This window comes from Balaenoptera ricei, chromosome 10 (genome assembly GCF_028023285.1).
Source record: "Balaenoptera ricei isolate mBalRic1 chromosome 10, mBalRic1.hap2, whole genome shotgun sequence".
Lineage (NCBI taxonomy): Eukaryota > Metazoa > Chordata > Mammalia > Artiodactyla > Balaenopteridae > Balaenoptera > Balaenoptera ricei.
This window is the reverse complement of record NC_082648.1, coordinates 44135241-44275106: the sequence shown is the minus strand read 5'-3', so window position 1 is coordinate 44275106 and position 139866 is coordinate 44135241. Positions and strand designations below refer to the sequence as shown.

Below are 139866 nucleotides of genomic sequence, written 5' to 3'. Positions count from 1 at the left end.
CCTGGTGACCCATCTCCAAGGCACGAGGGGTTTGTTCTTAGAAGGGGAGGAGGTTGTGAGGTGCCTCTGGGGAAGGGCAGAGGGTATGGAGATGGGACGGGAATAGGAGCTCTGGGAATCCTTTTCCCCTTACCTCCATGTAATGGGTGAAGAGAGAGGGGAATTTGGGGGTGGTGATCACCAGAGGTCCTCTGAACTCAAAGACTCCCCACCTTCCCAGGATGTGGACTGCGCCTACCTCTGCAAGTCAGACCTGGAGGCCAACTCAGAGGCCCTGATTCAGGAGATCGACTTCCTGCGGCAACTGTATGAGGAGGTGAGGGGTTGTGGTCCAGGCAGAAAACCAGCAGCGGGCCTGGAAGAGAGGGTGTTGGTCTGGGATCAGAGTGGGACAGGGATTTGGGCAGGAGCTGCAGTCCGTGAGGCTGTCAGAGAGGGCAGGGGCTAGACACCAAGGAGGGCTGAGAAGGTTGGGTACACACTGTGGTGGTGGAGGGGGTGGTGTAAACCACACGCATCCTCCCACCCCACCATCTGCAGGAGATCCGAGTTCTCCACGCCCACATCTCAGACACCTCGGTCATCGTCAAGATGGACAACAGCCGGGACCTGAACATGGACTGCATTGTGGCCGAGATCAAGGCGAACTATGACGACGTTGCCAGCCGCAGTCGGGCCGAGGCTGAGAGCTGGTACCGCAGCAAGGTGAGTGTCTCAGGGCACCTGCCTCCTAGACATGGTGGCAGGGATGTGTGGTATATATTAACAAGGCTTCTTTTGCCTGGGGATTCTGATTCCTAGAGGTGGTGAAAGAAGTGCAGACCCCTCTCAGGTTATAGTAGCAGGACATGGCTGCCACGTATGGTTGCACAGGCTGAGTACTGTACGATTTGGAAATCATCTGTGGTGTCTTGAGTGGGTGGGATGTCCCATCCTGAGTTTCATGAGCCTCCCTGCTTCCCTCCAGTGTGAGGAGATCAAGGCCACGGTGATCCGGCATGGGGAGATCCTGCGCCGCACCAAGGAGGAGATCAACGAGCTGAACCGCATGATTCAGAGGTTGACGGCCGAGGTCGAGAATGCCAAGTGCCAGGTAGGGGTCGTTTGAGGCCCACCCGGGGTCCCACAGTCAGTGTGTGCACCCAACTGGATCTCACCATTCATTCTCCAGCCCATTTGCATGACTCAAGTCCCAGGTTGTGGCCACTCAGGGAGACCCAGGTGATGAAGAGCAGAGACCTGTTCCTGGGGTGATCCCAGCTGGGTGGAGAGACTGGAAACATCCAGGAATTGGACACAGTGACCCAGGGACCATAACCCACCTTGTTCTCTTCTGGGCCCTTAGAACTCCAAACTGGAGGCCGCAGTGACCCAGGCTGAGCAGCAGGGCGAGGCGGCCCTCAACGACGCCAAGTGCAAGCTGGCCGGGCTGGAGGAGGCCCTGCAGAAGGCCAAGCAGGACATGGCCTGCCTGCTCAAGGAGTACCAGGAGGTGATGAACTCCAAGCTGGGCCTGGACATCGAGATCGCCACCTACAGGCGCCTGCTGGAGGGCGAGGAGCACAGGTGGGGCCCATCCCAGCCTGGCCCTGAGCTGCCCATTCCCACCCCTTCTACAAGAACCACCCTTGATCCTGGCTGATCAGGGATCTGGGACAAACCTATCATTTATCATTTGGGGTGGGGGGCGGTTTCTGAGGACTATTAATTTTGACCCACTGCCCCCTCCTTCCTGACCACTTGTGAACCCCACCCCAAGAATTTGTAGAGCTCTGTTGGCCACTCTGGCTCAGTCACTAATGTTGATTTTTTCCTCTTCCCTCTCAGACTGTGTGAAGGCGTTGGGGCCGTGAATGTCTGTGAGTAACCTAGGCCCTGTGTGGATGAATTTACTCTCTTCCTGTAAGGGATGGAAGGAGGAGTTCCACTGGACCTAAATATAAGAGTGGGCTGGCATCACAGGAGGAGGGATTTGGGGTTAGACAGCAAGCAAGGACCACTTCTTTGGGACTAGAGTTGTTAAGTAAAGATGCTTGGAGAGGTGCATCGTCGGGGAGGCCGGAGACTCGGCCCCCCAGAATTTTGACTCAGCCTTTGGGGTTCGCAGGTGTCAGCAGCTCCCGGGGCGGGGTCGTCTGCGGGGACCTCTGCGTGTCCGGCTCCCGGCCGGTGACTGGCAGCGTCTGCAGCGCCCCCTGCAGCGGGAACCTGGCGGTGAGCACCAGCCTGTGTGCGCCCTGCGGCCCCTGCAGTTCCATCAAGTCTCGCGGCGTGGGCCCCTGCGCCAGCAGCTGCCGCAAATAGGCGCCCCAACTCAGGCCCGGCCCCGCCAACCCTCCCGCGCAGCCGGGCAGGGCCCGCCTTGCCTGGCCCCGCCCCACCCCACCCCGCCCACCTCTGGGCGGAGCAAGGCCTAGGCTACTTCTCTGGCTCTTCGAAAGGTCCATCCCACTCCTAGCCTCTCAAGCCTGTGTGTGATCCCCTCTTCCCGGGCTCTGCCGCCCACGCTGGGAAAGGCTACCCTAGAAAGACGTCTCTTTGGCCACCACAGGAAGGGGACTCCGGGGCAGGGAGGACCAGGATCAGGACCTGGGCTGCATGGGGCCAATGGCCAAAGCTCCCACTCTGTCCCGGCATCTCCCCTTCCTTCTCTGCCGTGTTCCTCTCTTTCTTGATCTGTGTTTCCAATAAATCAATATAGCCAACCCTGGGCCTTGTCTGCACTTCTGCTATCCTCCTCAGGGGTCGAGGTTTGGGAGGGTCCCCAAAGTCACATGGAGCAGAAAAAGCCCTAGATCTGGGGTCTCCACTACAGTCCTTTGTCCCTGGGCTCACAGCACTCTCAGATTTAGCCAAGCATTGTGCTAGGCCGCTACATCCTGTAATTTTATCCATACCACCTTCACAATATCTCCCACAGTAGCCAGGGCAGGGCCCCACCCTGAGTTCGGTGGCACAGCTGGGGTTTGAACCCCGTGAGCATGTTTAGTGCTCATTTCACTAAACCACAGCTGCCTCCCAGAGAACATATCTGTGCACATCTGTAAACCTACGGGTAGATGCACCAGTCACTCAAAGCTTAAGGAAACATCACTCCTGGCTTTGGTGGGGAAGACTCAAGCCTGAGTAATTTCCAAGAATTCTTTAAGGGGTGAATACGTGAACATGACTTAAACTTTCAAAAAGCCTTTGATATGGCTGTCTTTTTTTAATGGAGTCCTTTTGGGGTTTGGAGACCTTCCATAGCTGATAAATTGCCTCAAAGCTAGAAAACAGCACGTAGCAAGAAGATGATGTGGTGTAGAGGTGAGCACACGGACCCTGGAGCCAAACTGCATGTGTCCAAAACTGAGCTCTGTTCCTAGCTGAGTGACTTCAGGCAATTTACTTACCCTCTCTGTGCCTCAGTTTCCATATGTCTAAAGTGAAAATGAGAAAAAGAGCACCTCTCTTTTACCTCCTAGGGTTGTTGGGAGGATTAAGGAATTTCATATACATAAAATACCTAGTGCCTGCCACAAAATCACAATATGCATTTATCATCAGTAGTATTCTTTTGCAGAATATAAAGTAGAAATCCCTCCTGGGATCAGGGCCATGGGCAGCCTCTCATTACACTTATATCTGTGATCAGAGATTGCAAGCACAGAAAGAAATCCCCACGTCTTCCAGGCCATCAGGCTCCTTCATTCAGGAAACCGTCCCCGCCACACTGATGAGGATATTACAAGTGCTGGTGGGAGTGGAGAGATGGCCCCTCAGCTTCACTATAGGCCAAGGCAAGTCCCTGAACATACATCTGTACAGCAGAGTGAATCTCTAAACTTCCAGTGCCGGGCCCAGGAAACTATAGCAGAAATGGAAGTCCCCATCCCCATCTCTAAGTGTGATAGAAATCATTGAGAATATTGAGAGATCAGAAGTGAGCGGTCTGAAAAGACATTGGCTCTTTTAAAAGATGGGATTAATTCCAGGTCTCCTGGCAACCAATGTGTCCCCTCCACCCTCCAATGGAATTCTGAGGACAGAGCCCTCAGAGAGTTCCAGAATATGCAACTGTTCTAACCAGCCCTCTGTGCTGTGACACCACACAGCTCAGAAGCAGGCCCTGTCTGGAGTCCAGACCTGAGGCCCCAGCACCAGCTCTATCCCTCCATCCCTCCCCAGTTCAGAAGCCACCAGTCCTGAGGGACTTCTCATCTCTGTCAACTGACCCCTCCCTCTGCATCTCACTAGTCTCATCAGCCCAGTTGGACCTTGATAACCTGTCATACTTCACTCTCTCACCCTCCCTCTGGCTCTGACCTTCTCTTTCCTACTCCAGTTCCACAATCTTCACCTTCACAGATCTAGGTTCCCACTCCTGGACAGCTCAGGCAGAGGAGCGAGGGTGAATGGATCACATACATATTGCCCATGATACAGAATGGTGAAGAAAATGAAACACCTCGCTGTGTGACATTTAGCAAGTCACCTCCCCTTTCTGGGCCTCAGTGTATTCACTAGTGAAAAAAAAATGATTGGACTAGATGACTGCTTAGCCATTTAAAGTCCCTTAGCCATTTAAAGTTCTATTATTCTTTTTAATTGAAGTATAGTTGATTTACAATGTTGTGTTAGTTTCAGGTGTACAGCAAAGTGATTCAGTTTATATATAATATATATATATATATTCTTCCTCAGATTCTTTTCCATTATAGGTTATTACAAGATATCGAATATAGTTCCCTGTGCTATACAGTAGGACCTGTTGTTTATCTATTTTATATATAGTAGTTTGTATTTGCTAAACCCAAACTCCTAACTTACCCCTCTTCTCACCTTTCCCCTTTGGTAACCATATGTTTGTTTTCTATGTCTGTGCATCTATTTCTGTTTTGTAAATAAGTTCATTTGAATCATTTTTTTTAGATTCCACATATAAGTGATATCATATGATATTTGTCTTTCTCTGTCTGACTTACTTCACCTCATATGATAAACTCTAGGTCCATCCATGTTTCCGAAAATGGCATTATTTCTTTTTTTGATGGCTGAGTAATATTCCATTGTGTGTGTGTGTGTGTGTGTGTGTATATATATATATATATATATATATATATATACCACATCTTCTTTATCCATTCATCTGTCGATGGACATTTAGGTTGCTTCCATGTCTTGGCTACTGTAAGTAGTGAAAGCTCTATTATTCTTTAGGAGATGTGGGAAAGGATGAGGAGCTAGAGGGAAGTAGGGGACCAGGTGCCATGCACTGTGCTGTGTGCATGCTGTGTCTTCATTCCGCACAGCTCACTGTCTATAGGCTGCTGTCTGTGAGAGGAACAGAATGATTGCAACCAGGTACACACACGTGTCTGGGCATCTGTGTGGAAACATGTACATTTGTGTGTAACTGTGAGGGTTCCTATATGTGTGATGATGTGTATGAATGTGTGTATACCTGTATATATGTGCTGAAGAGAGGACTTTTGTGGGTACGTGTGAGTGCACAAGTGGACTCGTGTTGGTGAGATGGGGTCACAGATGGAGAACCGGGTATGGTGGGAGTGGTGATGGGAAGGTGCTGCTGGGTGTTATCCTGAGGAGGTGACCTCTGACTAGGGAACCCTAGCTCTAACCCTTTGGCTCCCCTATGTACCCCTCCTGCCCTGCAATTACTATAGCACCAGCCAGGGCAGAGGGAGATCAGTTGGCCTTCTTGAAGTTGGAGAGCCTTCTTTAAAGGTGCTCAAAACCCTTCCCAAGAACTCCAGTAAGTGAAATATTAATGACATTCATATCGATACAATTCTTACTATGTTTTCAACACTTTACATATAGTAATATAGTTAATTCTGAAACAACGCTATGATAGGTACTATTCTTGTTTTACAGATAAACTGCGGAGCAGCGAGGTTAATTAGGGAGGAAAAATAAAAGGGACAAATAAATCTTCACTAGTCAGGTCTGGAGAGGGCAGGACTGAGGCCCAGAAACAGGTGAAAAGTAACAGCAAGATTGGGAACAGAATCTGGGCCCTTTCTTCTTATTCCAGACTGGACTGGTTGATATATTGCAGCTAGAATCACATCAGGAAGGACTGCATTTAGACTCATCAAGACACTCCCAAGGAGGGTCTCGTGAAACACGTTAATAGTGGAAGAACAGGGCCCAATTCACCCAAGGACAGAGCAGACCAAACAGGACCACAGAGCCTCAGCTCATTCATATCTACTACGTGGCAGGCTCTGGAGACAGATGGATGAGAAAGGTCACATGCTCAAGGGGCTCGAATAGAGATGCGAGCACAGTGAAGTCACGTCCAGCACTTTAAGTGCCGCTATCAAGTGTGAGGCAGGCGTGGGGAGCCGATAGGGACTGATCCCTCGGGATCCCCTTCTGCTGAGAAGCAACTGATGACAACCCTCCTCCCTTCAGAAGTCACTCCAACTCACAAAGCTTGTAAATGAGTGAGGACTGACTCCCCATAAATGCCCCAGGCTGGAATATGGCCCGTGGCCAGAGGAGCCACTCAGAAAAGTGGTCCCCAAACCGCAAGCATTGCTGGTGGCCCATGTGGCCCTGGCCCAGCAAGTGACTAAAACCTGACCTCATGGCCCTTGGGATCTCCCGGCCTGACATCAGGCCTGGGATTTGGAAAGAGAACCTGTGGTCCACAACCAGTCCTCGGTGATGCTGGATGCAGGATGCTCACCGTCAATCCTGCCTACAGCTCCTGGCTGGGGAAGGGCGGCATTTCCTTCCGCACATCCCACAAAGTTCCTTTGTTGACATGATCAGCACAACAGGGGCTGGAAAAACTTGACCTTGAACATCAGAGAATCTCATTACCTCCTAGCAAAATGCAGGGAATAAGGAGTCCAACTGAAAAATCTTGTGGAGGAGTGGCTCTGCTTTCAGGCAGCTGCTTTGCATTGGGAGTCTTGGTAAGAATGTTTATACAATTGGTGTCAGTCAGAAAGGATCAAAAGGGTCTGATGCATGAGTCCAATGGGGCCATGTTCCCTACCCCTCAGGTGATTGACAGCCTGTCAGCCAAGTTCTGGTCCCATTCCTCTTGCATGAGACTGCTCTGTTTATCCAGCAAGGGGGGCCTTTTGGGTACCTGTTCTCTGGGCTGGGACCCAAGAGAACACAGCAGACACTCTGGCACTAGTGAACCTTAAAAGGTAAAGCCGGGGCCTCTGGCTAATTATGCACCTTAGCCCCACCCAGGGACATAGAAAGCAGGGACCATTGTTCCCCAGATGCATTGGTGATGTAATCCTTTGTGCAACAGAAAAGAATGTGAGCTTGCTGAGTGGAGGCTTCTCTCAGGCCTGTATGGCCAAGAAAGAGCCCAGAAACCCAGCCTTTCTCTGCTCACCCCACCCGCACAAACTGGCTTACCTTCCGCCCCCCCCAAAGTTGCCTTGTGAAAACTCAGACCAAACTACACTGTTGGAAGCCATCCAGAGGCTGCAACACCATGACAAGGTCATGGGGCGCTCCAGTGCGGAACTGCAAGGCGGAACCGCACGTGGAAGGTGGACTACACTCCTCGTAAAAGCAATACTTATAATTTCTATATATGTAAATTTAAGTGTGGCAGGATTTGCCCCAAGGAAAAATCTTAGATTTCCTGACTTCCCCTTTGAGTACTGTTTGGCAAGGCCCGGTGCCTAAAGAGGGACATTGGGAAACAGTGACTAAATCTGGACATAGGGAAATGTTTCTTTGGAAAACACCATCCTCCCTAGAGATATGGCCATATGAGGGTGTTTATGATGGTAATAATAATTTGTGGTTCAATATTAATGGTAGTTTAATGATATTTGATCAATTAACTGGTGAACAGATATGTTCTAGATTAGGGACAAATAGAAATGATTTGGAAAGTTATTCTTTAATAGATTATTGGGATCCTAATATTGTTTGTTGCTATATTAAATTGCCTTTGAGTAGCAATATTCAAAATAGAAATTGTAAAATATATTTTAGATATTTTAATGGCATTATAAAAAAGGAATGTCCATGTAGGAAAAGCTATGTGGGGGCTAGGGATATATAGAATATAAGGATATATTTAGACTTAGGTGTTAAGGTTGGTTAACCACCAAGAATAAGTCTTAGAACATGTACTGTACGTAATGGTAACCTTGGAATTTATCTTATGAGAAAATCTAGAAACTAAAAGGTATGGTTTACGTAATCTTTTAAGGAAATCTTTGTGGGTTCAAAATGATTCATTCTTTCGACTCAAAATAATAATATTACAATGTATGTTAATGATTTATGTAATTCTACTGTAATCTATATATGAGTATATGAAATAAAGAAAGCACGAGATGGTGCTATTTTTACTTGGCTGAGTCCACGAGTCTCAGTCTCCTTCCTGTTGTTCATCGCCGACGCTGTCCATCCTTTTGGGGTATCCTGGATCCTGTTGGAGATGGACTCCGACACTACACCATGGATCTGGAAGTAGAAGCAAAGCTGGAGTCTCTGATTCCAAAGCCCATGTTTTCCTCCACCGTGGTATGCTGTTCCCAGCCCACAGTCAGATCACTTGTTCAACTAAAACCTGGGCCACCCAATTGTGTCTATGTCCTCCAGCCCCAATCTGCCAGGGCCATCTTCCCCAGGGCCTGCCTTCAAGCGCCCCTGCCAGGGCAGCGGAAGGAGGTCCACCTTCATCCCTATCTCACTGTATGTCTTTCTGGTCCATGTCCTGGTTTGTGGCCTGCCTCACCACCAGACCGTCATCTCCAGAGGCCCAGGACTAGAGTGTCTTGCCCACCAAGCACTATGCCTGACCCTCAGAGGCCATTTTGCGCTTGTAGAGTGAGTGAGTGGATGAATGAATGCAGTTCTCAGCAACTCCGCCTGTGGACCCCAGGCTAGGAATAAGTCCACCATCATGCATGAATTAACCCCTTCTTTCCCTTTCACCAGGGACCCTCTGACACACACACACACACACACACACACACACACACACTCACCAACCTTTAAGATCCTGGTTCTATGATACCACCATCATCTGAAGTCACGTGGACCCACACACCAAAGGGTGCCCCCTTTTCTTTCCCCTCCCCCAAATCCGGCCAGCTTTGTCTTTGCTCTGGAGATAAATAGCCTGAGGAATCTAGGCACAAACAGCCAGAAGGCTCCATTCGCTGCATAACTTTTTATTGCAAAGGAGGAGTCCCAGGAAAAGAGGGGGTGGGGTAGTTCAGAGGGGTGGGGCGCTGGGTCCAGATAAGCCAAACACCTTGCCTCCCAGCGGCACAGCGTCCAGCCTGTCCCCACCCTGGGAATGGGTCTTTCATGGTCCAGTAAACTACATTCCAAGACTTTACACTCTAAGGTGGGGGGCAAGAGGGAAAGGTGAAGCAAGGTCCAGAACCGTGGGAGGGGGCGTCTGAGACACAGCGCCAAGTCACTGGGGCGGAAGCTAGGGTTCCTTGACTTCTCCTGAGCAGGGCAGGAAGGGTTCAGCATCCACAGGAGCCGCTGCAGCTGAAGCCCCCGACACCGCCAGTGGAGCCGCAGGGCGCGCAGCCGCCGCCAGGGGCGCTCGTCTCCAGGGCGCCGGGGCCAGCTCCAGACGGCAGCTGGACCGAGAGGCCCGAGGTTGAGACCAGCCCGCAGGTGTTGAGAGCGGCTGGTGGAGGAGGAAACCCCTTCTTCTCCCCGGCTCGCGCCGCCCCCGAAGACAGACATACAGATGCACAGACAACCCCCCTCCCCCAGGAGACAGACGTGCAGTGCAAACTCCCCGAAGTGTTAGAGACACAGACCGCATCCCCCAGAACCAAACTCGGGAATCCCCCCGACCCTGAAGTCAGACACGGATTCTCCCCACACGAGAATAAAAGAGTCTCCTCCACGGGGATAAACACACAGAACTTCTTCCCACACCCCAGGACACACCAAGAGATCCTCCCCGCAAAGAGCAGACCACAGAACGCCCTCCCCCAACACACACAAACACGAAACAACCACTACGAGAGGGAACAGCCCCCCACAAAAGGGAGACACACAGGCAGCAGACCCCTTCTCCCTTCCCAAGAGGATACACACACAGCAGGTGGCGGGGAGTTAAGATTTGACCCCTCTAACCCAAGTTACTCTATTATTTACTTACTGATGTTCCCTGCCCCAAATCCCAGGCCAAGCCTGCAGGGAGAAAGAGGAAGCAGGTGAGTGAATCCATCTACCAGGCAAAATATTCTCCATTCTTCAAGACAAAGCACTCCTGGCCCTCTCCAGACAGGCAGAAATCCTTCCAATCCCTCAAGCTGCTTGGTTCTCTCAGATCCCCTCAGCCCTTTTGAGTAAAGACTCCTTCTGGGCCTTTAAACTCAACCCTTCCTGCCTTAAAGTCAAATAATTCACTTTTATTGATGAATTCTTAGAGAAGGGAGAAGGCAGAAGATCTACACTGTCTTTGGCGTAAACTTTTCTTGAAATTAGAGACCATGAGGGGGGGCACTTTGAAGGAGACCACAGAGGAGATAGGTCAATTGTCTGGAGGATATTGTTCAAGCCTCATCCAATCAGTTTCCACCTGTGTGTCCTTGAGGTGGTCTTTTACTCTCTGACACTCAAGTTTTCTCATCTGTAAAATGGGGATAATAGCACCTCCCTCCCAGGGTTTTGTGGCATTTAAAGGAGACAATAAATGCAGATTGTCTGTTGCACGGTGCGTTCCCTTTCCTTCCCCTCAGACTGGTGAGCCCAGCTGGAGCTGGCAGTCCTTGGGTCTCTACCTGCCTAAGGTTAAAAAGCCAGGCCCTACTTGTTGCCATAAACCCTGCCTTCCCCAGGCCTGGAGGAGAGATGGGCAGAGTTGAGGAGAAGGCACCCCACACTGGGGACTTTACTCCCCCTGGCTGGGCCTTGGTCCCTGCAGCTGTCTCGATAGACAAACTGGCCCCTGCTTTCTGATCCTGGGGGTGAATGAATTGCCCATCACAGGTGCCAAAGGTGCTCGTTAGCTGGGATCTTTGGTTTAAGGGGCTGTAAGATGGAGGGAAAAAACTGGCTCCAGGAGAACAGATCCCTGGATACCCAGCTCACCTCTCCCCACCCCTCCCAAGCTGGCGAGGACCCAGGTGGTGCCCTCCCTATGCCCCTGCACCACCGCGTCTCAAGCACCGCCCAGCCCTCACCTGCTCTCCTCGCCTTCCAGCAGTTTGCGGTAGGTGGCGATCTCAAAATCCAGGCCCAGCTTGACCATCACGAGCCCCTGGTACTCGCACAGCTGCCGCGCCATGTCCTGCTTGGCCCGCTGCAGGGCGGCCTCCAGCCAGGCCAGCTTGCTCTTAGCGCTTCCTGAGGCACCCTCCTCCTGCAGAGCTGCTGGGTCCTTGCCTCCTCTCCCTGGTTCGCAGGGCTGGGGGTGAAGGGAAGACCACAGACAGGAGGACATCCTTGGCCCCCACCCCTCCCCACTCAAGGATACAGACCTTTCTCAGCAGCTGGAGGGCCAATGAGGGATTAGAGATCGTTGTGAGGAGTGAGCGTGCCTGTTCTTAACGGTGCGTTTGTGTGTCTGCCTCACTCCCAGGATGGAGGTTGGGGGCCAGCCGTCTTGATGACTGAGAGCCTTTTGCATCTAGTATAGTGACACTGCTAAAATGAGCTAGGGTCTGGGAAGCATCAAATGCTTTTCTGGGATGGGAGTTGAAACACTGGAGAGAGTCTGAGCTGCTCCAGCTACCTCATCATTAGGTGTTTATTTTATTTTAGTTTATCAAACATTTATTGAGCATCTATTCTATGTTCCAGGTGCTGTGTTGGGCCCTGAAGTAGGGTAGGGATAAGGAAGTAAGGAGGACAGGAAAAGGGGCCACCAGAACTAGGTCAGGGTGCCCACCACCATCACCAGGGAATTACCTTTCAGAAGCAGAGAGGAGCCCTACAAAAATGTGCGAGGCACCAACCCTGGCCCTGAAACAGGAAGAGCAGTGGGTGACATGGTTGGTTTGAGTACCCAGAGGAAAGGGATGGACACTTTTTGATTCTATGACCACCTCCAAAAAAATCCAGTTCCTGGAATGTGTTTGTCTGGGCCTTCATTCTCTTTCTTTCTCTTCAAATCCCAGCCTATTGAAATTCTAGCCACTGAAACTTGTGCCCTTTTTGTCCCCAGGTATGAAGAGGAAGTGGCACTAAGGGCCACCGCTGAGAATGAATTTGTGGCCCCGAAGAAGGTGAGTGACCCCAGAATACATGTCCCACAACTCAGAACCAAGGACAGAGGCAGAGGGAGCTCTCTGTGATTCAGAAAAGCTGAGGAACTTCCCCAGAATCACACAGCCCAACCTCTCCCCTATTTCTTTCCCCAAATGCCCCAATGCTCCCTGGGTGGCCCTGGACATCAGAGTACACTGCCTGCTTCAAGCAGGGTAATCATTCACCATCCAAGGTCACTCCCATCTGGCCAATGGCTTCCCTCCTCCTTCTGCCCTGTGCCTGGCAGAAAATAGGCACTGCATAAATTTTTGTGAACGGAAGAGTACATGAATGCTTGGGGATGGCTCCATCCTCAGGCCAGCAACAGCTGGGAGATGCTGGCATGAACAGTGCCGTTGTTCCTCACCTCTTAGACTTGACTCAGCATAACTGCCATCAGTGTACTGAGGCACAGAGATCAAGCAAGGGTCTCGCCCTGAGTCACATTGGCTTGGGAGCAGAGCTGATCCCTGGGACTTCTTCTGACCACAGATCTCTAGATTTCTTTCCATGAGATTCCAGAGCAGAGAGGGGTGGATCATCATTAAAACAGCCATTTTACACCAGAACCTAAGTTTCATGATAGTGCAAGCTGTGCATTCTAGAGAGATCATCCTAGTGGGTACCAGAGGAAATGCCTGGAAACCTCAAGACCCCCTCCCTTACCCAGACCTGCTTCTGACCCCTTGAACTGAGTAAAGGACTTCATCAATGCCATGACACCAGGCACTGGAATGAGCAGCTAAGGAGGGCCCAGAGAGTGTGCCCAGCCTGATGGGGTGCCCCTCCCTGGTGGGGAGAGCTCTGTGCTGTCTCCCCAGTGAGACTCCTGTACCACCCTCTCCCTTTAGGATGTGGACTGCGGCTACCTGCAAAAGTCAGACCTGGAGGCCAGTGCAGAGGCCCTGACCCAGATCGACTTCCTGCAGCAGCTGTTTAAAGAGGTGAGGGGCCACAGAGCAGTGGGGCAGCAAGGAGGATGGTATTTGGACATTGGAAAGGACTTGCCACCATTTGGCTTCTGAAACCCCTGGGTGAGGGGAGCACAGGGCAGAGTTGAGGGACCCGAGGCAGGTTTACTGTCAGAAGATGAAAAAGTATAGCTTCTTGTCTTATCTGCCAAACCCAAACAAGCTGTTGTTCCTGGTTACTGTGGTGATAATGATCGCAAATTGTATATTCACAAATCAGGCACAGATTGTAAATTGCTGCCTGATTTCAGAGGCCCTGACTGAAATCAGGCAGCAAGCCTCAGAGCTGGGCTCCTCTCAGCCTTGGGACTTTGGTCCTGAGGTGCACTGAGAGGTTCCAGGGTTGAAGGGGAGATGTCACCTTTGTACTGGGGACTCAGACAGTGAGGCTGTGGAAGAAGCAAGGGCAGGGGACGGGGAAGGACCATGAGAAAGAGGGCTTCCGGGAGTGGGGCTATGGTCCAGGAAGCTCTTACCACTCCCCCACTTCCCCTGAGGAGCTCCAAGTCCTCCACGCCCACATCTCAGACACCTCGGTCATCGTCAAGATGGACAACAGCCGGGACCTGAACATGGACTGCATTGTCGCCGAGATCAAGGCTCAGCACGATGACATGGCCAGCCGCAGCCGGGCTGAGGCTGAGTCCTGGTACCCCAGCAAGGTGAGTGGTCCAGCGCCCCCTTCCCAGAACAGGGACGCTAAAGGCTGAAAGTATTAGCAGGAGGGATGCTAAAAGGGCTTTGGCCTTTGTCTAGGTGGGATGGGTAAGGGAAGGGCAGGCAGCTCTCAGGATGGGGTGGCCGATGTGCAAACTGTGGGGCTCAATGCGATGGCATATCCTGTGTCCCATGAGCATCTGTGCTTCCCCCCAATGCAAGGAGATCAAGGCCACGGTGATCCGGCATGGGGAGACCCTGCGCCGCACCAAGGAGGAGATCAACGAGCTGAACCGCATGATCCAGAGGCTGACGGCTGAGGTTGAGAATGCCAAGTGCCAGGTACAGAAGCCTGGCCCACCCCTCAGCGTAGAAAGAGAACAGGGTTGGCCTGCAGCAGGGGGATTTAAGTCAGACACCTTGCCAAAGTGTGGGAAAAGGAGCAACATCAAACTTTAGGCAAGTCTTCTCCATGGAGAATGCTCTCCGTTCCCGCTGAATGTGGGGTGCAGGGGGAGGGCTGTGGAGGGGAACGGAATGACCAGGGCTTTCATGGTCCCAGGGGCAGAATGGGGCAGAGGAACTAGCACCAGTCTGAGAGGCAGGAAACCTGGGCTCTCAAACCAGCCCTGCCACTAGCTCACCATGTGATTTGGGGGAAGCCATTTCACCTCTCTGGCCCATTGTTCTAGATCACTGACCACGCACTTTGATGTCCCCAGAGGTTAGTAAGTGAGTGGAGCAGGCTGTACTGAAGGCACTAGGGTGTGGTAAACTGGAAAACAAAACAAACGGGCAGAGCTGATCAGATCCAACTGAGGCAGGCCCTACAGAAATGCAGGTCCAGTGTGGCCGGATCCTCTGGTTTTTCAAGAGAAGCCAGGAATTTGGATTTTTACATTAAATTTCAAAAATTAAGGACACTGTGCCAACATTCCCCAAGAGCACTAATTTGCAACCCCTGACCTAACAAACAAGTAAGGCCCCTTCTTCCTCTGATAGTCAATGGTCAGTGGATACCTAGTCTCTGACCCTAAATCCAGAAGAAGGAGCCTTAATAACCCTCCCCTGTCCCCCAGAACTCCAAGCTGGAGGCCGCCGTGGCCGAGGCGGAGCAGCAGGGCGAGGCGGCCCTTAATGATGCCCGCTGCAAGCTGGCCGGGCTGGAGGAGGCCCTGCAGAAGGCCAAGCAGGACATGGCCTGCCTGCTCAAGGAGTACCAGGAGGTGATGAACTCCAAGCTGGGCCTGGACATCGAGATCGCCACCTACAGGCGCCTGCTGGAGGGCGAGGAGCAGAGGTGAGGACCACATCTGTGGGGATGATGTCTCTTCATCCTCCAAGCTGTGCTTAGAGCTAGGAGCCTGTTTGCATATTATTTGCATCTAATTTGCATCATGATTACTTGGAGGAGGGAATTTGCAAGTTCTGCTCCCCCCAACTAATTTTTGACTCTTTCCTCTCCCCACAAGGTTGTTTAAGGGCATTGGTGCTGTAAATGTCTGTAAGTTATCTATACTGTGGGTTCTGAAATAAGAGCTTGGGGCTCCTGGTGGTCAGTCTTTTTCTTAAAGGGCCAAATAGTAAATATTTTAGGCTTGCGGGTCATGCAGTCTCTGCTCAACTGCTTAGCTTGTTGTAATGTGAAAGCAGCCACAGCCATAGCAATACTTCAGGAATAGGTGTGGCTGAGCTCCAATAAAATTTTATTTACAAAAACAGGAGGCGGGGGGGCAGGGACGGGGGGCACAGTTTAAGACCCTGAAAGGAAGGAGGGGGATGTGGCAGTGAATGATTATGATAACTTAAATAGCTATTTCAGCCTACAGGGAGGGCCTGGGCTAACAGTTTATCAAGGATGCTTGAGGTTAGACTACTGGAAGAAGTGCCCAGGTGTGAGGTTGTTTGAGGGGGAAGGGGGAATAGAAATAGAGGGAAGGAGCTCTGAGCAAGAGAAGACAGGGTGTGGGGACTCTGGCCCGCAGGCAGGAGCCGCTGGTGACGACCTTGCGAGGCGACTCAGCCCTGTTCTCTCCCCTCCCCCGCCCCCCGCAGGTGTCAGCAGCTCCCGGGGCGGGGTCGTCTGCGGGGACCTCTGCGTGTCGGGCTCCCGGCCGGTGACGGGCAGCATCTGCAGTGCCCACTGCAGCGGGAACCTGGGGGTGAGCACCGGCGTGTGCTCGCCCTGCGGCCAAAGCAGTGGCGGTAGCCACCTGGTGCGGTTTGCTTGGTGCCTTCTGCTTTGTAAATACACCGCTCCGCGAGCCAACCGTCCCTGCCTCCGGCGGCGGGTCCCAGAGCTCGGAAAGCCCCTGGGCTTGCGGCGGAAGCGCTGCAGGAACCAGCCGGCCTGACCTGCCCCAATTGCTGCCTTCTCCTCCTGCATCTCTCTCCCCGCTTGTCTCTTCACTTCCTCCAGGGACGGCGGGCTCCTCGCCCACAGCTCTGCAGCTCCCCTCCATCCCCAAGAGTCTAAATGACTGGTTTCCCCCAGCCCTGGGCAAAGAGCCAACCCTGACTCCGGCTGCTCTGGAGGCTTGGACGCCTGTGGCTTCTAACGGACAGATTGGTCCCAGGGCCCCTCCAGTGTGGACCTGCTGCTGCTTCCCCTGCCTCCTAAACCCTCCCACGGTGACTGAGGTTGCGTCTCCCAGGGGACAACTTTATGCCCCGCCTGGCTCCCTCTCTCTCCCAGGAAGGGCTGATTTGCCAGTTGGCTGGTTCACCCCAAACCCAGACCTAGGGCGCTAAATGTGTGGTCTTCTCACCACACACTTCTCACCTCTCACTTCTTACTATGTTCTCTGACAGCACAGGGCATTGGCTGGGGGAGCGGGTGGGTGCAAACAGCTCTCCCACCCCCTCAGCAGGAGAGGACTCCAGTGCCCACTTCCTGGCAGAGCCAGAACTTCCAGGGGCTTCTGGGCTTCTTCAGGAGAGGAGCTGGAATCAGGCCCAGCCTTGGGAGGGGTCAAGGCCTCACTCTGTATAAGAGTCAAGTTCCATAGAGCAGCACCCCCATGTTACCACTGTGCTGTCCCAGTTATCAGGGCAGACCCTGTGCTCTCGAGCCCTCCCCTCCCCACCGCCTTCCCTGCCCAGCCTAATGAAGCCAGGATACCAGGTGGTGGGCATGGGCTCACCCAAGCCTCAGAAAGCAGCTGCTTTATTGGAAGCTATTCTGACATCATTTTTCAGACTGCCTTGCAGTCTTGGGACCAGGGATGGGACCAGGGATGGAGGTCCTTTTGAGACGATGGTGTCTCCCCACACCAGCGGCTCAGTTGCGGGTGCTCCTGCCGGGGGTGGATGTGGTCCTAATGGAATAGGCCTTGGGGGCCCCAGGCCCTCCACCACTGGAGAATCTCAGGGCATTGCTGCCCATGGTTCCCCCGAAGGTCAGCCGGCTGCCAGCACCGCCCGTGGAACTGACCACAGCTGAGAGAGAAGGGAGGAGGTCTCCATCAGCGTGAGGCCCACTACCCGAGGCCCCCGCCCTCCTGCCATAGCTGCCCGTCTCCCTCCTCCCACCCACCTCCCTTCCCACCAACAGCCAGGGGCCAACCCAGAAGGAGCCTCAGACAGAGATGAGGGCTGCTCCACACTGCCCCCACCCACCCTGTCCCGTGCATGGCTTTCCTGGGCTGTTGAGCCTCTCTGGATGGGAGCTGCAGGCCCCTGCTGAAAGCTATTGAAGGGAAGGAGGCTCCCAGCCTCCAGAAGGCCAGGCCTTCAGGCCGATGTGCCATCCAATAGACCCAGCCTAGTGTGGACGGCATAGGTGATGGGCCCGCAGCCAAGGACTTACAGATGTTCACGGCTCCCACTCCTGCTCCGGTCATCCTGGGGCAGAGGAGATACCTGTGAGGGCTGCTCTCTCCTCAGCACTGGAGGAAGCATTCCCGCACCCCTCCGTCCAGGCCCCGAGCAGAACTGAGGTTCCTTCCTCTGTCCCCACACGTTCAGCCTTCCTTCAGCCTCTTCACTTTGGCCCTCCTGCCTACTGGCTACATGACCTTGGGAATGTCTCAGAGTCTCCACTTCCTCACCTATAATGGGGCCTAACTCAGTACCAACCTCAGTGTTGTTTGTGAGGGCTAAATAACATAAGTTACCTAAAGCCCTGGGCACACAGGATTCTGTAAATGGTAGCTGTTCTCGTTGTTTATGTAGATGGCTGCCTCTCTTAACCAGATCATAAAATCCTCAAAGCAGGCTGGAGCTTATTGATTCCTGCATCTCCAGTCCTTAGCATGAGGTCTGGCACACGGTAATTACTTAATATGTGTTGAAATAATTAGTGAATCGTTGACTGAGTGAATTCAGCTCCAGCCGGGACTGAGTGGGGAGGGAGGAGAGGGGGTGGTTATAAGCAGGCTGTGGGGCTGAAACAGATCTTGCCCTGGAAATTAAAAATCTATCCGAGACAGCTGGGTGTTTGTTTTGTGACTCACAGTTCCACTGTCACCAAGCCCTTGGCCTTGGGGATGAGTTTACTCTGCAGGGAGGAGGAGAGGCCTCAGTTTAGTGGAGGGAGTGAGGGAAGCCCAGCTGCAGCCCCAAATCCTGGAAGGGGGCAGGGCAAAGGTCAAGGGCAAGAGATGGGGACACTAGGAAGCTTCCAGGCCACTTGTCTGTTGACTGAATGAGTCAAGCCATCAAGGTACTAATGAAGACCCAACTTAATGGACATAGATGTGGGGTTTTTTGTGAAGAATTCCCTGGAAGACTAACCCAACCCAGCTTCATCTCAGGCTGCAGGTGAGTATGCAAATATTTCTGGAGACAGGGGAAATTTACCTCCTTACCACGCTCAGTCAATACCACGTGACTTAGCCCTCAGTTATGTAGTGAGAAGCAGCCTGTCGCCATGGAAGATGCCTGGACCAGGAATCAGCAGAGCTTGACTGCACACTGGCCCTGTCCCCTCAATTAATGAAACTAACCACAATTTCCCCTTCGTACACTAAGGAATCAGTAATACCTGTCTTGCTTACCTGATGTGTTCTGAAGATCAAATAAGATAACCTTGCTAATAGCCGCCCCCCCCACACACACACACGAAAGCGCTGTTACTACTTCAACTTTCCCACTGAGCTTACACCATATGGTCTTTCCCTCTCGAAAGTCATCTCATCAAGGGCAAAGAAGCAAGCATCATCTGTACCCTCCCTGCACTTCCCACACGCAGTGCCCTGCAGAAGAGGGTACACAGGAAATGCTTGCAAATGGATGAATGTCAAGCCCCAGGCCTCACTGAGCCCCAGAAGGATCCCCTCTCCAGATTCTTTGTCCTCACCAGCTCTCCTCGCCCTCCAGCAGCTTCCTGTAGGTGGCGATCTCGATGTCCAGGGCCAGCTTGGTGCTCATGAGCTCCTGGTAGTCCCGGAGCTGCCGGGCCATGTCCTGCTTGGCTCGCTGCAGGGCGGCCTCCAGCTCCTCCTGCTTGGCACGTGCATCCTTGACGGCCAGCTCCCCGTGCTCCTCGGCCTCGGCGATGGCAGCCTCCAACTTGGCACGCTGTGGGGAGTAGTGGGGCTTTGAGCTGGGGGGGCAGGCCTCACCAGCCACTGCCCTCCTGCTTCCCCATACTGCAGTGAGCATCTGGGCACCTTGCTGACGGTGGCTTCACTGGCACCAGCCTCCTCTCCCAAGCACCAGGGAATCCCAAGGGTTTCAAACATGGGTTTTGATACCCAATGCGTAGCTTCCACTTCTGGCTCTGCCACTTACAAGCCATGTGATCTTGGATGAATCAACCCTTCTAAGCCAAAAGTCTCCTCTTTTCTAAAATAGCAGTCATCACAGTATGTATAGAGAGATATTGCAAGTAATGAAATAATACAAAAGTCTTTGGCACAGTGTCTGGTAGACAGCAAGCATTTAATAAATGCTATTATGATCACTATTATGAGTAAATGCTATTATGATTTACAAATGCCCGCACACCTGACCCCTAGCTAGAGGAGTTCCAAGGCTATGGGATTCTAGTTTAGTCCTCAAATTTCAGGCAGCTGACCAGAACCAAAAACACCTTCAAAATAGGAACCAGTTTGGAACAGGCCCAGAACAGGGAGACTTGGAGTACAGAGACGCTGCTTGGAACCCCTAGACTCCGAGTCAACAGGCCCCAGGTTTGGGCAGGGGTGGCGTGATTCACGACGGACGTGAGCAGCAGCTGCCGCTTCCTGCCTGGCCTTAGTGTTCCCTCTCTCATGGCCCGTCCCTCACTAGAGGAGCCTATTTAGTCCTGAGCCGCTTCTTGTTCAGCCCCGAGAGCCACCATCCCCATCCCCTAGCGCGGTGCTCCTCCTCCTGCCCTCTCACAACCGTGCTCTGCCCTCAGACCCTCTCCCCTCAGAGCACGCACTCTTCCTCTCTGCCCAACGCCCCCAGTCCTGCCCAGGAGGCTGGCTGATGCCCTCTGCCCCCATCCACTGGTCAGTGCCCTTTCCTGTCACACTGGTGCCCCCTTGGCAAGGCCATGCCACTGCCTCTGAGACCCCGACAGTGATAGACACTGCAGCTCCAGGGTCTGGCTCTGCCCTGTTGGGTAAGAGGAGAACCGGATGTGGCAGAAGCTGCGGCGTTTAGGAAACCGCCATTCATCATTCTGTGCCTCCCCTCCAGGTCTGGATGCTGGCTTGCTGCACCGGTGACTCACAGCCCTGAATCTGTGCCAGGAGAAAGTTTCCACCCTCGCCCTCATGTAAAAAGGCCTGCAGGGCTCCAAGGGGAGGACATTTCTGGGTAGATCACCCCCACATCCCGTCCCCCAGCTCATCTGGAAAGTAGTCACCACCCATCAGCTTCCCTCCCTCCCCACTGCAGACACCCGCCCAGGCTTAGCTGCCCCGACCACCCCCATGCCTTGGTCAGGGCTTGGGGGACCCTTCCTCATCAATACCCCCCACCCCAGCTTCACAGCACCTCCTCGCATCAGTCTGTCGTCTGAGACCTGTGCCCTGACTATGTGTCCGGTGCTGGGAAGGGAGGAGCAGTGAACCAGATGGGGGCCCCTGCTCTTAAGGCATTTGTAATATCCCAGTGGAGGTAGGGGACAATACTTATTTATACTTAATTAATAAGTCTTACCTAATAAGTCAATACTAAAGTAATAAGACAGAAAATTTCAGAGAGTGATAGGTGTTTCAGGAAGCTCACACAGACTGCTGAGAGAGCGGCTGGGTGGCTGAGGAAGCCATCTCTGAGAAGAGGTCTTTTGTCCTAAACCCCAGGGGTGAGAAAGGGGCAGCCATGTGCAGAGCTGGGAGGACCACATTCCAGGTAGAGGGAACACCAAGTGCAAGGGCCCTGAAGCATGAAGATGCTTGGCAAATGTAAGCTACAGGAAGCAAGAGCACAGCCAGAGAGGGAGTGGTGAGGAGTGAGGTCAGCAGGTGGGGCGGGGCCTTGGGAGCCATAGTGAGGGACTCTGCTGGCCTCCAGCCCACCACCCCCCCACACCCCTTCCCCCAGGTACACATCGCACCCAGAGCTAGGTGCAAGGAGAGGGCTCAGTACCAGTGTGGTAACGAATGGTGGTTCTAGTCTAGCCAGCCAGCCTGAGGCTCCTTCCACAAGCTCTATGCCCAGCTAGGACTCCTGTTCTCCCTTCGGTCAAGCAGGACCTGGCCAAGAACATTTCGTCCTAGAGAGCTCACAGGTGGGCCCGAGAGACTTGAGCTGCACCAGCCTCGTCCCCAGAGCAGCAGGGACGGGGTTGACACCCTCGCCCCCAGCCTCCTTCTCCTCATCCTGAGCGTGGTCCCAGCCGGCTGCCCTTCACATGCCCCAAGGAGAAGGGCTGGTGCCCACCTGCTTCTTGATGCTGTCGATCTCAGCCTGCAGCCTCTGGACGGCCCGGTTCAGCTCCGCAATCTCATTCCGGGTATTCCGGAGGTCGTCCCCGTGCTTCCCAGCCTGGGCCTGGAGGGTCTCAAACTGGAGGGACCACACAGAAGAGTATGGCAAGGGGTGGGCCGTGATTACAGGTGACTTGTCTTCTCCCGACCCAAGGAAGGCCCCAGGTTCTGAGTGACAAGCCCTCCCAGCTTATCTTCCCAGGGAGGGACAGTCTGACTCCCAGCAAGCTTTGCCCGATGCCAGGAGGCCAGACTCCCGGACAGTGGGGTGGGGGAGGGGTTCAGTTTCCTGCCAGCCAGGATGGGGAGGACAAGGATGGCTCACCGGGCCCATTCCCACTGATCCCGGGGCTCTTCCCATTCCCATTATGTCCTAATGCTGGAGAATCACTGGAAGTCTGAGATCCTCACCTATTAACCTCTTCGTCAGCACCACCCATTTTACAGATGAGGAGAATGAGCCCCAGAGAATAGAAGGGACTGGCCTAGTGTCACACAGTAAGTCGTTATTGGCATGCATGTGTCCTCCCACGCACCATGGATGATTCCCTATCTCTGCAGAGACATTGCTCTATGCTGCTTTTAAACCCTCAGGCTCCCTCCCCCAGATCACTGGTTTGCCCCAGCACACCCCCTCCCCGCCCATTCCCTCAGCACCTGTACTGTCAGCTGCCCTGCCCACACCCAGTGCATATAACGATTAAACCTGCTCTGGAGCCCTTGGACCCAGGATCTGGTCCCTGCTCTTCCATCTGCTAGCTGTGCAGAGCTAGACAAATCACTTAACCTCTCCATGCCTCAGTTTCTTCATCCGTAAAAGGGGGATAATAATAGTGCCTACCTAACAGGGTTGTTCTGTGGGTTATATGAGTCAATACAGGTAAAACATTTGAAACTTTGCCTAGCATTGTGCTTACTTGCCAGATTTTAGCTATAATAATTATTAATCCATGTCCATTTCCTCTGCCCTCTCCCCCCACATCAGGCTGGAATCTTGCCCTGGGCAGGGACCTGGCCTATTCCTCCTCTTATTCCCAGGACACTGGAGACCACCACAGATTTAATCCCTGGTGCCTGTCAGCACAGTGGGACCCAGGCCCCAAAGGCTTGAGACAGGGTGAGGAGTAAGGGAAGCCGCCACGGAGGACTCTGCCAGGAAGAGAAAATATGCCTCCAGCGGCCACCCACCTTGGTCTGGTACCAGGCCTCGGCCTCGGCTCGGCTGCGGTTGGCAATCTCCTCGTACTGGGCCTTGACCTCGGCGATGATGCCGTCCAGGTCCAGGGAGCGGCTGTTGTCCATGGACAGGACCACAGACGTGTCTGAGACCTCAGACTTCAGCTCTTTCAGCTCCTGTAGGGACCAGACAGAACATCAGGACTTGGGGCATGACCCATCCCTGTCCCCGTGCCCATCCTGGGATTCCCCACACACTAGGGAAAGAAACAGGGAGAAGAGGCCAGAGTGGGAGTGAGTCACCAGGTAGCCAGGGGGCACAGACCCAGCACCTACTAAACAGCTCCACCAGCCCTGGCTCCCAGAAAAGCCCATTAGCACCTTCTGAAATCAAAGAGTCTGGTAGGATCACAGCGGACAGACAAGTGACAGAGTGTGGTGAACTGCGGTGGCTCCTGGCTGCGAGGTGCTACTGGATTTGAGCTCTGCTGTGAAGGGGGTCACTAAGGGGTGGGTAAAATAAGTCATGTTCCACCCTGTTATGCACGCTCTGCAGCCTTTAACACCGATGATACAGCCGTATTTACGGACAGGGAACTATATCTGTGGTATACTGTTACATGAAAAAAGGTATGATTCTATTTTATTAAATATATGTATTTCTATATCTCTATGTGTATATATGCACAGAAGAAGTCTGAAAAGGTAGGTATCAAGATAAGAGTAGGTATAGGAAACTTGTTTTCAATTTTATGCTTTACTTAATTCTCTAGATTTTCTGCAATGAGTATGTATTTCATAATGAGAGGAAAATAATTATATATACATGTATATACATACACACACACATATATATAACATGTGATAGACATATGAAGGCCCACATTGAGACCAGAAGTACCCAAAGTCAGCCTCAAGGATCCAGCCCCTGAAATTAACACATGTGGAAATTCTCTCGGAGTTGCTCATGGAGGCTGGATGTGCAGGTAAAGACCAGACTGAAGAGAAATGAGAACTGGTCTGTAATTTGCCTCACGTTTTCCTGTGTCCCAGAGCAGCCAGATGATCGGCCACCCTATCTTCTGCCTAAGGCCAGAGACTCACACTGACGGAATGAAGAGGTTTTTAAATCCCCTTGAGGGAAAGGAACTGGAAGCCCAGGGCAGGGCAAGCGTGAGCAGGAGGGGAGATGGGAGGGGCAGGCAGAGACGGTGGCCGAGCGGTGGGCGTAAACCCTCAGGCACTCCAGTCTCTCCTGACTCAGGCTCCCCTGCAAGCCCACCCAGCCCACCTGTGAACCCTGTCACAGCCCGGATCCCTCAACATCCTCCTGGTTTCTTCCAGCCCGTCCCAATCCCCCTTCCTGACAAATGATCATCCCACCCTGGTGTGCGGCTCCAGCTCCTACTGAACTCCTCGCCCACCATGGATTCCTGAATCCAGAAAGAATAAAGAGTAGGGTCAACTCCCCTACATGCACCCAACACACACCCCAGCTGACCCAGAGGCAGGGGGTGGACCAGATAGGCCCCTGGCTAGGACATGCAGGTTGCGGCACATCTCCCAACCCTGAGGTCCTCACCTCCTCATAGAGGGTCCTGAGGAAGCTGATCTCATCATTCAGGGCGTCCACCTTGGCCTCCAGCTCCACCTTGCTCATGTAGGCAACATCCACATCCTGGGAGGGGTGGTGGTAAGAAGGGGGAGAGGGACACCATGTCCTCAGTTCGAGAAACACTTAGGGGTGGGAGCAAGCCAGTACTGTCCAACCCCCAGAACCAATCACTGCTGCCCTCTACCAAGAAACATACAGCTCCTCCAGGCTGCCTGACACGCCCATGGTGGGAAGTTCCCTCCACTGGACCCGCCCAGGCTCGAGAGGAACATCATCTCCGCGCAGACCCAGGACTGGAGGTGCCTACTCAGCGCTGATAGCCCAGAGCAGCCTGAAGCCCCAAACCTAGCGCTTTACCAGTTCCTAAAGGCTTTAGTGGTTTAGACACACCCCCGGCTCTGCCGCCTACTAGCTATGTGACCTTGAACAAATCACCTCAACTTTATCAGCCTCAGCTTCTCATCCGTCAAATGGGAGAGCATGAAATCATTCAGACTCCAGGACACCGCTCCCAGAGATGGCAAACCTCTAGCCTAAATATGTAGCTTGCAGCATGGGTGATATAAGGCAGGTGGGCAACAGATAACACTGCAAGTCTGGGCCCCTGAGAGCCATCCTTTGCTGTGGTTAAGCTCCTGTGGAAAGGGCTCACTTCCACTCATCCCTGAATCTCCAAGGGCCCAGCACTCCGGGGCAGGTTACATTTCTGTGGATGGGCCTGGAACACTGAGTGAGTGTGTTTTGAATCAGAATCTTAAGTCAATCCCCTCTAAGATATTCCTAAGGCCTTCTGACCTCACTTGCACACCTCCAGGGACGGGGAGCTCACTTTGCCTCAAGGCACCCCATCCCATTCATTCAGTAAATATTTCAGGCATGCCATGTGCCACCCTCAACTGTAATTAAATGTTCTGATAGAGCACTTCCTTATTTGGGGTTGAAATCGTCCCTTCTAACCTCCATCCTGTAGTCATAATTCTAACCCCTCCAAAAGCCCAGAAACAAGTCTAGTGACTCGCCAGACACACCTACCCGCAAATACACACACACAGACATGCAGACACATATGTTCACATACGTACACGAAGCAGGCTTATAAATGGCTGGCTTCCAGATCTCTCCTTCTCCAAGCCCATCGCTCCCTTCTTATAGACCCAGCCAGACCCTGACCACAGGTCCCTACTGGCTGCTCAGGTGAGAGGCATGTGGTCCCCTGTCCCCTGTGCTTCCTACAATGCCACCCACCCTACCTGTCTGACCCCCTCACCTTCTTCAGCACTACAAACTCATTCTCAGCAGCCGTGCGACGGTTAATTTCGTCTTCGTACCTGCAGTAAAGGAGGGGAGCATGGTGTTGGTGCAGCTCTGCCTCCATCCCCCCACATCCAGGTGTGAAAGTCTGCCGTGCATCACCTTTACCCCCTCCTTAATGACACACCCGAAAAAACAGGTGTCAGCTACGAAACAAAATGTCCCTGACTTTTCCATATGGCTGTTCCTAGGGCTTTGAGTCTTGGCAGGCATGGGGGTGAGGGAGCTGGGAACATACGTGAATCAAAGGACAAAGGCTGCATATACCGGGAGTGAGAAGACGAATAACAGCCAAGCTTATGGACCACTCTGTACGGGGCCTGCCCCTTTCTGTGCTTCTCATGCATTCTCTCAGTTAATCCCTGCATTCTCTCCGTTAATCCCTACAACAATCCCATAACAATGGTGCTATGATTCGCAGGGAAAGGAACAGAGGCACAGAGAGGCTGAGTCCTCTGTCCAGTCACCAAGCTGCTAAGTGGCAAAGCCCAGACCTGAAGCCTGGCCATCGGATGCCTGAGCTCACACCTTAACCTGCTTAATCCCACCCGCTGAGGGTGAAGAAGGGGCCTGAAGAGGAGGAACCTTGTGGACTCAGGAAGGAGGAAGAACCAGCCCCCAACTAGGTGACAAGCGCCCATCGCTACTCCCAGAGCCCCCGCCTCCATCCCTCTTTCTCCCAAGGAGCCAGCCCCCTGCCCATAGGAGGACGCCGGCAAAGCAGGGCACGGAGCAAGAGGGCAGGTGGGCCTGACCCAGTATTTACTTGAGGATTCAAAATAGGTGTCAGAAACAGAAAGTCAGCAGTGTCCACGAGCTTCTGGAGAACAGCAGGAGCGATGTGGGGCAACTTTAGTGGGGAGCAAGATGCTCAGGCAGGCAGAGGCCCTCCAGGAGCCCAGACCCCCAAAGTCCCACTCCCCCAGGGCCTCTAGAAGAGTTAGGAAAATATCTGCGAGGCCGTCTGTCCACCCCTGCTGTGCCACTGGGCCCAGAGGATGTGCAGATAGGAGCTCCCTGGGCAGCTGCACTCAGGACCCCTTCCAGTTCCTCCTTCAGCCCCGGCCTGGACCTCAGCCTGACTCCCCAGGAAAGTGCTCTGTGGGTTCTGGGTGGGGGGGTCTGTGTGCACAGATGCACACCTGACAGCAGGGGCTCACGGGTCGTCCCAGGCCTTCCCTGTCCTGCACCGGTCTGCTTCCACCTGCCGTGGGATTAATCCTGTTGACTGTTGCCCTAGGGAAGTCGGGGGTGGGGATGGGGGGCGGGGTTGGGAATGGAGAGACACTCTCTGCAGAGGCCTTTGTTTGTTCTACCTCCAGTCAAAGCCAGTGTCCCTGCTCCGGCTTAGTCATACATCTCCCCAGGCAGAGCACAGAACTCACTCATTACCCCGAGTGCCCACTGGGCAGGGATGCCCGGCCCAGCCTCTGGCTTTGGTTTCTATTCAATGTGAACAGAGAGTTCAGCAGGCACCTCAAAGGCCTGTCCTCAAGACCCAGCCTTCCCGGCCTCCAGCCTCCCACTCCCTGCCCCTCCTCACAGCCTCCTTTCTGGTTCCTGCCCTGGCCGCACCCACCCCCAGCCCCCACAACCCCTCCCATCGCTCACAATGATCATGCTCTCTGCTTCTTTCCTTCCCAAGTTGGTTCCAGGTCGCCTCCTGGGAGTCAGGGGCCCAAAAACAAGCCCCAGCTCTCCCAGTGACCTACTATGCGATCTCGATCAAGCCCCTGAAACTTTCTGGACTCTAATTCTGCACGGGAACAAAACAGAGTTGTTCTAGAATAATCTGAGGGTCATGCAAGTTCTGACGCACATCATCTCTTGCCCTGCCCTTTCCTGGGCCTTGGTCAGGCTTCCGAAGGGAGCAGTGCAGATCAGGGCTAGGCTGAGATATTTCACTGGGAGTAAGTCAGAAGAAAGGACCAGAGCGACTTGGAAACGGCCCCCAGAGACAAAGAGGAGAGAGGAGAAGCAGGGAATGTGTTAATCAAGACCTTCCCTTCTGGGAGTTGTTGTTCTGAGCAGCTGTACCCCCTGACCCCTGACCCAGAGAGGATTTGCAGAGGGTGAGCTGAGAGGGGCACATGGGCCCAGGGCATGGATCCCGGCAGGTCGTACTGCGGGGCAGTACTTGTTCTTGAAGTCTTCCACGACGTCCTGCGTGTTCCGAAGCTCCACCTCCAGGCGGCCCCCGTCCAGCTGCAGGACCTCGAGCTGCTTCCGCAGGCCAGCAATCTGGGCCTCAAAGATGCCCAGGAGGCAGCTGCTCTGGGTCGACTTCTGCTCCTGCAGCAGTGCCCACTTGGTCTCCAGCAGTTTGTTCTGCTGCTCCAGAAACTGCACCTAGAAGGGGCGGGAGAAGGAAACTCATGAGAGGCAGATCGTGCCACCCACAGTGCGGTTGGGAGGGTCTCCAGCCATCCAGCAGAATCCACGCTCCCACTGGCTCTTCCCCCAACCTGGGCCCCTAGCCCTTGGCTCTCTCCTCCAGGATACTCTCTGTCTCAGCTGTCTCAGAGTGTGTCCAGGGCTCAGGTCACTGACATGTGCCAGTGCTTGTGCTTTAGGGTCTCCTCCCTCCTCTCCTTCCCATCGCATCACAGGCGATGGCCTCCACCTCCCTCTCTGAACGGCTGCCCCCTTCCTGTCTGTGTCCTCAGCCCGACTCGGGCCCCCTCCCTTCAGGCTGGGACCTCATCTCTTCCTCTCTCAGTATCCTCTCTCCCCTTCCCTCTTTCTCCAACAAAGCCTCAGGACAGGATGCTACAATCAAGCCAATGTAAAATAAGTCCCTAAGGAGCACCAAAATGACTGGTGGTGGGAAGCGAGCCTCCTCAAAACCAGCAACTCAGGCAGCAGGATCTGGGGGCTGCAGCCGAGCAGCAGCGGGGGGAACCTGGGCCTGGGGCTTCCTGCGGAGGCTGCCCCAGAACTTGAAGGATGTGTACAGTCTGAAGGGTGAAGGAGAGGAGGACATGGGGGACCAGGGAAGCAGAGAGGTACACAAAGGCAGGAAAGGGAAAGCCTGCTCTACGCCCAGGGGGGAGGCCCTGGCCAGAGGGGCCCAGGGGGCTAGCCCTTAGTTCTTGGGTCCAGCCCCACAAGTGCGCTCCCCCCCCCCATCTCTATGCCCCACCCCTTTGGGACATAAGAGGAAAAACACCTCTTAAATGGCCCTTCCCCGGGACCCTCAGTGCCCCCAGATGGGCTCTCTCCAAGGGCAAGTATAACCTCACCTCCTACCACCAAAAGGAGGATGGAGGACCAGGTAGGTGGGGCCGATGGGGCCAGGAGTCTGCCTCCCTCCAGCCCTTTATTTCCAGCATCTGCTAGATAATAAGTGGGGGTGAGGGGAGAATCTCACCCTGCCCCATCTCTGACTCCGCACAGCCCCCTCTCAGAGAAGGGGGCCCAGAGAAAGAAGTCCTGGCCTTGGCATCTGGAGTTCCCAACCTGACTCAGATGACAAAAGCTGCCCAAGAACCCCAGCCGACTCACAGACACAGCCCACCAGGACAACCGGACAGACCCACGCACACATTCCCGGAGGAAAAAGCAGGGAGATTTGGGAAGCTTGCTGGAAGAGAGGGCTTGGAGGCCGAGGGGGACAAAAATAGCTACAGGGTTCATGGAGAGGGTACAGTCCCAGATATCGGCGGAAAGAGAGCAGGCACCAGCCCTCCCAGCCCCTGGCCCACGTGCGCTGCGGGGCGGCTGCTGGGGCCTGGATCCTGGCTTGGGGCAGCGCGGGCCGCTCACCTTGTCGATGAAGGAGGCGAACTTGTCGTTCAGGGTCTTGATCTGCTCGCGCTCCTCCTGGCGCACCTGCTGGATGGAGGGGTCGATGTTCACCTGCAGCGGGGTCAGCAGGCTCTGGTTGATGGTGACCTCGCGGATGCCGGCGCCCGCTGGGCCCCCGTAGGATGAGCGCGCTGCCACGCGCGGCCGCGAGGCGCCAAGGCCGTAGAGGCTGATGCTGCTGCCGCCGAAGCCGCCGGGGCGCACCGAGTTCAGGCGCATCTGGGTGCCTCGCCCCGGGAAGGCGGAGGAGCGCGAGCTGAAGACCTGGGAGCTGAAGTGGATGGACATGCTGGCTGGGCCGGGCTGGACCGAGCGGCGGGCGACAGGGGGCCGAATTCGCTGACCTCCGGGCGACTTGGCCGCTTTTATCCTCTAGGCGCGGGCGGATAGGCTTACACAGGTAGGGGCGGGGCTGGCCGCCAGCCACCTTTCTCTGCCCGCCAGCTCCTCCCGGGGCCGCGCTTCCGCCATCGCACCGTCCACCCCTCCGAGGCCCAGGCTTTCGGTCCAAGCCTGAACCGTCCAGAGTGGGGAGGAGGGCCGCAGAGGCTCAGACCCCTTGATGCAGGCGGACGCAGAGAGCGGTGGAAGACAGCGGTCCCCGTCGATCTGCAACGGGCTCAGTCAGGGAAGGCTCCCTGGAGGAGGCTTGGGGAAGGAGTGAAGAATATCCAGATTCCTGAGACAAGAGCAGAAAGATCAAGCGGTAAAAGATTGGAGGAAGGGGTGGACAAAATGTTCTAGCCCAGGAGTCAGACCCCAATCCCCTCCCCAAGCTACTGAGAGCCAGAAAGGCATTCGCCGGCAGCCTCCGTCCCAAGTCCAGCTCCTCCTTGAGAGAGCTCGGCTCTTGAGTAAGCTGACCTCAAGGTGGGCCTGGGTGAACTGGTTTCCCTGGCCACGTGTCCCCATGCCTCATTTGCATACAGAGACCAGGCCAAGTGGGGCATGACCCCACTCTTGCCCCTCTCCTCCCTGCTCCAGTAGACATTTCCTGGTGATGGTTACCCTGGGCCTGCACTTCCCCCTGCCCCAGATCACATTCCTGTCCACTTAGTTTATTTGTCCCTGGAGAGGAAGGGGACGCCTGTGTATATTTGAGACACTTTGTGTGAATGTCTGTACACTTTTGTGTGTATGCACCTGCCCTGGGCTTGGCTGCATGCACACCCTAGGCATGTGTGTTTACATATGTGTCTGCATGTCTGTGAATGTACTTATACAAGTGGGCGTCTATGTTCGGGGGGGCAGGGGGATAGGTGTGTCTGTGAATACACGCTTGCACGCCTTTGTACGTATGTCTGTGCAACGTGCTTGTATTTGCCCTCAGACACTCCTCCCCATTCCCCACCCCTGCCACTTTCCTGTTTAAACGTCCCCAGCTCTCATCACCTCCCCCACCTGAAACCACCACCAAACAATTCCCAGCAGTTTCGAACCCAGCCCAAGATGGGGATAAATGTGCTGTTAGCTCTGCTAGAGGGGCAGCCTGAGGAGCCTTTGGAAAAGACAGCCGACAGGACATTGTCGCCTTTAGTCCACCTCTAGTCCCGCCCAGTGAGCTGGCCAGGTTGTCACTTCAGATCAAGCCCTTGGGGGCATCCTGGGTGGAGGAGGCTGGGGATGGAATGCCCTTCCTGGTTTCCATTTCGGTTAGACAAGGAGGACTAACGCACAGGAGCCCCTTCTCAGTGATCACAGTGGAGACCCAGGCCCCTTTCCCTCCCTCTCCTCCATATTGGTGTTGGGACAGCTCAGGCCAGAGGCTGAGGGATGCCCAAGGAGACCTTCAGTGTGTCTGCTGCAGGGTGTGTGTGTGTGTGTGTGTGTGTGAGAGAGAGAGGGAGAGAGAAAGAGAGACACACACACACACCACATCACACACATACACACTCACATACATATATGCATACATAAACACTCCCATACATTCATACACACACACACCACATCACTCACATGAACACATGCACATACGCACATATATACCACATCACACACACACACACACACACACACACACACACACACACACACTCATACACTCCAAAGTCCTTACCCTTCAGCGCTCATCCTCTTTTCCCCACTACCTCCTACCCCAGCCCCCTCGCCCTCCACCCCCTAAACCCACCCAAGTTCCACAGCTGCCCCCCCCACAACCTGGATCTGCCCTCTAGAGGCTACGCCCTGCCCATGCCAGGAATCCCTCCCTTCCCCGCCACCCCCATTGCTTCCCTAGAGCCTGGCCTGGGAACGCTGGCAGGGCAATGCTGGTGACCCTGAATAAGTCGCTGCCCCACCCTGGGCCACAGCTTCTTCACCAGAGACGAAATCCTCAGGTTCATGGGGAGAGCGAGCTGGGAGGACACTACAAAGGAGAAAAGGTCTGCGGGCTTTTCAGGCCCAGGATGCAGCCTCGCCTCCGGCCACATTTCCCCATTCCAGACCCACCCAGGATCCGCCCATCGCCTCCCCATCCCCTCCCCCAAGCGTTCCTGGTGGCTCCAGCCCTCACCAGTCTCTTCCTGTCTCTCCATTCCTAGGCCAATGCCATGAGCCCGCTGGGTGCCAGGCTGCCCACAGAAACACCCTCTGGAGGGCTTCACGAGGAGTGTCAACACCGAGAGGCCGAGGATCAAATTCCTGCCCCACAAGATTGCCCCGTCCATTGGTTCATCTAAACCCAGTCTCCCACCAGCCCATGCCTCTGCTGGCCTCACAGATACCCTGTTAGGAGATTCCGGGCATAATCTTGAGATGAATTAATTTCCAAAACCTTTTCGCAGTTGTTCTTCCGTAATCCAGAGGCTCGCTTCCATCTCTGTAGCGTTCTGTCACACAGACACACACACACACACACAGATACACCCGCCATGCACATCACTTGTCCTCCCACTGCCCGCCTGGCCTCCCCTGCACCCCTGGACCCAGCTGTGAACAAACAAGCAGCCCAAGTTCCACAGCGCTGTTTGGTGTCACTAAACCTGTCCAGACACCGCCGTCCTGCAGCCCTCAAAGCTGGAACTGGCTGGTCCTCTCTGGAGAGGTGGGGGAGACATTCTTTCTGGCTCCATTACTCATTGTCCATCCCCTCAAAACACCTCCTCAAATTCCTAAAGAAAAAAATCTTTAAGGCATAATGTGTTTTCATTGTCTTGGAATTCCAGTGATTGCAATCATAACAAAAGCCATGTAATATTTTCTCATGGAATGTAATATCTTAAAAATACAGTCAAATGACAAAACACATATATGGCAGCCAACAGGCTTTCCAGAAGAGACAAATCCATAAGGAAAAGACAACGCAGCAGAAAAGTGGGCAACAGACATGGATATTATCAGCCAATGCTTATAGAGTACTTACTTAGCGTGTGCCTGGCCCTGTTCTAAGCACTTCGCATAGTGTACGTTATTATCTCATTTTAAGAAGAAATTGAAACACAACGAATTTAAGTAAATGGCCCGTGGTCACACAGCTAATATGTAGAAAAGCCAGGATTTGAACCTTGGCAGTTTGAACTACTAGGTAACTTATTAAAAAAGAAAAGAAAGAAACAAAATCAAATAGTAAATATGAAAAAAAAATGCTCTCTTCATTCAAATTAAAGAAATGCCACAAGAATAGCAATAAAAAGCCATTTGCACCTGTCAGATTATCAAAGACTAGTTTGCTAACAGTGTTGGAAAGTGTGTGGGTAACAGAAAGTTCTGTCCTTTGTGCGCGGGGTCATCTATTGGCGCATCTTCTTTAGAGGGCAAGTTGGCAATAGCTATCAAAATTAAAGACATTTGCCTTTACCTCAATAAACAAAACAAATAAAATGAATACACTTGTCCTTGATCAAGTACATTCACTGCCAGGAACTTATCCTACAGATGTTCTCACCAAAAGTGCACACGTACATGTGGTCTCTACCTCCATTATTTTATACTAGCGAAAAACAGGAAACAACATAAATGCCCATCAGTGGGATGTGATTCAATGCATTGGGCTACATACATTCAGAGGAATGCTATCTATTGAAAAGAAGAAAAGCCTTTATATACTGATTGAAATTTTACCTTTATATATTGATTGTACAAATCACTGTAATTTTTACAAACTCCCAGGAGGCTCATGCTATACCACGTCCACCCCCTCCCCTGTGGCTGGTCCCTGGGGGCCCCACAGTCACCTCCTAATCCCCTGGCCACTCCCTCACATTCACCAGGGATTCTGGCACCTGGTCCTGAGTGCTCCTCTTCACCCTGGCACCCTCATCTCCAGGCACGTGACCCACTCAGCATCTTAGCCTGATCATTCCCTAGCTCCTCAGTTCCAGTGACTTTCACGTTCATCCTTTTTCTCTTGTCTCTGCCCTTGTCCCCTCTCTAGACCCTAAACTGGTTCGCCTCTTAAGTTTCAAACTCTGATCTCACACCACGGTACCATTCATAACTCTCTCACTTGCGGCAGATGGGTTCTTCAGCCACACCAGCATCTCCAGTCCTGAACCCAATCATTCCATTTTCTAACCCCCCACTACCCTCCTTCACACTTTCTTTCCAGCTTGGACTCCTTGTACCCCTCCTTCTCTGGCCCCTACCCTTCAGTTTCCTCCACCTGGATAAACCCCCAGCCCTGTTTAGCCTAAACGCTGACCTTCTCTGCTGTAAACTGCAATGCCTCATGAAGAAAACTGTATCCTCAAGATCCGGCGTCACCACCGACTCACAGTCCCCAGGCTCAGCTGCATCCTCTTTGCTACTAAGGGCTTCTCTCTGCCTTTGGTCAGCAATTTCTCCCAGTCCCCCTGGTTGCTGCTGCAAAGTTTCTTTACTCTCTTCCTATCGCCCACCCTGTACCCTACACCCTCATTCTCAGCAATAGATCATAGCCTTCTTCTTCGCTGAGAAAATCAAAGCCCTCTGGTTAAAAACTCTCTTACCTTCTTTCCCCCCACCTGAACTTACCTCCGCACCCATCTTTTCTCTCTGCCTCCGGGCTCTGAGGACAGACTGTCTCTCCACCTGCGCCCTGGATGCCAGCGTCCCGCACGTCCTCAGATACGGGCTTCCATTCCGTGGCCACCACTCCCTAATACAGTCACCCTTTCTTTCTCCCCTGTCCCTCCCCTCCCTCTGACTGCCTTCCGTTTGTCTGCATGCACGTTCATTGGCGCTGTAGGAGTAGAAGCCAAATGTCAGCGGGCTGAGGTCTGAATGAGGTGAGGACGAGGAAACTGTGAGTGCCGAACACAATTTCTAATGGAGCCTGGCAGGAAGAGGAAGCGAGACGGGAAATTAACTTGAAAGGAAAGAAAACTCAAGGAAAGGATTATTGTAGGATAAGAGACTTGAGCAGGCAGATTGACAGAGGAGAAGGAGAAGGGCCACAAAGAGAGATGTTAAGTATGAGAGGGGGGCGGAGCTAACTAAGGGAGCGAGGGGGGTGGGGGTGGGAGATGGATTTAAGAGTGGGCTGAGGCATATCCAGCCCTGGTGTAGAGGACAAACGCCTACGTCTACGGCAGGAATCAGCTAAGGGTGGACAAAGATCTAGATATTCCAAGGTGTGGGCAGAGGAGGCTAGTTCAGAGACGTTTCTACAGACTCTAAGAGAATGGCTATTTCTGCTTCCAGAACATTCTGTGGGGCTGTCCTCACCAAATGCTCTACCCAATCATCCTATGCACGCACTTTCTCTGATCTCAGTCTGCGTGACAGTGACTCTCCCTAAAGGAGATCAGCAGTCTCCAAGGAAACCAGGCAGCTCCAGGTGAAAGGTGACGACTCTGACTCAGCTGCGCTTCCCAGCTACACGACCTTGCAGCTACCTTCTGTGAGACTCAGTTTCTCCTTCTGTAAAATGGGGGATTAAGAGTGTCTGTCTCATGAGTCCTTTTAAGTATTGAAGAAGATCATATAGAAAATGTACTTAAGGACTCAGTAAGCGGGAGTTGTTGCTGGCCTTGGAGCACCTGCCCATGGCGATTCCTACCGTCTCTTTTCTGGTAGGAGCCCAAGGAGGTTGGGACTTGAGACACCACTCCCCTTGATGTGCCCTTCATTTGACGACTCAGTGCTACTGGGGGGTTTACAGGGTGTTCCATTACCCGAGGTGGTGGCGCCACCCCCCACCCTGCTCCCATTCCTCCATCCCCCGTCCCCATGGCTCTCTTTCCTGCACGCTGCCCCTGGCAGTCCTCACCCACCCTCTCTTTCTTTCCGTCTGCATCCTGGCATTTCCCATGTACCTGCTAGACTTTCTGGGCTTGTGGAACTGGATATGCAAAAAATCACTCCCCTACTTCTTGGCAAGGTTCACTGTGATGTACAACGAACAGATGGCGAGCAAGAAGCAGGAGCTCTTCAGCAATCTACAGGAGTTCGCAGGCCCCTCCGGGAAGCTCTCCCTGCTGGAGCTGGGCTGCGGCACAGGGCCCAACTTCAAGTTCTACCCGCCTGGATGCCGGGTGACCTGTATTGATCCCAACCCCAACTTTGAGAAGTTCTTGATCAAGAGCGTTGCTGAGAACCGACACCTGCAGTTTGAGCGCTTCCTGGTGGCTCCCGGGGAGGACCTGCACCAGGTGGCCGACGACTCCATGGATGTGGTGGTCTGCACACTGGTCCTGTGCTCCGTGAAGAACCAGGAGCGGATCCTCCAGGACGTGTGCAGAGTGCGGAGGCCGGTGAGTGCGGGACGTGAGGAGGGAGAGACCACCTTCACTGCGTGTTAAGCCGCTAGAGCATCGGGCTGCATAGACGCCTGTGGGCTTCAGGCTCCCACGGGCCTTAGACAAGTCACTTCATTTATTCCTTTGATCACTGATTTATTCAACAAACATTTAAAGAATGCTGACTCTGTAGCAGCACTGTCTTTCCGGGGTGAGAAATGAGCCTCAGAGACGTTAAAGGACTCGCACAAAGACAGATGGCTCATAAAAATGGCAGAGACACAACAAAAATCCAGGTGCCCTAACTTCTAGGTTAAGAAGACCTAGGCCAGAGATCTCACCAAGCCATCCCTCTAGTGGCTTCCAACCTGGGGTCACCTAAGTCCCATCACAGACTCCAGTTTTCTAACGATGAGAACACTGAACCTCCCAGAGGGCTGCCAGAGCGTCTCCCTTCTGCAACAAATGAGAATGTGTTAAGTACACAGATAGCCATCTTCATTTATAGCATATGTTCTTCATTTTTCACCTTGGGGCCTCAGGAGTTATCTACATACCATTCTCTAGCCCTCTCCTCAAGCAACAGTCATTAATCATTTGTAGAAAATGAACAACTATGCTGGGAAAGAAAGGGAGAGTCAGGGCAGAGCAGTTCTCCAAAGACATTGCAGATGGTATCACCTTGCATATTTGGCCACTGTTAACTTTTCAGAGTTCCTTACGTCATTGTCTTTAATTAAAAAGGCAATTAATCAATGTGTCCTACTTGCTTAAAAGAATTCAAAACTTCAAGAGGAACATAGAGGGAAAAATGAATGTTCTCCCTTCACTTCTTTAAATCGAACTCCCCTTACCTGTCCTTGTAGGTCACTATGTTAGTGGGTGTCCTTCTGGTTTTTTTCTTTTTTAAATTCATGTTTCTCCTCCCTGGTGTTTGGCAGTTTTTCTATCTATCTCAAGTTTACTAATAATTACTTTCAGATTTCAAGTTATATTTGAACCAGTACTTCCCCATCAACATACCAGAAGTGTAGAGTCATGTGACACCCTCCACCTATTTTGTTTTTTATTTCCTCATCCTCATCCCCTCTTTCCTCTCAACACCGTCAGTCTCTCCATCCCATATCCTGGGCTTGGTTGAAATAATCTGTCATTTTAATTTCAACTTTCTGCTAAGGATTTTCCCCCTTGTCTTCTATTTCAAAGATCTTTTCTAATTTATAACATAGCTAAAAGTCAATTTATCATCATCCATTTACTTGCTACAGATTTTACTAGGTTTATTGCTCTCCACTGCTTGATATGCTTTTAGTCTTCTCTTATCTTGAGATGTCTCTGTTTTCATTTAAATTTAGTTTTCATTTGTCTTTACCTTCTTGAATAGGTTCCTGAGAAATGGTTCATGGATCTTGCAGATCTGAAAATGTCTGCCTTCTACCCTAATACTTTAACAATATTTTGGCCAAGATTCCTTCCCCCTGGAAGCTGTGAGTCTTTTCCATGGCCCTGGGGCTTTCCAAGTTGCAGATGATAACTTCAGTGCCAGTATAATTCTCTTTCCTTTTCAGATAACCTGTTTTTGTTGTTGATTGTTTTATGTCTGGGGGTTTTTAGGATTTTCACTCTTTTTTTTTTTTTTTAAGTTCTGAAATTTCACCAGGGTCTAGGGTTCTAAGAACTCAAAGAACTCAAAGCTTCTGATGTATCTCCTCTGGGATCCAGCAAGAAACCAAACTTTCCCCAACCACTCATTAGCCGGTTAGCTTTTTATCCTATTGGTTGAGTATCCCACCAGGACAATGGGAAAAAGAAAGTCTCCTTTCCCCACTTCAGCCACCATTTTCCCAGTATGCCCCAGATATAGATAGATCGAAGGACGGATGGACCCCTTATTTTCTCTCTTGCACTTGAATCCCTGTTTCCTGCATTCTATCTCTTCCTCTTTCTTAGTTTACCCCTTAGTTTTGATAGAGCATATCCTCCAGTAGCTTTCTGAGAAAGGTGAGGTAAACGTGTTGATAAAATGCATGTCTGAATATTCTTGATACTCAAAACTAATTCATAGTTTGTACAGCTGTAGAATTCTGAGTTGGAAAATGTTTTCCCTCAAAAATGTTAAGGTTTTCATTGTCTTCTAGCTGCTAATATTACTGCTGACAAGTTGGAAGTCATTCTGATTCTAGATTCTGTATATGAAACTTTTTTCTCCTCTGTAAGTTTGTAGAGTCTTCTCTGTTCCCAGTAAAATGATTTGTTATCTGTTGGAGATTTAGTGGTCCATTTCAACCTGCAAACTTATGTCCTTCAGTTCTGGAAGTTTTTCTGGGATTCTTTCTTTTTTTCCACCCCCCCCCCCCTTATATTTTCCTTGTTCTCTCTTTCTGGGACTCTTCTTACTTAAATGCTGGACCTCTTTGAAATGGTTCCCTAACTTTCTTATCTTTGATGTCCTATTTCCCATATCTTTACCCTTTTTCTCTACTTTCTAGACTCCTTCATATTCTTTTCAAAATAATTTACTCAAGTTTTCATTTCTGCTATCATAGTTTTTATATTTCCAAGGGTTGATTTTTTTTCTAACTATGCATTTTTTTATTGTATCCTGTTCTTGTTTCAAGAATAAACTATCTTCTCTTTTTCTTTGAAAATATTAATAAAAGGGAGATTTTTATTTTTAATATTTTCATCTCCCTACTTAGTCTCTGCTTCCTCCAGATTTCTTTTCCTGTTTGTTTTCTGAGCTTCAGTTTTTATGTTGGAGGCTCTTCTCAGATGACTATCGGTCCATGACTGATTACTCACATTTCCAGAGGCAGCACTAACAGCTCCATGAGCATGCATGAAGCATGTCAATCCTAGGCTCTCTGTAGAGTGAGCTAGCTAAGCTATTCACGTGGAGAGATTCCAGTAACAGTGTTTTGGGTCTTTCCTTTGCAGCTGGTCAGAAAAATCTTCCAAACCCCCTCCTGGAATCTGTAAGTCTGACTTCTAGCATTCTGGAAACCAAATGAGAGAAGAGGGCTGGGGGTCTCAGCACTTGCTTGTAAACTTTACTTCATTCACCATCTTTTCAGTAAGGTGTCTATGCCCCACTGTGCCTTGTTATAAAGATCCTCTGTTTAACCAACTCCAGAGAATAAAACTGAAGTCCTCTGTGGAGGTGGGGAGGAACAGTATCTGGCTGTTCTGAGGAGGGGAGGGGATTCCAAGGTCCAATGGCTCATAAATAGATTTCAACCAATCTTCTAGATTTTTTAAATCAGTTTTATTGAAGTACAATTTGCATACAATAAAATGCATCCATTTTAAGTGTACAGTTGGATCTGTTTTGATAAAGGTATACACTCGCATAGCCACCACCAAGATAAAGATATAGAACATACCCATTACCCGCAAAGGATTTCCTTGTGCCTCTTTATAATCAATGCCCACAACCCTAGGCCCCAAGCAAACACTCATCTCTTTTCTGTCACTATAGAATAGATGTCTCTTCTAGAATTTCATATAAATAGAATTATACAGTAAGTACTCTTTAGTGTCTAGCTTTTTTGCTCAACATAAGTTTTTTGAGATTCATGCTGTTGCATGGGTAAGCCTTCATTTCTTTTTGTCACTGAGTAGCATTCCATCACATGAATATAGCACAATCCATACCTTTTATGGACATTTGAGTTCTTTCCAATTTGGGGCTACATTGAATACCTGATATGAAAGCTCTTGTACATGCATTTTTTATGGACATACATTTTCATTTCTCTTGAGTAAATAAATACCTAGAAGTGGAGTTGCTGGGTCATAAGTAAATATATGTTTAACTTTATAAGAAACTGCAATGTGATTTTCCAAAGTGGTTATGCAATTTTACTTTTCTACCAGCAACACATGAACATTCTAGTTGCTCCACATACTCACTAATACTTGATATTATCAATAATTCTAATGGGGGTTTGGTGGATCTCATTGTGGTTTTAATTTGATTTCCCTAATAATTTATAACATTAAGCATATTTTCATGTGGTTACCAGCCATTCATGCATCTTATTCTGTGATGTGTATGATCAAATATTTTACCCATTTTTAAACTGGGCTATTTGTCTTCTTACCAAGTTGTAAGTGTTCTTTCTGTATTCTACATTCAAGTCCATTGTCAAATATATAAATTATGAATATTTTCTACCAGGCTGACTTGACTTTTCATTTTCTTAATGATGTCTTTTGAAAAGCAAAAGGTTTTATTTTGATGAAGTCCATTTTATCAAATGTTTTCTTTTATGCTTCATGCTTTTTGTGTCTTAGTAAAGAACTCTCTCTCTACCCCAAGATTGTAAAGATTTTCTCTTATGTTTTCTTTTGGAAGTTATATAGTTTTACCTTTTATGTTAATGTCTATGATCCATTTATAGTTCATTCTTGTGTAATGCATCAAGTTCTTTTTTTTAATGGATACCCAGTTCTTCCAGGACCCTTTGTTGAAAAGACTATTCTTCCTCCATGGAATTGCCTTTTTGTCTTTGTCAAATATCAATTGACCATATATGTGTGGGTCTATTTTTAGATTCTATTCCATTCCATTGGTCTATGTGTCTATCCTTTTGCCTATATCATACTGTCTTAATTACTGTAGCTTTTTTTTTTTTTTTTTTTTTTATAAATTTATTTATTTATTTATTTATTTATTTATTTATTTATTTATTTATTTTTGGTTGTGTTGGGTCTTCGTTTCTGTGCGAGGGCTCTCTCTAGTTGCGGCGAGCGGGGGCCACTCTTCATCGCGGTGCGCGGGCCTCTCACTATCGCAGCCCCTCTTGTTGAGGAGCACAGGCTCCAGACGCGCAGGCTCAGTAGTTGTGGCTCACGGGCCCAGTTGCTCCGCGGCATGTGGGATCTTCCCAGACCAGGGCTCGAACCCGTGTCCCCTGCATTGGCAGGCGGACTCCCAACCACTGCACCACCAGGGAAGCCCTACTGTAGCTTTATATTACGTCTTGGAATTAGGTAGCTTAAGTCCCCCAGCGTTAAGCTCTGTTAGGGTAAGTTTAGAGTAGTCTTTACTCTGGACTACCTTGGGCTTTCCGTTAGTGCATGATCCTTCTGGGGTCTCTGCTGAGTGCAGAGTGCAGTGTTTATGAAGGACTCTCCTCTCTGATTGGTTCTAACTTGAATGAGCTCTGAAAATTGTTCAGCTTACAACTCCCCAGTCATTCTTTGCCTAACCTCATGGAGTATCACTCTCTCTATGCATACAAGACTGGTTACTCAACCATGGACCCAGGGAGAATCCATGCAGATTTCTGAAGCTCTCTCTCTGTAGATCCCTTCTTTCTCCCAGCTGGCTTAAGAGTCAGCTTTCTTGGGTCTAAGATAGTGTATTTAAAAACCTAGAGTTTTCCTCCCATGTGTCTCCTTTACTACTCACACAGAACACTTCACTTCTGACACTTCTGGTGGCCAAATGTATGGGAAGTTTTCCCCACACCAAGCAATTCTGCAACACCATCCAGATGTCCTACAGTTTACTCCATTCTGGCACTTATCCACCTAGAGATAGGGTCAGGTCCCAAGATTAAGGGCTCAGTCCCACAAAATTGCCCCCTCCCTTCAGCCACCAGTCACAAGTCCAGGTTGTCAGGTGTGCTTCTGATTGATTTGCTATAAATCTGAGGTTCCCACGACCCCTTCCTCAGGTTCCATTAATTTGCTAGAGTGACTCACAGAACTCAGGGAAACATTTATGTTAACCACTTTATTAAAGGATATCATAAAGGATGCAGTGGACAGCCAGATGGAGAAATACATGGGGCAAGGTGTGGAAGGGTCCCCAGAGCAGGAGCTTCTGTCCCCACGGAGTTGGGTTGCATCACTCCCCCAGCCCCGTCCATGGATGTTTTTAGCAATTTAGAAGCTCTCCAAACCCCCTTCTCTTGGGATTTTATGGAGGCTTCCTCACATAGGTGTGATCAATTATTAACTCCATTTCCAACCCCTCTCCCCTCTCTGGAAGATGCGGGGGAGTGGAGATAAAAATTCCAAGCTTCTAATCGTGGCTTGCCATCCAGAGCTCACCCAGAGCCTCCTGAAAAGAACAAAAGATGCTCCTAGAGCTCTTACACTTAGGGATTTACAAGGGTTTTAGCAGTCCTGTGTCAGCGACAGGGTCAAAGACCAAATATTAGAACAAAAGGTGCTCCTAGAGCTCTTATCACTTGGGGAATTATGAGGGATTTAGGAGCTCTGTGCCAGGAATGAGAGGTTGGGGGGCAGAGATCAATATATTTATTTGTCTAGTAGCTCACAGTTAGTTACAACTTGTTCTACTTTCTAACTTCCAGAAGTGTCCTGCCTTAACCCTTGCTGTTTTCTTTGTCTTACACACAACAGTTCTGCTATAACATGATATATACATTCCTAAAAATCACGGTACTATGTGTACATCAACTATACCTCAATTTAAACAAAAGTTTTTTTTTAATCACCATACTGTGCAAAATCATGCAACAAAACCACAGAGCTTATGGAGGGGAAAAGGGGTTAGGGGCACAATACTCAAAAATGTCTTCAGTGACCCGTTAAAAAAAGATAGCCTAATAAAAACAGTAGCGCAGTTTTACACATATTAAATGGCTAAGAAATACATAACAGCTACAATAAATAAAGCATTTTACCTGGAAAAAGACTTGACATTTGCTTGTGGACATGGGCACTGGAAGGGCTACAGCTTGTGAGTTATTGTGAAGTTATTGTGAGTTGTATGTTATTAGCAGGAGGAGGGTTACCTGAAATTTGATGAAAAGCTGTAACAGCTAATGTGGATGGGTATGGGTTGTGAACTGAGGCAGGTGGTAGTTGTTTGAGTTGTGTGCGTTTTGTGTATTTCTACGTGGCTCAGTTATCCGCATTCACCCATGTGCCTTACACACAAAATTGTGCAAAAGCAAATGTGAAATTCACATTAGGCTCAAATCGTTCCATAATATATCAATCATGTTGAAATGAATTCTCATTTTCAAAACAACCAAAACTGTATTTGTATCCAAACAAACTTCACTGCAGTTTTTGTGAGTTTCGGAGAGTAAATATGTGTGTTCAATCTGCCGTATTTATTTCTTTCCGCAGGTGACTCCCCCAAGTAGACAGTGGGATCTGCCGGAGTAAGGACAGGTGACACTCTGTCAAATTTCCCCACTGTCTAACCCAGCATCTGACCCTCAGTGGGTGCTCACTGATGTTGGTTTAATAGAGTTCCAATGAAAGTTGTTCTTTGGCCATTTAATGCATCAAACAGACAAAATATTTGTGTGAATTTATGAAGACACAGTATTTAAAATAGGTTCCCATCTCCAGGAGATGCCCTTAACTTCTTGGAACATACAGTAGCCAAACATTCTAGCTGGAATTTCTCCGGTCAGCAATTCCTCAGCCTAGCTAGACACTTCTTATTTGAAACCTGTCAAGAAAGAGCCAGAATGTTCTGGAAGGGGCTACTTTCTTTCAGCCAACATTACAGCTCCCACAGGCCCATTGGCCAGAGAGCTATCCCTTCCTCATACCTCTGTGTACACAGAACTAAAAAGAAAGCAGTAGGCACTGCAAGGGCCTCTGCATCTCAGGAACTTAAGACCTGCCCTTTGTCAGTCAGGTTCCAATAGGGAGAAAATGGTCACACTAGTTATTTAAACAGAGAGAATTCAGTGTAAAGAATTGTTAACTAAGTACAGAACTGTTAACTGCATAACTGAAAGAGAACCCTAAGATATCAGGGAACTGGCACTGACAGAAGTAGATACTGTAACTAGGGCTGAGGGAACAAAGGGAAGAGGTTAGAAGTGTTAAAACTCAGAACCTTAGAGGCGGGGCCCCTGAAACGCAGAACTCTGGGGCAGAGGCGCTGCTTGGCTGGCACTGATACCTCTAGTAGGGGGCAGGATGAAACTGATTGATTCTTCAAGTGTTGGGAAAACTGCCAACTGGATTCAGCTGCTGCTACAGGAAGGCAGGGCTGCCGCCAGGGTGAAGACACATTGCTGGGGCATTGCGTGCGGACCGGAAGCCCACAGAAAGCAAACACCCTGCAGTCTCCCTCTGGCACCCCCTACTGGCAGATCCTAACAGAGCCAGCTGGAAAAGCCAAGTCGCAACTCCACATTGGAGCTAAGGCACAATAACAACTATTACACCCGTCAACTGGGAATCCCATCTACCCGCCATCACATTTTCCTGAGCTGACTAAACCAGCCCATCGTTTGGGCATTTGCCCCATATCACCCCTCAGTCTTTCAGGGAGAGCATTACCAGCACAGCCCTGAAAACAATTGCCTTAGTCATGGGTTGAATTAATGGAGATGCCTTGTTGTTGGCTTTCTCACTGAGTTGTGCAATAAAAGTATCTTTGCAGTTTCCATTCCTGCCATCACTCCTGGTAAACAGCAGGTACGCCTTAAATGCTCCTTGAATAAAAACAAACTTGTATTCAAGTATATGCTAGTTAAATCGAGTAATTTGCCTATTAAAGTATAGGCTCTCTTTTTTAAATGATAACATGCCAATGTCATTTCAGTGTGGCATTCAAATTAGGTCAACCCTTAAGAGCTACCTGGTTTCCAGTCCTAGCTTAACCAGTTACTAGAAGTGTAACTTTTAACAGTCTCCCTGAGCCTCAGTTTATCTCTGATATCTGGAAAACACCTACTTTGCAAGATACATTAAGGATTAAATGAGAAAGAGAAAACAACCTACACAGAGCCTGGTACATACTAGGTATTTCATAAGCAGTGAGTGTTTTTATTATTGCCTTAGGTAAACATGCAGATGGAAAGGTGTAGCAACATTACAGCTGTAATTATATTTAAAAGAAAACAGGCGCACAGAGGGGAGAAACTGAAAGGAAATACACTAAAATACTAAATAGTGGTTGTATCTGAGTGGTAAAATTATGGATGACTTTCCTCTTTTTCTGTTTCCCAAATATTAATCATGCACTTTGGAACATTTAAAATGGCAAAACAAGAATCATTTTGAAGGACAAGTTTTGAGAAAAACCTCCCAAAGATCAGGAAAAGTAACGATTCATTGGTCAGTAAAAAGTCTAAAATGTCGTCTGCCTGACTGTATTATTCAGTCCCAGTGCTATAAGATGGGGCCAAGGAAAGCAGGCACCCACGCCAGAGAGCTGTAGGGCTAGGGAGTGACGGGTGCTTGTCTCTACACAGAAGAGGGCATCCGTGCTGGGGGCAGTGGCTACAAGAGGAGATGTTGGATGGGAGAAACCTAGAATGAACCATGTGATGTTGGGATTGATACTGAAGGTATAAGTGTAGACTCATGGCCTTCAAATTAGACAGATAAATTAAAATACATAGACTTAAGTTGTGTATGTGTGTATACATATACATATATGTGTGTATATATATATATACATATATTCCCTATCTCCCTTCACTGATCTCTTAGATTCAGTAAACTATTGTTTACTCGCTAAATACATCATATATTTCCATTAAAAGTCTCATTATGCCCATGTTGTCCACCACCTGAACAGGTTTTTTTTTTTTTTTTTTTTTTTTTTTACTTATTTATTTATTTTTGGCTGTGTTGGGTCTTCGTTTCTGTGCGAGGGCTCTCTCTAGCTGTGGCAAGCGGGGGCCACTCTTCATCGCGGTGCGCAGGCCTCTCACTGTCGCGGCCTCTCTTGTTGCGGAGCGCAGGCTCAGTAGCTGTGGCGCACGGGCTTAGTTGCTCCGTGGCATGTGGGATCTTCCCAGACCAGGGCTCGAACCCGTGTCCCCTGCATTGACAGGCAGACTCCCAACCACTGCGCCACCAGGGAAGCCCCTGAACAGGTTTTGCAGTCACTAGTCCAGAAGGTTAAAGCTTGAAGGTAACATTCTGTTCCTGGCTTAAGAGTCAGAAAATCACTGACAACATTTCAAAAGCTGTGAGCATACCTACTGCCCAAATCTTGGTTTCTAGATACCATCCTCCACTAAAAGAAACTAATTTCCCTCGGAGAAATGACAAATTCTAGGGCTGACACAGATAAATCACAAGATGAGTCAGGACTATCTTGTTCCAGAAAGTTGGGAAGTGCTTAAAGAATGGAGGGACTATATCAAAAGGACACAGAAGCCAGCTTGAAGGGGTTCCCACTGGCCAAAGCTGAGATAATCTGAGCCTCAAGATAAATAATAAATAAAATAGGGATCCCTGAGTCTATACTAATATAAATAAATAAATATGGAGTAAAGAAAGTGTTTTTTATTCCCCTACAAAAGATGCCAACTAATAAATGTAGAAGTAATCCTGGATTTGTCAACCATCATAGTAATAATTAAACCAAGAAACATCAGCAATGCTCGTGGAGGAAGTTTGGTGAGAATCAGGATATTTACATGGTCCCAAAGTGTCTTTCCACAAAGTGGGTTTTTTTTTTAATTTTATTTATTTTATTTATTATTTATTTTTGGCTGCATTGGGTCTTCGTTGCTGCGCACTAGCTTTCTCTAGTTGTGGCGAGCCAGGGGGCTACTCTTCGTTGCAGTGCGCGGGCTTATTGCGGTGGCTTCTCTTGTTGCGGAGCACGGGCTCTAGGTGTGTGGGTTTCAGTAGTTGTGGCACATGGGCTCAGTAGTTGTGGCACACAGGCTTCGTTGCTCCGTGGCATGTGGGATCTTCCCGGACCAGGGCTCGAACCCGTGTCCCCTGCATTGGCAGGCAGATTCTTAACCACTGCGCCACCAGGGAAGCCCCACAAAGTGCATTTTAATTACAAAAAGGAAAAAAGCACTTTACAATGGAGAAAACCCGGCAGACTATTATGAAAGTTAACATCACCGGTAATGGGACAAATTGAAATTGTGCGCTGCCTGATAGGATACAGGAGGAGGAACACAGCATCCCTTCTGTGGTACTCCTGGCCAAAATGCGTACTCATGAGGAAACATCAGACAAACCCAAACTGTGGATTATTCTACAAAATAACTGGCTTATTATCATCCTCAAAAGTGTCAAGTTCATGAAAATCAAGACTGAGGAACTGTTCCAGATTAAAGGAGACTAAGAAGACAAGAGACCAAATGCAGTAACAAGATTCGGAACTGGATGGTTTCGCTACAGAGGATATTACTGAGACAACTGGTAAAATCTGAGACCCCCTCAGACTGGGGTCTGCGGATTAGGTGGCAGTAGTGTATCAATACTAATCTCCTGGTTTTGATGGCTCTAATGTGGTTGAGTGAGAGAGAGAGAATGCCTTTGTAGGAAATACACATTAAAGTATTTGGGCGGTAAAGGAGCATCAGGTCAGCAATTTGCTCTCACATGGTTCAGAAAAAAAAGTTCTTCGTACTATTCTTGCCACTTTTCCATAAGTTAGAAATGAGTCAGAAGAAAATAAAGTTCAAGAAGTTTATTTCAGCTGTGGCCAAAAGCTCTGACTCTTTATCTCAAAGATAAAAACAAAGGCTGCAGCCAGTTTGGTCAGCCAAACCTGTTTGTTTTGACGGTTGCGGACAGACTGACAGGCATGGGCTGGGCAAACAGCTCAAGGGATCAGACCAGAGGCTTGGAGGGCTGGGATGGCAGCTTTGGCCATGGCTTATGCAAGGAAACTCAGCATGGAACACTTAGGAAGAGCTCAGAAACTTATGGCGTCTGGGACTTGGGGTAGGAGGAGAAGCAAACCAGGATTCTTTCCACACTCCACTAGACCAAGCCCCCTCCCATCAGACCCTAAAGGCTCAGAGAAGGAGGAGGCTGGGGGAAAGAAGGGGAGAGGGAGAAGGAGAGAGAAGAGAGGACAGCCTTGGATTTCTGGTATTGTCACATTGTCGATACAATAAATAAATAAATAAATAAATAAATAAATAAATATATATATATATATATATATATATATTTTTTTTTTTTTTTTTTTTTTTTTGGCTGCATTGGGTCTTCGTTGCTGCATGCGGGCTTTCTCTAGTTGCGGTGAGCAGGGGCTACTCTTCATTGCGGTGCGCGGGCTTCTCATTGCTGTGGCTTCTCTTGCTGTGGAGCACGGGCTCTAGGCGCGTGGACTTCAGTAGTTGTAGCACGCGGGCTCCATAGTTGTGGCTTGCAGGCTCTAGAGCTCAGGCTCAGTAGTTGTGGCGCACTGGCTTCGTTGATCTGCGGCATGTGGGATCATCCCAGACCAGGGCTTGAACCTGTGTTCCCTGAATTGGCAGGCGGATTCTTAACCACTGCGCCACCAGGGAAGTCCCAATAAATATATATTTAATCCATAAAAAGTCACCAAACTTTGTTGTCCTTGGACCTCTATGCCATTCCCCAGTGTTGTGTCCCCAGCAGCAGTGGGCAGGACCCTGCTGGTGCAGTAGACAGGGGAACCAGGAGAGGGCTGCCTTTGAAGCAGGTGTCCCAGCCACCAGTCACTGAGGGATTGTGAGGTTTGGTTTTTTTGCCACCCAGCAAAGTTGCTGCTTCATTTTTTGCATATTTTAATAGGTTTAGTGTTTTCCCTGAGACAGTTCTGCAAATTTCAAGAATGGAAAAGAAATAAATGTTTGTCCACGCATATCTCCTCTGTGTGACTATGAGCTGCTATAGGCGAAAGCTGTGCAAAGTCAGCCTCAAGTAGCACTGTTTTATCCACTCTTTCCAGTCCCTAATAAGGGCTGGGCCACAGCCAGTGCTCAGTGAATGCTTTGTTTCTCTCTCTCTGTATGTGTGTGTGTGTGTGTGTGTGTGTGTGTGTGTGTGTGTGTGTGTGATTTAATGGACTTTTTATTGCATGTGTAGGTGGCAGAGATAAGTCCCATCACCACACAACTTCCTTCCATTTTTCCACCTGCAAAGGCTCTCTGAGGCATCTCATCCCAAATCATGTGTTGTATGTGAATGTCTGGAGTGTGTTTAGTTACTGAGAGATGGGTAAGCCATAGTTAGATGCCCTTAGAAACCAGTCAGTTCCCAGCTTCAAAGAAGCAGTGGCTCCTAGCGATAAGAAGCCAGGCACAGGGGATCTGCATAGTGTAGCTAAAATATTGAATGTTGCAACAGATGCTCATCTCCACTTAAGCTCACCCAACACATGGGCACTGTCCGTTGTGCTGAACAGTCACATTTTGCAGAGACAGGGAAGGGCAGACCCCCTGCCCAGAGTCACAGGTATAGGAGAGAGAGTTCAAAGTAGGAATTTCCACATCTCAGATGTTCACCAAAACCTAGAGGAAGTTCATCTGGGTCTTCATTGGAGATCACTGATATCTAGATGAAGAAGAGAGGCTCTCGGGGAACCAAGACAGGGCTCTGGACGTCACAAGCTGGATTCAGGAGCTCTGATAGAGATGAGGCCACCCCCAGGCCGGGCCCAGCCCCAGGGCCAGAGGCCACACCCCCAGCAGCAGCAGCTATGAAAGCAAAGCCTTCTAGGGCTTGGCTGGGTCCTTTTCAGCCTGTTCTATCTGAAAAGCACCTACATATCACAAAGCCCATATCAACAGCACCTTCAGCCCACAGACCTGGGGGTACTCAATGCAGCCCCAGGGGCCTGCCTTCCCAGCTCCTGAGATCCAGTTACTGGCAACAGGCATCGCCTTGTGATAAGGTAGCAGCTAGACACGCGCCTGCTCCTGCCTGGGTCCACCAGCTGACCCCAGTGTGACCTCCCTCCTCCAGGACATGGGCTTGACTCATGCTTCCAGAATGGGAACCTGAGGATTACTGCTGCCCCACGATACCTGACTCATAGCTGGTCCAGGGGTAGCTGTGGAAGGGGCTCAGAGCAGCTGTCAGCTCTCAGGGAGGAGACACCTATCGCTTCCTGAGTAGCTGCAAGGGCCAGGCATCAGGCACACTGCCGCATTTCACTGATATGATGACTCTGTGGGATCATTCCTAGAAAGGAGGAAAGTGAGATTCAGAAAAGATCATGCGCTTAGCCAGCCACCCACTTACCCTTGGGAGACTCCCTGGAGCCAGCCAGCACCACCCCTGGGAAGCACCGTTTGTTCATTCATTCCTCCAGCCAGTATTTATTGAGGGCTTCCTGCCCCCTGCTTCATGGCCACTCAGTCCCTGAGGGCAGCCTGTAGGAGGCCCACCCAGCTCTCCTGGAGGAGCCTGGCTTGGCTGGGAAAGGGGTTCCTGGACCCCAGGTCCACCAAGGTGTCCCACAGGTATCCCACTCCCTGTCAGCATGCTGCCTCAGGCCCGGGGAGGGATCTCTGGTTGGGACTGGGGCATCAGCTGGGCAGCGGGCCTCTGCACCCAGTAGGTGCTTCAGAGCAGGAAATGTGCTTGCTCTCCGAGGCCTCAGCCTGTGGCGGGTGGGCAGGTCGGGGAGGCAGTCTCTTCTCATTCCTGTGGTTTCAGGTGCCTGGGTGATGTCAAGCCTGAGCGATGCGTGGGACTCACTATGACTGGGGCCCAACTGGGGGTGGAGGCATTTCTTTAAAAGCTTATAAATCACTACTTCCCCTTTCAGCCCAGCCCCACCCCTGGCCTAGGAGGAGTTGCTCCTCAGGCACCCAAAGACGGCTTCCCCCTCGCCCTCCTTGATTCTCACATGTGTCTATGGCACTGCAGATCCAAACAGTCACCCTTCTGGGGATCTCCTATCCCCACACTGCAGTGATAACGTGTACCCACAAACCTACCTCACAGGCAGCCAGCCCATCTTGGACACACAGGTGCACACTGTAGGCAGCCCCGTGCACGGGCTCTCACACACACACACACACACACACACACACACACGTGTCCTCATGCTACTCCCATGCTCACTGGTGTCCTCAGGCACAGATGAGCTCCTAACTGTCAGAGCCCTCAAGCTCCTCCAGGTACCCACAGAAACATGTGCCTTTCCACTGTCACACGTGCTCTGGAGTGTGCGCACGCACCAGTATACAAGGGGCTTACACACGGGCAACAGTCTGCGGGAGCCTGCATTCCATTCACACACACGCACACCCGTGTACGCACTCTACACAGACATAGACACACTCCAGTCACACACCCACACCAGGCACACTCGCCCAAGTCTCCACACACCTTCACACACTCAGGCACACCCTACACAAACAAGTGTGACTTTCAGAATGCCTGGGGTGAGAATGTGAGCCAGCAGGGAGCCAAAGCCAGTACGAGGCCGCAATCCCCAGCCTCACCTCCAGGGGCCGCTGTCCGGTCCGCAGCCCCAGCTCAGCTGCAGGGACAGAGCCCGCCTCAGGCACAGTCATCCCAGGAGGACTCTTCAGGAGGAGAGGGACATTCTGGAGAGAAGACAGTCCTGAACTCCCCGCAGTGTGTGGGGTGACCTCCCACCGAGGTGGGCAGGGATTCCAAGAGGGGAATCTGAATGGGGGCAAGTGAGTGGAAGAGAACCGCAGGGAATAAGGAGCAGATGTGAAAAGGAAGACCAGGAGGTCCTGGAGGGAAACAGGAGACAGGGAAGGACTGGGGGCAGAAGAAGAGAGAAATGGAAGGAGATGGAAAGGATGGTGCCAGGGCGGTGGTGGTGGGGGGGGGGGTTGGGTCGGGGGGGAGAACTAGAGGGAGGAGTTAGGGAGACGCGTGAGAGATGAGAAGGGAAAGAGGGCGCCCGAGACAGCGACGAGGCTGAGAGCCCCTCTTCCAGGACCAGGAAGGGGGTGGTGCTTTCTGTCTCCTAGACCACCCTCCACCTTGCCCCACCATCAGCAATCCCCTAGGGGGTGTACTCTGCCCCGGTGCCTTGGCCAGCCCTAACCTGCCACCCGCCTGACACCCATGTGAGGATGACTTCCAACAAGACCCAGGTGGCAGGTGCCCCAGGAGGGAGCCCTGGGGTGTGAGCACCTCTCAACCCGACTCACCCAGCTGCTCCCCTAGAGCGTGGAGAAAGCTGGGAACCCTGAGACACAGCTGGAAGTTCTCCTTGTTGCTGGAATCCCTCCTGCCGGCCGCAGGGAAGCCTACTGCCTCCTGCTCAGGGCTCTGTGGAGTAAGAAGTCGAGCCATAAAAATGCCAAGATTTACAGATTTTCCGAGCTGGGCAAGTTCCAGGTTCTCGCCCCTTTATGCCTAAGCTGTCACCCCATCTTCCCTGTCCTCCTAACCCTGGAGGGCCCCGTCCAGTTCTCACAGGATAGGTGGTGAGCCTGGTAAGCTGGAAGGTTCTGAGGGAGCAGCTCAGATTACAGAGGAGCAAAGGGGGCCTTGGACCCAGCCTCCTGTCCACCAGCTCTTCACCCTGGACACACTCCCAGAACCCCTGTCCCTCCGGTCCCTCCGAGAGCACTCCAAGAGCTTCGCATCATGCCCAGAGCCCCCCTTGGGCCATTTGCCACAGATTCTGCCTCTCCCACCTTCTGTGCCCCAGGACTCAGGCCCAGACGGAGGAACAGTGACTGCTTATTGCTTGGATGCCCCAAGTGACAGGGACAAAGGTACGGTGCTCTCTATTTTACAGATGAAAATATTGAAGTTCAGAGAGGTGGCCTGTCTTGTCTGAGGGCCTGTGGAGCAGCCCAGCATCTGAGATCGGAACGGAGGAGGAGGCGGAGTCAAGGCCACAGTCAGGCCCCTGGCCTGCTCTTCCTCCAGTTTCAGCCCTATGGCTCAGCCTTCCCCCTCCAGCGGAGCCCCGACTCAACCCCTACCCCTGTACCCCCACCCCTCCCACCCGTGTGGGCACACCTCAACTCCCCGCTCCAGACCCACACCCCACTCTACAACCATCCCACTCCCTCTCCCTCCCCAGGAGCACGCCATCCCCCACCACTCCCTCCTCCTGAAAGCTGAAGTCAGACCCCTCCATCCTCCCCCATTCCCAGAGCGCTGCAGCCCCTGCGTCTGACTACGTCTCTCCCCTGCTTAAAAACCCTTCAGTGGCTCCCCCCTCACCTTGAGACAGAGTGTTCACTCCTCAGCCTGGCATTCAAGACCCTTGCGAACTTTTCTGGCCTCATCTCCGCCCACTCCCCCCAACACCCAGGCCCCCCGTCTGCTCTCCAACCATGCCCCTGCTTTCAGGTCCTGCCTCAGCCTACCGGGCTCAGCTTCTGTCTCACCCCAAGCAGGCCCACACCACCATTCATGGTGGCTCGAGTGTCGCCCTCAGAGCTCCCGTAGCCCCCTGGGCTTCCCCCAAGAGGCCCGTCTGAATCTCCCTCTGCGCAGGCAGGACCCAGTCAATCTTTGCCAAATGATTAACCTCAGTTTCTGGCACACCGCTCAGCTTCTAGCAGGTGTTTTATAATTGGCTAATGATGATTAGACTCTATTTCAATGATGGTGTCTCGGGCTCTCCTCTCCACAAATGCGGGCCAAGGAGATGCTCAGTGCCGGGTGGGATAGCTGACAGTCAGCTTCCCATCAGCCCTCCATCCCATGCTCCCTCTCTGGGCGCTACACCTGCCTCTCTCCATGGGGTTCACAAGCGGCAAGACCCACTGCAGTGCCTGGGACCCCAAGGACCATCCCTGGGAGAGTTGGCTCGACATCCCAGCGAGGAGGGTAGATGCACATCTTGCTGACACACAACTCCCTGCTCACCTTAATCCCCTCAGACTCTACAAGGGCAATGGGTGGCCAGGAGGGCCTGAGACACCACCACCCACCTCCACCTGCCTGCAGGTCTCTGAGGCCTCTGCAGAGCCACCCAGAGGCCCCCAAGTGCATCTCCCTCCTCAGCAGCTTTCCCAGCTCCTTCAATTCCTGGAGCACCTAGAGCAGGGAGACCATGCATGTGAGCCCTGCCCTTGGGAATCTTCCAAGCTGGAAAGTGAGGAATGATCCTGTGACCCGGGGGCCAGACAGACCCAGGGACAAAGCCAGACCAGGATGCAGGTGGACACGAGCTGGTGGATGATGACGGCCGCAACAGTCATGATGGCTACTCCTCATTAAGCACTTACTAAGTGCAAGACTCCAAGCTGAGCAATTTATAGATGTTTTCTCATTTAATCCTCCCATTACGCATATGGAGAAGATATCATTCTTATTTTACGGACTGAAGGAGGAAGCCCAGAGAGATCTAGCAATCTGTGTGGCATCGTACAGCTAACCAGTGGAAGAGCTGAAACGTAAATCCAGATGTGCCAGTTCCAAAGCCCATGCCCCTTCCACTCCATTTCACAGCCACTCCAGACTCCAGGTGGGGATTTGTTACTTCCCTTCCAAAGAGGCCTCAAGGGCTCCCCACTGCCAAGAGCATAGCCTCCCCCAGCTGAGGTGCCCCACGATCTGGCCCCTGCCTGCCTTCTGCTGCCACCCCGCCCACACCCACTACACTTCGGATTGCAATCTTGCCATTGTCCAAGTCGAGCCCTCTGAGCTTCGCTGTTCACTCAGGCTCAAACATCTGCCCCCATTCTACAGATGAGAAAACGGAGGATTAAGAATGTTAAGGGGTTTCCTCCCTGGTGGCGCAGTGGTTGAGAGTCTGTCTGCTGAGGCAGGGGACAGGGGTTCGGGCCCTGGTCTGGGAGGATCCCACATGCCGCGGAGTGGCTGGGCCCGTGAGCCACAACTACTGAGCCTGCGCGTCTGGAGCCTGTGCTCCGCGGCGAGAGAGGCCGCGATGGTGAGAGGCCCGCGCACCGCGATGAAGAGTGGCCCCCGCTTGCCGCAACTAGAGAAAGCCCTAGCACAGAAACGAAGACCCAACATAGCAATCAATCAATCAATCAATCAATCAATCAATCTTTGAAAAAAAAAAAGAATGTTAAGTAACTAGCCCGAGGTTACACAGTCGGGAAGCAATTGAGCCTGGTTGGAACCCAGGTCATTAGAGCATCAAGTAATAAAGCATTCATTTGTGTTACAGACAATTAGGGGATGGGAATTAGCAGGACATGCTGCCAGTAGTGCAGAAGAAGGTAGGGGAGAGTAATCAGGTTGGTTCCAGAGTGAAGGAGGGCCAGGCTAGGCCTTCAGGAATGGCAGGGTCTGGATGGGCGAACTTGAGAGGGGAAGGTCTAAGAAAAGTACAGACAAGAGAAAAAAGAGACAGAGAGAGAAAGGCTGGTCAAAATTAGGGAGGCAATGTACATGGTGGAAAGGGCCGTGTCATGGGAAGGCCCGCAGTGTCCTCCAAATTACTGTGTGACCTTGAGCAAGTCCTTTCCCTCTCTGGGGGATGCCTTGTCTGTAAATGCAGGATAGATGAGCCTTGATGGTCTCTAGGGTCCCACCTGGCCCTGACATCTTAGGATTCTGACTGTGTGTGTTGCAACTGGGCCTTAAAACATAGGATCTGATCCCAGACCCATTGACACGGGGCACAGGCTTGGAAACCAAGAGCAGACAGGGGCCGGTAGTCAACATGGCACTTGACAGGGCACACTGGGGGTTGGCCCCAGTTACACACCGAGGATGGCCCATGCATCCTCCTTTTCCACACATCCGTGCTGTACCTTTGGACTCACTGCAGTGGGTCCAGTCCTATGGAAGCTGGAACACAGGGGTGAATGAGTCAAGGTGGAATTGTGGGCTCAGGGGGGAAGGTCCAGGACATGTCCAGCACAAGCTAAAAGCCCAGGCCCCAGCTCCTCCACAGGAAAGGGGAAGGGAATGGGGGTCCCTGAAGAAGGGGAAGAGAAAACATCCTGAGGGTAAGGTGAGGGCGTCAGGACTAGAATAAACGGTCTGCCCAACTGGAGGACATTTGGGGAACAAGAATGGTCCCCAATCAAGACAGCATTGCACCCAAATATAGAGTACATTCCAGACCATCAGCAGAGGCGTTGTTCTCCCTTGGGTCCCTGTGGTACAAAAACACAGATACACTGGAGGGCTCAGCTGGGGCAGAAAATGTACCACTAGAGACTGTGGACACACATATGTGTGCACACGCATGCACACACACAGAAACTCCAGCACAAAGACCCCCAAATCAGATCATCCATCCCCCTCACCTCCAGACTGAGCCCTTCGAAGTGCTCTCTCTCCCCAGAGAACATGCCCTTCATGTGCCAGTGACACACAGCCCTGAAAGTCAGAAGGTCTCGCTGTCTCACCTTCATCCCTCTTGCTGCAGTTCTGATGCGCCTGCTTCCTTTCTGACTCAAGAGGTGCCAAACAAACAGGCCCACCCACCTCTGCGTGGATGACTTCTACCCTCTGGAACGTGAGCTCACCTCTTATCTTTCCTGCCTCTTTGACCTCCATCTCTTGCCCTCAAGAACCCTGTCTTAATCACCGCTGAACACTAAACTAGGGGATGAGTGAGCCTTGGGAGCCCACCTGGTCCCCCAGTGGCCAGCCCCACTGGACCCTCAAGATGTATCAAAGAGCTTGAGACTATCAGGATGCAGAGTGAGCCCTCAGTGAGGACTGCCCCACTTATTAATATGTGTCCTTAATTATCCCACTAATCCATCTCCTGAGTAGGAAGTCCTTCTTGAAGTCTAGCCTCAAGCCCTCGTGCCATGGTATGAGTCAGTGTACCACCTTTGTTGGAGTCAGGAGACCAAACTGGATGAGGCTACACTGGTTGGCTAGAGGAGCCACCTTCCTGGAAGGGGATGAGGGCAGGAGGGAGATTACGCAGGCACCGGGCCCAGGGCTCCACCAAGCACCTGCCATGGCTCCGATGGAGATGGGGGCGCCTGCCAACCTACCCCGCCCCATGATCTCATAGCTGCGTTTGCCAGGCGCTGGCTCAGGGAGCAGGTGCTGACAGCCAAGGATTGGGCACAGAGCCCAAGGACAAGAAGGCGGGAAGGCTGCAAGGGACAACAACAGAGCCGTCTCCACGGGGCTGAGACGCGAGGTCCCTCCAGCCTCCATGTGCCACCTTTGGCTAGTGACGCCCCGTCTCGGCTCCTCTTCCCAGGCCCCCCGATTGCCCACCCATCCCCAAAGGACAACAGAAAAGGGGAGGAGAGACTCCCTCTTCCTCCCCAAGGGTCAGTCTCTCCATTTGCATCTCTTTCGGCTTCTCTCTGCTCCAAATCGCTGGCCCTGAACAGGATGCTACAGTTTCGAAGCATGGAGAGCTTGCTGGGCGGGAGACGGATGGTCAAATGTTGTCATTCTGGAGGATGCCGCAGGCACGCATCTAAATGCCAGTTAAAAGTGACTATGAATCCCTAAATAGTTGCCTCTGTCCTGGTTCAGGCTGTCCCCAGAGGTGTCAACCCTGGTCCCAAGGCTCTCCTGAGTCTTGATCCTCAATTCTTCCTCCCAAGGATGCCCCCGACAAGAGCTCCCCTCCACCCACCACGATATCCACCTCTGGGGTCAAGAGACCCCTCCACGCAGCTCTAGTTGGATAAACTGCCACTCTTGGACTCCGCACGGGGACACCTGGTGGAAACCCCAGGCCTCAGAGTGAAGAGTCATCTGGTCCGAGGACTGCAGTCAGAGCCCTGCTGGGCCATCAGAGGCTCCATTTGCCTCTTGATTCAAAGGTGAAGCCCTCAGTTTGGGCTGACAGCTCTGTCCCTCGGGATGCTCCGTCTGCTTCCCATTGCACTCTCACCTCAGCCAGCCTCCCTCTGCATGCTTCCCTCTCCCCACCAGGGAGCCCTAGCCAGTCTACCCCTTCTAGCTGCTCAGCCCTGCTTCATGGCCGACCCTCCTACAGGGAGCCACCCGGGATTTGCCCCTCTCCCTCCTCAACCACTGCCCAGCACTACTGCCCGAGGCGCGTCTGCTGTTCCCACCTTGGACCGCAGCCTGGGATGTGCCGGTCACCCTGAAGGGAACGCCTCGAAAACCACAGCAGTTCCTCTTCCTCAAACCCTGGGTCTATCCCACCCCCTCCCCCACCCACACAATCTACCGTCCCCTCCCAACTCCTGGCCCTCCAGGTCCCTCTCTGTACAGGAAGTGGGTAGACTAAGGGCCCCTCCCGTTCAGGAGCTCTGTGAATCTGAGGTTTCTCTCCACCGCCCCAAGCCCAGGCCCAGGCCCAAAGCAACCAAGCGTGGAGACAGGCTGACTGCAGGTCTGCCGTCATCGTCATCACTGTCGGCTCCCTGGCCCCTGAGAAGGAAGCAGGAGGCTTTATTAGCATCTTCCCTCCACCTCTCAGAATCCCCCTCAGTCTCCCAGAGGCCCCGCACTCCTCCCTCATCTCTTTCCCCAGACATCCCAAGAGAAGCCACCTGGACGGTCCACAGGCCAAAACTCAGCCAAACTTCCTGGAGGGGAGGACCTGGCTCAAACCTGCACCACATTTCTATGTCATTTCTAAGTGGCTCCAAGTGGGCTGGGCAGATGTGTGTCAGATCAATCCCCACCCAGGAGGTGGGGCAAATTCCCAGGGTACCAGGTCACTGAGCCAGCACTCTGAGGCATGGCTCCTGGGGACAGGCTGACTCCAGAATGATGATGTCACTGGGATGCTAGGTGCCTGCTGTCCCCCTTGCCTGCCCCTACCCCAGGAAAGACTTGTCCTTCTTCAACTGGTCCACACCCCCCGGCTCTGGGAAGCCTTTCCCGGACAACCCCACCCAGCTCTTGCCACAACCTATTCCCAGCTCCCTAGTGACTTAGGTCCAAAGTTTTCCGTGTATTCAGTTGCCCTTGTTTATGTGCTGCTTTGCAAATGTTCTCATAAAGCTATATATCTCGGGACATCCCTGGTAGTGCAGTGGTTAAGAATCCGCCTGCCAATGCAGGGGACACAGGTTCGAGCCCTGGTCTGGGAAGATCCCACACACCACAGAGCAGCTAAGTCCGTGCGCCACAACTACTGAGCCCGTGAGCCACAACTACTGAAGCCGGTGCACCTAGAGCCCATGCTCCGCAACAAGAGAAGCCACCGCGATGAGAAGCCCGCGCACCGCAACAAAGAGTAGCCCCCGCTCGCCGCAACTAGCGAAAGCCTGCGCGCAGCAACGAAGACCCAAGGCAGCCAAAAATAAATAAATTAAATAAATAAAAAATTTTTTAAAAGCTATATATCTCATAGTCATCACTAGTTGTGGGTCCCCGTATTAATTCAGCCCATTTTGCTAGAGGATTAGTTTCTGCCCTTAAGGAGTGCCAAGAAAGACTCTGAAATCTAAGTCACATCTCTCTTCCTGCAATTTTTTTCCCCTTGATAATCAAGCAATCTCACTGATGAAATGGGCAGTTTCATCATCTCACTCCCAACAATGGGCAGCTTCTCCCCATGGCCAAGTTCTTGCCTTGATTGCCAACGATAATGCTGTATCCCAGCAGGAATCTCTGGGGAGTATCTAGAAGAGGTCAGCTCTTCCTCAAGGGAAGTTTCTCACTTTGGAACACTGCGAACCCTTCCCAGATCAGGTTCCCTCTTCCTGGCCTCTGGAACTAGGCTGAGAACTAATGCAGTGTCCCCACCAACACACTGGGGTCCCTCAGACACTGCAGTCGGATGTAGGGAGAGACTGACATGGGATTGAATCTACACTAATTGTGAGGGCTTATTTCAGTGCTCCGGACCTTGATTTCCTTACCTGTAAAATGGGCACAACAGTAAAACGGAGTTGACATGTGTAAATCAGGCTGAAGCAAGTCCCACCTTTTGCAGAGGAGGATGCTGCAAGTCACTTCAAGGTCACACAGCTAGTTCCAGGGGTGCATTCGTTAACCCAGAAACCCTTTAGTGAGTCCCTACTGAAACCGAGCAGAGGGCTAAGTTTATCTGCTTATCTAGGTAAACTTATGGTAGGAGGAGGCAGACCTGTGAGTGGGAAGCATCAATAGGACGGAACAGGTTCAAAGCTATAAGAGAATATGAACAAATTGCTAAGGGCTCACAGAAAGGGACCAGCAGCCCCTCCCCAGCATCTCCTTCTGAGTCCAGAAGGCTCTTTTAACTTCATTTCAATCATAAAAGACAGTTTGGTACAATCAGCCAATGAGGCTTCAGCAGTGAGACTCCAGGGGGTAGCTTGCCCTGGACGCTGCAAACTCCTGGGCTGCCCCAGAGCCCCCCCCCCCCAACTCCCCCAGGGGCAGCTCCAGACCAGCGCCTCTTGAGCACAGACAGGCTTGCTCAGAGAGGCTCTCTTCATCGGCAGAGGTGAGGAGGGACTGAAGGCAGACTCCTGTCTATGGGAGCTAATGTGGGTCAAGGGCACCTTGCGGGGAGGGGCAGCAGGAAGCAATGTTGGGTCCAGGCAGCAGCTGCCCTGCCCAGGCAGAGACGGAGGGCAGGGCCCGGACCTGGGTCTTCCTGCCCAGGAATGACATCAGCCAGCTGACATTCCCAGCCCACCGGGCACCCCGGAGGACTGTGGGGAGGGTGGGATTTATGCTTCTCCCCAGCCCCACTGACACCCCAGCGGGAAATGCTTTGAGCTCGTCAACATCTCTCTGGCCATGGGCCCAGCGCTCCTGTGGCCCTTGAATGATGGGGCAGAAGCCAGGTCATTAGGCAGGAGAGACTATCATTAATGCAGGTGATGCCACTGCCACACGGACAATGGCAAACAGTCATTAGAGGCTGTGTCACACGGGTGAGGCAATGCTGGCGAGGCGCAGGGAGCCGCCCCTCCCCCAGCGCAGCTCACACACACTCGCACGCTCACCTGTGCACACACACCGAGGAGAAAGCAGGCCCACACTGCCCCAAGCACACGTTCACGCACTCACACACTTGCCCACTCACATGTTCACACACACACACACACAAACACACACACACAAAGGGCCTGAACAGACACACTGCCCAGAAGGGTCCACAAGATCTGGGATGTCCCTCCACACACATCTGAAGGGCAGGGTTCCTGGATCCTTCCACAACCAGGTACCCAGACACACAGGTATCGCCCCCTGACTTGAGATGGACACACAGACCTCCAAGGGCCCCAGAGGAGAGAGACTTCAGACACCCCCTCCCATCCCACCCACTCCCTGCTTCAGAGGACCAGCACCCAGGACAGAGAAACCACGCAGAGTGCAGAAGCAGGCAGGATACACGTGCCCTAAGGGTGGGGACCACATTGGTTTAACACTGTAACCCCCTCCACACCCCCAGCCCTAATGGCTAGCACATGCCCTGCCTTACTTGAACCCCCAAGAAATGATCTACTGTAGGTATGTTTCTAAGCACTTTTCTGAGCCCCCCAGCAGGTGGAAGGGAGCAGGGGGCCGGCTGAGTCCTGGGTTCAGATCCCAGCTCTGCTACCAGCTGGGTGTATTCGTTTCCTGCTGCTGCTGTAACCACGAACTTAGCAGCTTAAAATAATGCAATTTCATTGTCTTATGGTTTGGAGATCAGAAGTCCAAAATGGGTCTCCATAAGCTAAAATCAAGGTGCCAGCAGGGCTGCGCTCCTTCTGAAGGTACTAGAGGAAGATCACTTCCCCACCTTTTCCGGATTCTAGAGGCCACCCACCTTCCTTGGTCCCCTTCCATCTTCAAAGCAACAGGAGTCTTTCTCACAGCATCACTCTCCTGGCACCCTCTTCCACATTTAAAGGACCCTTGTGATTACACTGGGCCCAATGTAATCATTCAGAGTAATCTCTCCATCTGAAGAGCCTTAACTTATTCATGTCGGCAAAGTCTGTGGCCATGGAAGGTAACATATTCACAGGCTCTGGAGGTTAAGACATAGACGTTTGGGGGGGTCCAAGACATTTGGGGGGTCCATTATTCTGTCTACCACACTGGGTGACCTTGGACAAGTCCTTTAACCCCTCAGAGCCCCAGCATCTTCAACTGTAATCTAGAAATAGCTCCTGCCACATGGGTGGTCATGGCGACTTAGAAGCCACATGAACGGGAAGCTCCGTGCCTCGCACTGGGGGCGGGGGGTGTCCCGGGCCAGCAGCGCTGCCCTCTCCCTTTTGGGCTTCCTGAGGATAGAGGAAGAAGAGCAAGCTGCAGAGAAAGCTGGGTAAGGGATCTCAGAGGCTAGCGAGGGGGTGGGTGTCTGGGGGCTCAGGCAGGACTGGGAGGAGGTACGGGGGTCTGTGAGGGTCCCGGGACCTGGGCAGCTGTGAGGTCCTGCCTGGAGGGCGGCCACTCCACACGGCTACGGACACACATACCTGCAGTGACCCGGGGTGGGGCAGCAGGCGTGCCGCTCCTGCCTGTTCCTGCCTTCCTCTCCCTCATCTGCCACCATCTGTTTGCAGGGCTCTGGGGCCAGCGGGCAGGCAGGAGCCCCAGTCCAGGCTGCCATTACCCTGCTAAGTTCAGAGTGCAGAACAATGACTCAGGAAGATAAACCCCACATAGAGGAATCGCCCGCTACAAAACACTGATTAGGCCCCAATCTCGCCCAGCGCTGTCTGCCCACTCAGGAGGCAGCAGGCCACCTCAGAGAGGAGCTGAGGGCGTCAGATTCCCACTGGCTGGTCCTGCTCCATCCAGCAGCCCAGGCCACGGTGGGGGTCCAGCCCTGCACCCTGCTTCCTCTGCTCCTCACGCCACCTTCCCTTCCCTACCCCTGCCTGGTCCATCCCCACCCCGGCTCATCCCCGCCTCTCCCAGCCCCCAGCTCCTCCCAGCTTCCCCCAGAACCTCAGAGCTTAACTCAGGAATGAAGACTCCAGTCGGGACTTCCCTGGTGACGCAGTGGTTGAGAATCTCCTTGCCAATGCAGGGGACATGGGTTCGATCCCCGGTGCAGGAAGATCCCACATGCCGCGGAGCAACTAAGCCCGTGCGCCACAACTACTGAGCCTGCACGCCACAACTATTGAAGCCCGTGCACCTAGAGCCCGTGCTCCGCAACAAGAGAAGCCACTGCAATGAGAAGCCCGCGCACCGCAGCAAAGAGTAGCCTCCGCTCGCTGCAACTAGAGAAAGCCCGCGTGCAGCAACGAAGACACAGCACAGCCAAAAATAGAAATAAATAAAATAAATTTATTTTAAAAAAAAACAAAAAAACTCCAATCAACAGGAGGAAGCCCGGGCTGAGGGCTGCATTTAGAGGCAGAAGTTCCAGGTGCCAATCCCACAGCTCCGCACGATGAGGGGCCAGAGATGCCTGGCCCGCCAAGCAGTGTTGGGGAGATGAAATTGGGTCACCTGCTGGGGCGCTTCTTGTAAGCCTGGGTACTAATTTGAGTTATGGGGACATATGGAAGGACTTCCTCCTCCTTTTCTCCCAGAGACACAGTGGGCAGGGCTGGCCTTGGATTGGCCTTTCATAGACAGCTGTCTTGGAGACTCCCCACATCTCACTGCATCAGGAGATCCCCAGCAGGTGCTGGAGGAAGGAGACGGAAGGATGGAGAGGGAGGGAGCGCTCTTCTAATTCCTAGAGGGGATGCTGCCCAATTCATGAATCCCTAATAAAGCCAATTAGATCTTCAATTTTTTAAAAAAAAGAACAGAAAGAAAGGGACTTCCCTGGTGGTCCAGTGGTTAAGACTCCGCACTTCCACAGCAGGGGGCAAGTGTTCGATTCCTGGTCGGGGAACTAATATCCCACATGCCGTCTGGCGCGGCCAAAAGTAAAAAATAAAATAAAATAAATTTGTTTAAAAAAGAAGGATGGAGAGAGAGAGGACACAGCTGCCTGCACGTGGTAGGTCCTGATAAATAGATGTTGAGTGCATAATGTTCAACCTCTGAGCTCCTACTATATGCCCGGCATTGTGCTCAGTGCTACGGATACAAAGATTTATGAACCACAAACCACCATCGCTCAAACATCAGTTCTCCAGATCCATCCTGAGGGTCTCCCGTGTGCCGGGTATGGGCACTGAGGAGCGCTGGATGAGTGGGACATCCCTGCGCTGGGGGGTGGTCTGCGGGCTGGTGGCTACCCACGGGGCCGGCCAGCCTGTGTCAGCTGGCGCAGTGCCCAGCACCACCCTGGGCTACTGCCGTCCTGGCAAGCTCGCACAGGCCAGGCACTGACGGCTCCGCAGGGAGCAGAATATGGTTTCGGTCTATTATCAGGGCAGATAAAGCAGCAGCTGAAGCTCAGGGAGCAGTCTGGGCTTACAAATAAGCATCTCCAGATGCCCTACCACTCCCCCATCCTGCCTTTGTCAGCCACTCTGGCTTTCCAGTCCCTCTTTGTTCCTCGCTGAAAGCAGCCCCAGGGAGGAGGACCCTCCTAAATAGCTGCGTGCAGTGTCAAGAATGGAAGGGTGAGGAGGCTGGAACCAGCCGAGCAGCTGGCCTGGAGGCAGCGGCTGGATGGAAAGAGATTCCAGAGTTCAGAAAGAACTGGAGTGGGAAGCAGAGGGGTCGGTAATGTGGGGAGAACACCCAAGTCACCACCCTGCCACCCTGATCTTTGTATGTGCCCCACTGCTCAGCACAGGGATAGGCGCCCAGGAGAAGTGCAGAAAGCATTTCCTGAATGAAGGCACAGTTGGCCGTGGTAGTTAAGGTTGGCGGTTTCTCCAGTGACCAGGATTCCAGGTGTGGGGGGACTCACTGGAGGGGAAACTGGGTCCCCAGATCCTGTCTAATGGGGGAGGGTGCTGGAGGAAAGAGACCCTTGCCTAAGAGAGCCATGGAAACAAGTGCTAAATAATAGAGGACACACCATGTTTTAACTCAACAACTATTTCCATGCGCACCTACTATATGCCAGCGATGATGGAACAGTGGGTAAAACAAAGTCCTGCCACCACAGAGGCTGCTTTTGAGAGCTCGCCCCATCAAAGACAAGTAAGGGGGCTATCTGGGAAGACTTCCTGGAGGAAGGGGGCAGGCAGGCTGGCTGAGTGGACAGCATGAAAGCTCAGAGGCAGCCAGGAGGGAGGGCCGTGGGGGAGGGAAGAAGAAAGCTGAGTGTCTGAGGCCTGAGAAATGAGGGCTGTTGGGAGGAACCATCCTCGTGGGTTGAGCAGCCACAGTGGGTGGATGGAGAGTGGGCAGGAGGCCACTAGGAGTCCCCTGTTGCTGGGACCTGGCATTTCCTCCTGGGGAGGAAGGAGGTGAGAAGGTGCAGCATTTCCCGGGGAACAGGTGTCTGTGCTGCCGCAGGGCCCTCCCTGGGAGCAGCCGGCGGAAGCGGGGCCTCCTGCCAGTTTCCCTTTGTGCAATCCTCCTTCCTGCCCCCTCCACCCAGAAGCAGGCCTGGCAACCCCGCCAGACGTCACTGGCATGAGCCCAGCACCCACACAGCTGGGCAGGGGCTGAGGTACCCTACATGGAAGGAGAGGGACCTGGGCAGCTTATGGCTCGGTCCCTGCCCTGCCCCAAACGCATGCCTAACCAAAGTCTAAGCCTAATGGGGCTTCTGCCAGCTTAGGGAGGCTTCCTCCTGCCTCTTTCTTTTGCAAGAAGGACCATGAATCTTCTCGCCCACCTGAGGCACCTGGCCGTGACAGGAGGGCATCAGAGTTCCCACCCTGTGCTAAGCAGGAGCCAAAGGAGCGGTAGGCCAGGCCTCTGGGAGTCCACCAGTGGGCGCGTGACACCCCAAGCGGAGGACCTGGCGTCTTGCTCCACGACCCACCTGGGCTCTGTCGCTCTACACCATCTGAAGCTCTTGATGTTGTAGCCTGTGTTGCAATATCATATAACAAGTGCCCGGTGTGGAAGGGTGGCCTTTTACTCATTCCAGAAGGAAATAGTCATCAAGAACCTACTATGTGCCAGGCACTGTGCCAGGCCCTGGAACCTCAAGGCATAAAACCATCATGTGGTCCCGGGGCTCACAGAGCTTGACAGGGTAGGCAGGCACAAGTAAACAACCAACAACAAATCATCACAAATTGGGCTAAGTGCTGTGAGGACAGGAAAGTGTAATTAGCCTATGCTTACCTCTCCCTGACCCCAGAGGCCTGCCCTCAGTACAGAATGCCCATACCTGCCTGACGTCCCCAGAACACTGCTTGGCTAGAGACCTTGGATCACACTGGAAACCACTGAGTACCTGGCATAACAAGGGGATTGACCACACTGAGAGGAACATTTGTCGAACCAAATTGGAAAAAAAAAATTTTAATTAAAAAGAATTCAAATCATCCAGTACAATCTAATTTTACAAGCTACTAAGGCCCAGAGAGGCCAAGCATTTGGCCCCAAACCACACAGCTGGTGAGTAGCAGAGCCCAGACCAGAAACCAGCTCTGCCACCACCCCATGCTGCCCCCTAGTCTATCCTGGACCAGTTCACAGCCTCCAGGGCTCTGCACCCACCTGGCCCATGCCTTCTTTGCAGATCAGCACTGGCTGATAGAATTGTACGCAGCGATGGAAATGTTCTGTATCTGTGCCAGCACGGACACATGACGTCGCTCGTCAGGTTCAGGGAAACGGGGCCAGTTTGGTGGGGGTGGGAATAGGCAGGGCCTGTGGAGAGAAGGAGAGTGTGAGGAGATGAAACACAGAGAGGAAGAAGGGCAGCAGGTGCAAAGGATCTTGTTTGACATTCCAAGGAATCTTCTAGACCTTAATCCATGGAGAGCCACTGAAGGGCTTTATGCCAAGTGATGAGATGCCTGCATTGCAGCCTTCCTGGGTCCCCAGGGAGGCTGCTGCTCCTCTGGGCTCCGTAGCACCTCTGACACCCCAGTCACGCTGGCTCCCGTCATCGTCACCGTCCCACACGAACAGTTTGCTGCCATCTTAGCCTGAAAGAACCTCCCCACACCCTTCCTGGACACGTCTTCCTCTTCCTTCAAGCCTTTGCTCACTGCCCCAAACAGCTTCGCCCGGGTCAGTGCCTCTCCCGTGTCTCCGCAGCCTGCCTGGCACGTGGAGGGAGCTTCATAGGCACCGTTTTTAATGTCTCCATCCTTGCTATTGGTCCCCCTTTCTTGGCAGTGGGACAGAAAGGAAGGGCAGTGGGCCAGGAAAGGAAGCTGTCTTCTTACCATCTGGGGCTCGATCCCACCTAACTGTCTTTAAGTTGGATGCTCAGTTCTCCAGAGCACCTTTGGGTAACTCAAGTCTGCTACTTCTTGCTGACTCCTGCTGACCTCCGTCAGCCCCTGTGTTTTCACAAGTCACAGTCCCTGGCTTCGAGGCTGGCCTTGCAGGGCGGTCTCTGGGGTCCGAGCACTGGGTGGCCTTCCTTGCGGGTGGCCTGGCTTCTTGGAGGCACGGAGGGCACGCTAACCTTGGACGCTGCGTGTGGGGAGAGGGATGTGGTCCCACCTGCTGCTTCCTCTCTGGCCCAGAAGGCTTCCTTGGGTGCAGTCATAGAGGTGTCTTTGGCTGTCACAGCTCTGGCTGCTGAACAGGATATGCAGCAAAAAAGCTCCAGACATAACTCCATGGAAGCACCCAGACCCACCTTCCTCCCCTTCTCCTTCCCTACCCTAGCTTCACCCATGCCTCCCTCCACCCATGAATTAGCATCCTTGGGGGTCCACTGTACAGACCTCTGACTTTCCACCCTAGCTGAGGACCTGACATAACCCTCTCCTGGCCTTGATATGGAGCCCAAACTTCCTAGGGGTTCAGGCCCCCAGGGAGCAGGAAGCCTGGCAGGGGTTAGGAGAGGGAAGATGGAGGGTGGGCGAAAATTTCAAGTCTCTCTGGGGTATGTTTGGGTACCTGGGAAGTCTCCCAACCCCTCCTGGATCTACTCACAGACAAACCTTCTTGGGGCTTCTGGTGGGGCATGAGCTTGTGTGACCCCAGCTGGAGACAGCGTCTTGTGCCCCTTTGGGATTCTGGAACCCTGTCCTGGTTGATCCTTACATAGTCCAGGGACAGAAATCTCCATCCCCCACCTTGCACCTCGAGTCCACCTCCTTTGCCCCTGGTCCCCTGTAACTGGCGACAGGAGGCAATCCTCATCATCCAGGAGGCCGAGAAAAGGTGGAAGAGGGACAGGGGCTGGCCAGAAGTAAGAATAGGGGAGGCTTGGGCCCCTGAAATTAGTCCTCAGAGAAGCAAGGGGGAGTTTTCTTATTTTCTCTACTTCCTCCTTCCTTCTACTTCTCTCTCCAGGTCACTACCCGCCAACAGCTGATGTATCTCCTGCTCACTCCCATCCACCTCTTGTTTCTTGCCTCCCTGCCTGCCTGTCCCTCTGGGAGCGTCCTGGTCCAGGGCTCCTGCATCTCTCAGCCCTGGGATAGGAGAAGCATCCTGGCCCCGCAGCCCACCTGGATGGCGTTACGGGAATGGCACGCCCATGTCACAGTTTCAGTGCCTCGTCTGTGCCTCTTCCCCATCTGGCCCAGGAAGGCCCGGGATAATGCAGAACAACAATGCATAGTTGCTGGATGAATGTGCCAGTGAGCACATCCTCGCCTGCCTGAGGCTCTGGGGCGGGACGTGGCTCTGGGCGAGACCGACAGGGACTCCGGCAAGGAAGGCTCTTAGCCTCACCACAGGGCATGATGGGAAGGCCGGGCCGCTTCTCCAGGAAGCTTCCCAGATGAACCTGCTTAGGTTTTCTGCCCCTCTCTCCTCCTCTCTCCAAAATGCACACCCACACCTATGCCCTCGCCTGGGTCAGTGCCCTCTCTCTTTGTGCAACCCGTGGCTTGGTGGAAAGAATTTCTGAGGGCCCCAGAACTGGGGACTGGGAAGCTGAGAGTAGACTGGGAAGGGCTGGCTTAGAGGCTAAGACAAGAGGAAGGACTCATAATTCCAGTTGTCTGGGTTCAAATCCATTACTTATAAATTGCTATCAACAGACCAGACCCTCAACCCCTCCGAGCCTCAGCTTCCTCCTCTGTAAACAGGGGCTGATGAGAATTAAAGCGTCTACAAAGGATGAGTGTCGTGAGGGATTAGAGGAGCTAATCCATGTAAAGCACTGGGGACATGCATGATATGTCTGCTGCTATTTTGGCACCAGCAGAGCCCATATGCCTTTGTCTGCCCTCCCCGCTCCCCACAGAGCACACGGGGGTGGCCAGGGTTGGGGCGGGCAGGGTGCTGAGTTCCACCACATGTTATTCAGATATCAGGTCAGGGAGGCTGGGTGGGCCGTGCAGGTGGGCGCTGCATGGGGGAGGGGAAGCACGTGTCAGGAGGGGTTGGGAGACTGCCCAGGTACCCGAACTTACCCCAGAGACACTGCAGAGACACACCTGCAGTGACCAGAAGTGTCTCAGCAGCCCACCCCCAGCATCAGAGCCCACCCCCAGCATCAGAGCCTGGGATCCAGCCTCAGTATAGACTCGTGCCCTCGGGGCAGATTCCTGTGCCCCAGTGGAGCCAGAAATGCCCACTGTGTAGGACGGAGGTCTGGCCTGGGAGGCAGGAGGCCTGGAAGGGGCGATGTGACCCGGGCAGGAGCTCCCATCTCCAGCCTGTCTCCCCCTCCAGTCCCAGAGATCTCTCCACCCCTGACCACCGGAGTCTCTCCCAGACACGCTCCTCTCTCTGCTGTAGCCCCACCACCTAGGGTGGTGCGCCAGGTCCAGGGAGGGCACACAGAGCCATCCAGCCAGGGCGAGAGCACCCAGGGACATCAGGCCAGGGAGGAAGGAAGAGACAGGCCCAGGAGAGCTGGGAAGTCCCTGGAAGTGGAAGAGTGGGGCCTCCAGAACTTCAGGAAGGCAGGAGGGAGTGCGCTGGGCTGGCCGAATCCTCTGCTACTCCATCAGAGGCTCTGCGGGAGCAAATCAGTGTCTTTTCTATTTACACTTCATATTTAAGATGAAACCAGGGCAGGAGAAGGAGAAGAGGGGCAGGAGGAATGGGAAGAAGGGGGAGGAAGGAGGCAGGGGCACCTTCTCATAGCCCTTGAGGCAGAGTTGCACTTGACCCTGGCCATCTCCCCCTCAGGCTCAGATCCCGGAAGGTGGGCTCGGGTCTCAGCCACCATCCATGGAGGGCTTGGTACCCAGCCCTCTCCCAAGTTCTCTGCATATACCGCCTCCTGTGGGGTTGGTATCTTCATCCCGAGTTTACACGCTAGGACAGAAGTCAAGGAACATGCCAGAGGCCACACCAGTGGTGAGCAGCCAGGCTGAGTCTTTTTTTTTTTTTTTTTTTTTTAGGTTTGGGCAGGGATGACTTTGTTTTTATTTATTTGTTTGTTTGTTTATCTGGTTGCACAGGGTCTTAGTTGTGGCAGGTAGGCTCCTTAGTTGTGGGATGCGAACTCTTAGTTGCAGCATGCATATGGGATCTAGTTCCCTGGCCTGGGCCCCCTGCATTGGGAGCACGGAGTCTTTCTTACCCACTGCACCACCAGGGAAGTCCCCATGCTGAGTCTTGAACCAAGTCTCACTTGTCCAAAGCCACGGGCTCTTGACCTTGACCTTCTATTTCCTCTCCAGCCCTTCAGATGGTGGAATGCACACAGTAGGTGCTCAATAAATAATAGATCAAAGGCAGGAAGGAGGGAAAGCAGGAGGAAGAAAGGAAGAGGAGAAGGTAAGCCGGGAGACTCTTGCGCACGTAGAAAATAAACAGTCAAGGTGCTGTTTTCCAATGCCAGGCTGGCACGGTACCCAGGACGGCTGTCTTACACTCGGGAGCCCAGGGCCTGCGCTTGCCTCATCTTTTCCAGAAGTATGTAAGCCTAGATACGTCAACCTTCAGGTATGCAGTGAGGTCTTCGGTGAGAGGCATAGCTCTCTCTCTCTCCTTCTTTGTTGAATCTGCCTTTCCTCTGGCTACCACCCTACCCCCACCCAGCCAGCCAGCCCAGCCATGTCCCTCTCCCCTGGAGCCAGGCCTGGCTTGGTTGGGAGGCCTAAGAACAGCCCCCCTCAGCAAGGCAGATCCCTGCCCCGGGAGGAGATGGGTACATGGTGCCGGGGGAGGGGCGGGAACCACATCATCTAACAGGTTGGTCGGGCTGGGAGGCGTCACGCCTTCGTGGAGCTAATGAGCCCTGTGCGACAGGTGTCTGCCCCTCAGTCCCCAGCCTGCCCTGCCTGCGACCGGAGCCAGCTGCCACCACCCCTCGAAGGCTCGCTCGCCCATCCCTGCGCCCTGCCCGCTCTGGGTCCCCGGGGGCTGCGATGGCCTGCCGCTGCTGCATCGTCGGCTTCGGCAACCTCAACAGCTGTGAGGTGACCCAGGCGAGCAGTCCCTGGCCTGGGACCTCCGAATGGAGCAATTACAGGGCCCCCGAGCCGGGCTTCAGCTCCGGCAGCCTCACAGGCTGCCTGACAGCTAGCACCATCCACAAGGTGACCGTGAACCCCAGCCTGCTGGTACCTCTGGACCTCAAGGTGGACCCAGCTATCCAGCAGCAGAAGAGCCAGAAGAAGGAGGAAATGAAGGTCCTCAATGATAAATTTGCCTCCCTGATTGGCAAGGTGAGCAAAAGGTGTGGAGGGGCTCTCTCAAAACTAAGCCCTGGGCAGGTGGCTGAGCTCTGTATTTCCCAAGCATCACGTCTCACACCCGCCCCCAGCCAATGGGAAGCCGGCACTGCTAACTCCGCAGGCTAGCTCTGAGCGGAGAGATGGGGAGGGAAGTCCCTGCGCCATCCTGACATGGGGGAGAAAGGGCCCCCAGAATGGCCTCTGAGGGGTGTCAGGATAATAATGTGCTGCATGGCCTGGGGTCACCCTCCCTCCCAGGCGTGGACTAGGGAGGGGCTCTGAGTATGACCAAGAGGATGCCCCCTCGTAGGAATGGCTGATGGGGCCACGGGCTGCAGTCTGACTCCAAGGTAGATGGACAGGGCCCACCTTCCTGTCCACGCTGCTGGCTCTGTTCAGCTTTCCAGGGTCAGAAACACTGGCAAGGGCTGGGGGGTTGGGGCGTGTGGGGCGGCCAGAAGGAGGCTGCAGAATGGGGATGCAGCCCTGGCTCGTCAGGAGATAGGAATGCGAGGGATGGATGCTGCGAGTCAGAAACAGGTGGCGAGCCAGTCCTCCCTGCACCCACCTGAGTAGAGGGACTGAGTCCCTGGCACTCCACTTCCTGGACCCCACTGCCATGGCCAGCACGCTGGTCTGGGCACTGGTGTCCATCTCCGGCCCAGGGCAAGGGCTTCAAGAGCTCCAAGGAAGTCCTGTCCACCTCCCAAACCCTCTCCTCACTCACCTCCTCCAAGAACCGCCCCTAACCAGCCCTCGAAGCTCTGCTCCCTCCCGCCCTGCCCGAGAATAATAGTCAGATAGTAACAGCTACTGATCGTTAACAGCTTACCATGTGCCAGGAACTGTGCTGCGTACTTTACATATTTATCTCAGTTTCACCTCAACCTTAGGAAAGAAGTCATTTTCATGCCCATTTTACAGATAAGGAAAACTCAACTTTCTTGCCCCCACCCCCTCAATCCTTCTGCCCCTGGCTGGGTCCTTCTCTTCCCCTTGCTCTCCCAGCCTCTGTGTCCCTCTGTACTTCCACTAGGTGGGCACTCACAGAGAGGGGAAGAGGGAAGAAAGTAATATCTGGAGCACCGGCTTGTGCTCTGCCCACACCACCCAGCACTCCACAGTGGCTAGTTCCCCGACTGTGTAGATGAGGAGACGGAGCAGCCCAGGGGTGAAGTGCCTTGCCCACGGTCACACAACCAGCAAGGGTACGGTCTGGACTTGAACTCAGGTCTGTGAGACACGAAGCCAGTAGCCTCTGAGGTGGGAGTCATTTCTCCCCGGCCCCCTCTCCCGCATTCATGTGTCCAGACCAGCATTCCTGCGCCCACACCTGGGGTGCCTGGGGTAGGGGTGTGGAGGGGAAGTGACAACTGGAGGACAACCATCCTAGGAGAAGAGCCCGCTGCCCTGGGAAGGCAGGTCCCTGCAGAGCCACCTCCTCTCCAAGTACAGCTTAATCCCTTAAAAGGAATGTTTCATGAGCTATGTAATTCAGCGCGGATGGGTGGCTTTCTCCCTGAACGCCAGGGCTGATATCACCCTGTGCCTCTCCGCCATGGGGACAGAAGGGGTGTGTAGGCACAGGGAGGGGCCCGAGGGGTCTGGGTTCTGTTCCCAGGGCCAGGGCGATGCCCTCTGAGATCTTCAGAAGAACTGGAGCTTCCCAACCCGCAATTCAAGCCTTGGCCTTGAGGATGGTGCTCTTCAGGGTGGGACGCAGGCAGCCGGGGTGCCAGCCCCTTGGGGAAGCTGATCGCTGGGGCTCTGCCCAAGGAGTCTCAGCTGATCCACCAACTCTATGGAGAAGGTCTGTTATTAGCTCAAATCCCTCCTTGTAAAGACCATGAGGGCCCAAGTGGAAGCAAGCAGAGGTTAAGAATGTGAAACCTGGAGTCGCGTTGCTGGGTTTGAATCCTGGCTTCACCTCTGACCGGCTGTGTAATCTCAGGCAAATTATTTAACCTCTCTGTGCCTCAGTACACGTCGGTGTAATGGGCTTGTCAAACGGGATCATTTTTGAAAAGCATTTATAAAGTCCTTACCAGGTACCAGGTGCATTCTGTTTGTTATATTAAAAATACCATAAATGGGCCCAGCCCAGGGAACTCTTGAACCCATTTAGTCCCTTCCAGGCAGGAGGGAGCCTGGGAAGAGGGAGGGAAGGGCCCTGATGGAGGGAGGGGTGGAGGAGCTTCGTGGGTAGGGGTGCAGCACGGGGCTGGAAAGAGATGCATGAGCCGGGGGGTGAGATGCCATCACCAGTGGAGGGGTGGGCTCTAGGCAAAGTGAAGAGACAGGCAGGACCACCCTCCAGCTCCGCATCCCCTTCTGGGCCCTCTGAGGCACCGAGAGAAATCAGAGAGCACTGAGGAGGAGGAGGAAGAGGGAAAGGGTTGGCGGGGAGAACCCCAGGAGTCCACCGAGGGGCCCTGGAGCAAAGCTAATTCTTCCACTTGCAGGCTGTGTTTCCTTGGGCAAGGCACTTACCCTCTCTGTGCTTCAGACGCCACCTGCCTGCTCTGCTCCTGCTCTGAGGGTAGCCCTGAGCTCATGCCAGTGGAGGGACTGGTACAGCTGCAGCCGTGAAGGAGGGGGATGAGGAGAAGCAGCAGCAGGAGAGGAGGCCGAGGGAGGAAGGGGGGGGCAATGCCAACAGCCAGCAGAGGCCGCCGGCTGGGCCCTCTCGCCTTCACATGCAGACACCAGAGGGGATGGAGGTGGGACAAGAGGAAGGACTACCAGCGGCGCCCAAGGAGGCTATAGAGAGGGAATCCCAGAGGGGTGGTAAAATGCCTGGGGACAGAGAGTTAGGCACAGTGTCTTCCCTTGGTCTGTGTGGCCTCTGGAAGTCACCAGAGCCACCCGGCACCTGCACGCGGGAAGGCACAAACCAGCCCTTCCTGACGAAGAGACCCTGAGGCTCCTTAGGCAAAGCCAAGTTCTGGCTGCAGGCAGAGGATGTGACACCACCTCCACCTGAGGAATAGGACCTGCAAGTGCCAGAGGCATCGCTCCGAACGCTCACCTGCCTGGACTGTGGGCCATGGGCTGGGGACGTGAAGCCTCCCAGGCGGTCAGCTCCCCTCCTCAGAGGGGGCCCCAGCCCATCCCAGGCTGCTCAGCTCCCTCCACAAGAAGCACATCTCTCCCCACCCTCGTCTGGGCCTGCTTTTCAGTGGGGCGGCCCAGGACCCTGGAGTTGGGTCACAGTGAGTTCTGTGCTTCTGAGCCTCAGTTTCTTCATCTGTAAAATGGGAAGCAGGTAGACCAGAGGCTTGCTCTCTGAGGCTCCTCCTAAAGCTGCCACCTACGATCTAAGGGCAGGGGTCAGCCAGGACAGGGAGGAAGGGGAATGAGAGGGGAGCGCTCGGCAGCCTTGACAAGTTGGAAGCAGTTAATCCGGCACCTCACAGGGTGCCAGGATTTCCTGCCCTCCCTAGGCCTTTGTTCTGAGAGGGAGGAGCCCTTCTGCAGGGAAGGTTCTGGGTGGGGGATGAGTTTCCATCACCACCCACTGAGACAACAAGCAACTCCCCCAAGGGCAGCAGGAGGAGGGGGCTTCCTTGGATCCCCCAGAGGCAAAAGTGCCCTTGAACTGGCTGGCCAAATGCACACCATCTCCCAGCAGGCAGGTACTAAAGCATAGGGGATCGAGGTTAGACTAAGGGAAGGACTTCCTGGTCTAAAGGGTTTTTTGGTTGCTTATGGGTGGAGGAAGGAGTCTCACATCTCTCCTCTCACCCCACCCCCAGTAGAAACATGGGGCTCTTACTTGTCAAAACACAGGGAAGGTGGAGTGAGCAGAAACCTGCCCTCACCCCCACCCAGCAATCCCTCACACACACGAGTAGGACAGAAACTCTCTTGACCGCATCCCTACTGAACCTGTTTGATTGCGATGACGGCAAACTGTAGGCTTAAAGTCAGCTTCAAGCAGAATTTGCCGGTACCAGTGGGAGTTAAGGAGGGGAATGACAGCCCACAAATGCCATTGTCCAGTGTTCCCGCTGGTGTTGTCTGCTGCAAGGGTCAAAGGGGCCTTCCCCAGAGCATCAGAGTATCTCAGGGAAACCCGGGAATGTGGGTAGGACAGAGAGAGAGGCGAGCCCACGTGGCACCCAAATTCAGGAGGAACAGGAGCACGAATGTCCAGAGCAGGCAGCTGCCATCAGATGGGCCTGTCTGTGAAGCTTGGCCACCGAGTTGCTGTGTCACCCTGGACAAATGATCTGACTGCCCTGGGTCCCTATCTCCTCCTCTGTATGTGAAGGGTATAGACCAGCTGATCCAAAAGGCTCCTGGCTGTGGTTCTGGCTCTTTCAGGATGTGATTCTGGGAGCTGATGCCAGCCGTGGACGGGAGGAGGTCCAGCTACTTGCCTGTGGTCACAGGGAACTTCACCAGGCTCGTTGTCACAACATCCTCACGACAACAACAGCCTGCACTGTCCAGGGGCCTAGCCCCAGCCACCCGTCTTGCCTCAGTGGCTTACCCGCGTCCCGGGCTCTGACGGCCTAGGGACCCCAAGAGGCGAGCAGATGGCTCCCAGTCTGATAGGGAACGTGGTAGATCAGGACAAACGAGGAGCAGATAAACCGAGGAGGGCCGAATACTGGAGGGAAGAGGGGAGGCGGCTGGGAGCACGTGGGGGAGGGGCTGGGATGGTGGGAAGGAGAGTGAGTGCCCGAGAAAGGCTGGGCCTGGAGAGGACAGGCGGGGTGGGGAAGAGGCAGGGGGGAGCCCCCAGGCTGCACTGGGCTGAACTGGGTGGAGGGAAGCAGAGGACTCAGGAGGGACCCTGCCAATCTGCCAGTGGCTGGGGTGGGAGCTGTACGAGCCCCTGCAGAAGTCTGAGCAGGAGAGTGTGAAGGACGCAGAGTTTGAAAGGAGCCCTGGGCCCAGAGCCCTCCCAGTCTTTGTCCTCAAGGCAAGACCAGCCCTAACTAGAGGCAAGAAGCCCGCCCGGCAAGGGCAGCTGGGTCCCAGGGCCTGCAGAGACCTTGCGGCCGACTGGAGGCCTATGCTGCAGCGGTTCAAACATTCTAAGCCCAAACTGCCTGGATTCCGCACCTGGCCCTGCCGCTTGCTAACTGTGTGACCTTGGGCAAGTTATTTCACCTCCCTGTACCCTGTTTCATTGTCTGTAAAGCGCAGCTGAAAATAATACCTACCCCGTCGGGTTGTTTGGGGATTTAATGCATTAAAGATGTCCAGCCTCTGACACCCCACGTTCCCTGGGGTCTCCCACCCAAGTCCCAGGCAGGCCTGGAGAGCCTGTCGCATGTGGGCACGTTCACAGCTTAGTCCCCCTTCCCTCATCTCCTTGGCTCTGCCCCTCCCGTAGGAAACCTTGGCTAATTGTCCCCACCTCCCTGGGATTCTCAGATTCCATCCTTTTATCTCACCATCTGCCATTTGAAAAATCGGTAACTGGAGATGCCACCTGAAGGCTCTGAGTGAGGGCCCCGGGTGGGTGTGCTCCGAGCAGGTGCGCTGCCCCTTCCCATGGAGGCCCCCGGAAGGGGGGTGAGCTGGCTGGGCCGCACCTGGCCCTCTCACAACAGCCCTTCCTCTCTCCCAGGTGCAAGCCCTGGAGCAGCGCAACCAGCTGCTGGAGACCCACTGGCGCTTCCTGCGGAGCCGGGACTCTGCAGCCTGTGACCTTGGACACCTCTACGAGGAGTACCAGGGCCGACTGCAGGAGGAACTGCGCAAAGTGAACCAGGAGGGGGCCCAGCTCGAGGCCAAACTGCTGCAGGAGCTTGCGATGGTGCAGAAGTTTCAGATCAGGTAGGGGGCGCCCTATGGGGGATGTGGGCCGGGACTGAGGCTGGGGATCAAGCTGCACTCAGGGGCAAGGTCTGGGAGCCCAGGCCAGAAAAAGAGGAAACTTCTTTAAAAAACAATTCTTTAGTCCACACTTACTTATTGAAGACCTGCAGTGTGCTAGCGGTACTCTAAATATTGGGAGGATATGACAGTGAAGCTACAGTTACCCCCCAAATAGTGACCCTTGCGACGAAGCCAGTCTCATGCTGGCTGACAGCCAAGCCCTGTCTGTGCTTGCTGGCCCCTGGGCACTGTCACAGCTGGCATCCCCATACCCTCCTCTTGTGCCCATAAACACACTGGCTCTCGGCCACATGACCCTCTGGCAACGGGAAGTTGTGTCACCAGCTAGAGCAACAGATGGGCTCCTGCTTTGAATGTAGCTTGGGATTTTGATCTCTCTTGGACTGGCAAGAGAAGGGGGCGGGCAGGCAGGGAGCAGAAATGATGGGGTTTGCTTGCACAAGGAAACAATCCCCTAGAGGTAATGAGTGCCTGACCTCAGTGGTGGACTTGGGGTCTAGAGAGAGATGAGGAAAAGAAAACAGCCCCAGCCTGCAGGATGCTTTTATAACTTAATGGGACACAAAGACAGGGGGATAAGCAGCTGGCAACAGTACGGCCCAGTGGTTAAGGGCCCAGGCTTGAGCATGACTATGTCCTGTGGAAGGGGGTTACTCCCTGCCCACACCCCTCATTAGCTCTGTGACCTCGGGCAAGTTGCCTCACACGTGAACCCCAGTCTCCTCCCGTGTGGAGTGGGAACGGTGATGGCTGATGCCAAGCCAGGGCTGGTGTGAGGAGGAAGCCGAGAGTTCAGCGTGGTGCCTGGGGCTGATAAACGGCCACTCTTCTGACCCCTGAAAGGCTGAGTGCCCAGCACACAGCGGTCCTTGACTTGGGCTTGCTGAGCTGAATCAGCCAGTCTAGAAAGGCAGACCAGTTACTCTGGTAGCTCAGAGGAGAGGTGACCCTTTCTGACCAGACAATGGCCACGGCTTCCAGGACAAGGAGGCTGGGCAGAGCAGAGAGGCCGGTCTCCTTGCAAGGAGTGAGAGGAGGACACCCTTGCAGGGTGAGGAGAGGACAGGGTGCGGTTGAACCCACACCCTCCTCTGGCAGGGCTTGGGCCAGACCCCAGGCCAATGATCTGAGGCGAGGCCCAAAGCCTCCAGAGTCAGAGGGTGGAGGCAGCCTGTCAGGAGTCCAGGGACCTGGCTCAGCTTTTGCCCACCGCCTCTCCGCATGGCCTCCCCTGCTCAGACCACATTCAGAGGGGAGGGTCACACAGGGAGCTCTCCCCTCTCTGGGGACCTCAGTTTCCTTATCTGTGGATCTGGCTGGAACTTCCCAGCCAACTGCCATGATCTGCAGCCCTGGCCTGGGCTGGTCCTCGAGGCTGGGCCCCTTTCTGACCTGGGGGCCACCTCTCCCCCAAGCCCTGCCCTCCCAGGTCCTAGGGAAACACACAGGGAATCTGATTGCCCATTCTGACGGGGACGAGGCAAATCATATTGGTGCACCAGAGCCCACGACTCATTTCACTGATACCTAGCAGGTCTTTGGCCCTCAAAGGAGCAGAGAATGGCAGAGCTGGATGGCAACTTGGATCCTCCTTTTATGGGGAAGGAAACAGAGGCCCAGAGAGGGCGGGGGCTTGTCCTCAGTCACATAGCCACGCATACTAAGTCCCATCCCTGACCTCACAAGCTCCCGGGTGAAGCTGCTCCCGTGAGAGCAGCCAGATCACATCCACAGAGGCACTTTGTAACTGGACGTTCTGTACAAACACTACTTGTTGTCTTAATCTGGCTCAGCCCCCCTCATTTGGCCTGCTGCCTGGTTTGCATCTGCTGCCTGATTTTACTATTTAGGCTCAGGGCCTCTCTTCACCTCTCTGGGTAGGGAACACTCCTGAGTTGGGGGAGGTAAGGCTGGAGGGTTTCTGGGTCTGCGGGCCAGAGCCATAGAAGCTGAAGCCTGGCTGTGCGAAGCCTGGGGCCCCCAGGAGCCAGGAGACGCCAGGCCAAGCCCTGACAGGGAGGGGTGTGCCTTGACTCTACAAGGCCGATGAGATCAGCTTCACTCCTAGAAATAAACAAGTTTGGGGGGGGGGGGGAGGTATGGGTGTGACGAGCTGAAAAGGGCTAAGAATGGTTTTGGGAGCCGGTGGCTGACAGACTGGCAGGGGATTGGTGGTGAATGGGGGGACATGGCATCACGTAAGCCTCTAGAGGAATGGAGACTTCCAAAAGCTTTGATGTAGCAGGGACCCCAAGGATCAGCTAGCTAACCCCTCTATTTACTAAGGATGAAGCAGAGGCCCAGCAAGGGAAAGCAACTTGCCCAAGGCCACACAGCAAGTGACTCAGGAATGTCGCGTACGATTGTGTAAGCTGTCTGCTGCACAAGAGCATCTGTTTGAGGGGGTGACCTGGAATTGAAATGCAGTGGAGTCAATGAGAAGGGGGCTGGAAGGCTGCACAGAAGGCTGGGAAGGGCAGTGAGGGGTAAAAAGGAGGTTTGGCACCTAGGAGGGCTCCCCGCTGGACAGTTCTCCCCAAGGTCCTGCACCCAGGCGGGCAGAGCTCTGCTATCCAGAGAAGGGGGGGAAGGGGAGAGGCTGGACACAGGGTGCGCGTGGGGAGGGCCAGTCAATGGGAGCTGCTCGGCTTGGGGCTCCCCAGACCCCTGTCCCCAACTCAGGAGGCCCCCAGATTCCAGAGGGAAGCCTCTTCAAGTCAGATTTGTGAACGATGTGCAGAGAACTGCCCCCTCCCTCGCCTGCAATGAGGATTCCCGTGGTTTCTTTCTGGAAATGCTGAGACAGAGGGGCTGAGGGCCGGGGCCTGGTGTCGGAGAGGAGGGAGCTTGGGTAATAATAATAGCAGTAGCTTTAGTGGATGCCACGCAGCGTTGTAAACACTTTATGTATTAACTTATTTAATACTCACGACATCAACATTATCATGACAAAGGCACACAGAAGTAGCCTATCCAAGGTCACACAGCTAGTTAACAAGACAGCCAGGAATTGAACCCAGATAGTCTGGCTCTGGAGCCCCACGCTTAACCAGCACACTACACGAGCCTCCAAGCCCCTCTCTGTGCCTCCATTTCCTCATCTGTGAAATGGGACCAACAGGACATCCCTGGCTGGGAGCTCTGAGGGTCACGGGAGGGGGTGCAAGTAAAGCTTCTTGGGCATTTTGTTTGCCCTGGCAGGCCCCAGATGGCAGACCAGTCTCCCTGGCCCTCCCCACCACCCTGCCCCCATGACCCGTACTCTCAGAGTCCCTCCAAACTCTCGGAAGCCGAGGCAGTGACCGGGGAGAGCGCAGGCCCTCAGCACACTGAGTTCCAGAGACCCAAGTGCCCCATGGGCTCTCACCCCCTGGGGCCTACTCCTCTGAGTCCCTCAGGGAGGCTGGGGGAAAAGAAGGCCTAGGGGATGGCAGGTCCAGCTAGTTGACATGGGCGATGGGTGACACTGCGCCATCTGTGAGGTCAGGGACTGGGGCAGGCGGGTGGCTGTAATTAGAGCTGCCAGTGATTCAGGCATTCCCTGGAGAGGAGGGGAGAAAACAGGAAGCCACAGAATCCCCACATCTGCTGGGGCAGGCAGGGCTGCAGGTGGGAATCATGCAGCTGGCCGACACCAACCCCGGGGGCCAAGAAAGTAAGGTCAAGGATCCAGGGAGCCTGCCTCCCCATCCAACAGTGTCCTTGTTCTGAATACGAGGTGGACTCGAGCAAGGAAGAGGCACATCTGAGGAGAGAGGGAACCCACCTTTGTGGAACGCTGGTGGACTTCAGCCCCCATGCACACACGCATGCACCCATGCACAGGCACACGTCCACACCCCGATAGACAAGCGAGGGGGTGGAGTTACCTGCCCCCAAACACACCAGGGACCCATCTGACCGCAAAGTCCATGCCCTTCCCGTCCTCCCGCTGCGGGGAAGATGGCATGGTGTCCTACTGTCTAGCAAAGCAGTGGGGATAAGGGTGGGGCTGCAGGGGCAGGTAGAGTTAGGAGAGGATAACGTGTGAGCAAGATGCTCAGAGCAGACTCAACCAAAGGCACAGCTTGTTTGAAACTGAGACTCTCCGGGGAGGAGATGGGAAAAAGATGAGGGAACAAAACGTCAGGGTGAAAGGGCTGCACAATCAGGAGAGGCTTCCTGGAGGAGGTGAATGTGAAGCAGAGCCAGGAAAGGGGCAGATGCCACTGGGAGAGGAATGGCTGATCATCAGGAAGGAGAGAGCCTGGAGAGCGGGATGCCTGCTTCCCCAGAGCCAACACTAGGGTATCGTGGAGGAGAGGGGCTGCATCCGCCTGAAGAAAGGGACCACGTTTTCCTAACTGGCACAAGGCACCAAATGGAACTACAGAGGCCCTGAGCCCCACCCAAGGAGGGTTAAACAAACCCTCACCGAGTCCCACCACATCCAGCTGAGCAGCCCCTCTCTCTCTCCGTCTCTCCCTGCCTCCCCCTTCCCTCCCTCCCCACCTCCCAGGTATGAGGACGAGGTCTCCAAGCGCACGGACATGGAGTTCACCGCTGTGCAGCTGAAGAAGGTAGCCTCCCCAGCCTGCCCCGGGGGCTCCTTCCTCATGGACACTCTGCCCTCTTTTGCTCAGGATCCCCAAGCAAAGCCTCCAGAGGCTGAGTCCCAGGACCACAGGCAGAGAGGCAGGAACCTGTCCCCACCCTGCTCCTTCTGCCAGGCTCTGAGCCACGTCCCCTCTGGGAATCACCCCCATCTCACCCAGGAAGCAAAGTCCCCCCTACCCCACCCCTGCCCTGGGACCCCTCCATTCCCTCTCCCATCATTCACTGCTGCTCCCACCCCCAGGACCTGAATGCAGAGCGTCTTCGACAGACACAACTAGAGACCAAGTTAAAAGGCCTGAAGAGCTTTGCGGTAATGATGAAAAGCATCTACGAGCAGGTGAGAAGATGGGGCCAGGGTCCCGCTGAGGCGTGGGTAAGGGATGCAGGGGGGGCAAAGGTGTCCAGTGGGTCGTGGAAACTTCAGCAGGCACTCACTGTTGCCAGCCACAGATGTAACAATTTCCTAAACCCCTTGCATGCCGCCGTCAATAATCCAACATGTCCCCTCGTCACTCATTTCATGGAGTGTGGCAGGTTCCCACAAAGCCTCTCTCAGGGAGAGCCCTGCCTTCATGTGTGCTGGAGTGCTGAGGGCATGCAGGGGACCAGGTACATCAAGGGTCAGGAGGTGGCCTCAGAGCAGGGAACCAGGAGGCCTTGAACAACCTTTCTAATTGAACTAACCTCTCTCTCATCCCCGTAGCCTAAATTGCAGACACCCACAGTTCTAGCTCTGATAGGCCTTCACGGCACCCTCCTCCACTTTGGGGTCAGGCAGGAAAGACCTATAGTCAGATTCTCTGGTTCCCAGACAAAAATGACGCAGTAGGGACTTCCCTGGCAGTCCCGTGGTTAAGACTCTGCACTTCCACTGCAAGGGGCATGGGTTCGATCCCTGGGGAACTAAGATCCCACATGCTGCGTGGTGCCGCCAGAAAAAAAGACCCAGTAAATGTAGACAGAGGAGCCTCCAGACACGTTCTCATTTGGCCTCAGCTGAGCCTGGGGGGACAGCGGCCCAGCAAGGCCTGTCCCACTGCCAGTGCCGCCAGCAGATGAGCCCTGCCACTGGACTCCGCCCCTCGGCGCCACTCTGCCTCCCGGGCATTCTTTGGGACGTGTGTGCTCCTCTCTACATCCCCCGTCTCAGGGGTGAGGAGGCTGATGGGGCGATGCTTCAGTTCATCTACAAGCAGGCAGGACCCTAGTTGGGAATGACCGGGCGCAGCGGCCTGTGTGCTGCAAACCGCTGGTGCCAAGCTATGGCAATGCAGCCCAGGGCAGAGCAGGGGTCAAAGTCACCACCGCAATCAGAAAGGTCTGCTCAAATGGCCCTAGGGCTGCTGACCATGGCTTCAGGGCCTCGCCCTGTGGAGACGGAGACTGGGCCTCGTGGCTGCACGTGGGCCTCAGTACTCTCCGGCGGCTCAGCACCCAGAGGGGCTTCCGTGGGCCTGAGACCTGCCTGCAGCCATGGGAGGTGGCAGAACTGAGAGAACACCCCAACCCTCGCCAACAGCAGGGAGGCAGCCCTCGCAGGCAGACGGCTCCAATGCCCACCGAGTGGCGTGGGGAGCGGGCGAGGGTTTCCGCTGCCCACACTCACCAGGCCTGCTGCCACCCCGGCAGACATCAGCAGGACCAACGTTTCAGCCTCTGGTCCGTCCTGCTCGCCCACACCTCCGCGAGCCCAGGGCCAGGTGGAGGCCCTACAGGGGTAGAGACGTAGCTGAGGAAGGTCAGGCATAGCCAGCCATCTATCTGAGCATTGCTGGAGGCACACCTGCCAAACTTCTGGGCCCCCGCCCCAATGGCCAGACTGTGAACTCCATTCGGACTCAGCAGCCCTTGGGCCCCAATCCTGACTCTACTTTTTTTTTTTTTTTTTTTACCATTTCTGTGACTCAGAGCAAGTTATTTCTCCCCTCTGTGCCTCACTTTCCTCATCTCTAAAATGGGGAGAGTGATAGTAGCAGGCTCGTCGGGCTGTGACGGGATAAATCCGTTCATTCACTAAACAAATGTTTATGGCATGCCTGCTAGATGCCAGGCACTGACATCACAGCAGTGAGCCAGGCGGGCAAGTTCCCTGCTCTCAGGAGGGCACAACTTAGCTAAGAGGCGACAGGCTAATAAGCACCTATCTGGACAAGATCATTTTGGAGGGTGAAAAGTTGCTGGTATGCAAAGAAACAGGGTGATGCCTTACTGCAAGAGGGCAGGGAAGCTTCCGCTCCTGAACCCGAGTGTTGACGGGGGTGCGTCTCAGAGGAGGCCCAAGCGTGTGAAGGCCCAAACGAGGAAGATCCAGCTCAGCAGAGATTTGAGGAGGCTTCCGCCAAAGGAAGAGCTGTGTGAAGCGCCTGAGGCAGGAATGATTTGATCCGGGGAGGGAGAGAAAGCAGCAGCTGTGGCGAAGGCAGAGCGGGCAAGGGCCAGCTCATGCAGGGTCTGGGGCCCAGGATAGGCTGTGGGCCTTATTCTAAGCATGATGGGCAGCCCTTGGTAGGGACCAGCGTGGGTGCTACAGGCGGGGTAAAGGTATGGCTTGTGCTGCTGGAGGACTGCAGTGGAGAAAGGGCCACAGTGAACGCAGGAGTGCATTTAGTATTACTTATGTTATATTATAAATACTATCATATTATATATTATATTATAACATAATATATTTAATATATTTATAATATATATGAAATAATATATTTTTTATTATTATATATAATATATAATATATATAATAACAGCAGTTATTATTGCTTTGGGAGGCAGCGAGGTGGCAAGTTGATATCGGGCCGTGAGGTTTGAGCTTCTCTCCACACACCTCTGTAGGCTGAGAAGGGAACGCTGACCCACTGCTAAAAAGATTCCCCACACCAGTGGGTCTCTAAGCTGGCACTGCCTAGTAGAAATATTATGCAAGCCACATAGGTAGTTGTAAGTTTTCTAGTAGCCACATTGTTTTAAAAAGCAAAGAAACAGAAAAAAATATTTTTAATGTATTCTATTTAGCCCAATATATCCAAAATATGATTATTCAACATGTAATCCATATAAAAAATGAATGGGCTATTTCACATTCTTTTTCCCATTCTAAATCTTCTAAATCTGGTATTTTACACCTCCAGCTCATCTCAGTTTTGACTGGCCACGTTTCGTGACCACATAGAACTAGTGGCTACCACATCAGACAGAGCAGGTCCAAGCACAGGAAGGTGCCAGCCGTGGCCACCTCAGGTAGAAGGAAAACAGGGCGGGATGTGAGTAGCTCCAGGTAAGGCCAGACTCTCTGGTTTCAACTTTGGAGCAGACACCAGAAAAGCACGGCTATATAGGCCCACCCCAGGGTCCCAGGAAAGAGCCCTCCCCTCTCCCCAAAACACACACACACCACACACACACACGCACCCAGGGTAAGTTGTGGAAGGCCTTTCCCAGAAGCCAATGGCCATAGGCTGCTCAGGGCCTCATCTACACACTGCAGCCTCCCAGGCAACCCCCTTACCCCTCACCTGCAGGAATACAGGCTGTGAGAGGACCCTGGGGCCCCCATTCCCCCTCAGCTTCCAGGGTACAGCCCAGCTCCCAAGTGCACGGGGGCCTGGCTGCATCCAGCCAGAACGCCACGTGCCCCACCCATACGCTCTGGTTCCAGGGAGATTAGCTGCGGAATCCACTGACAACCCCCTGCAGCCAGGCACACCTAGGATTCTGATGCCTGCAAAAAGGACCTGGCATGACTAAGCTGCTTTGGCACCTGCCTTCGTGGTGCCTCGGGAGGCTGCTCCAGGCCCTGGACACTTCCTCCCGGCTCCGTCACCGTTACCAATCACAACAATAGTTTCCTTAGCTGTTGCTTATTGAGCACCTACTACATTCCAGGCACCAGGCTGAGTGCTTTCCAGATGTAATCTTCCCAATAACCCTATAAAGTAGGGATAATGATTAAGAAAGCATGGACTTTAGAGCAGCTTCGATTTGAATCCTGGCTCGGTGATTATGTGAACTTGAGCAGGTTCCTTTATTTCTCTATGCCTCAATTTCCCCATTTGTAAAATGGGGAGAACAATAGCACCTAGCTCACCGGCCTGTTGTGAGGATTTATTTTGCTAATATATCCTAAAACCCTTAGAACAGTGTCTGGCACATGGTATTTGTTAAATGTTAGCTGTGTTCAGTTCCATAATTATACACATTTTTCAAATGAGAAAACTGAGGCTCCGCTAAGTTTACAGACTTGGTCAGGGTTGCCCAGGTAATAAGATGTGGTGGTACTCAGAGCTCAGTTCCCTTTTCTTTTGGCCGCGTCATGCGGCATGCAGGATCTTAGTTCCCCAACCAGGGATCAAAACCGTGCCCCCTGCAGTGGAAGCGCGGAGTCTTAACCACTGGACCACCAGGGAAGTCCCCCAGTGCCATTAAACACTGCATTTTACCAAGCAGTACTGGTACCCCCTCAGAGTCACCATCTTCCCTGACCTGGGGGACCACAACAAGAGTGGTCATACACATGGCAGCCTCCTCAGACTCTGGCTCCTAAGAGAAGCTCTAAACTGTACCTCAGCTTAACTCTTGCCAACTTGGAGGTGCACATCCCATGGTGGCACTTCCACACCACACAAGTCAGTATTGTTATGCCCTCTGCCGCCCGGCAGGGGCCGGCATGTCTGCAGATGTTCTAAACCCTCCACTTCCTGCTGCTGTTTACCATGCTCATGCTTACGCTGCCTCTTTCCAGAAAGGATCTGAGGCTGTCCCATCAGCTATGTTTCTCCCATCCTTTTGCCCCAGTGGTGCCCTGTGTTCTGACAGCGCCCTAGCCTTTTCCTGGTCCACAACAAATGCTACGCTAGGCCTGGGCTGGAAGTGTCCCTGGAGAGCTTTGTCTGAAACACCCCAAGTCCACCAACTTACACAACATGGTGACTGAGGAAGCCCCAAGCTACATCTCTGAAACTGTTCACAGCCAAGCTCCGGCCGGGATGTCCGTTCCATTTGGGAGATGTCAGTCTCCAAAAATGACCCGAGGCAGCAGAGGTGGGGCATGAATCCGTAGGCACCGTCAACCTTATTCTGGCATGGGTTGGGGCCTCCTGCTGCCCTGCTCCGAGATCTCTGTTAAGTTCATCTGAAGATCAGCCAAAACCCTCCATCAGGAAACCCCCTAAAGGGCGGCTGGCCACTGAGCTCAGAGTCCCGCTGGCTCCAGGGTGGAGACAGGGTGCTGCCACTGCCCAAGCTGCCTTTTCCAGGAGGCGATCCTGACCACCAGAGGTGCTAGTGGGCAGGGTCGGGCAGCGAGCAGACAGGGGAGGGGCGGCCTTCCTCTGCAGGCCTCGCAGCCGCCCGACCCCACGGTCCACAGCCACAGGGACACAAGCTGCAGGTCAGGAGTAGCGGCATCCGCAGGTCCAGACGCCAGAGCTTCAGCCACAGCCTCGCTGAGCATAAAGACAGATGAGGGTCAGGAGGGGGCCCAAAGTCAGGAACCTAGATCAGAATGCGGTCATGAGCCAAAAACAAAACCTGGATCTGAGCAGGCCTCCTGATCCAACTGCCACTTTTCAGGAAATGCAGGGGCCACAGGAGCACGTTAAACACCAACACGCAGGGCAATCGGTAAAATTCAGACTATGGGCAAGCAACTCGGTGTTTTCAATACAAAAAAGAAAATCAATAAACAGAGACAGAGAGAGATGGAGATGGTATCTACAAAATAAGAGAGACTTAGAGACATATGGACCAATGACAGCGTATGGACTTTGTTTGGATCCTGAATCAAACACAAACTTTTTTTTTTTAATTATATATATATATATATATATATATATATATTTATATATATATGCCATAAAAATGAGAACACTGACCAAATTTTGATGATTGAAGTAAGTGTCAAGGATGGATTGTGAACACCAGCAGAAGTAACTATGCCGACCCTGTCCCACCCCCTCCCTCCCCCGGCTGAGCCCCGCCCCCCCTCCCAGGGTGCCCGGCCCCCCTCCCTGCCTCTCCGAGGCTCCCCGGCCACCTGCCTCACTCTGTCTGTAAGATGCTGGCCACGGACACTCTGCTTATACCCACTCACTCCTTCCCACACGGGCCCCACCCAGGCCCAGGTTGTTGATCAGCACCTCCAGGGAAAGCAGCCCAGGGCCCTGGAGGTGACACCTTGCAGCCCCTACAAAGACACCTGTCCCCACCTGCCTTTCTAAACACCCCTGAACCTTCAGGCCAGAAAGCTGTCAGGCTGCGGGGCATGACAGAAAGCAGATCTGGGGCTTCAGCTCCTGTGTCCACCCCGCTATGTGAGTTTAGCAGGAGCAGCAAAGGCTCTGAAGTCCAGCCCTGCACTCACAGCTGTTTCCATCAACTCTGTGTGCTGCAGTTTCCTTCCTCTCTGTAATCTGGGGCTAACAATCGTGCCAGCCTGATGAGGAGGAAATGTGACGATGCCTGGAAAGCCCTTAGCACACACACAGCCTGGTCTATCATGAGCCCCCAGGGAAATGGGAGGTTTTACCGCTTCCGGGGTCTCTGAGGACATAGGCTAGCATTTTCTGGGCAGAGAAGAGGACAGAGAAGAGGGGAAAAGAAGGATCCCAAAGGACAGAGAGAAGAGAAGATATTGAGGCTAAATCCTGCTGTGGCCGGGCAAGCCCCTCAGCTAGACGGGGAGGGGCACTGAGTCCCCAGGTTGACCCTGAAGTCACCTCTGCCTTGGCCGCTGGCAGGGGAGTGGGGATGCACGATTGTCAGCCTCTGGTCCGCTCCTGCCCTCATCATTCATGGGCTTCCATCCCAACATGCATTCAACAGAGACATTCCCCTGCCAGGTATGGAGGCCTGGAGGTGAAAATGGCTCATCCAGGCCCTCGGGGAGCTCCCGTCCCGGGAGGGCAGGGATAGGGGAGGCCAAGCTGCCCAATGGTAGAATTCCCTCAGGCCCAGAGGTCCTGGGCCCTTTCCTCCCCTGCCAGGAGAGGAGATAGGTGGTCCACCCCGGGAGTGGACAACAGTGTAGACAGGGGGAAACTGAAGAGGAATAAGGCTTGTAGGGTGGGCCCCTGGAGCCAAGGGTCCCTCCCTGCCCTCTCAGAGAGGAAGACCAACAGGTGGGTGAGCGGGGGCCAAGAGCTGCTTCCCAAGAGTCCAAGCTGGGGAGGCGGGGCAGGGAGGCATCTATCCTCTGATCATCTCTCCGGGGAGACAGGGAGGAGCCCGCCCTCCCTCGGCCCGGGGGATGAAGGCACAGTGGGGACTATGTCTGGCTGAGGGTCTGGCGCCCCCCTACCAGCCCTGAGCCCCCAAGTCTGTGCCCGGCCAGGAGCTGAAGGACCTGGCAGCCCAAGTGAAGGACGTGTCGGTGACCGTGGGCATGGACAGCCGCTGCCACGCTGACCTGAGCGGCATCGTGGAGAAGGTGATGGCCCAGTATGGCGCCGTCGTGGCTCGCAGCCTGGAAGAGGCCAAGGCGTACTCCCGGAGCCAGGTTCGGAGCTCACGAGCAGGCTGGGGAAATGCAGCCGGGCAGAACGGGCTGCAGCAGCGATGGCTGAGGCCGCCTGCAGCTCTGCGTGCTGAGACCCTGGGAGAGGGGAATGGGGAAACACAGGGGGGACGGAGCCCACAGCAGTGAGTGCACAGGCAGGAAGGAGAATGTGAGAGCCCAGCGCTGTGCCTTGGCCCCTGGCAACGCCAGGCCAGGTGTGGGCACGGCCCGTGGGGCTCAGTCTAGGGCAGCCAGGAGAGGCCATCCAGAGACGGACGGACTTGGTGGGGGGAGGAGGGGGAGGCTGGCCGGGAGTGGTGGGCCACAGAGGAGGAGGTGGCGCCGGGGTGAGGAAGAAGAAGGGGCAAGGGGCCAGGGTGCTGGGGGGACACAGTGAGTGGCCCCTCACTGCCGCCTCCTCCACGGCCTCCAGCTGGAAGAGCGGGCTGCCTGCTCAGCCGAGTCTAGGAACAGCCTCCAGAGAAGCCGCAGCAAGATCACTGACCTCAACGTGCGCATCCAGAAGCTGCGATCCCAGATCCTCTCCATCAAGAGCCACGTGAGCGTCTGAAGTACCCACCTGGGGGTGGAGCAGGGAGGAGCGTGGGACACACACTCTCGCCCACTCTCACACACGCACACACACTCACACATGCTGAGTCGAAGCAAGCCCTGGCTGAGTGACCCTGGGCAAGTCACTTAGCATCCCTGGGCCGCGGTTTCCTCATCTGTCCTCCTAAGATGGCTCTGCAGATCACATGAGCCTTGCAGGTAGAAGTGCTCTGTAAACTGGCCGGGGCTGTTGGAACGCTGGAGGGCCCCGCCACATACACCCAGAGCCCACCGCCTCCCTCCAGGCCTCCCACCAACTACACGGAGAGAAGGGAGGGGAGGCCTAAGCCCCAGCTTCCAGCCAGAGAAGTGCCATCCTTTAAGGACAGTTGAGACAGGCTCCTCTGGGGGCCTGTTGTACTTCCCCCTCTGGTGGCCTTGGGGAAGTGTCTCCTTAGGTCTAACTGAATGCCCTCCTGCTGCAAGGCGACCCACTACCACGCTCAGGAATGCCGTGCTGAGTCCTCCCTCCCCATGCACACCCCCACCAAGGACAGAGGTGGGCTCCTGGCCCTGGCCTGGTCTCTCTCTCCCACCTTGCTCACTGACCCCTTCCCTCTGTCCTCCTGGCTGCAGTGCCTGAAACTGGAGGAGAACATCAAGGCAGCCGAGAACCAGGGTGAGCTGGCCTTCCAGGATGCCAAGGCTAAGCTGGCCCAGCTGGAGGCCGCCCTGCAGCAGGCCAAGAAGGACATGGCGCGGCAGCTGCGCGATTACCAGGAGCTGATGAATACCAAGCTGGTCCTAGACATCGAGATTGCCACCTACGGCAAGCTGGTGGAGGGCGAGGAGAGCCGGTGAGGAGCTGGGCCAGCGGGGTGGGGCTGGAAGGTGGGGAGGACTGGAGGACCAGCCCCACAGGAAGCCAGCCCTCTCCACCCCCCTGCCCGCCCCCGGCATGATTCTATGAGCCTGGAAGGCCTGGATTCATGTCCTGGCTCAGCCACTTAAACAAACTGGTACCTCGGTCCAGTTCATTAAATTCTCAGCTTTCCCATCTGGAAAATGGACCGATCATAAGCATGGCTCGCCTGTGGTGCGGAGGATTAATACGATCCTGCATGCAAATGCCTGTCACAAATTAGTGCTCAGTAAATGACAGCCATTCATGCAGGGGAAAGGGGACAGAGCCCAGAGAGGACAAGCTGGCTAGCCAGGGTCACACAAAAGGGCAGCCCAGAGCTGGGAGTGACAGCCAAGAATTGCCCTCCACATGCCAGTCCCCAGGCCCCCAATCCCAGGGGAGCTTAAGCCACAGGCTCCCTTCACATCCCACCATTTCCTCCTCCCCCAGGATGGACTTGCCCTCAGCCACTGTGATCAGCTGTATGCAGTCCAGATCTAGAACTGGTGAGCTCGCTTGCCCCAAGAACCCATGGTGGGAGGTGGACAGTGGGGGGATCATGGCCCTAAAGTCATCATATTAAACGGCTCCCAAACCTCCAGCCCGTACCCTGCCCCACCCCTTTTGTTCTCTGTAGCTGCCTCCAAGTATGGCCTCTCGAGATCCCCCTCCCGGAAAAAGAAAAACAGGGAACACCCCGTGATCAAAATCACCGAAACCTCAGAAGAGTTCCTCTCGCAGGAGTCAGAGGTCTCACAGTAAGGCCGCTGTCCAGACCCCAGGAGCCCCACGTCATTCCCCTGTAGCAGGAGGAACATAAGCTACACTCAAGAAAGCAGCTTGGAGCCTCTAGGCTGGGAAGGAAGACAAACCTGACCCTGAACTAAGAAGAGGAGGGTTGGAAACAGTGACTGCTTTTCTGTGGGTTGCCAGGGATCCGACAGGACTGTCACCAGCTATTCAAAGTCACTGGGCTCCATAACAATATCTCACAGTCCTACCCTTCCAACCTCTGGCCAGAGGTTTTCCTGACTGGGTAAACTGGAATCGGGGGTCAGTTTTGCCTGCACCTCTTCGCTCCTCTGAGTCTCCTCCCCCGACAGAGGGCTCTGACCAAGGTCCCTTTGACCCTTTGCCCAACCCTTGCCCTAAGCTCACATCTCAAGTCTTGCCTTGCCTCTGCCTCTGAACCGAGGCGGTGCCCTTGCTCCCCCAGCCCTGGCCAGCCACGGACCAGGGGCTGATGGGACTGCCTGGGCACCCTCTGTATCTGGAGTTCCTGGGGAGGCTGGGTGCCGAGGACCCCTGGCTTTCCTGCATCACCTGGGCTCCCCGGAGACCTGACAGTATTAGGAAGTGAGGGGAGGAGGCTCCCTGAGTGTTTGGGACCTGAGCCCGGAACTCTGAGATCAGCGCAGACACCTGTGCCCCTTCCCTCCTCCTGAGGGTCCCTCCCAGCAGGTCACAGTCAGACGTGCACAGGCTGCCCAGCCAGCTCCCAAGCACCTTTTCTAGAAGCTATTCTTGCCATGACGAACTCCCTGGCAGGGAAGTGGGAAGCGGGGAGGCCGGATGGCAAGCGGAGATCAGGCAGGAGAACTGGACCCTCCTTTCTCCTCCCTGCCATCCTGGGGTTCACCACCTTGCCTGGGATCTGAGCTCTCTGCCTCCCACCCAGGTGTTTCCCAGCCTGAAACCTGGCTTGGGTGCACCAGGCCCTTAAGAACCCTAGCCCCACCCCTGCCATGAAACCTCAGGCCCATTTCCCATGAATCCCACTCCTGGGCGTCTCTGTTCTCTCCATGGGGCCAAGCAGCCTGGCCCTCCCCTCCTCTGCACCCACACCGGTAGGTTAGAGCTCCTTCCCTTCTTCCCCCTCTGCCCCTCCACCCTCCATGCCCTCCCCCCTGCCGCCGGGGTGGGAGGGTAGGTGGGTCATGAGGAAGGCACTGTCCACTCGGGTCTGGGAGCTGCTGAGCCCTTGAGGTCAGGCGGGAGGGCCCCAATAACAACCAAAGAGAAATTCTGCAGCGATGCAACAAGAAGATTTGGGGCTGGGAGGAATGCTCCTCTTTCCTCCTCTTGGCTCTCACCTTCGGGGCCTTGCAGGGGGATCCTGGCAGCTCCAGCCTGCCACCCCATAAGCCACCTTCTCTCCTTCCCTACCTGCCCCTTGCCTCACCTCCTCTTCTAGCCCCAGTTTTGATTCATTCATCTTGTTTTCCAGGAGAGGGTGGCCCAAGGCTCTGGCCCCCTCCTAGGCCTCAGGGTCCTCCGGGCCTGTGGGAGGCACTGAAGCACTGCTGACTCTCAGGCTTGGGGGAACTCAGACATATGCTCATCCTTCAAGTCCCAAAAGGGTGCCGATTGCTGCTTTTTCTCCGCCTATTTATTGGTTTCCAAGGGAGCAAATCCTCAGTGGGGATACAAGATATAAAAAGTATATATATTATTTTCTCATAACTTATATGTCTTTTAAATTATTGCTTCCCTTCCTGTTTCTGCATAATCAGTGCTATGTATTATACTATCTGGAGAGACAACACATACTCCAGCCACCCCACCCGACTGGCTGACTATCTTGGGGCAATGCCCCCTTCTCCCTGCCAAGGGATGAATAAAGTGCTGAGATTTGTCCATGGATAAAGCTGTGTGTCTGTTTTTATCTCCCCTCTCAGGATTGGTCAGTCACTGGTCAATCAGGTTGACCACAGGACTTTGGAAATTCTCCAGTTATGGGGAAAGGAGTCCAGGGACCTAGTTATACCTTCAAACCAATGCAACTTGGACACAAAAAGTTCTCCTGCCCCACCACCCTGCAAGGAGGCTGTACCGGTGTGACCTATGCTCCCAGTGCCTCCCGATATGCCCAGGCACCACGTGGCCGCCTCAGCAAGCCCAGACACGGGGGATTCCCTATGTGGTGGCGGTTCCCCCTCAAGCTCTTCTGTCCGACTGTGCTGGTTGGCACAGCCCAGAATATTTCTGATAGGTACAGGCCTAATCCTGCCCAATCAAATTCTAGATCAACAAACAAGGATTGAGGGCCTTCTCCAGGCCCAGCCCTGTGGTAAGACACCTACGAGCATTCCCCACCCCGCCACCTCGAGAAGCTCACTATCAGGTCAAGAGAGGAGGTATCTGCTCAGGGTAGCCATCTGAACTTCCTCTCCACGTGAGGAAGGCAGGGGAGAGGGGCTTGTTCAGGGAACCCGGGGATCAGAACAGGAAGAAGAGATGTCTCAAGGACAGGAATCTTGGGGGTGAAGAAGGGCCTTTGAAGCCTCCATGTCCTGGCTCACCCACTCACTGGAATGAGACCTCAAACAGAGCCTCACTTTTCTCATCTGTAAAATGAGCATACAGCTTCCCTACTTACCTAAAAGGGTGTTTGGGGATCTGACGAGATGGCTGGGTTCACTCCTACCAGGAATAGCACATGTCGTGCTTGAGCACTCCGAACTGTAAGAGCTCAACAAAGGTAAAGGATTATTATCGTTATTGTTATCACAGCAGATGTTATGGATTAAAGACAACCCACTAGTCGAGAGACTAAAATCAGGCAAATAGGCCTGAGGCTGGCTCTCTCAGGGCACAACACAGCCATGCCCCTGGGCTGGAAGACTAGAGACTTCCATTCAGAGTTTATCCATTCTCCTGAGGCCCCTGAGGGATGGGCTCCGCTCTCAAAGCTCAGAAGAGACGATGGATAAACCCCACTCCTATTCAGGAAGGGCCTGGGAACTGAGACCAGCTCTCTTACTTATATCAGCTTTGTTTTCTATTGTATTAGTTTCTGAATTACTACTTATCTTTGTTTTCTATTCTGTTAATTTCTGAATTATGAATTTCTGAATACTAATTTGAATTTCTGAAACTGAATTCATAATATCTATAACATAAAAAATAACCTATTCGTTATTTCCTTTCTTCTACTTTCTTTGAATTTATTATTTTTATCAGTTTTTGACTTCTTGAGTTGAATCTTTAATTTTCCATCTTTCTTCTTTTTCAATATAAGATTGTCTAAAGACCATAAATTTCCTTTTATGTACTATTTTGACTGCTTCATATTAGCATTTTTTATTAGCATTTAGTTAAAATGATTTTATTCTTTGACTCATAAGCTGTTTAGAAAGCTCCCCACACAAGGGTCACGTATTTCACATTTACTGAGCACATACTTGGTCTGTGCCTGGCCCCGCTCTGGATGCTTAGGGAGACATTAAATCCAGCCAGCATTTATCTCTGTATCCTGGCCTGCCTAATCCTCTACTTTAGCCATGCTTCCATTGCCTACTTTTGTGCCTTTTATCCTCTAAACTCCTTGTGGGCAGGGATTGCACCCCATTACGTCCCCAGGGCCTTGCACAGTGCCTGACCCATGGCAGGTTTTCAATAAAAGTAAAATTAATGAAAGAATGAATGAATGATGTACCTCCCCAACCGAGGTCTCCTAGCCTAAAAGTCCCATGAAGGGGAGGGCATATCTCCTCAGCCTTTGTGTCCCTGGTGCTAATGTAATGCCTGGCAAGTTGAGGGAGCACAGTTAGTGAACAAAGACAGAGAGAGAAGGGAGAGGGATAAAGAGAGAGAAAGAAGAGGAGGAGTGCAGAGAGGGAGGGAGGGACGGAGGGAAGGGAAACAATGACTTCCCTACCCAAACAAGGATGCTCTCCTGCCCCTCCTGCCAGCGGAGGATCCTGACTAGCTGCCGGGAAGGCTGGAGTCTGATTCCCCCTCCTCGTGCAAGCTCCCTCCTTCCTCCTCCTTCCCACTCCTGGCCTCCAGAGTGATTCAGTGAACACCTAGCCAAGGGCACAACCCCTGCTCTGAGCACAACAACAAAAATAAGCCCCTACCTGGGCTTGGCTCTTTCTTCTCCTTGGTCTCTGGTCCTCCCAACCACCTGTGAGATGGGCTGGACAGGTGTCATTAGCAGAGGCCCAGAGAGGCCTAGCACTGTAACTTTGGTCACCCAGCAGATAAGAGGCAGCATGTTGGTTCCCTGGAACCATTTTTCACCTGTAGGCTACCTGCCACAGGGACAGTAAAATGGCCAAGCCCGGGAGGTGGTGAAGTGCAGACTGAAGGTCCCCACCTTCAAACACAAAGGGTGCTGGGGCTGAGTGGGTACCCAACAGCTGGTGCCCAGCCTGAGCCCCTAGGCACAGTGTGGAAGATCAGGGCTCAGGGGTCTTGGACCAAGACTAAGTCAGTGCCCTGGTAGTTCCAGAGAAATCTTCCTCTAAGGGGCTCCCAGGGCCAGGGCCCAAGGCAGGCCCTGTGTGCTGGGAGCTGACCACACGACCTCCCTTCCTGCCTCTTCTGGTCTATGTAGGCCTGAGGAAAAACAGCTGGAGGGGAGGCAGTCCCTGTGTTTGGGAAGCTCCAGAGCCTGATGCTGGGAAACAGAAACAGAGAGACAAAACCAGAGATACCTGGGCAGAGCTCAAGACCTCAGCACTGGTGCCTGCAGAGCAGCTGGGGGACTTAGTCAAAGAGGGCTTCCTGGAGGAGGGGAGGGAGGTGGCTTGGGAGAAAGGGTTGTCTGGTCTGGCAAAGAAGAAAGCAGTGGGAATGGCCTGGGGGCGGGAGTGGAGCAGATTGCTCAGCCTCTGGCCTGGGCAGAGAGCAGGTTGCAAGAACCAGGCTGAGCAGAGGAATGAGGAAAACTATGTGGGCACGGGTCATAATGTGGGGTAACCCCTGAAACCCCCACCAGGAGATAAGCCAACAGGGGTAGGCACTGTGCCTTATTCAACTGTGCGTCCCAGCGCCTAGTAGGGTGCCAAGCACACAGTCAGCGCTTACTAAATGCTGAATAAATGAATGACGGCATGAATGGCAGGTGACTGCAGCTACTGAGGGATGCAAGATTTACTCATGAAGGACTTTTTGAGCACCTACTATGTGCTGCGCCCTGTGCTAGGTACAGCAGGGAGGAATGGGGTAAAATGGGGTCCTTGCCCTCAAGGGGCTTCTGGCTTCTGGCCAGGATCCAACTCATGGTCCCCTGTCGTGGGGAACCCTCTGTTGTGGCTGACCACGTGACTGATCCCTGTGGGACCTTGGGCGACGCTGGAGTTGTTTCTCCATCTGCAAAATAAAGGAGTAGATGAGTGCTCCTGCAGATCCCTCAGGGTCAGCACCCTGACAGTCCCCTTCTGCTCATCCCCTGCATACTCACCTCAATTCCCTGGGCAACACGCCCTCCTTGGAGGCAGCAGTCAGAGGAATTGAGAAGTGGCCAGCGAGCAAATCCTGCTTCTCGCTGTGTGGTCTTGGGCAAGCTCTGGGAGACAGAGTACCTGTCTCGTAGATCTGGTGTGAAGTTTTAAAGAGATGATGCATGATAAAAGAACTTAGCGCTGTGCCTGGCACATGCTAAACGCTTAAAAATAACAATAATAGCAAATATGCTAACTGTGGGAGCCTTTCCCCTTAGCCCAATGGAGTTGGAACTTGGCCAGGAGTGGTTAGGCAAGATCTGCCCAGCCTCACCTGCATCTCCCTCCCCACCCCCCAACCCCGCAAGGAGAGGCCAGGGCTCAGAGATCTGTTGGGGGGCGGCTGAGGATTCGAGAAGGGAAGGGAAGGGAAGGCGCCCAACCATCCCGTTCCCGGCGGAAGCTGACCGCCCACATTCCGCTAGGGAAAGGTCAGCGCCCGCCCGACTTGCGCGCACCTCGGCAACCACTGCCCTCTGCCGGCCGCGGCGAGACCAGCACTTCTTAGGAGCCTGAGCCTGCAGAGGCTTCCGCTCCCCTGGGGAGGGTGAGGCGGGAAGCAGGGAGCGGGTATGCGTTTCCCAGCGCTGAATCCGTGACCCAGATCCCCGCACATTTAGCGCAAATCTCAGGCCTCAGTGCTCAGAGGCTCCCAGGGCTGAGCCCTCAGAGCTGGGGCCACAGACTAAGCCACCTCCTCTCCCCACCGCCACGCCCCCGATCATCGCCCGCCCGCAGGGGCAGGCTCAGCACCTTTCACCGAGAGGCTGCCGCAGCCCACAGGCCTGAGACCCTGACCCCACCTGGAATACTCAGCCCCCAGGTGTGGCTCCTTCTCCTTTGTCAAGCCAAACATCACCTCCTCAGAGAGACCTGCCCGTCTAAAAGAGCCCTCACCCCCACTACCTGCACACTACTTTTTATTTTCTGTTTCATTATTACCCAGTCCTGTGTTCCTCATAGCACTTAGCACAACCTGCTTTGTCTGTTGATTTTCCCTTCTTTAATGTATCAGCTGGGATCTGGTCAGGAAAAGAGAAACCAGGCTAGGCATTTCAAACAGAGAGGATTCAACGCAAGGAACTGAAAGTGTGGGTACTGAAGGTGTAAAGAACAAAGGAGGAAAGCAGAGGTATTCTAGAGATTAGTAAACACTGAGGCAACGTCATCCCTAGGGCTGAAAAGGTGGCCTTACCCAAACCCAGGAGTCCCCAGGGGGCTGGTTCTTGCACATGGGGCAGGGAATGGATGGGTAAAACATTTTCCTTCTACTGGGAACAGTTGAGACTTAAAGACCGGGTGATTGCTCTGACGAGGTGGCCAAGGCCCATGTGGGCTTCCAGAAGGTGTACTGCATGTGCGTCCTGGTGGAGAATGTGTAACCCCTGCAAACCCCCTGCTGGAACCCTCTGTTCAGAAACACAGACATCTCCCAAAAATACACAAGTGAGACTACATCAAACTAAAAAGTTTCTGCACAGCAAAGGAAACCATCAAGAAAATGAAAAGGCAACCTACGGAATGGGAGAAAATATTTGCAAGTCATATCTTTGTTAAGGGGTTAATATCCAAACTATGTAAAGAACTCATATAACTCAATAGCAAATAACAATAATAACTAATGACCTACTGTATAGCACAGGGAACTCTACTCAATACTCTGTAATGGCCTACGAGGGAAAAGAACCTAAAAAAGCATGGATATATGTATACGTATAACAGATTCACTTTGCTGTACACCTGAAACTAACACAACATTGTAAATCAACTATACTCCAATAAAACGTTTTAAAACTAGCAAATAACAATAATAATAATAATAATCCAATTTTAAAGTGAGCAGAGGAACTGAATAGACATTTTTCCGAAGAAGACATATAGACGGCCAACAGGCACATGAAAAGATGCTCAACATCACTCGTCATCATGGAAATGCATATCAAAACCACAATGCGGTATCATCTCACACCTGTCTGAATGGCTATCATCAGAAAGACAAGAGGTAACAAGTGTTGGTGAGGATGTGGAGAAAAGGGAAACGTGTACACTGCTGGTGGGAATGTAAATTGGTGCAGTCACAATTGGTGTAAATTGGTGGAAAACAGTATGGAAGTTCCTCCAAAAATTAAAAATAGAACTACTGTATGATCCACTTCTGGGTATTTATCTGAAGGAAACAAAATCACTATCTTGAAGAGATATCTGCAGTCCCATCTTTATTGCAGCCAAAATATGGAAATAACCTAAGTATCCAACTATGGATGCATGGATAAAGTTGTGGTGTGTATACTACTCAGCCATAAAAAGAAGGAAATCTTGCCATCTGCGACGACATAGATGGACCTTGAGGATATTATGCTAAGTGAAAGAAGTCAGACAGAGAAAGGCAAATACTGTATGATCTCACTTACATGAGGAATCCAAGAAAAGCAGACTTACAGAAACAGAGAACAGATTGGTGGCTGTTAGAGATGGGGCGGGTAGTTGAGGAAAAAGGAAAGAGAGAAAGAAAGAAAAAAGGAAAGAAAGAGAAAGGGAGAGAGAGAGAAAGAAAGAAAGGGAAAAAGAAAGGGAGGAAGTGGGGAGGAATGAGAGAGAGAGAAGCAACACCTCCCCCACTTTGATTGGTATATTTTTGTATGATAATAATTTTTTTCAAAGAGAGAAACCTGCCTCTCCCTGTCCCAACTAAGGCACAAGAGTTTGGTGGATATTACCATAGCCACTCAACTTCTGTCCCAAAGAGAGCAAGAAAGAACCAGAACATTCTTGCCGTCTCCTCCTCCCCGCCCCCAGTCCTCCAGCCCTTGACAGGTTTATGGCAGCTGGGGCTCAGCTGAGGCCTAAAAGTCAGGGACCCCCGTGTCATCAGCCCCCATCACCAAGGGATGCGTGCCACTCAGAGCCAGCACTCAGCATTCCCTTGACAAATATTTATTGACGCCTACAGTGTACCAGGCATGTTTTAGGCTCTGGGGAGAGAGCATGAACAAATCTGCCCAAATCCCTGCTCACATGGAGTTTACATTCTCATGGGGAGAGACAGATAAGAAAGAAACGTGTTACAAAAGATATAGTTGGCCAGATGGCAATAATAAATGGTATGGAGAAAAATTAAGTGGCAGTGTGCATAGGGAATATTGGGGGTGGCGGGGGAGTCACAAGAAAATTCAGGGAAAGCCTCACTGAGAAGGAGACATTTCATCAAAACCCAGACAGGAGTGAAGCAGAGAGCCACATGGATGCTTGGGGAAGAGCATTCTAGCAGAGGAAACAGCAAGGGCAAAGGCCCTGAGGCAGGACCCTGCCTGGCATGTCTGAGGACCTGCAAGGAGGCCAGTATAGCAGCAGCAGTGGAGGGACAAGGGGGAGAATGGGAGGAGACTGGTCAAGCTGGGGTCCAGGCTGTGCCCCGGCCTCATGGGCATTACTGGACTCCAGCTTCAACTGAGGGAGACGGAGCGTTTGGGATGGAGAGTCAGATCCTGACTTCTGTGGTAAGAGGCAGAGGACCAGAGCAGAACAGTAAGATCTGGAATTTTCCCAGCCCAATATTTGACAAGAAATAAAAGAGAGAAAGAGCCTTCTCTGCCAGGCTTTCTTTTACCCCATAATTTCCATTTTGGAGAACCAAAGGACAAGCCGTAGGACACCTGCCGCCATTAGAGCCTAAGCTCCTGGAGGCAGGTGCCACCCTGTGTGATGTGCTCACCAATGCACCCAGAGGGTCTCACAAAAGGGCCTGGCATTCAGCGGGTGCTCATTAAAGGTCTATGGAAGAAATGTGCAGACGTACCGTGAGGGAACCTCCGGAAACTTGTAATAGGCTCCACGGCCAAGGTGTGTGTCAAGGATGGTGCTGGGCACCTAGCAGACATCGCCCCCTTTTCAGGAGAGCTTGAGTGCCTTGCCCTGGGTCACCCCGAGGCCGAATGGGAATCAGACGGCAAATCTGTCTGACTGCAGGGCCCTCGCCCCCTTCTCACTGCCACAGAGGCCCAGCACACCCTGTCAGGCCAATGGGTCACTCCCACCTCCCTCTGGCTCGCCCAGGGCCCTCAAACACCAGCCCAGAAGGCTCCGGGGGGGTGGGGGGGGGGCGTCCCTTTGCCTGTCCCTCTGAGGGTGTGTGAGTCTATGGGTAAGGGGGGTGGGGGTCTGACCCTCCGTGGAGAGGGTGTATTTCTGTCCCACTGGGAATCTGGCCCTCCTGGCGCAAGGTCGGTCCTCCGGATCCCACCTCCACCCGCCCTGCTGGTGGGACTGTACCTGTGTTTCAGTCCCGCCCGGCTGGTTCCCATCCCCGCGGACCTGCCTCGCATCTCCATCCGCGGGCCCCGAGCGCCCCCAGCCGACCGCTGCTCCGCCTGCACGTCCACGGCCAGCAGGAGCCCAAGGGCGTCGGTGCAAAGGGGCGGTGCAATGGGAAGTTCCCCGACACCCAGGAACCACAGGGGAGTCCGATCTTGGATTGAGGGGGGATTGCCTGCCGCACGCAGTAAGGGGACAGGGGCACAGAACTCACAGATGCATCCTCCAGGCCCTGGGACTCTCCTGCAGGCTCCCTGGAGCATTTTCCGGGGTATTGGGGGTCTGAGCCTTGAGAGAGGTGGGTAGAGAAGGCCAGGGGGGAGGGGCAGGACCGGGGCTCCCGGGGCCAGACCACACTGGGTCCTCTGCCCCTGCCTGGGACTGAAGAAAACCCAGGCTGATCCCCACCCCCAGCCTTAATCCCTCTTATCCCCTGCGTCTTCCTCTTTTCCAACCCCTTGCCAATCATATCCCTCCCCAAAATGGCTTTCCTTCCAAATCCTCAGAAGTCCCAGTGCCATCAACAAGGCCATCGCACATCCCATCTTGGCACTGAGTCAGGAGCTTGGGAAGGGGACAGAAGGTGGGTGAGCAGGAGGGCAAGGTCAGCCTTTGGAGAGGACGACATATGCACAGGCTCACAGCTGTGTGCAGACGTGAACGCATGTACACAGCATGTGCACGTGTGCACACATGTGCACTCAAGTGCCGTATATGTGAACACATATGCACAGATATGCCGTGGGTACATATGTGAGTCACATGCTCACACACGAGCATTGCATGCACACCTCCATGCCTGGGCACAGGTATCCACACCTACAAGCAGGTGTCCTTAGATAAACACAGACTGATACAGGTCTGCCATCAAAGCCCACATCTGCACACTTGGGTACACACACAGCCCTCAGTCGATACCCATGTGCACACACGTCTACACATACCTGGAGGAAAACTAGACTCTGGAGTCAGAAAGACCTCAGTTTGAACTCTGGCTTGGCTTTACCACTCTCTTGCTCCGTGATCTTTTGTGTGTGCAGCTTTTCAAAGCCTCAGTATCTCTGTCTATAAAGTGGGTAATAAGGGTGCCTGTCTATCGGGTTGTAAGGATTAAAGGAGCTAATGAATGGATCAGGCCCGACACGTAGTAAGCGCTCAGCAGTGGCAGCAGACGGACCCCCATCCTCAGGCCTGCGTGTGACGGTGACTATAGGGTAACCAGAAGGGTTCCCGTCTAGGGACGGAGGCAAGGAGGCCCCCAGCACAGGCACGTGCGCGTGCACACACGCCGGGGCTGCTCTGTGTTCCTGCTGCTCGTGCAGGCTGCTTAGCTACGAGCTGCGCTGAGGAGCACGTGGGCCCACACGGGAGACTGGCCCTCCCACCCCAGCCTGTTGGGACAGGGCCTGCCCAGGATTCATTCCTGCATTCCTGCTGCCTGCCCTCTTCCTCTTGGCCACAGACAGCTGGGGTACAAAATGGAGGATTTAGGGAGCCGCTCACCCTCCAATCCACCATAGGCTTTGCCCTGCCCACGGTGAGTTAGGGGTGCTGCAGGGGCCCTCCCTGAGACAGAGGGAGCCTGGGGTCCTCCTTGGGGCTCTCCAGCTTGCCTGACACCCCCTCTCCGTCTCCTCACAAGCCCAAGTCTGCTGAGACTATACACCTGGCGGGGTGAGAGGTGGCAGGCCCTGCCCCCCCCCCACACACACACACATGCCCCCCCATGGCCTCCTGGGAAAAGGAAGCCGGCCAGTATCCCTGTGAGCTCCTTTCCCAAGGACTCTAAGTCCCCTCATGAAACCCCGCCCCCCAGGCCACTCCCATGGCCACCCTAGTGCCCGGGGCCGGTAGGGAGAGGAGTTCCTTAACCTGGGTCCAGAGCAGAGAACAAGCTGGGCTCATAGGCTGGCTGTGAAGACCACACAGCAGGTCACCTCTTGAAAGTGTGCCTTTCCATCGCCAAACCCCCAAACTATCAGGCCCCCAAAGGGATTACTGGGACTCTTCCCCTTGCCTGTCTTCACCCCCAGGTGGGCAGGAAGCACCTGACAGGAACCGCTGCCATACTTCATGCAGTGACAGTGGCGTACATACTGCCATACCGCAGACAGTAAGAGCCCCTTTCTTTGGTAAACTGGCCCAAAGATAGCGGGTGCAACCTACCCAGGCCCTTCCCCTTCCAGGTCCCTTCAGAATAGGTCAGGGCCACCTCACACCTCAGGTGTAGGGTTGTATGACAGTAGCACAGGCATCCCAGGGGTGACACCCAGCCACAGAAGTGTAGCCAACCACCTTATTTTACAGATGGAGAGACTGAGGCCCAGAGAGAGGAAGGGCCTTGCTCTAGGCCCGCAGTGGAGCTGGGCCTCCGGACCCCTTGCCACCCTCTTTGGAGACAGCCAGGGCTCTAGCAAATCTCCCACTCAGAGCTTTGCTCTGTGTCCTGGGACTGCCTAACTGGTCAGGTAGAAAGAGAAGGAGGGGATGCACACCCCAATTCAGCTGATATTCTATTGAGAGGAGATGCAGGCTTAAGAAGGCTTCTTCCCAGAGCCTGGCCTTAGGGCTGACAGGAGTATCAGTGCCCAGACAGGGTCCCTTCTGGAATTCCAGGGGCCTAGAGCATGCCAGAATGAAGGGGTCACTGGTGTGACCACAAACAGGCCTGGGGTTGGAAAGGGGGACCCTGAACATATTCTGAGACCCACACCCTCTCCACCACTGCGGCTTTGCAGTTGTAAACCCCAAAAAATGTGGAGTAAGAAAACGGAAAAAGAGCACTGGACTGGGAATTAGGGGCTCTGGGTCTGGTCCTGTTTCTGTCACTAACTCATGGGGGGAAGTTGAGCCTCAGTTTACCCATCTGTCAACTGGCAATGGGATTTGTGCTCTCCCTGCTTCCACCACCCCACACTGCCAGAGCCTGTCCCTCTGCGATGGGATGGGGTGCAGGGGACCGTGAGGCCCCTCCCTGAGGAGTCTTGCCCCGGAGGAGCTGCCAGTCTGACTGGGGAGGTGGGCAGGGGCGTTCTTTACTGTCCCCGGCCACTGTCCATGAGCCTCTCCTATGGGTCAGGGCTCACGACAGTACTGGGAGGTAGGGTCATCGCTCTCTTTTACAGATGAGCAAACTGAGCCCAGAGCCGGGACTCCAGCACAGCTCTGGCTGCCTCCAGCAGGACAAGGGGGAGGCCACCGGAGAAGGGTGGCCCAGGGCCCTAGCCACCCACCATCAGAGCAGGTGTGTCATGCCACTGCGGGCAGGGGGTCCCCTGGGCCCGGAAACTCAGGAACTCGGGATCTGTGTCTCCCGCACCGTTCCGCGCCCACCCCCACGGCGCACGACGGGGACAGGACCCGGTGTGGCGCCAGGTTCTGGGGAGGGGCTCGGAAACCTGGTGTCCGCCCGCCCGCGGGTCGGCGTGCCTGGGCAGGGAAGCGGCTTGGGGCCGCCCGGGCCGGACGGGACACGACGCGGGCGGCGACGCCACATCTGAGCCCCGCCGCCTTCGGGGGCGCCCCGCCCGGGGCAGGGGAGGAGGAACTTCCCAAAGCCGGTCGGGCCCCGCCCCCTGCCGGCCGCCGCAGGTGGATGCAGGTCCGGGAGACGGCGCCGCCTCTCGGGTCCCACTACCCCAGATCAGTCACTCATCAAACACTTCCTGCCTGGGGCTGAGGCTGGGGGTCCTTCAGAGGGGAAAGCCAGAGCCTGGTAGAGAGGCCTTGCCTTCTACCATCTTTGACCTGCCAAGCCTCTCAACCAGCCCGGCAACACCCAACACACCCTAGGCCACACCCAACACACCCTAGGCCACACCCCGCAGCCAGGCTGCAGAAGTGGCCTCCAGTTTCTGGACTCCCCTTGCCCAGAAAGTGGGCAGAGCTGGAGCCCCCTCTTCCTGACTCCGAGCTGCTCTCACACCCTCCAAGCACACGTGTCATGCTACCCTTGATGTCCACCCCTCCTCCTGCCTACAACCCAGCCGGCAATGTCCACCCAGTCTTTGCCTGCCTGCTCTAAGACCCCTCAAATACCAACAGCAAAATGCTTATGTAGGGGCTTCCCTGGTGGCGCAGTGGCTGAGAATCTGCCAGCCAGTGCAGGGGACACGGGTTCGAGCCCTGGTCTGGGAAGATCCCACATGCCGCGGAGCAACTGGGCCCGTGAGCCACAACCACTGAGCCTGCGCGTCTGGAGCCTGTGCTCCACAACAAGAGAGGCCGCGATGGTGAGAGGCCCGCGCACCGCGATGAAGAGTGGCCCCCGCTTGCCACAACTAGAGAAAGCCCTCGCACAGAAACGAAGACCCAACACAGTCATAAATAAATAAATGCTTATGTAGCAATTACTATGGGCGAACACTGTTCTTCCTGCTTTATAAACATCATACATTTAACAAGCCTGCCCAGAACAAACGCTGCACCGCCCCTGCCACACACACTCACACACACACACACATATTTTGTGCCTGTCAGTAACTCCATGTTCCCAGGTCTGGGCTCATGTGGCTTTCCTATTCCCCCCCACCCCACCCCGTGCTGGCTGCTGTGCTTCAGAACATTGAGCACTGCCTGTCCTTCCCTCAGCTGAAGCCCCCTCCCCCACCACTGTGCCCCGTCCTCAGGCAGCTCTGTGGGCAGCAGGCGCTGGGGAAGGAACAGAGACTCTAGTCCCAGCCACTATGCACTGCTGTGCGACCCAGGGCAGCACAGGACCCTCTCTACGCCTCAGGTTTCTGAGCTGCGGGAAGAGGTCATTTCTTAAGGCCACGTCAGACCCCATACCAATGTGGGGTTTTGTATACAGTAAGTGCTCACTAAATGCATGAACAGCTGTTCACAGATTGTGACCCTGCTCTCAGCCCCGCTTTGAGTCCAGGACCTGGGAAGAACCGTGCCCTCTGCCTCCCATGCCCTGGCCTTCCTGGCTTCTAGAACTTCCTGATAGATCCTGGTCCAGGCCCAGAGGAGTCCATGACAGGAGGGGTGATAATCTGTGAACAGGCCTGGCAGCCTCCTCCTCCCTCTAACCCTCTTCAGGGCCTGGCACCAGCATACAGGCCAGAAGAGAAAGATAGTCCAAGTTCACATGTGTTCAGAATCCCCCATTAGAGCACCATGAACCAAAGGTCCCTGTGGGTTGGACCTACAGGGTCTACCCTGGAGTTTCCCATCTGTAAAATCAGGAAGAGTCAGCTGATCATGGTTTTCAGCATGGACTTGAAGAGCTGCCCTTAACAAGCTCGTAACACTTATTGAGCACCGACTGGTGACAGGCACTGCCCAAGGCACTGGAAAGACAGGCTGCTGCGGGACGCAGAGAAGATGCTGGCAACCAGCTCAGATGCAGAGGCAAGGACAGAACCTGAGGCAGCAGGTTCTCTTCCTGGAGAGGGGAGCATGCACAGGGTGTGGAAGGCGAGGGCAGGGCCAGCTGGCTGGGGAGCGGCAAGGAGAAGGGCATCCCTGTGGGAATTCAGAACGGAGCCTCGGGTTTCCGCAAACCCCACAGGTGGAGGACAGGAGACAGTCCTGACCTCCAACTCACTGTGGCCTGAGCGCCGGACAGTCACATCCTCCAGCGGACAGGACAAGAAAAGAGGGGGTTAAACACACAGCAGAAGAGACCAGAGCCAGGCACCAGGCAGATCTTCCTGCTAGAACTGTCTGAATTCCAAACTGGCAAGAGACTGAGGGGTTCCCTGATGCCCAGGGCTTTCAAGAAGGGGTGTCACCAAGAGGCTTCAGGAGGGTCCTTTCTTTAGAGGGCTGGGGGCAGACCTCTCAGGGCCGCTCCACGCAGGGGAGGCTGGGAATAGGACAGCAAGTTTCAGCCATCCTCACATGTCTGGCCTTGTTTTCTTCACACAACAGAAGTTACTTCGTCAGCTTCCTGGAAAACCTCTGTGCAATCACTGATGGAGAAGCCCTGCCCCAGGCCTCTCTCTCTCTCTCTCTCTCTCTCCCTCCACCCTCTGTTCTGACGCAGGAGCACAGACCCGACCGCTCCCAGCACAGGCTTGGGACCTGGCCCTCACCCTGTCCTCTCCCAGCTGGGCCATCAAGATGCACTCACCAGCACAAAACCCAATGCACCCCCAGGCCCAGGCCCAGGCCCAGCCAGACGGGGAGGCAGCGGGGAGAGCACACAGCCTGTGCCCAGGAAACGGGTCGGGGCTGGGGGTCAGGAGTCCCGGGCTCTAGTCCCGGCTCTGGGCCTCAGTTCCCCAAGCTGCACAGTGAGGGGCTGAACTAGATAATATCCAAGGATACTCCCAGCTCCAACTGTTCTAGGACCAACAGGAAGACACAGTCCCTTCCTTCACTGCGCCCACAAGGAGGCCAGGGCCAGAGCAGGGGCTGCTTCCAGACTCTACCCCCACCACGCTGTGTAACCTCTCTGTTGAACTCACTTGCCAAAGTGTCCTGGCAGAGGGGCTGTTGCTAGGGTCAGATGAGATAATGCTGGAAAACTGCACTGGGAGCGTGGAGTCGGCCCTCTCACCTTTCGTCTCCAGGGTGAAATTCCAAGATGGTGCATCTGGCACACACAGGACGACCGGCACAGGAAGATACAAAACACATTGTACTCAAGGGCTGGGGAGAGTATGGCCAGGAGGTAGGCTGGGGGCTTCCAGGGAAGGTCTGCTTCTCAAGGGAGGCTCTGGTCGGGAGCTGGAGATGCGAGCATTACAGACAGGGAGACGGGTTTAAGGAGGGGGCACCTGCTTCCTCAGGCCGTCTCCACCGAGCCCCCTCGCTGGGAATTAGGCAGGCTGAGCCAGACCACCCCACCTGGAGAACTGACCAGGAGAACTGCCCTGCGACCCCAGCTCCCTTGAACAGAGAGGGCGGCCCTTGCCAAGGGAGCCCAGCAAAGGCTCCTGGGCTTGGAGAAGGGAGCCAGGGCTGTGCGGTGTGGCCTTGGCCTGTTAAGAGTCTATAAGTGAAGGGACACTCCATGGGGCTTAAGATCCTTGGGGGAATTCACGACCCCTAGCCCACCTCCCTAAATGTGCAGAGGAGGAAACTGAGACTTGGAAAGGAGAGCTCACTTAGCCAAGGTCACAAAGCAGCGAGCTCCCTCTCTGAGCCCTGACTGCCTTTTCTGCCTCCCAGGTGGGGAGGGCCAGGTCTCCCCGACTCCAGGTGCCCTTACCCGGGTCTGGGGCAAGTGTCAGTGTCTCCATGGAGACCGGTGGGGGGCATTGTTGGGCTCAAGGCCAGGACTGGGATACTGCAGAAGCCAGCTTCTTCCTGAAAAGGGCGGGGAGGCCCGAAAGCAGGGAGATAGCCTGGCCTCCACCTGGCAGACAGCATTTGTTACCTTGTAAGGTACTTTCTCTTCTCCCTCAAACAGCTTCTGACCGAACTAGGTGGGGCTGTGTGTGGAGGAGGTGAGGCTTGTTCTTGGAGCCGCGCCTACTTACCCACCCAAGGACACCTGAATAGCCCTCCCTGGGAGCGGCAGGGTCCAGAGCAGCCCCCTAGCCTGTCAGAGAAAGGCAAACAACATACAGGCACGTCTGAGGACCCAAGCCTGGCCTGGGAACCACGATCCCTGGGTTCCCACCCTCGCCCCTCTGGGAGGGGTTGTCTACCTGCGCTTAACCTGCGCTGCTTCCCCCTCACCTCTGATTTACAGCCAATCTGGCTCTCCTGCCCTCTCACACTCACACCCAGACATACACACAGCACCTGCAGGGGGAGGTGGGGTGCAGGAGGCAGGAGGCTGTGTGGAAACCGCACTTGCTATCCTCCCCTGAGGGCAGTGAGGCCTGGTTCCCCAAGGAGGGAGCTGCCCATCAGGGTCCCAGGGCCTCCTGCCTCTTGCCCAGAGGAAGCAGGCTGGGCACTGCCCAGGAGTCCAGCAGGGCCATGTCTATCTCCGTCTTCGGAGGCATGGAGGGATCCAGGACCCAGGGCCGGTGGCCGGGAGGGGCAACAGGGTTGCTCACTCACCGGACCCTGTGGGGCCCCTGCCTGACTCTGAGTGAGGAGTGGTGTCCGGGGGTCCCAGTGACAAACTGGACTGAAGTGGAGGACCGGGGCCAGGCCACCATCACTGATGTCCCACACCTGGCACAGGGCAGGCCACACTGAACACCTGATGAGGGGCTTTAAGGCCGGCTGGTCACTCACTAGCTATGTGACTTTGGGCAACTATGAGCCTCCTTAAGCCCTGGTTTTGTCTCTGTAAAGTGGGAGTGATAGTTTCCTCCTCCCGGAGTTGTTGACAGTTTGGACAGTAGCACATGATGGCCTGCAAATGGCCTTTACTGGGCAGCTGAGGAAGGGTCAGTGTGCTCCCCAGGGTCTCTGGCTGTGTCTGTGGACACCAAACCATTTCAGCCCCTCCAGGCCCTAACCGGAGGGAGCTCCAGGGGTACAGGGCACTTGGTCACCGAGGAACACCTCAGGAGGGGCTCACAGCACCACCGGGGAAAAAGCACTGAGGACAGGGCCCATGCCAGGCAGGCCCCTCTGCCCCCAGGTCGGCATATCCTGGCCCCAGTGCCATCTGTGCACACAACTGTGTGTGTGTGTGTGTCCAAAGTGCCGCCAGGCCCCCTGGGCCACACCCTGGTGACTCAGGGCTATGGCATGCACCCCGCCCAGCCAGGGGGAAAACAAAGCCACCAACTCAGGGCCTCAGCATCCAGGCTGAGTCACACGCAAACACACCCAGCCAGGTGCCCCCATGCCTCCCAGGCTGGTCCCACCCCAAGGGATCTGCAGTGGAGAGCAGAGGCAGCCTCTCACACTGACGAGGGAGGGAGGGGGGTTGGCGTCAGGGGTTAGGGTTAGGGGTATGCCCGGGCGCAGCTGACTGACAGGTGCCTGACTGACAGACAGGTCTCAGGTCTAGACCAGGGCCATCAGCCCACCTCTGGGCCCCCAGACTTCACTCACCCCAGGCAGCAGAGTCACAGGCCTGACCCTGGGACCCCAAGTCTGGCCCTGAAATGTGTGGGAATTGTGACAAGGTGAGACGGCCAGGCCTTCCAACTACCGCTCTGGTTAAGGCCGGGTGAGGAGTGGTTTCCCCACCTGAGCCTGGGAGTCAGGGTGGTCAGGAGAGGGGCCAGGGCTCACCCTGATAAGACCCTCCATCTCCCTGACCACCAGTGGCTCAAAGAAGGAGCAAAGGTTCCCAGACAAGTGTCCAGAGTGAGAGAAGAGGCCCAGGCAGGAGGGCAGGGAGCAGGTGGGTGGCCTTCACTGGCAGGGAGGAGCCCCAAACCCCAGGCCAGCCCGGGGTGGCATGGGGCCCCTGCTTCAGCTAATACCCAGGCCCTAGAGAGTCCAGGGCTCAGCTGCAGAATGCCACCTCCTTGGGTCCCCGCCTGAGCACAGACGGTGGAGGGGGTCCTGCCACCATCTGGGGCCAGAGCATCCAGTCACCAGCCGAGGCCTTAGCCGAGAGCAGCCCACCAAAAAGGGAGAGGACAGACCCAGCAGGACACCACAGGGCAGACAACCAGATCCCTAAGACCCTCAACCAGCTGCGACCATGCCCGACCCTAACACAGAAACCCTGACCCCAACCCAACCCAAACTAACCCCAAACTGTGCACGACGCTCACCTGGGCTTGCCCCACCCCCATCCTGAACCCATAGCCGGATCTGGCACTGCACTAACCCCAACCCTAAGGCCAAGTCTGAACCGTACCCAACCTTACCCTGAATCAACTTCACTCCAAACCCGGGTGCTTCCCTATGCCCAAACCTTACCGCATTCGCAAAACTCAGCCCTAAAGCAATCCCATCCCAAACCCCAGCTCTGACCTGCACCCACTCTCAGACTTTTGCCCAAAATTCCAATGTCAGCCCAACTGCAGCCCCAAACCTACAACATTCCTCCAAACGCTGCCTTCCCAGGCCCTCCCTTAATCCTAACCCGTATTCCACATCCCAGTAGACCCCACGCCCTGTCTCTACTCTCACCACTGACCCTACCCCAAGATCCCCAAACCCCAAGCTCCCCACAAGCCCACTTCTACCCCACCCACCCCCATTGAGCCCACCCTGTGTCCATTTTCTGACAATCAGAGACCTCTGCTGAGCCCTGGAGTGTCAGGTGGGGCATAGATCCAGGGTAGTGGGTCAGGTCCCACATGCCCAGGCTGCGAGTTGAGGTAAAAGGGCAGGGGCTGTGGACAGGACATGCCCCCAGTAAGAACGGCAAGCACTCTGCCAGTACCATGAGCCCTGCACCCAGTGGCCCCATGTGAGGACTTGTATGGGGTGGGGAGGGTGTCATTCAGACTCTGGGCCTGCACTAGCATGCCTGTCCTCCCAGCTGAGGTGGGAGTTCCACTCAGGGCAGTCCAGGGGCCCACTGTGCCCACCCGGCCCAGAAACCCACCACAGTACAGCCCCCAGCCCACTCCTCTACCCCAGACCCTGGGGTACCCACACCTCGGGGGAGGGAGTCAAACCCAGGCCCCTGAGACTTGTGCCAGCACTCCCCAGGGGGCCCCAGCACCCCTACCCCCTGTCCCTGGTCTATAGGCCCAGTAGGCTGAGCTCGAGGCCCTCCCTCTGCAGTCTGGGGGAGAGGGAGCAGGGATGTCTGGCTGGTATCAGCCGCTACCTCCTGCCCCCAGGCCCAGGCTGCATTCCCAGCAAGCCAGGACCTGCCACTGGGTAAACAAGCCGCGCTCAGCACCCTCTTCCGCTGTCCTCCCAGACTCCAAGGTAGCTGCTGCAGCCAGATGAGAAGCTCTCTCCCTCCGCTCTAGCCTGGGGGCTTCATGCTGCAGTTTCTGTCACGAGACTCCCCAGGACTCCTCTCAAGCAGGCCCAAGCACCCCAGACTCCTCAGGCCGCCACAGCCTTCTCTCACCCACTCAGCCCTGCACCCCAGGGACCCTGTACCCGTGGCAGCAGCATGATCCTGAGTGGGTCCTTTCCTTAGCCTGCCACTCTCTGTCAGAAGACCTGGCCCTTAGTGGGACAGTCAGGAGCTGCGGCTTCATGCCCCCCACCATAGTGGGCAAGGGAGACCCTGAGAGGCCGTAACTCATCACACCTCACCTAGGAGGGTTAGGGGGTAAATTGCCTTGCCCCACCTCAGGCCTCAGCCAGTCCAGGGCTCGCTCCAGAAGCCTGGATAAGCGTATGGGGCCTCTGGAAGCAGTGGGAGCTAGAAGACGCAGGGGACTCAGGGATGGGGAAGGCAGGACCAGGCCCCCGGGACAGGGCCTCCCCAGACCTCGGCCCTGGAAGTTCTTGCAGTCATCCAACCTGATTCCCTACAACGCAGTCCAGGGGGAGAAGGAGCTTTTCCTCCTCTCCGTCGCTCCGGGCACCAGTCAGGTCTGGACCCAGGCGCCTCTGGCCTGGTGCCCACTCTTCCCCACCCCTGCTGCTCTCACTGGCCCTGACCCTGCCGCTCCCATGCTTAGCAGAGGGACCCAGCCCTCCCTCGTCTGGGGGTCCGGGCTGCCCAGAGTCTCCCCACAGCTCCGCTGCTGCCCGTGGAATTCACGGCAGGACTCCCACAGAGTGTCAACCCACCCATCCCAGCAACCAGACCCCTGCTGCTCTCCACCTGCCCCTGCCCGGGCCACGCTGGCCCCTTACGCTCTCCAGAGAGGCCGTGCGGTGTCAGCCTCCTGGCTTCGCTCAGCTGCCCCACAGCCTGGAAAGCCCTCCCCTCCACTTCCACACAGGAAGCAAACCCTATCTGTCCCTCAAGCACCAGCTCAAAGGCAGCCAGGACTCCTCTCAAGCAGGCCCATCTCCTGCCTGCCGCGCCAGGGACGGAAAGCTGTGGCCGGATGGTCTGTGCCCTTAGGAAGCAGGAGATCAGGGGTGGCAAAGACCCATCACAAAGCTGCAGGACAGGGGAGGTGGACGTGCCCTCAGAGACAGAGCACAGTGGTCTGGGCCTGGGCTTCCCGGAAGGGGACTCCTCTTGGAGGAGATGGGGCTGTGATTTCACGGTGGTCTTGTCTGACACCTCCATCCCTCCGCAACCGGCTTCAGGCCACTGGGTGGCAGCTGGGGGCTAGTGCTTCCCACCTGGAGCTCCAGTTCTCACGACAGTTTTGTGACATTGATGTTACTGTCCCCATTTTACTTACTGGGACACTGAGGCTACAACAAGGTAAGTGACTGCCTACATGGCAGAGTGGGAATTAGATCTCAAAGCCCACCCTCCAAAGAACTAAAGACTTGCCACAAGTGGGTGTGAAGGTAGGGTCCCCTGGGGAAGGGCCAGGAGGGTGGCAGAGCCAAGGCCAGACTTTCACCTAAGTCGTTGAAACCCTACAGCAGGGTCCCCGGGCCTGGGGGAGCAGCCGGTACCCCAGGGCACCTCCACAGCCGGAAAGCGACTGATGCCCTGCCCGCCCCCCCGCCCCACATTCCAAGTGTCGTGAGCAAACCCAGCACCGCAGTCCGTGCACCGCGGAACGCACCCACACACCTCAAACCCGCCCCCGCTTTCGCCCCCACTGTCCACATGCAGACCAACCAGACCGGCTGCGCCGCCACCGAGAGAGGCTCCAGAGTCTCCCCTCCCCCACTCGGAGCCGGCGTGAAAATATTCCGTGGCGCACTAGCGCCCCCAGCTGACCATTGTGGGACAGGCAGGGCACAGGGACCCAATCCAGGCACCAGGCCAGAAGGAGGAGTCCTGCGTGCCCCAGGATCCCTGCCCGCCCACCATTCCTCGACCTCCCTGAGCGCCCAGGGTCAAGTCGGAGGGGGTGAGCCAGGAGCAGAGGAGAGGAAAGGGCGGGCCTGGGGACCGCATTAGCACAAACATGGAGGGGAGAACAGCAGGGCCTGAGGCTAATGGGTGGCTGGAGTGTGGGTTTCTGCCTTGGACTTGGTGATGGATCAGGCCCGGGCTGGAGAAGGGAGAGTCGAATGGGCCTCCCAGATTTCTGGCACCGGCTGGATGATGATCAGAGCTACAGGTGAGAACAGGTCTGGGACAGTGGCTGAAGGACTTGTCTTGGTCATGTAGGCCTTGAGGGACCTGAGCGACATCCTGTGGAGACCAGCAGGAAGTGGGCTGGAGAGTCCGTGGACATGGCAGGAAGGCAGGGACATTCATTACAGCGCTGGTCCCCTCTCTGGCTTCTGACCCATCCTTGGGCAAGTCTCTCAGTGGGTTTGGTGTGGATTAGCTGCTCCTAGGGTCCCTAGATGCTGCAATACCACCGTGGGCAAGCCTGATCCCTCCCTTCATGGAGCTTACATTCCATTCGGGGGGAAAAGGACAGTAAACAAATATGTACAGCATTGTTGGGGTCACTTCATGGGTGTGAAACCCACGCAGTCACCCAGGGCCCCACACTTGGTTTAACGCTCTGCTGCCACTGTCTTGGAATTCTCAATAATTTTTTAACAAGGTGCCCACGTGTTCCTTTTGCATTGAGCCTGCAAATTACGTAAGCAGTCCTAAACATAGTATGTTCGATGGTCGTTGCCATGGAGAAAAATGAAACAGGAAAAGGGAATGGGGGTGACAAGGAGGAGGGATGATAAATTTAAATAAGGTTTCATCCAAAAGCGATGGTTAGTGAAGACTTGGATGAGGTGACGGAGCCAGCCAAACGGCTGTCTGGCTGAGGACAGGGCAAGGGCGGAGGGCAGAGGTGGGACGTGGCTGGGGTGTGAGGAGAGGCAGGAGGCCAGGGTGGCCAGAGAGAGGTGATGGAGAGAGGGCTGCTAGGAGGTGAGGCCCGAGAGGCCCCCGGGCTAGTCACTCAGGACTTGGCTTTACTGTGAGAGACAGGAAGATACAGGAGACTGGTGACCAGGGTGCTGACGTGATCTGACTTGAGGACGTACCAAGAGCCTCCTGCTGCCACGTAGAGGAAAGCCTGCGGGGCAAGGGCAGAAGCAGGAGACCACTCTAACACTTTACTGGGATCCCCGTTACTTTTCTGTGTCCCCAGTAGACCTGATGGACTAGGGGTGGGGAAGGGGAGTAGAGGCCTCGGGGCTGATGCCCAGGTGTCTGGTGTGGGCAACCAGGTGGGCGGAGGAGCCATTCCACAAACCAAGACGGGGACCATCACAAGAGGGCAGGGCCGGTGGGGAGATGAGAGGCCATGGCTGCAACTTTCACCTCCGAAGCTGACCGCAGGCCCAGCCGGGGTCAGGGGTCCACCCACAGACACCCACCCCCCACCCACCCTCGAGCTCATCTGTTCCTAGATGCTGTGGGCAGTATAAAAACCTGGCCCTGCCCCTCCCTTCTCTCCCCTCTCCCTGACCCCTCCCACCCTTGACGAGGGAGCTTCTCCTGTTCCTCTCGGACCTCCCCAGCTCTTCCTGTCTCTCTTACAACCTCAGGGAGGTGAGGGCTCCAGCAATAGTTAACTTGCATTTCACTTAGAAACGTGACCAGCAGGCAGGGCCACCAAGTCCAGCCTTCAACCAGGGTCCCCTCTGCTGCATCCTGTGTAGCAGGTGCCCTCTGCTTTCATATCTCCAGGGCCCAGGAGCTCACTCTCTCACCAGGAAGCCCAGCCCATGCTTGGACAGCTCAACCAGCCACCATTCACCTCCCTGTTAGTCCCTGCCTGGTCTTCTCTGAAGCCACGTGGAACACAGCGGCTCCCTCCTCCGTGAGATGCGGGCAGGGGGAGACAGAAATGGCTTACTAAGCACCTGCTCTGTGCCAGGCACTTGGGGTGCAGAGGCAAGCAGCGTGCTAGGTTCCTTGCCCTTAGGTCACGTGACAAGTCCCTGCAATACAAATTGAAAAGGAAGAGAACAGCGAATTTTATCGAGCACTTAACTATGTGCCAGACAATGTTCCAGTGCACTTTATGTGTAATAAAATCATTTAGTTGTCCCAAAAGCCCTCAAAGCTGGGCTCTGTTAATTATATTCACCTATGCATTGGCCCAAAGTCCTGCAGACACTATGGTGAACCAGAGTTCATGCTCAGAGGAGCAGGCTGCTGGAGTTAGCAACTAACTGCCTGTTTTAAGTGCTGGCCAGAGTTTCGCTTCTCAGTTTAAAGGGTTTCTCTCTTCCATCATCTCCAAAATACAAAATGCCTCTTCTCCCGAGAATGGCCCGCGCAGGTGGGAAGGGGCACAGTCCTCTGGCGCCATCTAGGGGCAGGAACATGCATTGCAGAGGTTTAAGTGCCGCCGAGGTGGGCGCCCCCGCCTGGTAGGGACCCAGAGGGACTAACTGCAAAAAAAATCCTATTAGGACGTCAGGCACCTCCCACCTCCCACCACGTGGGTGTGGTTCAGCACTGTAATGATGACTGCACACCTGCTTCATCTAGTTGCCAATCAGAAGACGGCTCCCTGCAGAACTGTGTCCCTAAAACGTTATTGTTTCTTTGGGGGGGGGGGGGATCCCAAGCCCTTTTTATATGAACACAGGTGACTTTAAGTTCTGCAATCTGATGCTCTGACAGACGGCTTCATACAGTCCCTGAGCACTGTTAGATTGTCCCTGATTCTGGAGTTAGGTAGACTTGAAACAGAGACCTTACTGGGGGATGCATGTAAGGGGGTATCACTCACAATACTGGCAACATTCTTTTCCTTAGGATGGGGGTGGGTACATGGATATTCATTTTATTATTTGTTAAACTTTGTCTATAAATTTTTATAGATATGAAATATTTTATTTAAAACGTATTAATTCTTTTAGACAAACTTCCCAATGTTTGAAACCAACTCTATTATCGCCCAGTTGTACCCACAATGAACCACAGTGAAACAACCCTGGAGGCAGGCCCCCAGGGAAATCTCAGTTTCTGACCCCACGCCAGCCACCCAGAGAATAAAACCAAGCCCCGAGGCCAGGAAGCTGCATGCAGCTCTATCCTGAAAACTCTGCCCCTTGGGCTACCGAAGCTTAATGTGCAAGAACTACAACGGGTGTTTCACTCATTTGACAAATAGTTAGTAAGCACTTACTATGAGCTAAACACTGTGTGAGGTGCTGGGAATCCAAAAGTGAGCTAGGCATGGCTCCTTCCAGCAAAGAGGTGACCCTTTTGGAAATGAGTTCTGACCGTAAACAACAACAGGACAAGATGGGGAGTGGGAGGTGCCATAAGAGGGAAGGGGGGGTACAAAATGATCACTTCTATCTTGGAAAATCTGGGAAGGCTGCCAGGAGGAAGAGGCCTAGAGCTGGGCCTTTAAGAGCACTAGAGGTTGGCTGCTGGAAGGAAGAGACTCATTCCAGAAGGAGGGAAGAGGGTCAGGAAAAGCCCAGAGGGAAAGGATCCAGGGGTAGGTTTAGGGAACAGCAAGAAAAAGATGGATTTTAGAAAAAGAATCCTGGAATCTCAGGCAGGACAGGTAGTTTGGTTTGCTATAGTGGCAGGCCTGGAGTGGGTCTAGACTTGACTCAGGAGGAGTAGGGAGCCATGGCAGGTGTTTGAGCAGGAGAGTGCCCCATCAGAGTTGCAGCTGTGTGCTAGGTGCTCGGAGCAGGAAGCAACTGAAGCTGACCAGTGAGCTGGCGGCGTAGGCCTGTGCTGGGAGGGGCGAGCAGAGGGAGAAAGGATTGCCCCTTCGGGTCTGTCTCTGTCAGTGAGTCTGTGCAGGGTCAGGAGTCATGTGGCCGACCCTCCCACCCACCCACCCGACCAGAGGAGGTGGGAGTTAACCAGACCAAAGCAGTGTGTGCACAGCACACACTGGGCCCTGAGGGGCCACAAGAGATGCAGGACAAGAAGCCCAAGCCCACCCATAGGAGCCAGGGGCAGCTCCCTGGAAAGTTGCCTCTACGAGGTGGAGCTTTTAGGAGCCCACTGAGCGCTTTCCTCCCACCAGAAAAATCCCCCCCACCCATCTACTCGCTAAGGACTGCTTAGATGCACTGCTTAGATCCAAACTTTAGTCCTTGTAGTAGATTGCACTGCTTAGATCCAAACTTTAGTCCTTGTAGTAGATTGAATGGTGGCCCCCAAAAGATATGCCCACGTCCCAGAATCTGTGAATATGACCTTATTTGGCAAAAGTGTCTTTGCAGATATAATTAAGGATCTTAAAGTGAGATCATCCTGGATTATCCAGGTGGACCCTAAATCCAACGACAACTGTCCTGATAAGATACAGAAGAGAAGGGCCTTCCCTAGAGGTCCAGTGGTTAAGACTCTGTGCTTCCACTGCAGGGGGCACAGGTTCAATCCCTGGTTGGGGAACTAAGATCCCACATACCGCGCAGGACAAAAATTAAAAATAAAATAAAAATTAAACAAAAAAAAGTTTTTTAAAGTTTCCGAAAAGGAGGCATGGTTACATAGAGAAGGAGAAGGTGATATGAAGGCAGAAGCAGAGGTCGAAGCGATGCAACCAGAAGCCAGCTGTCATTGTTATTATACTGATGCACAGAGAGGTTAAGTGATTCACCCAGGGTCACACAGCTTCTGAGTGATGGAGCTGAGATCAGTAGCCAGGTTCCTGCCCGCACCCTGAATCATTACAGGAGCCTCTCCCATCATCTAAGTGCTCCCTGCTTTGCTTCTCTCACAACACTGCTCTGTTTCCTTCTTTCTGAGGACAGCCTTGTAACCAACGCCTTTCTGCCCCAGCTGCTGGGAAAATCGAGTCAACACTAACACCCAAGTACAGCAATGGGACTACCCTTCGTAGTCCCACCAGCTTTGTTTTCTTCCCAATTAAGGGGCCCTAGTTTTCTATTTTATTATTAATGATAGCCTGCTTCTTTCTAGAGAGAATGCGGAAGGCAGCATGTATTAAAGACATAGCAGTAAGACCAACACAGAGAGCTAAAACGCTGGGCCCACAGGAAACAGCGATTGTACAAGGCTGACCGAGTGGCCACAGATGCTGTGATTAAGCGTCCGGGCAGCCAGGGTGGAAGAGGAAAGCTGATCTGTTACTATCTGCAGGAAGCAGGCTCCTTTCTCAGTGGGAACAGAGTTTTTCCCTTATAATAAACTCAAGTGAAAGTTGCTCACATGGTCCTTGGTATAGGGAACACTGAGTGATGTGATCCACTGGCTACGTCCTGAAAAACTATTTTTGCAGCAAAAGGAAAGTGTATTTCGTGTGATTCTTGGCCAACGTCAAGGGCACCGCACTGAGCCACACTCAGGGAGGGAGAGTCATCCAGGAGAGAGACCAGCATGGTCCAAGGACAGACTGGCCAGAACTCGGAGACCCAGACCTGGATGGATGGCTCGGCCCTTCAAAGCTGTGCCCTAAACATCCTCCACAGGCTTTGGTTTGTGAAAAATCGTGTTCCCTGAGAGCAGGGTCTAGTCTTTTCGTGTCTGCAGTGCTGCTCCCGGCTCAATGCCCTCAACAGCTGAGCTGGTTGGGAAGGTGGGCAGAAGGATGGGTGGGGCCGGCACCACGCCCCCTTGCCTAGTGTGGCGGGCACTTCCTTTGCCCCCCATGTCTGCTCTCCCCTTCTGTAGAAGCAGTGGAGCCCTGATTTGTCACTGGGCACATGGGCGCCCTGGTGTTTCCCAGCACCCCGGGCAGCTGGCCGTGGTCATGCAATAGGACAGCCAACAGGATGTGAGTGGAGGTCATGAGTCCCGCCTCCACTTTGAGGAGACACCCTCTCCCTGTCTCGCCCCCTTCCGCTGGCTGGAAGCCAGAGGTGGGGTTGGCAAGTCAGCGTGGATGGAGCTCGCCTGTCAGCGTGTGGAGCAGCAAGACAGAAAAAGCCTGAGACCCGATGCTGTACAGCTGCTAAGCCAGTCCTCGATGTTCCTACCAGGACGGTACAGGACAGAAAACCAAGTTCCATCTGCTTAAGTCACTGTTATTTTGAGTCTCTGATGCATGGAGAATGGATAGCCCAACTAATACCCCAGTGAACCCAGGAACTCGGGTGAAAAGCCATCGTCTTTTGTCCCTGGGTGCTGGGTTCAACCAAGCAGTCTCCCCTGAGGCTAGTTCCCAAGTAGAAGGATGGCTGTTCCCACTGAGGCTTTTCACGCATTACCTCTTCCTCACAGCAACCTTGCAAGGGACTACACACTGTCCCTGTTTGGCAGATGGGGAAACTGAGGCTCAGAGACATGACCAAACCTGCACAAGGGCTCAGAGGCACTGAGAGGGGGAGCCAATCTCAAATCCAGGTCTGCCTGCTCCAGAGTCTTTGCTCCCGTGAGAGAAATGAGAATTGTTCACCACTGAACCAAATGCAGACACGCTGTTCTCTGAGCGGGGGAGACCCGTGTCTGCAGGAAATGCCTTGGTAAGCCTGCCTGACGTCTGAGCTCAGATCCCCCAGGTCTGCGTGACGGGTGGTGACAGTCAGTCGGCAGGGCGCACCAAGCGCGGTGGGGTTTCGCAACCCTACTGAGGCCTGGTTCCCCAAAAAATCCACTGAGTGCGGGGCGTGGCGGAGACCCCACGGGAGAAGGGCCCTTGTGTGGGCAGGGACCCAGGCTGCAGTCAGCTGCCGCAACGTTTCAGATCTCCTCCAACTTAGTAACATAAACAGCATCTGGTTTATTGTGCTCACGGAGTCCAGGGGTCAGGGGGCTGGGACAGGGTGTGTGTTGGGGGTGGGGGCTGCGGCCTCAGTGGGGAGGACTCGAGGGGCCGAGGGTGGCTCAGATGGACGTCCGGGGCTAGAATCATCATCACTCCAGCTTCTTCCTTCACATGTCTGGACCAGACGATTCAAAAGCTGACCTGGGCTGCCACTGGCAACTGGAGGATCCACGCAGGCCTCTTCACCTGACTGCTCGCGGCATGACAGCTGGGTCCCAGGAGGAAGTGTCCGGAGAGGGTCATCGGGAAAGTAGCGTTCCCAGAGGCCCAGGCCAGCGCTGCCTGGCTTTTATGACCTAACCTTAGATATCATATGGCATTGCGTCCACTGTGCCTATTGGTGAAGTGGTCTCAAGCCCACCCAGTTTTAGGGAGGGGACATAGATCCCACTTCAAGGGCAGGAGTGTCAAAGAACTGGGGGCCATATTTTAAGCTGCCTGGTCCCATAACACCTGAGGGTACCTCTTCAGTCGACTTACCTGTATGATTCCAGAGTGTTCTAACGTCAAAAAATAACTCCCCTTCCCATAGCTGATGCCCAGAATTCCCCTGGAAAGCTTTAGTCTTTGAGCCCCCGCCCCAGCCCCAGCCGCCATGGGGACTGTGCTATAGGCCTGACCCTCCTTATGCCTCAGTGTCGGCAGGTGGGCTCACCAGGTCTTTCCAGAGAGCAGCCAGTGGCTAAGAGAGGAAGAGAGAGCACCTGGGCCATTGTGTTACACCAGAAGTCCATGCTGACTGGACGCCCGGGAAGGGGGAGGGAAGGAAAGAAGGGGGGGGGGGGTCCTAAGGTCCAGGGGTAAACTTGGCAATGTCACCATTTAGCTGGTCCTCTCACAAGCGTCTGCCTCACCCCCACCTATACCCACTGCCCCACATCCCACTGGCTTTTGAGAAACAGGACTCCTGTCCAACGCTGTCCCTCTGAGGGTCCCTCCCCACTCCTATCCCCCAGTCTGGGGTGGCCCTCTCTCTTTTAGAGCCAAAGATCTGTTAGGAGCAGATTCAGCATTGTTTTCCATTCAAACCAGCCTCCTCTGAATACTTACTGTATCAGCAGTGTAGGAAACAAGCCAATCTAGGTTAAGAAAGGGGGGTGGGATTCAGGGAATTAGATGCTTATAAAATCACGGGTGGAGGCAGGAAGCTGGCGGCTTCCAGTGGAATTGTTGAGTTCAAGGACACACCAACATACCACCAAGTCACCATCCGCAGGGCAGGAATTGCTGCAGCAATGGCCCCCACGGCACCTCCGCCTTCCAAATCCTGCACAAGCGGGATTTGCATTGGCTCTACCTAATGCACTCTAGCTGCAAGGGAGTCTGAGAAGGGCGGTTTCTGGCTTTCTGGCCTCCACAGTGCAAAGGACGCATTGAAAGAGGAGGGAATGGATGCTGAGATCCAGGGCACCGTACCCAGCACAGATGACAAGGAAGGAGTTTGCTGGACCCATCCCCCTCCTCTCAGGCACCTGCAGAAGGTGGGGTCTCTCCTCCCCAACACGTGTCCCCCGATTTATTTTTCCTGCCATTGCTGTGTCATCTCTAGAGCCATCAATCGCCCTGTGGGCTTCCTGGCCTGAGTAAGCTGACGTCCTCTCTGATGCAAAGTGGAAGGAGATGGGGTGACACTGGCTCCCTTTGCCACCGTGTCCCTTAAATCTCCCCCAAAGGCACATTTACTCCATATGCAAATTTCTTTACTGAAACATTTACATAAAAGGGAATTACCTCTTCTGAGAGAAAACGGGTAACTCTCCAACTGACTTGGACTTTCCCTTGTGGCTCACTAAGGAATGTACCTAAAGACGAGGGCCTTTCCAAGGAAGGGACTTCCCTACACGGTGTACCCCCCTCCCACCTCTCCCTCTCTCTCCCTCCATCTCCATCTAGCATCTGCCTCTTCCTGCCAGATCCTCCCCCCTGCACCTTCCATCCTAAAGCCTCAGGTCTGGGTCCTGCAACCCTAAATAGTGTCCCCCGCTTCAGTGGGGTGGGGAGAGGAAGCAGCGCCTGGCTGCCTATCCCTACAAGCCCTGGGGGGTTGGGGGATGGCTTGGAGGAAGTGGGGTGCAGTCCGGCCTGACATTGACTGGAATCCTCCCATTGGGTTCCTTTTCATGATTCCCACTGGAGGGAGCTAGACACCCACCAGTGCCTTTGCAGGTGGCTCCAGCCTAGAGGACCACGGGAGCACCTCCCAGGGACCAGAAGTTTAGACAAATGAGATTCAGAGGAAGAGCATTCCCACATTTTCAAGGTGCCTGTCCTGCTCCAGAGGTCATCGGGTCCCCATTAATCCGTCCAGAATCCTTCATTTCTTCCTGGTCCCCCAAGGCCTAATGGAATCAGAAGAGAAGGGCTCTGGCCTGGATTACCTTCTTTGGTTCAGAGCTTCCCTGGGAAGAAATGAGGGTTCTTTCAACTTCCCTAGCACACTTTCAGGGTGCCTTGGGAGCTTAGAGGAGGGGGTTTAAGCTGAGACAGACAGCCCTCCCTCATTCCCACCACTGCATAAGTTAGGGGGTGCGGGGGGTCGGGGGAACATGGTAAGGGGAACATGGGGTGAGGAGAGTTTTGCCGTGGGGCTCCTTGGAAAGTGGCTTCCTTGCCCTCCTAAGAGAGCCTCCCAAATCCATCCTCCCTCTCTCCCAGGACCTGGATGGGAAGCCACAGCCCAGGGAGCTGCTATGCCCTCTTGGGCCACACGAGGGCGCCAGTCTCAGGTGGATGCTGCACCACATCTGCCTGGAGAGAGACCACTGACTCCCCAGGCCTTGACAGACTGAGCCCACATCAAACCAACCCTGAAGTCCATCCTTCCTCTACACTGACCAGTTGGTCGAGCCGAAAAGCTCCCTTTACTGCTTAGCCCAGTGTGAGTGAGGTGTGTCCTTGCAGGTGAAAGCTTCCTGCTAACTCCAGGTGCTTCTCAGGATTGTGTTCCCCAGTCTCTTCTGACCCCACCCCCAATCACCACCCCTACTACTGGGCTAGACGTGGGGAGCGCAGATAGGAAGGAAGCACAGCCGGACTCACAGAGAGACAGACAGACAAATTGTCGCCAGAGTGCTAAGTGCTGCAGTACAGCTGTGCTATTGTGAGCGTGACCTGGCAGGTGTGGGGTCCTGGGGTGGGCGCTACAGAACCCCAAACAAGAGGTGTGTTTGAGCTGAGTCTGGTGTTATGCAGGTAAACAAGTGGCTCCAGGCTGCAGGACCAAGGGCGCCCGGGCATGAAGGCAGAAGACAGTCGACACAGGCAGGGAGCTACGGGGAGCTGGGGTGGCTGGAGCGGAGGGTGCATGCGGGCACAAGATGGGGGATGCAGCTGGACAGGTGCACCTAGACGGGGTGGAGGCATAAACCAGGTTAAGGAGACTGGACTTTATCCAGAGGGAAATGGACAATCAGGGAAATTTTAGGTAGTAACGTGATTACAGGGCAACGCTGGCCAATAGAATTTTCTGCAGTGATGGAAATAGTCTGTATCTGCACTGTCCCATACGGAAGCCACTAGCCACATGTGGCTACTGAGCACTTGAAATGTGGCTACTAAGACTAAAGAACTGAATTTGTAAATTCTACTTGATTTTAATTAATTCAATTGTAGCCACAGGTAACTAGTGGCTACAGTAGTAGACAGTGCAGATCCAGAGGAAGGACTGGAAGGGAGATTTGGAGGCAGGGACATCGGTTAGGAGGCTATGGAAATGGTCCAGGTAAGGGCCTGAAGACAGTGGCAAGGAATTGGAGAGGAGGGCACAGATGCTAGAGGTGGATGCTAGGAGGACTCCCAGGGTGACCTGGGTGATGGGAGGCTTGCTGTATCATCACTGAGAACAGGGACCCAGGATGAACAGGGGTGGAAGAGGTGGCAAGGTCAACTTTGGACAAGCAGACATTGAGACGCCTTGGGACATCCAGGTGTATGGGCGTCTAGTAGGTAGTTCTGTATGTGGCTCTGGTGCTCAGGAGAGAAGTAAAGCTGGAGAGAGAGATTTGTCAGTCACCAGTGGTCACAAACTGGCAACCCATGGGCCAGCTTTGGCCACAGGTGGAAGTTGGGATTGGCTCACGCCATTTTTTAATGGATCCTACATTTTAAAATCAGTAGAATTCATATAAAAATCTGGATTTCCATCTCCTCTTGAACAATCAGAAGATCTGACACCATCAGGCCTGAATCCCTCATGCAACAGTCATCTCAGGTCCCTTAGAGGGGCGCCCTACGTTTCCCGCCTAGCCCTCGTGGGCACTGTATTTGATCACCCGATAGTATATTGGGTAGCTATGGTAGATGGTTTTGAAAGAAACTCACAACAATCCCCCCATCCCACAGGCCCCTTTACCGTGTGCCTTTGCCCCTTCTTTCATTAAGAATCTCTTAACTTCCACTCTTTTAAGTCCAGCCACACAACCAACATGACAACCACCAGCCGTAACCACAGCAGCCAGAGTTACACTCAGAAATTAAAGTTCAGAAGGTATAACATGGTAAAAACATACCCAGGTAAGGTCAGATTCATCTAACAAAACATCTCTCAACCAATGCAGCCAACTTCCCCACAGAGCCAGCCCATCAGGCCTTCAAGCTTCCGAGCCTTGGCCCCCGGTCCCCACTCCTCAGCCAACAGCCCAGGCCACCAAGCCTACTCTCTGGGTCAGTTCATTTTAGCCGACAAGGTTGTTGACTGGCAGTAGAGATTGGTAAAACCAAAGCAAACAAAATAGCTATTCAAGGAATGGGCTTCCTTCGTGACAATCATGTTAAAGGGAAACCAGCCAAGATCTATTGTGTCGCAGGAACCACGGAGCACGGTGAACTTTGGGTAAAATAGTTGTGGCACACTGAAATTCTTGAATCACATTTGCATCCTGCATGAAATTCTTGTACATATTTGGCCATTGCTCCATGCAGAGATTTGTTTCACATAAGTAGTAGTTCCGAAATGTGTTTTTTTTAAACTCTCTTTGGAAAAAAAAAGTGAATTTAAATTTAGTAATGTGGCATTACAGTCCTTGGAAATAAAATTAATTTTATACTGTTGTTCTGACAAAGTAAAGGAAATGCACGATCCAAAGAGGCATGATTTATGCTTTTTTTTCCAAAGTTCTTCTTCTCTTCTAAAGGGAAGGTTTTCAATGTTTCCCCAAAGGATGTTGGTTGGAATGGTGGTCCCATGGGAGGCTCCTTTTAAAAAAAAAAAAAAAAAGAGGAGGAGGGGGAAAATCAATTCTTTGGTCAAATCTGCTGGGAAGTGCTCTGTGCTTCTCTTAGAGTCATCATAATATTGGCATAACAATGCCTCTTACAGGAACTGCAATAAAGAAACAATTTTAACTTTGCCTAACGCAATAATCCCCTAATTTATTAGACCACAGAACCCTATTTTCAAGCAACACCCATTAAAGTCCCTTGAGGCTGGAGGATCATGGAACCCACTTTAAGAAACACCGCCTTAGCCACCGGGGGGAGGGGAGGTGGGACATCAGCCTTGCTTTCCACCAAATGGTTTTCAAATATTCATCATTTCTCCCAAGTGACAAAGGACAAACTATAAGTTTCTACTTTTAATTCATTTCTCCAACAATTCCTATAATATTTGGTGTCTGATAAAGACATTTTAAATGAAAAGATACATTCAAATTTGGAACCAAACAGGCAGCACGATGTTCCTATTCGCCTGCCACCTGTGCCTTTGAAGTGGCTGTTTCTGCTCCAGCCCTTTCCACAGCCTCTGGACCTCGCTCCCAGGTGCTGGAACATGCTGTTCCAAACTTCAGCCAATCACACAGCCCAGTCCTCTCCACCCGGCTTGCACACAGGAGAAATAAATGTGCTTTTTTTTTTGGCAAACCCATGAAGAGTGATATCTAAAGAACGGACAGTATTGAAAGCATTTGGAGTTATTGGATTTCCTCACAAAACCTCATTGTTGCTAAATCCAAAAGATGAGCATGACGATATCCAGAAGTCTGCCGACTATCCCCCTTAAACTTTGCTGTCATTTCTCTAAAGCTTCCTTTCATGCCAGCAGCATGTCATATGATCAAACTCCAAGGTGCCTCAGCTAGGTTCTAGCACATTTCTGGGAGCTAACACATCTTTCACTCGAGAGAACTAAGGGGCTAGAATCCATTTATACTTTCTCCCTCCTCCCCACCCTGTGATCAAAGAAGAAATTTAAATTCAAAAATTTAATTCATTCAAAAATCGATTTCCTCATAGCCTTCTGTGTGCAGTGAATGGAACAGCAAAAATCCCTATCCTATTGGAGCTGACATTTAAGCAGATGGCTCAGGCAGAGAAGTTTCCAGCTAACATGGTAGCTCTTGTCATGACAGCCAGTCCAAGGAGGTAAATCTACTTTTAGTTGAGTTGTTGGTTTTTTTTGTTTTTTGGGGTTGTTGGTTTTTTTTAATATTTATTTATTTGGCTGCGCTGGGTCTTAGTTGCGGCACGTGGGATCTTCGTGGGGCATGCGGGATCTTTTTTTAGTTGCAGCATGCAGAATCTTTAGTTGTGGCATGCGAACTTAGTTGCGGCATGCGGGCTCTTAGTTGCGACATGTGGGATTTAGTTCCCTGACCAGGGATCGAACCCGGGGCCCCCTGCATTGAGAGTGCGGGGTCTTAGCCACTGGACCACCAGGGAAGTCTCAGCTGGCTTGTTGTTTTGCAAGGAAGGGATTCAAAGTCAAATAGGAGGGTTCACATGGGCTGTCAACTGTGGGTGAAGAGCTGCTGTCATAGGGGTGAGGAGTCCAGGCTGCTGTGGGGAGAGACCCTGGCAGAGAAATGCCCTAGGATCTCCCCCCGGTCCCCGTGGAGGGAGCAGAGACCCGGGCTGCGGACACCTCCATCACGGACCCCTGAAGCCTGGGGGAGCAGCTGTGTACAAGGCAAGGTGACTGCAAGAGGAACACAGAGGGGACAGTGAGGTGAAAACATTAGGGATCCTCAAGTGGTACAAGGGACCGAGTTAGTTAAGTCAAGTCGCCCGCACAGCTTGAAACCCTAACTGGATCCTTTGCTAAAATACCTCTTCAGCCTCCAGCAAAGTTCAGTGTGATCTGGGCCAAGGGAGGGGGCCAGCCAGGGACAGGGACAGTATTCCAGCAGAAGCTGTGCCACTTGCTGGCCATCTGGGGATTCTTGGAGGAGAATAGCATCAGGCAACAGATGCTCCAGCCTGAGAGCTCTCGAGTCCGGCCCCATAGGCATCCCTCTGTCCCCAGACACCGCTCCCCTTCCCGTGGGGCGTGTCCCCTTCCCACGCCCCTGCGCCATCATTGCTGGGTTGCTCTCTGGTTGAGTAGAGCACATTCTTTGGTGGCTTCCTGAGAAAACATACGAGAGAGGTGCAGGTTCTGGCTCTCCGTGGAAGAGCTGGTCAGCCTCTCACTCATCCCCCCCACCCCACCCCCTGACCTTGGCTCTCACCATGGCCCTGGTCCCTGGGCCTCCTCGCTGTTTGCCCCTTAACTGTTGGCTCGGGTGGGCTCCTTCCTCAGGCTCCCAGCTCTTGCTGTTCTGCTGTCCAGAAGGCTTTTCCCCACTTACCTTTATTGCTCTTTCTCACTCCGGTCTTTACTCAAATGTCACCTTCCCCATGACCCCACTTAATACTTCAACCTTTCCCCCGCACTCTCTGTGCACCCTCCCTGTTTTGTTTTTCTCCACAGCCCTTATTACCACTTGTTATGAATTGCAACCCCCCAAAAACAGATGTGTTGAAGTCCTACGCCCCAGGACCTCACATGTGACCTTATTTGCATTGCAGAGGCAATTGGTCAAATAAAAGTGAGATCACACTGGAATAGGGTGGGCCCCTAATCCAATATGACGGGTGTCTTTATTAGAAGAAAGATATTTGCAGTCAGGTGCACAGGTGTCACGTGGAGAATGCCACATGACAATGAAGACAGAGGTTGGAGTTACGCGGGTACCAGCCAAGAAACACCAAAGGGTGCCAGCAAGCCACGTGAGCTCGGGAGAGTTCCCGACAAATCACAGAGGGAGCATGGCCCTGCCGACACCTTGGTTTTGGACTCCTGGCCTCTATAACTGTGTGACTTTGTTATGGCAGCTCTAGGAAACCAATACGCCATCTGATATTCTCTGTTTTAAATTACTTGTGTTATTTATCATCTGCCTCACCTCACAAGAATGCCAGCAGCACAGGGGCAGGGACTTTTTATCTGTTTTGTTCACTGCTGCATCCTCAGGGTCTACAGCAGTGCCTGGCACAGGTAAGTGGTTTATAACATTGGTGGAATGAATGAATGAATGAAACCTATCATGCCTCTGTACCACTGAAGACCGGGCGCATGTCTGCCGCTACCCCTCCCTTCCCACCCCTGGGTGCCTTCTGTGAAGCATGGCTGGCCCTCCATCACACCACCCTTTAATGCAGCTCCAGTCACCTGCCATCCACCCTACCTGAGCTACCTGAGCCCACCCTTGAACTTTGGTGTCACCTGGAACTGTCCCATCTGGGTCAGCATCGGGGCTGGACCCAGGGTCTGGCTGTCTTGGGTGCAGATGTCCCCCAGAGAATCTGTTATAATCTGAGAAGTGAGAACAAATGGGAGTCAAGAAAGAGCCCTGGTGGTCCAGTGGTAAAGAATCCGCCTTCCAACGCAGGGGACGCGGGTTCGATCCCTGGTCGAGGAACTAAGATCCCACATGTCGCCAGGCAACTAAGCCTGTGCGCCACAACTACTGAGCTCGCGCGCCTCAACTAGAGAGAGAAAAACCCTCATGCCACAACTAGAGAGAAGCCCATGCACCACAACAATAGATTCCTGCATGCCTCAACGAAGATCCCATGTGCCGCAACTAAGACCTGATGCAGCCAAATAAATAAATAAATAAATAAGTAAGTAAATAAATAAATAAATCTTTTAAAAAAAGAAAGAAAGAGCCCAGGGCCTGGGGCAGGGGAGCAGCCTCCTTCACCCGCAGGTCTGAGGGCTGAGCTGGAGGAATAGAACAGGAGCAGAAAGGGAATCAGAGCTGGAGGGGGTCAGGGCTGAACGGTTCAGGACAGAGGCTGTGAGGATGTCAGGCGGGCAAGGGCTTTTGCTGTCGTTGGGTGAGGCTGAGACACGTGGGTGGGTGTGTGGGTGTCCCGAGAAGGGACACGAGACGTGTAACTGAACACTCGGAGGGAGACTGTCAGGGGCGAGCCCAAGCTGGGGGAATGCCTGACAGGGACCCCCCAGGCCTGAACGGGGGAAAGAGGCCAGCTGGGCAACGGGAGGAGGAGGGTCAAAGGCCCAGAAGACACGGTGGAGAGTGGGCAGAGACGATGAGAAGAGGGAGCAGAGACCCAGGAGGGCAGCAGCTTGGGGACCTCATTTTGGACTCCATCCTTGGAGCAGTGAAAACCCATGCTGGCAGGTGGGGATGGGGGCGTCCAATAGGGAAGGGCTCGACAGTCTACTCCTTTGTAAAAGACCGCTCTGGTGCCCGTGGAGAAGGGGTGGACAGAGAAGCACCGATGGATGTGGGGCTGTGGGAGAGGTGGGGCTGTGGGAGAGGTGAGGCCGGTGGCCAGGGATGGAGCAAAGCTTTCTAAGGGGTAGAATGGACCACATCTGGTGATGGGTGGCTGTGCAGGGGTGGGAGGGGGTGACTCGAGGACAACTGCTGGGGAGGATGTGGTCCCTCGCGAGGATGCTGCGCCCGGAACAAAGGGCTTCCTCCCCGACTTCCGTGCTCCCTCTCGCTCATTAAGCTCCCGCCACACCAGCCTCCTTTCGGTCCCTCAGACGTGCCAATCTCACTCCCACAAGAGGACCTTTTGCCCCGCTGTCCCTCTGGCAGGAACACTGTGCCCCAGCCCTCAGCCTGGCTAGATCCTCGTTTGACCAGGTCTTGACGCAGATGCCGCCTCCTCGGAGAGGCTTTCCCTGACCACCTCCACCTAAAGTCGGCCCGCAGGTCTCCGCCCCATTGCCCTGCTGTGTTACCATCTGCAAATGACCATTTGTTCACACGGCCGTCAAACATCCCCTCCCACCAGCACGTGGGCTCTGTGGCGGGGTCCCTCTGTCTCATTTACCACGTATTCTCCAGTGGCTGCCAGCGGAGCTGCTGAGGAAATCATCGCAGAACGGACCAATGCATTAACGCGGCGTTCAGGACCCGAGTTAGGTTGGGGCTGCAGCTTTCAGAGCCACGGCATACAGATGGCAATTTAAGCTCCAGGAGAGCAGAGGAGCACCCAGGGCAAGAGGGTAGGGTAAGAGGAAGGCCTCGGACAGTTCTGAGACGCTTGGCATGCAAGCCCTGGGCGAGGAGAGAGGAGGTGCTGGCACGGGACCTTCAGAGAGAGGTGAGACTGGGACGAGGCAAAGCAAGACCTCCCCAAGGGCTTGCGGCTGGGAGCCAGGGAGCCTGGATTCAACTCAGGCAGGCGCTGCAGGGACCTGGGGCTCATTCCCTGAAATCCACATCACCTCGGGAATTCCCCGAAGTTGGTGTTATCCTTACCCCACTTCACTAATGAGGAAGAGGGTTTCAGTTACCCAGTGAGTGGTGGACCCAGAGTGTGGACCCACTATTGCAACGGAGCCCACGGTTTCAGCGTCTCCCCTCCACATCACCAAGCTTCCTCCCTAGCTATCGCGGAAGCCACGGGGACAGCTGTGAAGAGGAGGGAGAGGTCGGCAGTAGGTTGAGTGGCCAGGAGAGCAGCTGAGATAAGAACTGAAAAGCAGGTTCAAGCAACCATCCGGGGGTGGATCGTGACCGGTCAGCGCCAGTGTAGACAGGAGCCAGGCTGGAGAGGAGTGAGTGGGAGGTGAGGACGCAGGGACAGCAAGTGGGGGTAACTTTGGAGAAGTCTGATTGTAAGGATGAAGCAAGACACAGGGTAGTAACTGGAGGCGCCCTGGGTGCACAGGAGGGTTATTTTAAGGTGGAAGAAACCTGAGTGTTTTGAAGTTGGAGCCAGCAGAGAAGGAGTGGTTAAAGGAGCATTAAAAAAACTAAAGTGAAGGGGGTGAGGTGCAGAGGTGGAGAGAGCATCCAGTGGGGGGGAGAGGGGTCCTTTCCTGGGGACACATGGAAAGCCCCTGGCTCCAGAGGAGGTCTGGGGACAGAGTGGAGGGAGTCTTGTCGGAAGGCGCCTCCTTTCTGTGAGAAGTAAGAGGTGAGGGCATCTGAGCAGAAAATGAGAGATGAGGGGTGGGGTGGGAGCAGGGGCAGAGGTGAGAGTGGGAGTGGTCTGCAGTAATTCAGCTTCGGCAGAGCTGGCCGAGGCCGGAAAGGGTCCCGTGTCGGTCTGGTGACCATTCTTGGTGCCATTGGTGAGGTGTTCTTTGGGGGCACTTGGCAGGCATCCAGGGCTGAGGTTGTACCAGGAGGGCTCCATGCGAGGAGTGAGGTCAGGCAGTGGGCAAATGGGATTGGGGCAACGCACCACGGAGTCTAACCTGGAGGAGAAGAGAGTCGGGGTGGGGAGGCGCTGAGGGTTAAGGAGGAAGTAGGGACAAATGAAAATGTTGAAATGCACAGAGTGAAAGAGTAAAGGTGTGACATAAAGCACAGCAGCATCTGAAGTAGGGACTTCAAAGACGGAGTAGTTTCCAGCTGTGTCAAGGTAAACAGAGGAACCGTGGGTGTGGGAGATGTGGCTGAAGTCTCAGCCCTCCGGGCAGGATGCAGGCCTCACAGAAGTCACTGCAGCTTGGAAGGGAAGCACAGTAGCCGTGGAGTAGGATGAGGTCTGCTGTGTGTGCGTTTTGTGTTGTTTTGTTTTGCCTAGGTGAGCCGTGTGTGTGTGTGTGTGTGTGTGTGTGTGTTAGAGCATTCACACATACAAAGGAGTAAACTATAGAAAGGAAACCCATCCCTCTCCCTACAATGGCTTTGCCGGCCCAGAGGGACCACGTTCCCACTTTCTTCTGTATGGGGGCTCCTCCCCCATCACACAGGCTTAGGGCAGTGGTGGGGAGGGGTAGCTCAGGGAAGCCATGTGCTCCAGAAAGAAGCCTTCCGCCCTCCCTCCCTCCAGAACTGCGGGGCGGGGGGTGGGGGTGGGGGTAGATGGACACGCCCCAGTTCCAAAATCCTTTGTTACCCGGCTTCCCTCCCACCTCTCTGGGCGCCCCTCCTCCACAGCCCACCATGTCCTCTCGTCCTGCCCTTAAGGGGTGGCCTGCTCGGCCTCCTCCCTTCTCCCCCCAACCTGGTCCCTTCCCACAGCTTCATTTTCTGCCTCTAGAGTCACCATGGCCTGGAAGTCCCTCTGCTGAGCCCCAGCCCCATACACTAATTGTCCACCTTGGATGTCCCTAACGTGCTTCCAACCCCACGCACCCGAGCTGGACTCATCACCGCCCCCTCTGCCTGCGGCGCCCCCATCTGCAACAGCCATGAGTCAGTTTATGGACACCCAGCCTCTGTTCACCCCAGGACTGAACCGGGATTAGATTTGGTGAGGCAACAGACCGCTCCTTTAGGCCTTGTGGTTTGGGGTGTCTGAGTAGAGCACGTGACCAAGGCTTAGGACATTCCATACTGGCAGCACAGTACCTCCAGGGTAACACACAGCCACAGCTGTTCCCAGGGTTTGGCCTGAGGGACCTGGGACCTGAGGGACCCTAACCCCGCCTCTTTCGTGATAGATATGAATCTGAGAGGCCATGAAGCCAACATCCCCTCTTCAAATAGAGGCTGAGACTAATAACAGGCACACTTACTGTGCCAGGCTCTCTACACATGGGGATCTCATTTCATCCTAACAAAACGTGTACTAGCTCGGCCCCACTTTTCCCCACTCTGAAGAGGAGGGATTTGAGCCACGAGGGGTTAAGTACCTTGCCCAGGTCACACAGCTAGAGAATGTGGTGCCAGCTTTCCAATCCAGCCACCTGATTCCAAGGCCTTGCTCTGACCACGAGACCACCCTGTCAGAGGCTGACAGAGGCTGCAGACCAACCAAGCCATGGGAGGCATAGAGGCCAGGCCTGCTCTCACTGTCAGACCTGAGTCAGGGCGGACCTGAGGCCAGAACTGCCGCTAGCCTTTGCAGTTATGTGCAGTATAAATTCCCCTCTGCTCAAGCCAAATATCTTTTGGGTTTCCTGTAAATTCAGACCAAAAAGGTCGTAACTGATAACACAGCCCCTCAGTGGGTGGCAGGCATCACCACCCGCTCAGTAATTCAGTCCAAGAGCTGGGGCTTCGTCCTCCCTGCTCCCTCTCCTTCATCTCTCACATCCAACTAGAGACCAAAGCCTGAATCCCAAACATCACTTGGATCTGCCCCCTTTTCTTTCCACCCCAGTCCAGGCCACCATTTTTTAAAAAATAAATTTATTTATTTTATTTATCTATTTTTGGCTGCACTGGGTCTTTGTTGCTGCACACAGGCTTTCTCTAGTTGCGGCGAGCGGGGGCTACTCTTCATTGTGGTGCGCGGGCTTCTCATTGCAGTGGCTTCTCTTGTTGCGGAGCACGGGCTCTAGGCATGCGGGCTTCAGTAGTTGTAGCACGCAGGCTCAGTAGTTGTGGCGCATGGGCTTAGTTGCTCCGCGGCATGTGGGATCTTCCCCGACCAGGGCTCGAACCCGTGTCCCCTGCATTGGCAGGCGGATTCTTAACCACTGCGCCACCAGGAAAGCCCTTTTGCTGGGTCTTGATCACAGCCTCCTTGCTGTCTCTCTACCTCCAGCCTGCTCCCACCCACAGACTTACCCCCCATTCCCTAAGATCCAGATCTTACCATGTCACTTCCCGGCTTAAAACCCTCCAGAGCCCTCACTGCCTCCAGGGTAAATTCCACTCCCGTCCAGGCTACCACTCCTCTGGTCTCACGTCCCTTCACAGCCAGCTCTACTTACCTGCTTCTAGGGTACCACCAGCCCCACACCCCACTGCGCCTCTGCCCCGGACGTTCTTCCTCCCCTTCTTCGCTCCGTGAATGCCCATTCAGTACCCCTTCCTCTACAAGCCGAGCCAGTCACGCTCTGCTCCTGGCTCTGTCAACGCTGGGCGCTTCTTACTGTCTGCGTTAGCTTCAGTCTCGTAAGCATCACTCTTTACTGGACTGTGAGCTCCTTGAGGGCAGGGCCTCTGCCTCATTCATCTCATCCGCAGCCCCAGAGCCAGCCTGGCACAGAGCAGTCCCTCAATAAACACTCATGGAAAAGATGAATAATCGGAGTGTTCCCGGGAACAGGGTGGGTGGTGGGTGGTTCTATACCTTTTCTCTGGGGGTGGCCAGGTTCGGAGGAAAAAATAACAACGTCACATGACGATCACCGCCTTTTATCTACAGACAAGCACACTATATATTTGATCCTCATGCCATTGTTGCTTCCATTTTATGGAGGAAGATACTGAGGTTCATGAAGGTTTACAGTGTAGAATTCAGTGCACACGCTCACAAAATCCACTCTTTTTTTGAGGCACAAGCTCTGGCCAGACTATGATCAGACGTCAATAGGTCAGCTGAATGAAGACGTGTTCTTGCCCACACTGGCCACAGGGGGGCAATCGATTGTTGGCGTGAGAGTCACTGCCCCACTCTTACCCACCCTTGGAAAGCTTTGGATCTGGGTGTGGAAAGGGAATAGCCAGCGCTAAGGAGAGACCAGGGGAGAGGGGCCATGTCTGGGGTTGCTATTTCAGGATCTGCCAGAAACAGTCCAAACTGGAGCGGGGCCCGGGGGTTACCGCTAATGCCAAGAGTCAGGAGCTGGAAACATAGACCGTATACCCCAAACTTGCATTACCAGCATATTTAATAACAAGCCAAAGGAAGAGATAGGGCAGTGATGGGGCATTGCTGGGGCACCCAAGACCTCCAGATGGGGGACAGTGACCCACAGCCCTCAGCAGGGACAAGTCACTGGCTTGTCAGACCACGGCCACCCTGCATCAGAGATGGGACAGGGCCCAGCAGGCAGGGGGCTGGTCAGCATCTGCGGGCACTGAGCATCCTGGGGGTGTAGCCTCTTCAGTGTCCAGGACACACAGCAGTTCCCCGGGGGCCCATTCATTCCTGGAGCGCTGACCTCCCAGACCCACACCATGAGCACTTCAGGAGGTTGGATGGAGCAGATCAGAGGCAGCAGCTGAGTGCAAGGATCCCAAGTTGAGGTCTCAGCACAATCCAGGTTTCTCCCAGGCTGTCATCTGCACCGCACATGGATCAAAGGTAGCAGGAGTTCCCCGTGCAGCCGGTGCGCTGGAATGAGAGCTCTCTGGGAGACAGACCACGCAAGGCTCGGGAATCTGTAACAGACAGCCACCCCCTGTCTTTGCTGGGAAGGGAGCCAAGGAATGACAGACCTTTCCAGCTCAGAGTGAGACTCAGGGGCTGGAGGAAGGTTAAGGCAAGACGTCCAACCATCTGTGGCCCCGGCCTTTCCATCAAGGACAGCATAGGCTAATGGGCCATCTTGCTGGTGACCAGGTGCCTGGCCTCACTCCACGGCACTCAGACCTACAGCCATGCCCCACCTCTCCCTCCCAGCCGGAGTCTGAGAAACGCCTTGACAGCAGCACCCGTTTCCCAGTTTTCTAAATTCTTTTCCTCCCCACTCAGTCTGACAGCCTTGACCAGGGTCAGAGTTCCACAGCAAACATCTCAGTATCTTTCTCCAGGAACACTGAGGTCTCCAGCACATGCCACGGGCCAGCTACCCAAGCACTGAGCTGAAGGGACAGCAAAGGCAGGAAGTTGGATGAAGAAAGCCTTTGCCTACCCCCTCTTCTCTCACCCCACCGGGACACCCCCAGCCCTGCCTGGGTGCGAGCAGACACCATGATGCTGGGGGCACAGTCCGTCCCTCCATCAAATCTCTCTACGCCTCTAACACCAGCCAGACTTGAACCCAAAGGCCAACGCAAGTCATCACCTTGACCTCCGATCCCTCTGCCCTGTCCACTTGGATTTTTTTTCCATAGGTGTATATATTCCAGCTGACCCTCTGAGCTCACCCCCACCCTCAGGTTCGGGCCAGGAAAGCTTAGCCCAGCTGGTTGGGGAGTTGCTGAGGCACCTGGAAGGCCATTCCCAGCAGCAAGAAGGTATCTAGCAAGGCTGCTGGGAAGTAAGGATGGGAAGGAGGACACGGAGCGGGAAGGGAGGAGTTGAGGTTCCAGTCCCGGAAACCATATGCCGAATGTGGTGTGAAGGTTCATTCTTTTGGGAAGAGAGGCCATATTTTGCATCAGCATCTCAAAGAGTGGTGAGAAATCAGGGAAAGAGAGGACAGAGCAAAGAGGGCAACCCAAGGGGTCCTTCTCACTCAGGGATGCCACCCCACCCCCTGAGCTCGGAATCAAGCAGGAGCCCCAGGGTCCAGTTCCGGCTCTGTCATTCACTTGAGCATGTCACTTTCTTCTCTCTGAGCTTCCCCATTTGTAAAATGAAGGGTTCACAGCAGAACTGGAGACGCTGTCCCAGATGGGGAAGGAGAAAAGAGCATAGTATGGAGATGGGAGAAAGGATGGAAATGCAGCAAATTCAGCAGAACTTATGGGAAAGGGGGTGGGTGAACCTGGACACAATAAAGAGGGGGAGTTCCAGCCCCTCCCCCAGGACACAAAGGGAGGTGGGGAATGTTCCTGGGCTGGCCTGCCGCCCTAAGGCCAGGAGCAGTCACAAACACACACACACACACACACACACACACACACACACACACCTGGCCAGCCCTCTCTCCAAGGGGGTGGGATCAGCATGCCTGAGGTGAGAAGTCCACAGCTCAGCAAGGCCAGTGTGGCACAGCTGTCCGGGATTAGCACCAAATCCTGGGCTGCTCTGCACAGGGATCACACGTCGTCAGCTTCACAGCTGAACCCTGCCCACTCCGGCCCCTCACCCTTCATCGGCCCCTCCTTGCCAGCACTCACTCCCTTCTCAGAGGGAAGGTGGGACCCTGCCTCTGCCCTGGCAGGCAGGGGAGGGGTTTTAGAGTGGGAGGGGCAAGAGAGGTCAGAGGCACCCCTGGTGAACAGCCCCACCCACAGAAACCTGGGAATCCCTCGGTACAACACTGAACAGAGGAGACAGACACAGAAGGCTTCCCTCGCCAACCCCTATGGCTCTGCCCAAGGCAGCCTTGGCCTAGAATTACCTTGTCTTTAGGCCACCCAGGCCCTTCCCTCCAGATGGTTCCTGTCCTTGGAGAGACAGAGGCAGGAGGGCCAGATGGAGCCCCTACAGCTGGGAACCCTCAGCCCCAGCTTCCTGGAGCAGCGCGCTCCTGAGGCCCCCCAGCTGTTAGGAATCTTGTCACCTACCCACCCCCCCGACGCACACCCCAAAGCCCCTTGCTCTGGGACACACACGTCCCCCCACCTGAGCAGGGGCTGGGGGGAGGAGGCCCCAGCACACCTCCCCATCCCCCAGGGTCATCCAGGCTCCTGGCTCTGCCCTAAAACTCGATCCACACTCCCATCCCTGCCTCAAGAGGGAGGCCACAGCGAGGAATCATACCCAAACCCCTCTCCGGGGAAAAGGCTTCCTGAAGGAGAGGACGGGAGGAAGCAGAAGCCGGGGGCCTGGGTTGGCTGAGTCCCTGTGGCCATGGCTCTCCCCAGCCTCCCAGTGGGATGGGCAGTGCTGGGGTGACACCAAGTTGGGCCTTAGCACTAGGTGGGGCTGGCGCAAAGCGGGGTGGCGTGGGTGCAGGGAAGAAGGGCCCCCCAGCACGCTGTGGCCCCTCCAGACTCCCTCCTCTTTGATCCGCCCTGCTTCTCCCTCTCCCGCAGTTACACAGTGACCTAGAAAAAGGCCGTGGGTGGGTCGGGGCGCCGCTGGGCCGGAGAGACGACCGGGAGAGGGAGGGAAGGGCAGCCTCTCCGCTCAGATCCCGGCACCCCTGGGATAGCCGCCGGCCCCACCCCGTGGGCTTCCAGAGCTGGAACGGGAGTCGCTGAAAAGCTGGGTCTGTGGCTGAGCGCAGCGAGCCCGGTCAATACGACGGTTTCCAGCCCCTGCGCCCCCAGTCCCGAGGCGCTGCGGCTCTCATCTGGGCGGGCTCTCACCTGTGTGCGCGCGCCAGCATCGCCGGAGGGCTTCCCGCTGCAGCCGTCTGGCGCTGGGGGCCGCTCCCTCGAAGTCGGGCGTGGAGTCTGCGGGCCGCCGGGAGGCCGCGACCCCCGAGCGCAGCCGGGCGCGCCTTAGGAGTCATCCTCGCCTCCGCTGGCGCCGCCGGGCTCTCCCTCCCGGGACGCGCGCAGCTCTCGGGCCAGCAGCGCCGTCAGACCCTGGGCGCGGAGCAGGAGGCCGGCGCCCAGGAACAGGAGCCCGCAGAGCACGAGCAGCGACAGCACGCCCAGCACCGCCGCCTGCACGGCGCGCGGCCCCTCGGGGGGCTCCGGCAGCACCCCCGACTGGTTGCAACAGGAGCTCAGCCAGGCGGCCCGGGCTGTGACGTCCGCCTGCGAGCCGTTCATGCTTCACGCCGGCTGCCCAGAAGTGCTGGGGACCGCCAGATGTGCGGGAGCCCGGGGCCGGCGGGTGGGCGGCGGCCGCGTCAGGGAAGGGCCCAAGGGGCGGATCCCAGGCGCCGTGCGACCCCACCCCCTGCGTCGGAGCGCTCAGGCCCTTTCTAGACAAAGGGCTCCTCCAGTGTAGCTATGGCCCAGAATCCCAGGGCCGGTTGTTACTTCTCGGCCCAAAGGCCCACACAACCACGCACGCACCCAACCGGCCAAATCCAGGAGTCCTGTCCCCAGGGCTCTCCCTCCCCGTTAGCAAAGGTCAGGAGATAGCCCTCCCTCAGAATCCCGAAAAGATCTTCCAGACCACATCCCAGGTGCTGGCAGGGTGCTGCCCCCGCTGAGAGGGACACGGGACAAACAAGGGCCATCCCCACTCCTGGGCTTTCTGTCCCTGGGCCAAAAAGGTCAATACTGCTAGGTGGCCCAGGTGGCCACTGGGACAGGAGACAAATGAGCAGCCTCTAGACCCTTAGTGATCATAGCCTTCATCGTGCATCATGCCCTTGGGAGCCTCCTGGGGCTGGACGAGCAGGCCAGTGCCTCCTTGGTCCCAGGGGAGGGAGATGGAGGGCAGGAGGACTTTAAGGCCTGCCCCCATTCCTTTGCTCAGGCCCCAGAGGTCAAG

General features: G+C 54.1%; 5 protein-coding genes across 10 annotated transcripts in view; 3 read left to right on the top strand and 2 right to left on the bottom strand.

Annotated features, from left to right (window-relative positions):
• The window catches only part of LOC132373212 (keratin, type II microfibrillar, component 7C-like), a 4906-nt gene extending 2733 nt beyond the window's left edge, over window positions 1-2173 (top strand). The window contains exons 4-9 of the mRNA XM_059935939.1: window positions 221-316; window positions 541-705; window positions 968-1093; window positions 1346-1566; window positions 1828-1849; window positions 2108-2173. Coding sequence (XP_059791922.1) covers window positions 221-316; window positions 541-705; window positions 968-1093; window positions 1346-1566; window positions 1828-1849; window positions 2108-2173 — 696 coding nt within the window. The remainder of the gene's footprint in view (window positions 1-220; window positions 317-540; window positions 706-967; window positions 1094-1345; window positions 1567-1827; window positions 1850-2107) is intronic.
• A 6253-nt stretch (window positions 2174-8426) lies between these two features.
• Window positions 8427-29997, bottom strand: KRT7 (keratin 7). Of its 4 annotated transcripts, none has more exons than XR_009505372.1 (10): window positions 29586-29997; window positions 27958-28169; window positions 25777-25837; window positions 24477-24572; window positions 22907-23071; window positions 21672-21797; window positions 19153-19373; window positions 11160-11383; window positions 10133-10164; window positions 8427-8460 (listed from the first exon to the last, which is right to left on the bottom strand). XR_009505372.1 is itself a non-coding variant. In XM_059935935.1 (9 exons), exons 1-9 carry the CDS (start codon window positions 29913-29915, stop codon window positions 17134-17136), a joined length of 1404 nt encoding a protein of 467 aa, XP_059791918.1. In that variant the 5' UTR covers window positions 29916-29997; the 3' UTR covers window positions 16979-17133. The 4 variants fall into 4 exon arrangements, 1 of the variants encoding a protein (XP_059791918.1); XR_009505371.1 differs by lacking the exon at window positions 8427-8460 and adding an exon at window positions 9165-9599; XR_009505370.1 differs by lacking the exon at window positions 8427-8460 and having other exon boundaries at window positions 9165-10164.
• A 5596-nt stretch (window positions 29998-35593) lies between these two features.
• Window positions 35594-36349, top strand: LOC132373743 (N6-adenosine-methyltransferase TMT1A-like). The gene is made up of 2 exons (XM_059937361.1): window positions 35594-35636; window positions 35811-36349. The coding sequence occupies exons 1-2, from the start codon at window positions 35594-35596 to the stop codon at window positions 36347-36349; spliced, it is 582 nt and encodes a 193-aa protein (XP_059793344.1).
• Window positions 36350-71028: 34679 nt separating this feature from the next.
• On the top strand, window positions 71029-93367 carry KRT80 (keratin 80). 2 transcript variants are annotated; one of them, XM_059935937.1, is made up of 9 exons: window positions 71029-71328; window positions 76922-77130; window positions 81692-81752; window positions 82031-82126; window positions 89114-89278; window positions 89712-89837; window positions 90467-90687; window positions 91185-91240; window positions 91372-93367. In XM_059935937.1, the coding sequence occupies exons 1-9, from the start codon at window positions 71029-71031 to the stop codon at window positions 91494-91496; spliced, it is 1359 nt and encodes a 452-aa protein (XP_059791920.1). In that variant the 3' UTR covers window positions 91497-93367. The 2 variants fall into 2 exon arrangements, with proteins under 2 accessions (XP_059791920.1, XP_059791921.1); XM_059935938.1 differs by having other exon boundaries at window positions 91337-91458.
• A 3676-nt stretch (window positions 93368-97043) lies between these two features.
• On the bottom strand, window positions 97044-139193 carry SMIM41 (small integral membrane protein 41). 2 transcript variants are annotated; one of them, XM_059934610.1, is made up of 2 exons: window positions 138783-139193; window positions 97044-97058 (listed from the first exon to the last, which is right to left on the bottom strand). In XM_059934610.1, the coding sequence occupies exon 1, from the start codon at window positions 139191-139193 to the stop codon at window positions 138918-138920; it is 276 nt and encodes a 91-aa protein (XP_059790593.1). In that variant the 3' UTR covers window positions 97044-97058; window positions 138783-138917. The 2 variants fall into 2 exon arrangements, with proteins under 2 accessions (XP_059790593.1, XP_059790592.1); XM_059934609.1 differs by lacking the exon at window positions 97044-97058 and adding an exon at window positions 135509-136019.
• Window positions 139194-139866: the final 673 nt, after the last annotated feature.

Coding starts and splice junctions, on each gene's coding strand:
- LOC132373743 (XM_059937361.1), top strand. CDS start 35,594: ATGGCGATTCCTACCGTCTCTTTTCTGGTAGGAGCCCAAGGAG. Junction 35,637..35,810: donor TCTGGTAGGAGCCCAAGGAG/GTTGGGACTTGA, acceptor TGCCCCTGGCAG/TCCTCACCCACCCTCTCTTT.
- KRT80 (XM_059935937.1), top strand. CDS start 71,029: ATGGCCTGCCGCTGCTGCATCGTCGGCTTCGGCAACCTCAACAGCTGT. Junction 77,131..81,691: donor GTGCAGAAGTTTCAGATCAG/GTAGGGGGCGCC, acceptor CCCACCTCCCAG/GTATGAGGACGAGGTCTCCA. Junction 90,688..91,184: donor GTGGAGGGCGAGGAGAGCCG/GTGAGGAGCTGG, acceptor CTCCTCCCCCAG/GATGGACTTGCCCTCAGCCA.
- SMIM41 (XM_059934610.1), bottom strand. CDS start 139,193: ATGAACGGCTCGCAGGCGGACGTCACAGCCCGGGCCGCCTGGCTGAGC.
- KRT7 (XM_059935935.1), bottom strand. CDS start 29,915: ATGTCCATCCACTTCAGCTCCCAGGTCTTCAGCTCGCGCTCCTCCGCC. Junction 25,838..27,957: donor GTGGAAGACTTCAAGAACAA/GTACTGCCCCGC, acceptor CCTTTACTGCAG/GTACGAAGACGAAATTAACC. Junction 21,798..22,906: donor AGGCCTGGTACCAGACCAAG/GTGGGTGGCCGC, acceptor TGGTCCCTCCAG/TTTGAGACCCTCCAGGCCCA.